This window comes from Periophthalmus magnuspinnatus, chromosome 10, assembly GCF_009829125.3.
Source record: "Periophthalmus magnuspinnatus isolate fPerMag1 chromosome 10, fPerMag1.2.pri, whole genome shotgun sequence".
NCBI classification, from domain to species: domain Eukaryota; kingdom Metazoa; phylum Chordata; class Actinopteri; order Gobiiformes; family Gobiidae; genus Periophthalmus; species Periophthalmus magnuspinnatus.
Window position 1 is genome coordinate 28,993,833 of NC_047135.1, and position 144,179 is coordinate 29,138,011.

At 38.8% G+C, this 144,179-nt stretch overlaps 1 protein-coding gene across 2 annotated transcripts; it reads right to left on the reverse strand.

Annotated features, from left to right (window-relative positions):
• Nucleotides 1-12,578: 12,578 nt before the first annotated feature.
• On the reverse strand, nt 12,579-69,051 carry glra4a (glycine receptor, alpha 4a). Of its 2 annotated transcripts, XM_055224553.1 has the most exons (12): nt 68,962-69,051; nt 32,504-32,634; nt 30,469-30,536; nt 28,219-28,442; nt 25,341-25,423; nt 21,979-22,116; nt 21,480-21,694; nt 19,446-19,595; nt 19,373-19,391; nt 18,682-18,727; nt 16,498-16,648; nt 12,585-13,252 (listed from the first exon to the last, which is right to left on the reverse strand). In XM_055224553.1, the coding sequence occupies exons 1-12, from the start codon at nt 69,027-69,029 to the stop codon at nt 12,953-12,955; spliced, it is 1,593 nt and encodes a 530-aa protein (XP_055080528.1). In that variant the 5' UTR covers nt 69,030-69,051; the 3' UTR covers nt 12,585-12,952. The 2 variants fall into 2 exon arrangements, with proteins under 2 accessions (XP_033830038.2, XP_055080528.1); XM_033974147.2 differs by lacking the exons at nt 16,498-16,648; nt 18,682-18,727; nt 19,373-19,391 and having other exon boundaries at nt 12,579-13,252.
• Nucleotides 69,052-144,179: the final 75,128 nt, after the last annotated feature.

Consider the following 144,179-nt stretch of genomic DNA (forward strand, 5'->3'; position numbering starts at 1 on the left):
GGCTGTAAATGCATTGTGATATTATTAATAGGGTGACCAGACATCCATATTTACCAGGGACAGTACCAGTTTTGACCCCTGTGTCCCAGGTTCCAGCAGATTTAACCAAAACCACTGATTTCTCCCAGTTTTTAATTTTAAGAAATGTCCCAGATGTCCCTATTTTAGTCCAATTTGATAATTGCCAAAAGCAAAGAGGGGCATAAATTGTCATTTGTTTAACCAAAATACAGAAAAAATAACCAGAACACAAAAATATGTTTTCACTTGCTTGGTCTAAAGTCTCTCACAGCAAGATATGTGAATAAGTCATGTATGGACCGAGCGCATAATGATATTCTTAATTACACGCTCTTTTCACAATTGTATTATTACCAAACAGCCCAACCCAGCTGTGTCCCAGTTTTTCATTTTGGAAATCTGTTCACCCTAGATAAAATTGCTCTAGTTTTACTGTATATTTTCTCATCTGTGACCATGAATAGGCAGACCACTTTTTATGTTTTGTCTGTATTTCAGCACTATAAGAACCAAATGCACAGTATACTTTCAAAAGAGAGTACATAGCAGAAAATACTTAGCTGTAGAACTTTGAGCTTGAAAGTGAATATTTTGTTACAGGTTCAGTTCAGTTCATAGACTGTTTGTTCTATTGGGAGGGTGAAGACTACGATACTTGGACCTCTGCTTTGCTTACGTTTCAGTCTTTACTTCTCTCTAGGAAGCTTATGAAATGTCTATGTCTCACGAAACATCTTGCCAGTCCATTCTGTGCAGCTTTTTATAGATGTATGTTGTTTAAAGTGTGAGGTAAATGGCATTATATGGCATGGTTAAGATCGTACAGATTGTGTTCAGTGTGGCTTTAAACTGTTACAGGTGCTAAACAAATAAAGTAATAAATGGAAAAAAAACATGCTTTCAACAGTGAGCATTATCGCATCTTCACCTCACCACAGATCTATAACATGGCCTGTTTGTCTCCATCAAGATAATTTACTGCCATAACATCTCCATGGGGACAGGCTTTAAAGGGCCCATATTGCGCTGTATTCTGATATATGTTAAAATGTTCTTTCTTCATCACAAATATACCTTGAGTAGTGTTTAGTTTCATTCACACATGTTTAACAAACCCTGTATATTTGGGGCTGAGTTTTTCTCTCAAACAGAAAATACTCTGTTAAGTAGAGATGGGAAATTCCAGGGCTGAAGTTATCCAAATGATTCTGGTGAAGATGTATGGAGTTTAAAAACACAGTAGAACACTTCCTGTAGTACCACATGACATCATAAGATGGAACAAACTGTAAAATATAGCTGATAACTTGAAAACTACTGCTTCATGACATCACAAGGTGGAACAGAGCATTTTGAGCTTTGGAGATGTAGACAGACTACCGGTAATAATGCAGAGTAACTCAAACATGTGTGAATGAAATAAAATACAACTCCAGGTATGTTTTTTTGTTATATAGCACCTTTAACATAAGGCGGGGAGATGACATTTTAAGATGGACTTGGCACTAAAATATCTTTAAATGCAATTCTATGTAATGTGAATTTAATAGCACTTATTGCTCTTCTAGTTACAATGGTGCAATGAATGAGGCATGTGGGTTCATATAAGCCAAACACTACACAGCAGGAAGTGGACAGTGAGCGAGTGGTTTCTGAAATGCCTGCTGAGCATATTTTTGTGTGCTGTAACCAAATGTATCCAACAAAAACTGAAAATAAAAAAAGAAACTGAAATAAATTCTATATTCTTTAGCCTTGTGCAAAAGTGCAACCACCGGTCTCAACTCCCTGGTCTCCTATGTCTCTCAAAGTGATCGGCTCTTGGCTTCTCAGCAGGCCCCGCGTTTCCATGGCAACTGGGCTTGGTGGATGTGCTGGAGATGCTGTAATATCACTGTCGGCAGTTTCTAATGTGGTGTGTAGCTTTAGCTTAACAGAATTTGTGCTGACCAGAAGTTAGAACATGTCAGTGGTTTATCAAGTTAGATCGCATGTGTCAAACTGTGCACTTTATTTGTATCAGCACATCCAGAGCCTTGTGTGCAGTTCAAAAATCGAGTCAAAGGAGCCATGAATATCTTGCAAAAAATATGCTACAAAATGATATTCAGGTAATATGAGAAAAATGTTATGATGTTGAATGAGTTTTCCTTCCTGGATCAAGTGTAATATATGTAAGTGTATTGATATTTTGCAGTGACATCATACTGGGGGTGTTCTACATGTATGTCTATGGCGGAATGTTCAGCAGTGATCATGACACAATGCACATACACAGTCCAGAAAGTTTTATGATAGTCTGAAAACTCTGTAAAACTACTAAATGGATTCAGCACATTTTCAGGAGCCCGTGATCAATACGAGCGTTCATAGTCCTGCTTAGGTGAGTGTGACTAAATGAACAACTGTTGGCTAATGCTAGCTAGCTAGCTTGAGAGTGTATGTTATTTGAAAGGGACTTGTTTAATAGTACAAATCATCTCGCCTGTAGTTCCAGCTGAATCAGTTCTTTATGGTCAGATCATGTTAAAACAAAGACTATAGTAAAGTCTAATTTGAGTGACAGGGCTTTAGACAGAGCAGTGCCCTCAGTTAGCATCACACCAGCAGGGAATGTTGTTGGTATCAGCTGCAAAGTATCAATATGATCTAAACAGTGCACCTTTAAAGTTCTCTCAGATTTATGTAAATTTCAGTTGGTTTCAGTTATTGCTTTTCCTGTAATATTCCACAGTATGGCATTAAACTTATTTTCTTGCATTTATTCAATTGCAGGTGTTTTTATTCTTAAATATATCTTGAAAAACATGCATTTTTTACTGTGAGCGGGGTCACTGCTCATCATCAGACCTGACATGTAACTTCACCTGTTGCGTCACCTGCTTGTATTCAGATATAGATAAGTTTAATGCCAAACTGTGGAACATTTTAGTGAAAGTAATACAATCTCCATAGTCCATAGTCAACAGATAGCTGGCCCTCCACCAGAACAGTAACATAGTGGACCTTTAAAGCTGATGGTAATTTGAAGTTTTGGTGGTTATTGCATTATTAGCAGGACATATGTTGTGACTATACATTGAAAATATTTGCAACTATTTCTGTGGTTATTTAGTCATGGAAAGCACAGTTCAAAGTTCAATAGTTGTATGTCTTCTTGTCCTTTATAGAGAGATGACATAAGGCAATTTGAATCTTCATTTGGAGCCTTACAAGAGGTGTCCAGTAGAGGGAGCTGCTTTGACAGTATACATCACATATTCCTAGTAATAGAGTAAAAAACAAACTTGTGAGGTTGAAGTATAACCCTCTCGTCTTTAAAGATTAGTCTGGTGGGGGCTCCTGACCAGCACTTACCACAATGTCACTTCACACATTCATTATCATGCTCCGCTCTGTTTGGCATTCACAGGGATCCATGATATTTAACAAAGAGACTTTTCTTTGCTGCACTTTTAATTAGCACACATAGTGACCTTTTCCAACTGTCACAGCCGTGCCACCTTGCTGGATAAGTTGGGCTTTATGACTTAAAGATTTTTCGATCCTTATTTGCATCACACTTTTCTAAAAATATATGTTGAAAGTTTGACAAAATGTGTATGCATAGAGTAAATCATTTGACTATGGTAGGGTCTCATTTGCAATGATATCAGCGCCCTGTTTTAACAAAGCCATAATGACACCTATTTCACATGTATCTAGTTTCTGGCCTGTGGGCTGCTTTGGGCGCTGCCCTGTGGAGACATCAGACACAATTTCCCAGGACTTGAAACTTGAATTTTAAGAATGGAGCACCTGCAGCAAATTTTGTCAGTGTGAAACAGGCTAGGGCATATATTTGAGTGAGAACAGTGTACAAGTTGGAGCCTATTTATGTGGAGGAGTAGCAGCTCTACTCAAAGTTTCTCTTCCTCAGAGGTGAAGGAGCTCAGAGTATTCATGTGAGTGCTACTACAATTAGTACTGTACAGTTCCATAACTGTTAATTTACTTTTATTTTAGTTGTGCAGTTGTTTATTTTATAGCTGAAGTCAGATAGTTCCATTCCTTGTCCTTTTCAGGGCAACCAAGTCGTCCAAGCAGAGGCCTAACAGATTTCTAGATCCTTAGGTCAAATTTCATATATGTCAATTACAACAAGTATTTATTTACTTATTTAGGTTAGCCCCTTGAGATTTTTTCAAGGCGGTCCTTAGTAAACTTGTATTTAAAAGGAATATTGTCAGTGCCGTATAATCAGCATAATCAGCTGTAATCTTATGTGAGCTAAGCATCCTGACAACCCCACACTGTGTACACAGTTCTTTTTGTTTTTAATATGAAAAACAGCCAAACAAAACATAAGAAGAATTGCAACATGACAACTGATCTCCACGGGGATGTTTTTCAGTTATTGTTTTGTAAAATGAGCATATATATTCTCAGAGGCTCAAAAGACATTTAGATTCCTCAATTGATCTTTTGGAGAAACAATTACCTTCCTCGCAGCTCACTTTTCCAACCACAACACACGCACATGTCTCAGGTGGTTCACCTGAGTATTTCATGGATACCATACAAATGGAGGACATCGTACTTGAGTTGTAGCAATAAGGTTTACAGATAGATTATTAGGTTCATTTGTGATGTTGAGGAGGGGTCGCTCCAGGTGTGAGTGGTGCCTCTTCAACAGAGACACACTGTACATATGTCTTGGATATTAGCTTGTATTGTGCCTAATAATTCTAGAGTCCATAGTGTGTTATCCTGGTATTTAGTTCATTGTAAACCACAGTCATCTGGCTTCTCTTCAAAACTGCAGAACTGATTTTCTGCTGCTGGCTCCGCCTCTGCATTTTACGGTTCCAAGCAAAAGGATTTCTTTTATTTTATGTTATTTTTTTTTAAGATTTTCTGGCCCAAAGAGTTTATTTGACAGGACAGCTGTAGTGTGAAATGGGGATAGAGAGGATTGAGACTTTGGGTAAACAATCTATGACCCTGAGTCTTATTTTTTAAAATAAGTGCCAGTAAGTACAGACCAGGCGGAGACGGAGGCAGGTGGAAAAAGAAATGTTCCGAGAACTTAAACTCAAACTCAGAACAAACTCAGAACATTACAAGATTACTCACCCATGTATGCAATCGCTCAAAATACTTTTACTAAGCTTATCATGAGGAAAAACATTATGGCATGGATAAGATCTCAGTTTTACATAATGACTCTCCTGTAAGGTTACAAGTAAAGGAATACTTGATTGTCTGAGGGTAAGAGTCCTGGTTAGGAGTTGGCCTACCCATCTGAAGGAGTACATAACTTGAGGATTCGCTGTAATGGGGGAAACTATGGAATCTGTAATCTTGCTGTGCTCCAAAAGTGCTATAGGCAGACTGCAGCACAAATCTCATATTATTCAGATAAATCTTTAGCCTAATGTATTGTTCCTCTTGTTTGAACACATTTCTGGTTCACATGTATGAAATCATTATCCATGTGAACCCCCTGAGCTGCAGCCTCCTCTGCTGTGGGCCCTCTCCAAGCAGTATTACACCAATGTACAGTAGAGCCGCGGAGACGGATTAGGGGAAATGAATCCACGTAGGATTTTCGGGTAAATATATCTACACTGGGATGAGCGCTTTCCAAATGTGGGTTTTCCTTGCTGCTGTTGTTGTTTGTAGATACATGTTTTGTTAATGAGGAGGGCTGCCGCGGATGATTTCTCCAGAGCCATGTACGCGCTGCGGAGAGAGGGATGAATCAACATTTCCTAACCGTGTTTAAACCTGCTGCTCCTACACTTTTTGGTGGAGTTTTCTTTTGCTCAGAGACGGAACTTTGCACTTGTACAAGGTTACAGCGGCTTACGGAGTCCTGATGGAACTCAGTGCTTAATGTTAGGCCGACTAATAAAAGGACTAAAAATAACTGAAAGGAAGTGGTGAGGACAGCGCACTTAATTCTGAAAGTCAGAAGCATGGGTGTAATAGGAGCAGGATTAAAACACTTTTGGATATAACTTATTTGACTTTTGGCTAGCAATTAGTACAGGTTTAAAGGCGCAGCTTTTCTTGTCCTGCCTGTTATTGCTTTGCCTGGAATGTTCCACTGTATATATAAAATGTATTGTAGCGTTCTGGTTGTTTATTTTCTGGACACAAGGGCTACTGTAGGCCGTAACCCATGCCAAAACAAGAGCAAAACAACAGCGGTGTCAACTCACTAGAGCCAGTCTCCAAAAACAGACCAGTAACTGACAAATAAAATGTCAATTTGTCGGCATAGCAACCAAGTGTCGCATACAAAAGCAAGAACAAGAGCAACAAAAGGTATCAACTCTGAATAAAATACAAAATGTCAGATCATTACAGGACCTATCTAGCATTGTTACTTTACATGTGTTTATATTCCTCAAAAACACCTTAGAAAATAATACAATCTTTGCAGGAGTAGGTTTACCTCTGCATAGATCTGACCTGTAATTTGGCCTGGACAGGTGGTTCCACTTACTTTTCTACACAGAGATAGATATGTTTTATTCCACACTCTGCAGCGCTCTAGGCAAAGCAATAACATCTCCATGGAGACAAACAGATGGCAGGCCCTCCACTGGAATATTACGCAATGCACATTTGACTAAAACGTAACATAACTGTATCTCATTGTTCATTGATATTCACATCAAGGTTTTGTCAGTCTCGTCGAACTGAAGGAACTATAATAGACCTAAGGTTGGGTAATCTATGGACGCATTTGGAGTCTGTATTTGAAGAGCACTTAATGTTGCACATTTATGGAATATGTGATACAGTAGAACATAATTTAAACATAAATGTAGGTAGAACGTAAAGCGACAGTAACACAGTGTTTGTCTACTGATCCGAAGGTTGGTTCAAATCCCACTCTCGACATAAACATAAATCACTGGTTGGGGGTGTGATTCCAGGTCCCACAGATGAATGCTGTTATTGTGTCCTTAGGCAAGACATTTAAGCCCCCCTCACCTCCAATGTCTGCGTACGCTGGTGTATGATTGTTTGTGTGAATGGGTGAGTGGCTTCGTGATGTAAAGCGCTTTGAGTGCCTTGAAGGTGGGAAAGCGCTCTATAAAAATGCGATCATCCATCCCAGTAGAGAGAAAAAAGAGGGAACTGAAACACAGATAGATGTAGTAATGACATTCCAATTGATAACAGTAGTCAGAATATTTATCATTTATTAAAGTCTATTTTTTTCCCACTTTCCTCACAATGGGGTTGCTGCTAAAGCTATACTTTTTAGCAAATTGATCCGTTTTCTCATTTTACCTCCCCTCGACATTGCTGCTCTCATGCTGGGCCACAATGACTAGGTTTACATGTATATTACACTGTGGAGCTTGCACTTTTCTGTGTTTACACTCATATATTTAAAGGTGACATGTGTAGCAATATCTCGTTAATACGTCACTGTCAGAAGAAAACAACATTTTCCACTCCACTGCTATTTTTCCAGTCAGGCGTCATAGCAACAAAATTGCATGAATTTTAGATTTAACGTCTTCTAGAACTGTAGCTGAGAAGACGATCCCGCAACCTGTCATTTTGAGCGCCATTCTATGCATTTCTGTTCATGTTTTAGTGCAGCTTTTTCATTTGACGGCATAATGCGATGGTGTGGTACACTGAGAAACAATGTAAATATCCCTTCAGGTTTTGTGGCTCTGGACCACTGACCCTGTCCCTCCTCGCTTATGTAGTTGGGTGTGAAGGAATGATTTGAATTGTCTGTGTAAACAAGTGTGAATTACATATGCATGAAAAGCACTTTATAAATATATTTTTAAAATTGATTTCACGTCCATGTAATAGTCCTGTCCTGTCCTGTCCAAATGCATTCATGTGCCAGTGAATCAGTGACTTGACACTGGCAAATATTTCTGTATATATTTTAGCAATGAATAAAAATCCAATAGCAAGACATGATGAAATATTTTTGTAAATGGCTTTTAACATTCACAACTTTGTTTCGTAAGTTAGGAAATGTATTTACCTTGTCGTCATTGATACCGCAATATTTAATACCAGATTACATGACTGCATAAGGCTAAGGACAAGCCGCACCAGAACTGAGATGGGAAAGAGGCTTTTTGCTGTTTTGCTTCACTAAAATGGAATTCACTCCAAGGAAAAGCAAAACTGGACACGTTGGTGACACAGTTTCAATTTAATAATCTGATAACAAACTTTTATACACAAATCTGCACTTGTTTTTGATGTTTTATATGGACTTATTTGTTTTTGATTGTTTTTTTCGGTTTGTGTTGTATTTTAAACAGGGCGCCCATGAAAAAGAGAGCCCGAGTGCTCTCATTGGGTCCCTCTGTATAAATAAAGATAAATAAATAAATAAATGAATGTCAACAATTATTTTCGTCAGATTTTCTATTACATTATAAACTCAGTATTCTTATTTTTGCATACCTTTCAACAATTTTAATATTATGATAAATGGTCTTTTTATATAGCACTTTTCCACCTTCAAGGCACTCAAAGTTCTTTACGTCAAGGTACACAAACACTGGGGGTGAGGTGGTCTTGCTCAAGGACACAACAGCAGCATTCATCTGTAGGAGCTGGAATCGCACCGCCAACCTGTAGCTCAGTGGATCTAACCAACCGATGATGTCGAGAGCGGGATTCGCACCTCAACCTTCGGATCGGCGGACAAACACTCTACCAACTGAGCCGCTGTCACCCATTATCTTGCACATAACATGTCAGCCTCATCATGGTTAAGTTAATTATTTATAGCCAACCCTAAATAAACCAGGTGATTTTTATCTAGCCATTACACGCTGCCTCAAGCTCAAAGTAGATAATAAACGCTGCAGCCTCCCATGACCCTGGCTTTACAGTAAGAAATCAATACATGAACGAACAAAGAGAAAGTAAAAGTAGTATTGTAAGCACGCTCCTTCTCTGCCATTTACATTCCACCCAAAATGGACCTCCTGTTTATTGCCAGTTCATCAATACAATGCTAGTAACTGTCACCGTGGCACCGATATCCGAGGATTATATTTGTGTCTACACGTGTGTTCTTGTTTTTATGTGCATGGGAGGGTTAGATGCTCTCCAGCGCTCCAAGGGACAGCGTTATTGATTGCGGGTCTTAAGGCTGCTTTCTCCCAGCTCACACATCAGTTTTAGCGCTGGCACCATTGACATTCAGCTGAAACGCGGAGGGGGGGAAGCGCATGTTGATTATCCCACCTTGAACATGTTCCCGCGGATATGCTCATGTCTATATCCTTGTTTATTTTTTGTTCGTTTCTATCCAATGACCCTTGCGTTGGCGTGACATTCATCAGAGTAAAGTGGTCATTATACGTGGCGGAATTTCAAGTTTCATCCACGTTTCATCTAGGAACCTCTTGGAAGAATGAATATTTAATGTTCTCATTTAGGCCCGTCCTTCCACGTGCAGGATTACTTTATAGATCAGAGGCTGTGATGGTTGCCACGGTGACATGGGGAAAAGGTTGTGGGGGTGTTGTTTGTCCAAGTCAACATACCATAGGGATTTGGTTTGGTTGCTCAAAGCTTAGGTCCCCCATTATTGGAATACATCAGACTTCGCGTGCCTTTGAAACGATATACATTCAAAGGATACATGCTTTGTTTAGGGATGAAGTAGCACTGCATAATGGTCCACGAATCACAGAGCTGTTTTGAATCATGTGTCAATGTCAAGGATGGTGGATTTAAAAAAGCGGTTTATTTTTTTTTATATATTTTTTTCAATTTTCTTGAAGGCCTGGAACAATACTATTATAGACATGACTTCTGATGCATATTTCTGAATAAATAATACAGTTGGTTCCATGTTTGTGGTACTGCAAGCCTCATTCTGAGTGGACGGTGTATTGTTATTCAAACGGCTTATTCAGTCACAACAATTACCAAGTCATCAGTGTTTCAATTCATGTCCAAATTAATTTTTGGGCGGAACCATTGACAAGTTCAATAAGATTAAAGGGCTCACATTACACTATTTTCTGATCTATGTTACAATGTTGTTTCCATCACAAACATACCTAGAGATGTTTTTTTGTTCCATTCACACATGTTTAAGAGAAGAACTCTAAGTAATGCCTAAATATACAGGGTTTGTGTGTTAAACAGAAAACACTCTGTTCCACCTTGTGATGTCATGTGGTAATACAGGAAGTGCTCCACTGTGTTTTTAAACTCCATACACCTTCACTAGAATCATTTGGATAATTTCAGCCCCGGAATTGCTAATCTCTATTGAACTAAAGATAAAAAGGTAGCTGTTACCTTGAAAACTACTACTACATGACATCACAAGCTGGAACAGAGCATTTTGAGCTTTGGAGATATAGACAGACTAATAATAAAGGGTTACTCAAACATGTCTGAATGAAACAAAACACAACTCCAGATATGTTTTTGATGAGGTAACAACATTCTAACATGCCTAAAAGCTCACAAGAGTCAATTTTGTGCAACATAGGACCTTTAATCTGTTTTGTAACATTAAATGAGGTTCATTGTTTCACATTAAGGTTAGGATTTTTTTTTAAGTCTAGAAAACTCCTCACCTCAACCCAAAGTGGCTTCTACCCATGTTGTTTTAAAACCTGTGTTAGTTTTGTCAGCTTGTGTTTCTTTTACACATCGCGAACCATTACACTTAATGATCCAGGTTGCATTATTTGTGAGAATGGTTTAACATTCTGCTCCGTATTCACTGAGAAACAAAGCATTTTATCATCACTGCAATTTCTTTTGTTATGGACACACACAACCATTACATTTAAAATAATAAAACACTGCGCAAAACAGGTGTGTAACGTAGCCTCAAATGTGTCTAAAATGTGTTAAAATTAAGGATGTAAACAAGCATTTTTTATGTAGTTGCTGTAGCATTATCAGAAAACGCAGTGTATTACCATTTCTACCATAAACATTGCATTATAGCTTACAAACATTAAATAAGTCAGCCTCATTATACCGATAAGAAGATAGAGGAATAGCCCGTCCATTAAGAGCCACACATTTGCCTCATTACCTGGGGGAGCACAGCAAACACAAGAGTTGATTAGGACTGCAGACAAAAGGACAGTAACCGCCTCTCAGAATTCATTGTCATTAACACTGAAACGCCGAGGTCCTTTTCAAACTCATTAGTTGATAAAACAACCCCCTGATTTCCTATTAAAAAACCCATTCGTCCTCCCTGGCTGGCGATGCTCCCCTGTCTCCGCATCCCTGCTTTTGCACACTTTTCTGTAATGGTGGCTCTTAAGCAGGTTGAGCCATGATTCCTCCTGCATCGATTGTGTTCCTCTGGTTTCGTAGCAAACAATTATTGCCATAATAAAAACAAGCTTTTCAAAGGAGCCAGTGCTGATGAGTCCTTTTGCGCGTGCTACAGATTGCATTATGGTCCAATTGGATTTACTACCTTTGGGTTTAAGGGCTGGGCCTGGTGTCTGTGGGATTTGGCTTGATGGGGTCTATTAGTGCTCCAATAGAAAAGCATTAGAGTGTGGGGCGGCTAATCTGTGGCTGCATTGCTTAGCCACTTAAATCATTTCTATATGCAGCTGTATTTGTGCAAGTGTAAGGATTTCAATCGGTGGCCATCACATCACTCTAAACGTTTGGGCACAGTTTAGTCCTGCTGTTGACATTGTTTGGTTCTTTTAGTTTAGTCCAGATTCTTGTTTAGTCCCAGTTAATCTCAGTTTTGATGTGGTGTGAATGTGCCCAGAGAGAACTTTGTGCCCAAAGAGTTTGAGATAAGTACTTGTAGTGATGAAATGTAACGAACTGAAAGTAGTAAAGTACAGCTACCTAAAATTTATACTTCAGTTGGTGTGGATACTTTTTACTTTACCACGTTTGAGAGAAGGTAGCTCCACTTTCTTCTCCATGACCTTTTTGAACTGGACTAAAAAGTCAAAGTATTTTTTATTATTGTTGTTGTTTTCTGAGACCTGCTGAAAAGCCCGAGGAGTTTATTTTGAACACATTCATAATTTGAGCGAACAAAATATATAAAGAAAAAAAATCGATTTGGTTGTTTCTGTGCGACATCTGCACAAAATACTTTTTACTCTTTCAGTACATTTTTAGACGGGTACTTTAATATCATTAAGTATCAAATAAAAAAAATACTTGTATTTTTTGCTACATTATCTGTACTTTTACTTATGTAACAAAATTAACTACTTCTTTCACCACTGCATACTTACACCAAAAATAAATTGCTTAAGCGTTTTCCCATAAGTGCATAGTGCTTTGAGTTTGCATTGAGCAGCAGACTGACAGCCAGACTTGACATAATGCTTGTGCAGTGTATCCAGTGCATTGAAAGAGACATTTATCTTTTCCTGGCAGAATAACAATTTATTTAAATTCAGACAAAAGGAAATACATATTTGTGCTTTTGCAGTTAGATGAACAGCTTTGTATATGTACATTTTATACATGGTTGTATAGAATTTCTTGCTACAAGATGTGGCTAAAATTATTGATCACCACTTTACATAAATATCAAAGATCCTCTGCCGTCCGCCTGTTGAGCCCATTTAGTTATCTGGTAGAAAAATGTCTTTTGTATTTTGAGTTCTTCAAAAACATTCATTCAAAGTTATATTATAGTGTTAAAATTCAAGTCATTTCACCAGCCAGGATCTCGGAAATGTTTTATAATTAGCCTGTAATTCACACAAAAACTTCAAACTCCAAAAGAAACTTGCAAAAGAAATATTTCCAATCGCCTCATGAGATCCTGAAGTGGCACCTGAGCACAAGTTTTGAGCAATGGTCAAAGTTGAAGCACACGCCCTCGCTGTTGATGTAGATCTGACTAGGCAGGTTTGGTTTTCCAGGAAAAAAAACAGATCGACCATCATATCTGTCTGCCCTTTTGTCCTTACAAGTTTGCATGGATATCCTCATGCCGCAGCACTTTGTAGGTGATCCAATAGAAGATGTTGAACATGAGGAAGCTCAACGGGAACACCGCTCTGGAGATGGTGTCGATGCGCTTGGCCCGGTCCACGAACCTCTTGTGGAGCATCTCCCCGTCGCACATGGTGACCGGGGGAGGGGGCGGGGGAGGAGAAAACACGGTAGACCCTTCGACTGGAGTGCCCTCTTTGGTCTGCAGGCAGTGGCCCAGGCCGTAACCCCGGAAGTAAAAGCCACGGCTCTCCCTCACCAGCTCCTCTTCCTGTGGAGTCAAGCAGAGGGGGAGAACGCATTAGCTGTCAGTGAGAGTTAGTTGTGTTCTTCAGCTGGGGGGTGAGATTCTATTATATTCTAATTCAATTCTAATTCAATTCTAATTCAAATTCTATACTTACTTGTTTATATATATATATATATATATATATATATATATATATATATATATATATTACACAAAATTTACATACACAATTTTACAACTTTATCAATGTGCATGCTTGCTGGACTAGACCTGTTTAATATTTTATTCATATTTTAATGCCAATGATGTCTCCTGAAAGTTGACAGTTCAATGTACTGCCTTTGTGCTCTTGGGCAAGATGCTCTCCTTTCCTCCTTTCCAGTCTGTGTACGCTGGTGTTTGAATGCTTGAGTGTAAATGGTTCCTTGAAGTTTGTCAGTGAAGAATTCAGGACTAAATACAAGATGAATAAAGTAAAAAAAATGCAGAAATTGTATAAATATTTGACCAATCATAGTCCTATTGATTTAAGTATATGCAAATCAGTTTATTAGTCTATGTCAGAAAATACCAACTATAATTTGAAGAGACGTAATAATCGAAATCACACATTGGAGATTAATTATATTTGAACTGAATATTTTGGAGATTTGAAGCTGCTCTTCTTTTATTTCATAGTAATAAAAGTAAAATTATAAAATCAGAAAATTAACCACTAACTCTCTTTTCTACTACTTTTTTGATGCTTCAGGCTGATAGATATTTCCCAACGCCCATTATTAAAAAGTCCAGGTCTCAAGCGGATCACAAAACTCTTGTCTTGGTGGTGTGTGCTGTGATGAATAGAGTGAGACATGGTTCCAGTTTCTGAAGAGAATGTTAATGTCATGTGGTTTAGTCGTGACAGGCCACAGACACATCGAGAGACTGAAGGGCTGCGGTCTTACACAGCGATTAGTGATGTGTTTGGGAAGAGGTCTGAAAACTATGAACCCTGGAGCGTTTGTCATAGTGACCCTGTCAGCACTTTGACATTAGGTTAAGTTAAATATTTGGCAAGAGACATTCAGGTCAATGACGGCTAATGCAGTGAAGTATAAGATGTTAAATTTCGTAAACTTGACCTGTGCGTGTCAACAGATATGAGATAAATTAAATATGTTCAAATCAAATATAGCTTGAACTTTGGTCAATGATGAAATCCAGTTGGTTTAAACCTAAAAGCACTCTATCTGATCTGAAACCCCAGCACCAAACATGAATCAGTGCTACTGCAGCCTCTGTAGCTCAGTAAGTGAATTCTGGAGGTTCTGAGTTTTCGCATGAGATATTGCTTTTACTTTTTAAATCTAAATCTAACACTTAGGTACTACCAGTGCCATTGCAATTAAATTACCAAATAAATAAATAAATAAATATTGTAAAGAAAAATAGAAGTATTCTTTTCTTGTAATGGTCTTGTTGTGTATAACCAGTGGTGGAAGAAGTACTTAATTTTGTTACTTAAGTAAAAGTACAGATACATGAGCAAAGAAATACTCACGTAAAAGAGTCATGAAAAAATCTACTTAAGTAAAAATGTACTTAAAGAGTAAAAAGTAAAAGAATTTTGTACAGAATTTGAGATCTAATAAAGCTTCAAATGTTGCGATTTTGATAAAGATTTGTACTGAAATTTGCTCAACAGAACCAACTGAACTGATAGTTTTGTTTTGGGATTTTTGCTGTTTTTTTTTTTTTTTTTTATTATTTTTGTTTGCTCAAATTATGAACATGTTAAAAATAAATCCTCAGCCTTTTCAAGGTAATAAAATTTACTGTTCAGTCCTGTTCAAAAATGTAATGGAGTAGCACAGATACAGATGTAGTAAAGTTAAAGTAAAAAGTATTTACTTTAAAATCTACTTAAGTAAGGTACAGATACCTAAAATGTTTACTTAAGTACAGTATTTTACTATATTGCATTCCACCACTGAGTATAACTTTTTGAACTCAAGCATCATGGTGACAGAGTGTCCATAGAGCAGGAAAGAAGGGAGTCGTAGTTCTTCTAGCCCAGTTTAATTATCTCACTCCTTCCTAAAAGATACAGTCCATCATGTGCTCAAATCTAATGGGGCGTTTCTCTGGAGATAATAGGGGCTCATAGTTTTGGATGAGGGCTCCCTGCAGTAACAATTGTGTCCCCATTTTTGAGAGACTGTACTATGTGTAAGACCTGGTTTTGAGACACTCAGTCTACCAAGAAAGACCAAAAGGGTGTAAAATTAATGTTAACTTTTCTGGTGATGGGTCCGCACATTACTTTGCCTTGAATGTTCCCTCATATCTAAACAAAACAGGTAATTTTATTGCTTAAAAATACTTAAACAACTTACAGTGAGTGGGCTAGTCTTTCCACAGATCTGATCTGTAACTTAGCTTTGGAGTGCATCTGCAATGTCACAAGATTTATTTCCATCCAGTGTTGCATTAATTTTCCACCAAGATGTTGCATCGATGATGTTAGAGTCTGACCGCTGCACAAAGCTTCTCCAGCACATCCCAAAGATTCTCAACGAGGTTAAGGTCTGGACTCTGTGGTGGACAATCCATGTGTGAAAATGATGTCTCATGCTCCCTGAACCACTCTCACAATTTTGAGCCAATTTGAATCCTGGCATTGTCATCTTGGAATATGCCCGTGCCATCAAGGAAGAACAAATCCATTGATGAAATAACCTGGTCATTCAGTATATTCAGGTGTCAGCTGACCTCATTCTTTGAGCACAGACTGTTGCTGAACCTAGACCTGACCAACTGCAGGAGGCTCGTACCTATTTGTTTAGTTAAATCCAGGTAGTGACTTTTTTTTTTTTTTTTTGGCCAAGCAGTGTAATACATATACATTCTAGACAAATAATTTACTCTTTGAAAACAAGCAGGTATGTACTTTTCATTAGAAAAGTTACATAGTGCAATTTCAAACAACATATTTAATGGTAATAATGGTAACATAACATTTATATATGTCCAGCACTTAAACGGTTAATACCAAAAGCACATTTTCTCATATCAGCAGTAAAGTGAGTGAGTACGTGGAGGGAAAGGGGCAGGGGCGGGCTGCAGAGGTCAGGCACAGGGCAGTGACACGAGGCAGACTTTAGCCAAACACCTGACAGAGGGAAAGTTTAGGAGAAAGTTGTGCGTCTTTCATTTAAAAGGGGGTGCACATGGTCAGGGTGTGGAGGTGGAGGTCAGGATGTGGGGGCGGAGGTCACGGTTACCCTCGCACAGGCGCTGCACTGCTGACTCGCGCTCTTGTAGGGGGGCTGGTCACGGTGGATGTCATTCACTTTCTGAAATGACTCCATGCTCCCAGGCTGTACGGCCACGTCCTCCGGTACAGGGAAAAGTATAGACACATTCAAATCAGTGCTTCAAGTTCAGTTAAAAAAAGCCCAGCAGTTTAGGCTTGGGCATTATTTATATTTAAGTGAAATTGTTATCTGTCCCCATTAAAAAGGAACACTGTGGCCTTGGTTAATTAAAAAGTTATGCTGTGCAACGCAATACATAATTTATGTAACAATGCGCGGTTTTGTCTACTATTAGGCTGTAATTAATCATTAATGAGCTGAGAGTGCAATTTATAATTTTAAGGAACAACTATTTTCAATACTTAATTAACAGTTTGATTGGTCTAGTGTATTAATGTTGAGTAATTAGAGTTAGTTGTTCCTGTCCTAGTCCTGGTCAAGTAAAGGTTTACTCACATGTTTTGTCACACTTAAAGGGCTGATATTGCGCTATTTTCTGATCCATGTTATAATGTTGTTTCCTCTTCTCAAACATATCCAGAGTTGTGTTGAGTTCTTCTTTCAAACTGAAAACACTCTGTTCCACCTTGAGATGTCATGTGGTAATACAGGATTGGTCAACTGTGGTTTTAAACTCCATACTCCTTAACTAGAATCATGAATTTTTTGATGATTTCAGACCTGGAATTGCTAATATCTACTGAACTAAAGGTAAAAGATATCTGTTAACGTGAAAACTACCACTTCATGACATCACAAGGTGGAACAAGCTTTGAGTAATCCTTTATTATTAGTCTGTCTACATCTCAAAACATGTGTGAATGAAACAAAACACAACTTTGGTTGTGTTTTTGAGGTGGTAACACTCTAACACAGCTTAAAACTCACAATAATCCATTTTGTGTAATATGGGACCTTTACATTTCTGGATGTATTACGTGAGAAAATATCGTAAAAACATCTCAAATTCAAATGCGGAAATCAATTTTGTTACATCATTACAATACCTTCATACATATGGTTAGACTAAAGAATTACCCCCAAAAAACTTGATGAAATTGAAACCAAAAGTTGTGGTATTGTCCATCCTCTGTTCCTCTAGGCAGCTGTTTTTTTTCATTTAGCATAAATCTACAAATTACCATCTATTCATCATTTTAAAACTTGGATACCCGACGTATCCTGCAGGCCATGATTAGCAGTGCCAATCTCTGCTGTAATTAGCGCATTGACTGTACCAGGTGCATCAGCTCTGTCCAGCTGAGGTGTGCGGTGAGTGCCTTTAGCCTTAGATGGATAGTCTATCAGCACTCAGTCTTCAGCGGGGGTGATTGTGTGGGACGCATAGACAAGGGAAGTCCTTGTCCACATCATTTCTCTCCCTGTATCGACTCAGAAGGGCAGACAGACCAGTAAATCTGCCAAACCCCTCTGTCTTCACAGGCAACGCACAGAGCACCAAAGAGGATTTCAAAGTGACTACGTCTGCCGCTACTGTTATTAAGGGTATTTGGGCTGCACTTTCTACCTATTAGACTGTTAGCTTTGATCCGCGTGTCATGAGGTGTTTTTCCAAACTCATAAAGCTTTTAATAAACAAGATATACAAATTGGGTTTCTTTTTTAGCTACAAAATTTCCACTCAGTATTTAGATATGGATAAAATATATGTGTTTTTTATATTTATTTCATATTTATGTATTTAAAATCAGTTTGAATTGATTTTTCATGGTAAAAAAGGTTGAAAATTCATCAGCATTTAGTTTAATAATTTAAAATCAGATTAAACTAATTATATTCCATTAGGGATGTGTTGTTGTCAGTTGAACTTTAAGCCTCAAAGTGAATATGGCAAGTTTGTGGAGCCAGTCCCTCAAGTAATAAGGTTCAGCATTTGTGGATCAAAGGTTTGGATATTTCTTTCTCTCAAAGAGTTATGTTGACCCCTGCCCTCCAGCTGAAATTATGACATGATCGAATTACCGACCGCTTTCAGTTCATTTTGGGGCATATGTCAACCAACCAGTCGAATGTAAGGTTTAGAGTCAGGTCAGGAAATACTGGTGCCATGGTTGAACGAAAAGCAGTGATTGAGATTGAAGATGAGATGGGTCCTCACGGGTCAGCCCTCACTACAGAAAAACATTCAACTCAAATGAGCCCATCTCCTTCATGTAATATGGCAGCCAGCTGTAGTGTTGATGCTGTCAGCTGCTGAATATAGAGCCATGCACAATAACAAGAGCCATAAGTCATTGTTATGGGGCCTGACAGGGACCCCAGGTTTTTAAGAACTCCATAACTATGTGTGTCAGTATATCTTTTGTGTGTGTGGGTGAGTATTTATCACATTGTGGGGACTAAAATATGTGTACACACTTCTTAAGGACCCGTCTCTGGTGACAAAAATCAGTTCCCCATGATGTAAATCCATTATTAGATCAACAACATGGTTTAGTTTTGGGCTAAAAGACAGCAATTAGCAAGTAGATCTAAAACGGAATACCTCTACATGGACAATTCCATCCAAAATACAGGGACAATTTGCGCAAGAAGCATATTTTTGGCAGTTTAAACCTTTCTAATCATAATTATTGTGTAATTCAGACAAGTTTTGGCCATTGCTGCATTCACGGTTGCTAGGGAACAGTTATACTATTACCTCGAGGTATATCATAACTGCTGCCCATGCCCAACCACGTGGTAAACTATAAACTTCAACAAAATTCTAAAACATAAGGAAGATTTTTTGTAAAATCTTAAATCTTTTAGTGAAATTAGCAGTCTGACCTTTCAAATGCCCTTTAAGATTAGGCAAGGCATCAGTCTCTTGGTAATGAATGTAATGTCGATGTAATGCCCTCAAGAACCATGAAAACCCAACATGTGTGGATGTGCGCTTGATCTACACTCACTATTCTTTGCTGCCGCTGCTTTTTCCTGAGCCTGATGAACTCCTTGTGTTGCCTCGAGACAAAGTTGACGGCGGCATACTCCAGCAGGGCGGCAAACACAAACAGGAGGCACACGGCCATCCAGATGTCAATAGCTTTCACATAGGACACCTGGGAACAGACAAGGTCAGAAAGGCATCAATACACACGATCAATGGGGCTGATGGGTAATCTGCGGCGCGGTTCAAAACACGCACATTTCTCAGTGCTTGGGTGTTAGGGACCAGAATGGTAATGAGGCATCGAGAGTTATTTGAAGTGGTCACATAGAGACGGGTCAAGGCTAAACACTGTAAGAGAGGCTTATAGTCTAACAGTTTGTGAATCATCGGTCACAGAACATAAGCAACATGTGCTGAACAGGAACTGAAAGAAGGCCAGACTCCAGTGAACTGCACAGTAGTGGACACATCTGCTAAAGTGGCCGTAACATGCAAACGTTAACTTGGTATGTAAGCTTATGTAATAACCTTACTACTTACTAGCTATTTATGGATGTAATAAAATGTTTTCCTCAACGTAGATGTTATTGCTTTGCCAGAAATCGTCCGAAATGGCATTAAACTTTTCTATCTCCATGGACACACTCTGGTTACACTACTAGGTCAAGTTACAGGTCAGATCTGTAGAGAAATGATGTTTTAGCAATAACAACACTTGTATTTGAATAAATGCAAGAAAGATAAGTTTAATAATGAACTGTGGAACATTGCAAGCAAAGCAAAACAAGCAGGTGGCGGACTCTCCAACAGAAATATCACATAGTACTGCTTTAAAGTTGACCTGAATTTGACCAAAATATCATGCAAATATGTAATCACTTTGTTGTGCCATTAAATTAGACTTTAGTTAGTCATAAGCTATAATAGTTTGTGTATGCCTGTTGAAATACGCAGTCTAATCTCACCACATTATTAACCTTATCTTGAACAACCAGGTTTAGCAGCCTATAATGCCTGCGTATTAGCTGTGTCCAGTACGTCCTTGGTGAACTCTCTTTGTTTACTCCATGTAGTCTCTCACCTTGTCCCTAACAGGGCTCGGCTCCTTGCACAGTCAGCACTCATAACTGAATGTGTCCTTACATATCGCCCTATAGCCCAGTGCCAGAGGTTTAAGAGGACGCCACTGGCCATCCTTTTCCATTCTCACTGATCAAAAATCAATTGTGCTTCTGTCACTTAGTTCATGGAGCATGTGGGTCAGCCTTGGCAGCTAGTCGGGACATTATATAGGGAGGAAAAGGCACTTTCTGAATCATGTATCATTTTTGGGGAGAGTGTCAGTGCGAAATGTCACAGGGGTGTGCGGTGTTCTCATTCAGGCAGAACTTTGGTTATTAGACTTTTTCCCATTTAGTTTCTGACCTTTTTGTCCAGACCTTGGCCATGAAGATTAGTCCCTGTTTGGAAACCATTCTATGTCTTTTTTCATTTGCCCCAAGTAAGTAATGTCAAATTTGTTTGCATAGTTTAATGCACCTTTAGGGACTGGGGTCATGTAAGGATGGATGTCAGTAAGTGATATATTACGATGCCAGAGGTGCCAGATACTTTTACCAGACTCTTGGTTGCGGTTATACAGAAATAATGCATAATAATAATAATGCATACGAGTTAACATTGGAATTCTTATTGACCATGGTATAATTATCAGTGATATTATCAGTGATTTTTTCTTAATCTGGTATACTGATATACAATAAGGAAACATTCTGATATATTTAGCAGTAGCTCTGACTAAAAAAAAATACAAAAATTACCTAGAAACCTAGAAGAAGTATTAGATTCCTGTGTATACTGTAACAAAAAAAAAAAAAAAAAAAAAAAAATCAAACCATTCCTAATCTAAATTGCAAATCATTTGTTGTTATCACATGTTGTACTCACCAAAAAAACTTGACCTTTTTTGAGTAATTTCAACTATAATGCAGCAGAAAATATGCAGCACAAATGGCACAAAAAACGACTTAACGTTTTTATCAGTTTGGCTAACCTTGGGCAGTGATGCTCTGGAGCCAGAGCTTTGAGTTGTCATGGTGAGTACAGTGGTGATGCCCAGTCCCACACGGGCAGGCGCAGCATCCATATTGATCCAGAAGGAGACCCAGGAGAGGATGACGATGAGCAGGGACGGGATGTACATCTGGATCAGGTAGTACCCCATCTGACGCTCCAAATGAAACTTCACCTCAATGCATGTGAATTTACCTGGAGATACATTACAAAAGTTAGAGTAACTCATTTTCTTAAGACAAGAAAGGTCCCCAAACAGCCAATATTAATACAACAAATTAAAGATGAAGTTAAGAGACTAAGGTAATTTGAGGGACATTAAATGACACAGATTCTGCAAAATAGACTTTTTAAAGCTTTTAACCATTATTACATTATATATAACATTATATGCCCCATCAAAAATATACCTGGAGTTGTAATTGGCTTCATTCACGCTTGAGAATGTCTAAAGGCCAAGGCCAAAAATAAGTCCATACCAGTATTGTAGTACTTTGTGCAGTAGCCTAAGTCCTTTTCCTCTTTGAGCACAAACTGTGGGAGAGTGAGGTCATCTGCCACCTGAACTGGGTTTTCTGACAGCCACTCGAAGATCAGGTCATTCATGGTGTAACCAACTGTCGACAGAGGAAGAAGAGGACAGGCGAATGAGATTACAGTCGTCAATAGGTTTAGGATTTGCATAACGTCACATTTTAAACTGTATCATCGAGAGAAGTGTCAAAATTAAGACGTTTTGACCCAGTTTATTGTTAATATGTCTCTAATTCACATTCATATGAAATAAAAACTGTTGATGACATGAATTGATTGACAAGAATAATATGGCAAATCTGAGCATGAACATTTTTTTTTTCTTTCAAACACAGATAATCGCCCATAGGTTTATATAGGCCCCTGCCCTCCATTTGAAACTATCATGTAATATTCCCTGAGAGTTTGTTACGATGCAGCCCGTGACAAAAACAGGGGCGTATCCACCTCTGCCTGTCACGTGCAGACAGACGGTGCTATCTTGCATTACAAACATCAACAACTTGGCTTAATGGAACAAGGAGACAAGGCATGAAACCCTCTTAGAGATATAGTGTTCTTTTGCCCATCTGTCCAGCCACTTTCAGCCTTGTATTTGTCACAATAAAGGTCAAACCACACAGCTACAGTCCCATCACTGTCTGACTGTCTGAAAGTTACTAGAAAGAAGGGGAGCAAATATAAAATCCACATAGAATATAAATCTCAAATACATTTTTAGCAGTACTGTTTTGGTTTGGGCACTAGGGATATGAAAGTATTACCATTTCTTGAACTAAACATGAAAATAAAGGTGTGACATTGCATAACTGTTTTTGAGGGTTGTGCGCCTACTTAGAAGTGTTTGATTATAACTATATTATAAATGCAACAGCGCAGAAAAGCCTTACACATCTGAATAACATTACACATCTGCCGGGAATCTTTAAGACGGACATTACAGTGACATCAATAATTCAGCATTCAGCGTGTCTTTTCCCGTGGCGTCAGTCTGAGAAAACAACATCGCTAAAGCACAGTCGTCTTGTTCATGAGGAGAATTGGGTGTCATTCATATACCTTGACACAACAGGCAAGGGGAATACCAATGCTTTACAGATGGCAACTTGTTGAAAGGTAGTCAACTTCACGTAATGTTTCCTGTTCTGGTTAAAGTTCAATGCATATGGGTATTTAGATTTCATAATATGCGATCAATTTTCAGTCACAGAGACCCCTATCTTTTTTTTTTCTTGAATGTATTTTGAAAAATTTTAAAGATTATTTACCTTTTTAATCTAGTTGTGATATCTAAACCCCCCTTAGAAATGATTAAATATGTCAAATAAAATCAAAAACGAGCTATGGACATCACATTGCAATCTCTAACTTGATATCTCAACAAACTGGCTGCTATCTGGGTCATTTCATAAAAAAGAGAGACATTTAGGTTATAAGGGTTTTTTACCCTTTAGACCTTCCTTTATGTGTAAGTGGATTTGGGATTCCTGGGCCTCAGTGTTTAGGGGCAGTGTGAAGTAGTCTAAAGCTGCATATAGGAGACTTTGATGTGTAGAAATATGGCTGAATATTATGCTTCTATTTTTAAATTTCTATGAGCCCTTGGCATGAAAGGCCAGAAAAGAAGATTGGCCTTGGTTTCTTTAAAGCTATGGAGAACACACATCTTTCTTCCTAAAATCACCACTATGAACAATTTTGGCCTTATATTCTACGTGGAGGTCCTATGAGACAAACAGCTTCTGCTTAGGAGGAATAAGGAAAGGAGTAAGGAATAATTAAGTGTCTATACTTCTATTCATCATCCAATCATGAAATTGCCAGTTAATATAGTTCCATGTGTGTGATCCATAAATATTAAGAGAAATAATGATTAATAACCTTTCCAAATATTGTCATGTCTCATTACCAGATGCATGAATTGATAAGTCTTAGCTTTTTATTATTAATTTAGTTTTACAAGACCAACCGTGTACATTGTGTTAACGGCTGTAGAGCAAAAGTCGTCATTGCACATCCAAGCTACAGTAGCAGCAGTAAAACCAATGTCCTCCCACAATTTAACTCCAGCCAAGGAGATGGCACCCTTGAGTGGTGGACGAACACCCATCACCACAAGGCCAACCCCCCTCACCAGGACTTTAATCTGAAATGATTATGTCTCCTCTAATGGAAGGTGATACACTCCTTTAGAACAAACACATAATGTTTGTCTTTGTCCAAAAGGGTAAAATGTTCTAATATTCCTGTCCTATGCTTGGACACGTACAGTCGCCACTACATTTATTGCCCTTTTATGTTTGTGCCTGTGTCAATTTGCAGAAATAAACCATGTTGCTGCCTCCACCACGACAGACTAACTACTTTTAGAGCAACAATAGCTCTTGTTCTTATTGAATCAGATAGGGCTGTAGGTAGAGCCAGGTGTGTTTATTTGTAAAGTGCTCGGTGCTATAAGGGTGCTCCATCAGTCTCCCCTTAGCTAGACTTAAATTATTTTGTCCCTGTGATAGGAAATTAGGTCACCTCTAGGTACAGGGGGTGGGTCACATATAATAAAAGGGACACAGAATTAAAGTTTTATTATTTATATCCGGGAAATTGGTTTCACCAGGGCAGATGATATCTCAGCTAAAGGCAGCGGGAGAGCAGAGGGGGCACTTGCTATCTGCACAGCACTAAATGTTCTTTTGCAGAATTATTTGAATACAACAGAAGACAGAATTATAATGACCAATTTTACTGGACAAATGATGTTTCTCCCAAGCCAGAAATGTTAATTTTTTTCTTTCTCTTTTCTTTTTTTATGTAATTAAAATGTCTACTGCTATGAATTTAAGGGTCTGTGCATGTACCGGTATGTTTGTTTTTTTACATTTAATACTTTGAATCAGTATTTTTCTTTTCTATTTCTTTGCCTAGGCTGTGCAACAGTATGGCATTAAACTTATTTATGTACATATAAACAAGCAGGTCAGATCTGTGGAGAGGCAAGCACACTCACAATATGAATGCAAGGTGTTTTTTGAACAACAACAAAAACAACTATAATATTTTAATTGCAAGACTGATTGACACCATATTGTGAAACATTCCAGGCAAAGCAGTAACGTATCCATAGAAACAAGCCAGTGGTGGATCCCCAGAAAGAGTTACACTGTACACCTTTACTGCATGGCTTTTAAGACAAGTAATCAAATGTGATCATCTGCCCACTACCAATCCACTATGTAACCGCTGCACACAAGAGGAACAGTTGGTAAAGCTGAAGGAATGTTAGTAGGAAGTGAAAAGGAAGCAGACTCACAGCTCTCCAGCTGCATAGTACAGGTCTGAATGTCCATGGGGAAGTTCTTCAGGTCCATAGGGCAGGACAGGATAAGAGTGAGCCTGAGACAGAGACAGAGAGAAAGCACAAGAGGTACAGAGAAAGGTGAGAAGGCTCTCCAGGAGAAGATGCGAAAGGGTTAGCAGACAGAACAGGAAATTTATAATAACTACAACTGATGAAAAGTACATCCCAAAGGATAATAAAGCAAGAAGAAACAGAAATCATAATGAACAAATTGTTTAATAATTAATCAGGTTCAGAAACTATGTAATTAACACCCAAATCCTAACCTCTATCTAACCTAAATTCCTTAAAAGGCACTGTATCTGATTTTTAGAAATATGAAAAACAGAACTTGTTTATTTTTAATGATTTGCAACTGTTATTTCTCACTTGCATCTTAATTATTCAACGCAATGAGTGCATTTCACAATTTTCAAAGGCCAGATGTGAGTTTTGATCTCAGAAAAAACTGCACTAACAGCACACTTCCTGATTTTCGGACGATAACAATAGTTTATAATGAGATGTATCTGTACCGGGGCAAGAGAAGTGCTATTAAGCCTGCATAATTCTTAATAAACTATTTGTTCACTATGATTTAACTCTTTGTTCATGCTTTATTAAGGCTGTAAATAGTGTAGTTATTATAATGCGTTACCAGAAAGACTATTAGCAGCACAAAGACACTCTGCATTACATAAATCTCCAGTAATGAGCCAGCGCCGGACCACTTGACATAATAAAGTTAAAAAGTGAAAAATTGCTGTGTGGTACGAGGTAATTGGTGTCAGCAACAGCCCTTTTATTGTTGTGCTTCTGATGCATTAAGCTTTTCCTTAGAGAAGATCTAGCACAGGGCAAACCCATTCAGGAGTGCGTCTGTAGGAAAGTGGTGTAATTATCTTCAGTAATGCACCAACCAGAGGCCAGACAGATCAGCCTCGCATACAACACTACGAGCTAACGCTATATGTCTGCTTACTGTCACACTTTTTGTAAGGGTTTCCTGTCCTCACAAATAGGCTGCTTTCATGTGACGTCAGTATATCCTAGAATTCCTACAGTTAAAAATTGAACTGGAAAACAGGTCAGAATTCTACGGTGGAATTTAGTTGTTGGATTGCAGTTTTGTTGACCTGGTTTAGGGTTAATATAGCTGTCATTATTGGGCTTATTCACATGAAACAAAACTGGCATAGAGTTTAACATCTTCGCTGTCAGTATTAATAAATAGAAGTGATTTTTTTTTCACAATAACCCATAAACCAGGGGTGTCCAAACTATGGCCCGGGTGCCAAATGCAGCCCTCAGATGAGTTTTTATTGGCCCTCAGGCCTCCTGATGAACTGGCCCAATTGATCATAAGCAGTAGTTTTAACAGCAAATTAAACTATTTCTACCACTATAACCTCAAACATCACATTGCATTGTGATTCAGACTTAAAATGAATGTGTTTTAAGCCTTATTAATACACAGCAGCTCTGTCAAAGCTGTGTAAAAAGCACCACACTGCATTGATTACCGGTCTGTGGCTCTCCACTTCGAATATGTTTTGAGATGTGGCCCTCAATAAAAAAAGTTTTGGCACCTCTGCCATAGATTACATAAAAAGTGGACTAAGTGAGTGTAATGTCGCCCATAGCGTTCAGCTACAGTCAAGGCTAGTGGTTATAGGGGACACAGTCTATGCAGTAGCTTCAGAAAGTGGTGCCATTATTCAGCTCTAAAGGTGTTGATGAAGTTGAAAGAACTACTGTAATAGTAATTAGACTGGCCAAACCACCCCTGTTGTATTCTCACACTTCGCCACTAGATGCATCTACTTTATGTCTCAGTCTACGTTTAGTGTGTCAGCTTTGGACTGACAGAAGAAGACTGGTCAGGTGAGGAGATGGAGCAACAGGTTTCACATCTGCCACCTACTGGTGAAAAAAAATCTAATGAACTTGCAGATGGTAACTTTAAGCCGTAAGATTATATGGTGAGTTTGTGGAGCCAGTCTCGAACAAATATCCAAATATACAAACGATAAGGTTCAACATTTGTAGGTCATACATTTGGATATATCTTTCAAAAATATTTTATCTTTCATGGAATTAATTAGGCGTCTGTCCTCTCCCTGAAAATATGACGAATTCTAAAAAAAACGCAACCTATTTTAAATACACTTAGGTGGTGTTTAGTTATTGATAGAACATGCAGAGGCTATGTTTCCTTAGTGGTCTTCCTGCAGAGAATCGGTGAAATCAAGCTGAGAAACAGGTTGTTGTCTTTCCCAATTTCATGGTTAGCTAAGCCATTTGAAACTTTTCCAATCTGCAGTTAAGTCTCTGAAGCTATTTAAGTTTTCTAACAGTTGTCTTCACAGCGAAAGTTAACTAAACGCTGTGGAAAAACGCATTGTCATATCTCCAAAAAAGCTAATATTAAATTTACACAACCCAATTTGAAAGTGCATTGGACTTGACCTAATTTATTTCATTTCCTGTACAGCCTTTGGTAGCCCTGCAGGGACATTCAGACCTTGTTCTGAAAAATCCTAAAGCTACATTAAGTACTGTTTTTCTTTCTTTTTTCTTTACATTGCACAAGAGGATACACTTAGCAAAAAATGTGTCAAGCATAGACTGTATAAAGAAGCGAACTAAGTAAATGTAATGTCACAATTAAGCTCCAGCAGGCTAGCAGTTATAGGGATCGAATTTGAAGCCAATTTCCATATTTGAAATTCCGACCCTGAGTATCATAGCAACCAAAGAGCCAATCCAGAGTGAGCCAATCAGGAGAAAGGCTTGATTGATGCAGTCAATCATATTCTCGTTATAAGAGCATTGAAGAGTAGATATATACCTGATGCTGTAAAGGACGCTGCCATCTTGGAAGATCCGTAGCAGTTTGTTATCGGTGGTGACCTCATGGAAATTGGCGCCTTTCTCGTTAGCAAAGAATAGGTCCGGTTTCCAGATGGAGTCCAACATGGAGGGGTCTAGATCCAGGGAGTCGTCTGGGTATTCGCGATATGCCAGGCGAGGGTCGTTCCACTTCTGCCGTAGGAATACATTGAGTCTGTAGTCCTGTGAAAAATAAATATACAAGTTAGTAATTCTTAAAAAAAAACAAAAAACAAGATCACAAAATGTAGTTACAGTAGTAGGTATGTCAGTAAAAAATAATACAATAATTTTTTGTTTGATACATACCAGAAATAAAAGTACATGAAGATCTTGATATAGTTTTTATTATTACTATGGGCTGTATATGAGCTATTGAACCCACTGCAATTCAGTTTATTTTTGTAAAGTCCAAAATCGCAACAGCAGCTGCCTCTTAGGGCTTAACAATTTGAATTGAAGTGAATTTTTACTGTCTTAAAAAATGTGAAAAACTAGTTCACTGAAGTTTGCTAAAGCACACTTCCTGATTATCTGGAACGTGGTAACTTGGTTCTTATATAAATGCAAGACAACATCAGAACACTAAGATAAACTGCACCAGTAAAAAAAATAAATGCTTTCAATGAATACCATAACAATTATTTCATAACTCTCATAGCACTATTGGCTATCAGGTGACACCAGTGACATTATTAACAATGTGACCCCCACAGGTCCGGGGTGCTTTAACAATACACTGCCTTTTCTGCTGATCCAGCACACAGAGCACAGGACATGTAAAGCTGAGGGCTGCCCCTGGACCTCCTCATTCATTTTCTCAATTTTTCATTTTAATTGGAGAGCGGACAGTTCATTATCAGCATGTCAGTGACCCAGTGGGCTCTGAAGGTTGTGCTGTTATGCTTCAAGAAACACACAAAAGGACGAATGGATTTGTAAAGTAGTGTCTGTACAGGAAGACTGTAAAGATTGAGCATTTTAGACTACAGAAACATAGTTTCATCCTCAGAACTAAAGTTCTTCCATTTTTGCTCTAGAAATCGTGATTATTTTATGTAGTGGTATATCTAATATTTACACTCACCATTTAATTTACTCTTCAGAACTAGTTTAATCTTTCATGGTATAGATTCAACGAGACACTGGCAACATGGTCAAAACTGTAGGACCATGATCCCAGTTTAGTCCTGATGTAGACCTCGTTTGGTACTGCTCTAGTCCTGTTTTTCATGGTCTAATTCTGGTTTAATTCCAGATTTAGCCTAGTCTCAGTTTAGTAATTTAGAAGTTTGAATGCTGCCTTGGAACATTTTTGACTTAGTTTTAATCTGGTTCTGTACTACATGATGATGATGATGATGATTATTATTATTATTATTATTATGTATTTATTGATTTTTATTTTTGTAAATTGAACTTGCTTATTCAGATGTTTCTCAAATCATCTATCAATTTTTAAACAACTCACTTAAAGCCACCCGTATAACTTTTTTTCCAAATATATATATATAGAATTGTTTTTTTGTTTGTTTCAGTTTGAATGTTTTAATTGCACTCAAAAACACAGAAAAACATGTGTTCTTACTGTAAACTGGCTTGCATCTCCACAAACCTGACTCTTATTTGGCCTCCAGCTTGTTTCCATGGAAATGTTGCTCATTTGGCTAAAATATTCTACAGTATGACATAAAACATATCTAGCTTCATGCAGAATGTTTTAATATATGGTATAAATTTTCTGTTTCCATGGAATCACACAGTTAAGGTTCCACCCCTGAAATGTTACGTAATATCACTTTACATAATATTTTGATTATAGCTGCACTGTTATTTTTATTTACACCTTTATCCTATTTTTTACATTGAATCTTTATATATATATATATATATATATATATATATATATATATATATATATATATATATATATATATATATATATATATATATATATATAAAAAATTCCCTGTTATATGTTGGCATCCTATCACCAAAGCACATGCCTAATTTGTTGACTGATAAAGCTATTCAGTCAGTCAATATCATAATTGAAAATCAAATGAACAAAGGGTACATGAACCCACCTACTTGTTCCTGTATGACCCCATTTATAACATGCTATTTGACAGTTATGCTGTATCGAAAAGTGTACTGCAATTTTCATGCAAATAGATAGAAGTACTGTCTGTGTAGTGCATCGTCTCACCATTGTAGTTTCCGTGATGGAGCCGAAGCTGTTGATGAATATGTTGCAGGTGACATTCACTGGTGGGCCTAAAAGAGCGATAAACAAGTTCAGGGTACACATCTTCTGTAGGTTAGATGATTCACAGCCTCACATTTCTGTCTTAAACGCCAACTGTATCTCCAGTCCTGAGTGATTCATACGACTGTCTCTTTACAATGTAAATAATGTAGGTGGTTTAGCATCATGAGTCCATGCATACATGCTCAATTATAGGGTTTATGCGCAAAAGTAATTTGGCAGATAAAGTATGATAATATATGGTTTTACTACACTCACCTCTTGAATCAGTGCCTTCTATTATTGTTTTTTGATGCCGTATCACTTCTGGTTGCTGGTGTAAACTCAAAAATGGACATGCAATAACTGCCCAAACTGCCCAATAACTAATTAATTTCTCTGTCCATTATAAGTGAGTGAAAAGTCATGTAAAAGCCTTTTTGACAAATTGCACACATTGATATTTTGCAACGACAGTAGCTCAGTTGGTTGAGTGGTCAGGTCCACTGACCCATAAATTAGTGGTGTAATTCCGGCTCCCCCAGATGAATGTTGTCGTTGTGTCCTTGGGCTAAACACTTAACCAACCTCACCCTCAGCGTCTGCTTACACTGGTGTATGAATGTGTGTGTGAATGGGTGACTGTTTCCTTGATGTAAAATGTTTTGAGAGTCTTGAAAGTAGGAAAGCACTATATAAAAAAGTGACAACTTACCACTAATCTTCAGAGTGATATTTACATAATTTGAACTATAATATAGTTCACGTTCTATACTTTCAGATGTAGTCCTTTTTGCAAGTTAAGCCTAGTTTAGTTCCAGAGATTTTAGAGTTGGCCCATAACTCCCCTCATAACCTTCACATCACTACAAACATATATATTTTTTATTCTTCACAGAAAATTGTTTCCTTTAGTAGTTCATTTGTTAATATCCTGGGGTCATATACTCTTGCTGTGAATATTTCTGCCAAGTTAAATCAAAAATATGTTTATAAATGTTGTTACTAAAATGCCAAACGTTCTAATGCCACAGGGCTGTAGGTTTCCAGGCCATGAACTTCCAATTAAATGGTAGCTACACTGTTTACTCTTAAAATAAGTTTTCCAGGAAGTATGTATCTGGGGCCGAGGGACTGCTATACAAGACAGTGTGTTCCTAAGTAAATAAAAAATCAAAACAAAAACAGGAGGGTTCTTTATACATAGTCCTCCATCGCACTGGTGCAAACAACAGACTGATGAAATATAGATGTTTGGGCCAGTCAATAATGTAAAATTTTAAAGCAACATTTCATCATTTTCGCACAGATGTGTTTTTTGTAAACATATACAGTACTAGGAGTGTTAATGAAATCCAAATCCCACGATGTGTTATTATTACAGTGTTAACCTCAGGATACAATAAGTCTTTTTAAACTTTATTTAACCTGGGAAGTACTGCTGAGATTCTGTTTTTTTTATACAGACAGAGATGTAAACAGTGACCAGACTTGCATCTTTGAGGGCAAGAGCTAGACTTTCCTATTGATAAAATTGAACTTTCCTATCAAATATCAGAGTTACAAATGAATCTGATCATTTCTATTATTGACTAGACCCTAGAAAAATCTGCATTTTAATTATACATTTTCACTGTCCCACATCTGTATTAAATATTATTAGTTTATAGAATGTTGTTATGTCATCTGAAACCCAGCAATTGAAAAGTGTGTATTCTAATCCAAGGCATGTATAGTCCTAGAACAAGATGACAGTCAAAGTAAACCTATGCATGCATGGAGAGAACATGCAAACTCCGCAATGAGGCTCTACGTGTACCTAGAATCCGATCCAGTACCTTCTTGCTCTGAGGCACTATTGAACCACTCTACCTCTTATAGACTTTCAGTCAAAATGTCTTTTCATTATTCTCATAATAATGCCTTTAATTAAATGAGCAAAATCACCAGTATCCCAAGTGTTTACTATTCTTCTCATTACATGCCTATTATTTACCTTTGAAATTGGGTCTAATTCGGGCATCATATCCTGAAGTCCTCCCCATGAGCTTGTCCAGGAAGTCCGAGGGAGACATCTGCGGGCCAGGCCTGCTGGGTGGCTTTATCTCCTCTTTACAGAAGCTGGGTCTGACGGTACACAGGGGGTAGACAGGGACACATACAAAGAGGAGAGGAGGAAAAGACGTGAGAAGAGGAGGACTATTGTACGGAAGCAGAGCTGTGGGTGTTGGGAAAAATAATGACAATCCATCAGTGTGAGGAGCCAACCACGATCAGCAAGTCAGTCATCAGCAAAACAGGCCCAGTGGTGGTGGGCAAATGAGGGAGAAAAATGGCTTGGCTCAGCTGGTAAGGTACTACATATTCAAGGGATTGCATGGGACGGTGCACTTTTACTTTATGCTTTAACTCTGTATTCTTTACTTAAATGACAAGTTTTGGTGGAGAGTCTGCCACCTGCTTGTCTCCATGGAGATGTCATTGCTTTGCTTAGAATATTCCACAATATTGCATTACATTTATTTGGAAACAAGCAGGTAACGGGTCAAGTGTAGAGAAAGATATATTTTTGTTAAAAGTAGATAAGTTTTATGATAAAATCTTCATGGAGCCAAGGAAATGGTGGACAATCTACAAGAAACTTGCATTGTGCACCTTAGTGGTCTTATAGGCCAGATCTGCGGAGAGGTAAACACACTCACAGAAAGAATGCATGCTTTTAAAGGACTTTACAAGCACCCACAATTAAACAAATGCAAGTTTAATGTCATACTGTGGAACATTCCAGACAAAGCAATGACATGACTCCAAGGTGAAATTAAATATTTTTATAGCAGCAGTCTGTTCACAGAACACAGATACTTCCTTGATTGCTTCAACTGCTCAGGACGTAAAGGGGTGGTCTGACAGATTGATGGCTCAATAGTGAGGCAGGACGATGTGAAAGGAGATGATGTGGCGCTAACAAGGTTCAAGCAGCCACAGGAATCACCACCCAGCTGGAGAGTGAGAGATGGTCGAATAAAGCGCTCCCAAGATCACAAGCAATACACTATTTTGATTTGATTTATAATTGGTTTGTGCAGCTGTAAACTTTATTACACTGTTTTTCACAACTGTCACAGTACTTGGGGTACAGCTGGAGAGCTCTTTTCCCCCGAGCCTTGTGTTACAGTGTTACAGTGTGTGGAGTCAGTGGGTAGAGCTTCATCTAGTTTACAGTGACAAAAAGCCATGTCCAGGGCTGTGCAGGTTGCATTATATAAGTTTTAGCCATTGGCACATGAAACAGGAATTATGTTAGATACAATCTGAAACTTGGGAGAAGTCGCCGTAAAAAGTACAGAAGTAAGAACTGGTTAATTTAAACCTCTCTTCTAATCAATTTAAAGGTAAGGTATGGAGTCTGTGGTCTTACTGGTTTAAAAAGGAACTAGAATCATAACTTGCCAGTGCATTAATAAATATAGAGGACACAGATACATCTTCATCTAATTTTTAGTGTATGGACAGGCCATGCCAGATGTGAAAGCTCAGAAATCCAGCATTCAATTTACTGATTAATGGTTAGCTGCAGGTACTGGGGTTTAGGTAGGGAGGATTCAGATTAGAGAGAATTCTTTTAGGCTTAAACCAACTGGATCAACCCAAATGAGAGACTCATATCAACCTCATTCTGCTTTCTGATTGGATTATCATCTTTATAACAAAAACACCAAATGGCAAAATCAACATCATGGCCATAAATATGTAAAATGTTTTTTCTAATTAAGAAACATTTGATAGATTTGATTTGAACTTGGGTATCAGGATCTGTTAAAATCAACAGTCTGAGTTTAATTAACATGTGCACAAATGTATAGGAAGCAACAATATGATGGAGGATAGGACTCCAAACATCTCAGGGTAAATACATCTCGCTAACAATTATCAGCCTAAAAGCAAAGAGATTTCTGTATACAAATGAGTGCACACTGCAAACAAAGCCAAAATAAAAAAGCTGGGAAAAAGCACCAGAAAACAAATTACTTTTAATCATCTTAAACAACAAACATCTTACTTTCTGCCAAACTTTAAACAAAGCAAAATTGTTCAAGCAACTGAATCTTCAACACTTAACTTTATTATTTGTAGAGTGTGGTGATGCTAGGTAGGAGAAAAAGCATCTGCTCATAACTGTTACCAGACTATAGCTTCAACTCAACACATATGGTATGAAGAGGGTTTTGACTACTGTGTATATTTTGAAAGTTGAGCCACTCCACTGCTGCAGACCTGTCATCCCCTCTCCCTCCCTCTCTTACATTCAGTGGAGAGCAGGGAGATTGATTCACAGACACACTCCTACACAGTTAGTCACTATTGGCTTTTTCAGAATACACCAGGGATAAAACCGCTTTGGTCTGTAAGGTTATGGTCTCAGACAGATGTCACAACATGGGACAAATAAAAACAACAACTTCTGACAATAGACAGGGGGTCTTTGTGGACTACAGGCAGTGTTCAGACTAAACAACCATTTTTGGTAGATGTTTTCAGCAAATAAAAAATACATGACAAAATGGTAATATATTATTTTATCAATGCCAAAATAAGCTAACTGAACACTATTTTTTATATTATCATTTTGATATTTTCTGTATTTCTTACTTCTAGTTATGTAATTGTTTTTAACTCGCAAAATGTAGTTCCTATATGTAGTTTTTATATGCCACCTTCAAGACACTCAAAGCACTTTACATCAAGGAGCCACTCACCCATTCACAAACACACACACACACACACACACACAGGTTTGTGGTGCCCCCAGTGCCAGTGTGTCAGTGGACTTGACCGCTCTACCATCGATGTTTAGAGAGGGATTCAAACTAGGGCTGGGCGATTTTGCCTGAAAATAAAATTGATGATTTTTTCAAGCTAAATAAATTCAATTTTCCATTTGATTTTCAATTTTTTCCCCAGCTCTACTAAAAATCTTCTGCAGTACAGAAAATTGTCAAAACAAAAAGTTGTATAATTGTTTAAATTCAACTTGTAGTGCAAGTAAATAGTGAACTCCTTTGAACTAAAGAATGTGATGTTACTTCAACATTGTATTGAGAAGTAATTATATTTAAGTCATTGGCGATCGGTGGAAAATCCATCCCCATTTTATGAATGAGATAAAACTAAATATAACAGTGTTGTGGTTACATTGAATTCAAAGCTGATGTGAACTCTCCTCCAAAAACACGGTGAATGCGACTTCATTAAGGACTGTGGACAAACAGAAATTTGAAGCCTCATCTCCTGTTGTCCTTGCTGCCCCAATCAAATTTTCTTCCAAACAAATAATTTTGAACTAAAAATGTGATTAATAGTTTAATCGATTCTTTTTTTTTTTTTTTTTTTTTTGCCCAGCCCTAATTCAAACCGATTCAAACTGAGTTACTATCAACCTGCTTATATTAGGGTAATTCATTTGCCATTTGTAGTTAAAAAAACACACTGAAAAACATGTGCAAGAACCACAAAAATAAACAGTAGGCACTCATTATAGACGACATACTGACACTGTGAAATAAACCAGCTACAAAACATTAAGTAGGCCTAGCTAAAAAATCTTAAGGTCAAAGTTCAAATCACAGCAGAGCTCAGGTCAAGAACCTACTATTCCATCTCTCAACTTAATTTTTTTATTTAGACACTTACATATGGTATATATTCATTTTTTCATACTTCACTGCATTATATATTCAGTAAAGACTGAAATATACATATTTGTGTATGATCTTCCTCTTCTCACAGGATTTACAAACTAAGACGTACTTGCAGTGAAGATGAACTTTCCATAGAATAAAATCTCCTTATTTTTAAAAGTTAGCTGTTTCCTCACATTGTTTATGCCTAATTAATTCCACAGTCCTTGATGTTGCATAATCCTATTCCTTCACCATCTCCTGAACCATCCTTGTGCTTTGTGTTGTGGTCCACATCTGAACTCTTCACCCTGCTCACATCTCCTCCCTTAGGGTCTTCATCACCTCTCCAACAGACCTTATGCATTTATATATGAACCATGTAACAACTGTATAAATCTTACATCACACAGAGATCGAGAAAGGGGAAACAACTCAACTGAAGACTCGTCAAGAGATTTGGGGAATGTTTTTGGCGCTCAACCATATGCGGGGAACAGTGGCCCACTTGTGTCGAAATTGATGGCTGTTGAAAGCGATTTAGAAGTGCACGCATTGACAGCTAGGACGCCTTCCAACCGCTGTCTGTCTTGTTGGCAGCGTGTTGTTCTTTCGGAGCTGATTCTTTACTATGGGGTCTTTTTAGGTTAATGCACTGTACTTCATTCAGTACATCTAAGGGCTGTGTCAAATGCCCCGAGTGGCAGTGATTCCTGGGGTTAAAACTGAATTAAATGTGTTTTTTTCTGAATTATTTAATTATTAACATGCTCTTTGCTGACATTTAATGAGAGAGACCTTTTCTGACTGGATAAAATGCTTTCCTTAGAGTGTTCGTGCCTGTCAGGAAGACCCAACACAGGGTTCACAAAGATCCAGCGACCGAGCCCGCACAAAAGCGTATGAAAAATTGGCCAAAACTCACAAAACCTTCCATTGTATTTATGAAAGTAGTGCTCCTCCGGTGTCACAGAACCGCCTCTTCCCCTGTCTCTCGCTCAAATACAAGTTCCACATGGCTTTGGATATGAAGATTTGTCACCAAGATTCAGGATTATCATTAGGATTATTCTTAAGTCAGTACTTTTTGCATGGAAAATAGCTCTGGCCAGATCCGCGGGCAATATTTTTTACCCACAGCAGCTCTTAAAAACCTGTCCAATTTCGTAGGAAAACAGATTACCTGGCAACCCTGATCCAACAACTTCTTGGACAAGTTGTAGCTTTGCATTTTATTTGTCATAGCAGCAGATGGAGCTCAGCAGTGATCGCTCATCCCCTGGTTCCAAAAGTAAAATTCCCATTCATTTTTCCCATAGACTTTCTGAAAAAAAATTATATTAAAATTTTGAAAGCTTGTTTAGAATTAATCAACTACACAGTAACTAATGACCAGAAGACTCATCATTTTTAAAACAACTGTGTTATGTATATTAATCACTACATAGCTGGTTAGCTTCTCAGTTGCCTTTGAACAACTCTCAATATTAAAATTTTTTGAAAATTCTATGGGAAAAATTAATGAAAACTTTACTTCTAGAACCAGGGCAGGCAGTCACTGTTGAGAACCATAGTAAACTGCTTTAGAACCAAAAAAATGTTTTGTGTATTTTTGACAATTGTTAGAATATTGTGGTATGCTTTATTCTGAAACATCTCCTCTTGCACAACAATAGGCATGTGCATTGTTTTTATATGTGTTTATTATAAATTCTAAAAGGCTAACCTTTTAATTCTTGTAAAAAGCTAATGAAATCAAATACAATGTGCTTGAACTTGAATGGTCGTCGCAGCCACCCTGCGCATCCTTAGGGATAGAGTGAGGGGCTCGGAGTAGAGCCGCTGCTCCTACATTTCGAGAGGAGCCAGCTGAGGTGGCTCGGGCATCTGCTCAGGATACCTCCTGGACGCCTTCCTAGGGAGGTGTTATGGGCAGGTTCCACCGGGAGGAGAACCCAGGCAAGACTCAGGACACGCTAGAGGGACTATGTCTCTCGGCTGGCCTGGGAACGCCTTGGGGTCCCACCAGAGGAGCTGGTGTGTCTGGGGTGAGGGAATTCTAGGAGTCTCTGCTTAAACTGTTGCCCCTGTGACCTGGCCCCAGATAAGCAGAAGAAAATGGATGGATAGTAATCCATTATAATATATATATATATATATATATATATATATATATATATATATATATATATATATATATATATATATATATATATATATATATATATATATATATATAGTTTACAAAGGGACTACAAAATGAAGTATTGGTTGCAGTCTGTCAGGCATAATGTTTAATTAAACCCACCTTCCAACCTCTTGTACGCTTGGCTGGTAGTTCAGGAAAACAACATGAGATTGTTATGGAGACACACAGACCAATGTGCGGCATAATTAACAATTCCTCAGTAATATCCACAATTTGATTACTTTTTTGGCATAAATTAAACATCTGTTTATCTTAACCAGAACTGTGCCAAGACTAGAATAACATGAATTCAATTATGACTGTTTTGTTTCAATTCAAATTCATTTTTGTCAATTTTCTCGGTAAGTGGTCAAAAACAATAGAAAGCACAACCCAGAACGTGCCTTTTTTTCCTCTTGGAATCATAGTAGTAAATAGTACAAAAAATAAATAAGACCTCATTCTGTATGCAGCACCTGTTCTGATGTAAAGGAACATATAGGGACACTGACGAGGGGGTGGGTTAGGTCAAATAAGAACAAACCAAGTTATTTATGTTCATTTATTGTAGTTGTGCTTCCTAATAACTCCCAAGAATTATGCATAGATGGCATTATAAACTCTTTTCGTTTGAAGAGTTTAAATCCAATTACTCATAAAAAATATAGCTTTTTTTAGAGAACACTTGAATTATGAACACCTCACCAAATGGGATTGCTTTTGCTTAAATATGTACATGCATTTGAGATACAGACAACATTACAAACTATGACTGTACACATATTCTACACTCAGAACAATACTCCCATTGGGAAGAGAGGATGGGTTGTATGTTGGTGCACTATTATTTGTGGATATGGAACAAATATGTAACTCGGCTCCAAATTTGCTTCTATAACTGCGAGCCTCAACGAGCTTCATTTGACTGTAGTCGAACACTATGGGTGACGTCACACTGCCTTAATCCACCTCTTTATACAGTCTATTGTTCCAACGTAAATCTCTCAGAAGACAAACAAGGGAAACTAACTAGAACACAGTTAATCTGTATAGCACGTCCCTGTGTTCTTGAGAGGAAATACTTTGGGATGTCAGCCTGTGGACCTGCAAACTATTCAGAATCATTATCATAATGGGAGACTGAACCAAAAGTACTCTCAGTGCCTTTTCAAACACAGCACTCTGATTTCCCACTTCTTAAATTGTCCTTGAAATCCAGTCTCATATATTGCTCTCCTGTTGTGGGAGCTCATATTGGGTTTTGAGACGGCCAGCACACCTTGATATGAGCCCTTCCAAGCGTAGGGATTGACTCATGCCTCTGACAGGCCTTTTATCAAAATAGATCCATGCTTTATGGTAATCCATTGGCATGTCATTTTTTGTCTTTAATGGTGTGTGTAGCTCTTGTCCTTTTAGACTGTATATGATGGCCCATGGCTAGCCTGTCCCTCTTTTGATCAATAGGCTCATCGGGGAATGGGATTTGGAGCACACTGTAATTTACTCTTTCACATTTGTCTTCAGTGACGTGGCCACTGCCACTCCTGGGCACTGACAGCTCAGGTATGGGAAACACACGGGGCTTATACACACATACACGAAAACAATCTTTAAAGTCAAGTTAAAGGAACTGTAAGATTTAGATTTTTAATTTCACAAACTTGACCTGTCTGTATCCCCAGATACAAGAAACATATTCAAATAGCTTTTACTGATAATAATTGCAATGCTTATGCTTATTCATGCTATCATTTTGTTTTGGTTTAGTTTTGATTTAACCTTAAAATAACCCTCTCTGATCTGAATGGTCACTACCTAAACCCCAGCACCTGCAGTCAAACATGAATCAGTGCTAGTGCAGCCTCTGCAGCTCAGTGACTGAAGTCTGGAAGTTCTGAGCTTTCACATGATGCATGGCATGTCCATATACTGAGAAACACTTTTATGGAACCTCTGTCTGCAGTTTAAGGCTCTGGCAACCCAGGTGCAGTTGTAATTGTAGTATCTTTTTAAAACAGTAAGAAAGCAGGCTACAAAAGCAGGCTATAAGTTTATTTAAAATTCTATAACAATTAAAATACAACATTGCCCCAAAACTTAAATATTTAAAAACAGAATATATAAATATAAAGTGAAAATGAGCTCAGCAAATTAAAAGGAGTTCTTCATCTGAACGTTTAGTTGAGCAAAGAGCATAATAATGAATAATGAAGTTATAAATTCATAAAAGTATAAAGGGTCATATTTGCAAGTCAGATCAGTAGATATTGCTTCACAGATGGAGCCACTAAGGAAGAAATCTGAAGGGCATGAATCCATATTCAATGTTGATTTTTAAAAGGTGGTTTTGAAATGATTTGTAAATATTATAGAACTTTGAACAGAGAACTGTACATCAAGTAGTCTAGTCAATGATACAGTTAGTTCCCACAGTAATCCAAACACTTACGTACATCCAAAATTAGCTACATCTCTTTGCAGGGACCGTATTTATAAAAATCAATTTGAAATCTACTAGCTCCTTTGGCTCAAGGCATTACATCAAGCAGAAATTACGCTGAAATACTCACCACCCTGACTGCTCCCTCGCTTCCAAACATAACACCAGTATTTTGACATTTAGCTAGCAAATTATTACTGATTAATTTAGAGACCCAAATCACTTTTTTTTTTCATTCAAACAGACAGACATGCTATTCACGGGTTTCACCTTCATGTTACAGCCCCTATGCAAAATTCTGAAAATGTTTTCCCATTAACAAAACACAATATTTTGCTTTAATGGGCCCATACTATTTTCTTATCTATGTTATAATGTTGTTTCATCATTAAAAATATAGCAGTCATGGGGTGAATTTGGAGCTGAGTTCTGACCGTGAGTATCATAGTAACCAAAGAGCCAATCTGAAGCAAAACTGTGGAAGGAAACGCCCCTTCCCACCTACAACGGTGCTTTGTAACACTGACAATCAAACTTGTTGCTAACGTTAGCGGGAGCAACCTTGGGGAAAGAAGATACCTGATTTGTCTGTTATTAATGTTCATATCTTGATTTACAGACACAATAGTAAAATAAAAATACCAGGATCATGTAGATTAGGTCAATATGAACATTTTAAGAGCAAAATGATGAGGCTCACTGCAGCAGTTACAGAGACAGGGTGACAGTTTGTCAATGTAAAGTGAATTGGAGCTGGAAGCGTGCCCACGATCACTTCCTATTTGGAATGCGGGGGACTGCAAGTTAGCTATGTCCATTTATATATACAGCCTATGGTTCCACCTTGTGATGTCATGTGGTACAGGAAGTGCTCCACTGTGTTTTTAGACAGCTTCATGACAGAGCAGACTGTTATGGACTACTTTCTATAGCTTATTTTTGTATTAACCACATATTTAATTTGTACACATTTACAGTAACTTTTGGTAAAATTAATATTGTTTATCTCTTTAGACACCTCTTCACGCTCTAATTTTTGTTCTATGCCCAGTTAGTTATTGTTAGTTAGTTATTGTGCCATTGCGCTGGACCAGGAGTGTCCAAACCTTTTTCCCCCAGGGGCTGCATACTGAAACATATTTGAAGCGGAGGGCCACAGTCCAGTGTCAATACAGGTTTGACAGAGACATTGTACCGTTAATAAGCTTTGGAAGATTATTTTTAGATCTGTGTCACAATGCAATGTGATGTTATCCAGGTTATAGAGGTAGAATCTCTTCAATTTGTAGTAAAAATACTTCCTGATCAATTGGGCCAGTTTAGGAAGAGGCATGAGGGCCAACAAAAATTGGTCTGAGGGCCGCATTTGAGCCCTGGGCTGTAGTTTGGACAGCCCTGCGCAAGGCCTTGCAGCAACTAAAACAGACTAAAAATAAGGGTTTCTCAAACATGTGTGGACGAAACAAAACACAACTCTGGGTATGTTTTTGATGAGGTAACAACATTCTAACACGGCTTATAGCTCACAAGAGTCAATTTGCATAATATAGGCTCTTTAAATTGCTCATCACTTTGGCAACAGTTCTAATTTTCCGTCATTCTGAAACTCATGGATATGTACTGACTGCAGGGGTACAGACTGGACCAAAAACAATTTACAAAACTAGAGGCACAGGCGAATGGAACAAAGTAAATGCAAAGGCCAGACTCATTTTATTTCCTTTCCCATTAGATACTGTAATAATGTTTACTGCCTTACTCCTAATTAACCCCTCCCCTTTGAAACTGCACTAGTCGCTATTCTCCTCTCTGTTAACTTTGATCTTTTGCTTTGTCGTGGGGCATAATTAGGGTGACTGCGAGCCTATACTAATCACACAATCTCGCTGCTTGTTAAAGAATATTTAGCAGCCTCGATGTATACCCGAGAGGTTAATGATATGGAGTAATCTGTACCAACCCAGGCTCAAAACTGAGGCAATCTGTAAATGGCCCATATTACACTATTTTCTGTTTTTTGTTGTTTCCTTGCCAAAAACATAGCAGGAGTTGTGTTTTGTTTAATTCGCTCATGTTAAGGCTGGGTTAGGGTCAGGGTTAGGTGTAGACAGAGTGAATGCACACAACAAAACACAACTCCAGGTATGTTTTTGGACGAGGTAACAACACTACAACATGGATTAAAGCTCACAAGAGGCCATTTTTGCATAATATAGGACCTTTAATCTAGTCAGACTGAGGCTTGACATTGCAGAGCACCCAGAGGAAGCAATGTTTTCAGGCTGGTGGCAGAGTGGGAGACAATGGGTGACAGATTTATGGTGGTGATGCTCTTTCTACTACATTAAACAACTACAACTGATTTACTGCAAGCTCTTACCAGCAATTTGTCTCTGTGTTTGCAATATGAATATGAAAAATGTATTGTTCACAGCTGTGGGGTGTGCCTTTGGTGTCTCCATTCAAACATAGACGCCACCCATACTAATAGCCACAAGTACATCAAGTATCACAAGTAGAACGACTTTTCATTTTTGTTCGACTTAGAAATTTACAACAAATATGCTCAAAATGTCATATTTTAAATTCAATCAAAAAATTCATACAAATATTCAATTAAAATATGTTCCGAGTTCCTATCTGACAATAGAAGTTAACAGTTTAATAATAATAATAATGATAATGATGATGATGATGATGATGATGATGATGATGATGATGATGATGATGATAATAAAGTAAACAGTTAAATCCGATAAATAATCAAGCTACTATCAAGCTAACAATATGTCCAAAACCAATGACAACGTCCCAACGCAGATTCTCAGTCGGGAGTTTAGACCATTCTGGGTTTAAGTCCATTCTTAAAGGTCCCATATTGCACAAAAATGTTATAAAGTTGTTACCTCCTCAAAAACATACCAGGAGTTGGGTTTTGTTTCACCCACACATGTTTGAGTAATCCTTTATTATCAGCCTGTCTATATTTTCACTTTATGTCATGTAGTGGTAGTTTTCAAGTTAATAGCTGCCTTTTATCTTTAATTCAGTAGATATTGGCAATTCCAGGGCTGAAATCCTCCAAAAGATTCTAGTGAAGGTGTATGGTATTTTAAAACATAGTGAAGAGCTTCTTTTATTACCACATGACGTCACAAGGAGGAACAGAGTGTTTTCTGTTTGAGAGAAAAACTCTAACGTCTAAATATGCAAGATTGACGTTAAACATGTGTGAATGAAACAAAACACAACTCCTATTATGTTTGTGATGAGGAAACAACATTATAGCATAGATCAGAATCATCACGTATACATTTAAAGTTAAACCGTTGTGCGATCACATGCAGTTATAGTAAAGAGAACAACAACAAAAAAAGCATAAATTCTTGGACGTCCGTGCCAAAATAAACTTTCAAATGAATCTCAGAAATCTCCTCATGTCAGGAGATGAAAGTTGCCTGAAAAACAAAAAACTCTTGCTCTGCTTCATATCTGGTGCAGGCCTCTCTGTATTCTGTCCCTTTCTCACATCTTAGATCTGATATCGGCGGATTGGCTCCTATCTCCCTCTCTCTTCCTCTGTGTGTGAGTGAGGCAGTTCTGCTTCTGAAAAGACTGCAGAAGATTACTTTGATGTGACTGCTCTGGGGCCTGTGATGGACTCCAGCTTATCCTTGTGTACAGTCAACAGCCTTCCTCTACTCTCGCTTTGGTCTTGTTTTGCAGCTACTGGAAAAATAACAGTTCTTTTTGGTTTGATGGTCTACACTCATTCATTCACTCTTGTTTGGAGTTCTGAGTGGTTGTGCCCAGGCTATTTTTATCTTTGCTGTAGAAAGCAGTTGACAATACTACTAGGTAAATTGAAATGGTATTGAGAGCGCAAACAGACGATGGTAGCCCTATGTGACGTCTTTACTGTTAGAATTGTCATCATATCTCATCATGTCAATTCATAACCCAGGAAATTACATTGTTACTGGCGTCCTTCAATACTGAAAATACTAAAATATACTGGAAATCATCAAGAAGTGACTTAGAGGAAAGGAGATTCACCCCATCCAGCAACTAGTGAGAATTCTTCTAACAAAATCAAACAGGTCTATGGTCTCAAAACTCAATTTTGACTCTGAGGATAAGATCACACACTTTTTATACAATGAAAATAACAGGATCTTCAGTGTGGTCTTGTAGTTCTGATATAAAAAATCAAATCAATAAAATCAAATTCAAACCATCGCTATCTGTCCGAAGGGAACAACAGCACTTGGTAGACTGTCTGAATTGTTGCAGGAACTTTTAATACAAGGTCTTATGATTGTCTGTGTCTAAAAACTGGTCACATTAGGACTAAAATTGGTTAAAAAAAAAAAAAGCTTTGGATTATTTGAATTTCAAGGACATGCAAAACTAGAAACATTGGTGCCACAAATACACTTTAATAATCTGGTGATAAACATTTATAATCACACCTGCACCTATGAAAAGGAGAGTCCGAGTGTTCTCATTGTGTTCTCCCTGTATAAATAAACATAAATGAATGACATGAAATGAAGCAAACAAGATGCTGGGTGTGATTGACAGGTATAACCAATTATAGTAACGCATGGTCCGTTCGTTTCTAAACAACCATGGTGACTTATGAGGAAAAAAGGCCGATAAAAACAGAGGACAAATTGCAGATTTATGCAGAACCAACAAGCTAAGCACTAAAGTGAATATGTCTTAGAATCCCTTTTTATATAATTTTGTTTGTTACAAAAGGTGAAAATCAGTATCTAACTCTCATTTCTACATTTCATATTGATGCATTCTTCCCCACATCTTTTTATTTATATCTGGTTGCAAGCTGAACACGGATGATGATAATTCGCTCCATGATCAAAGGCAACATTTATACCAAACTAAAATAATCAAAACACATAGGGGACTAGGGATGGGACAATAAGTAATAATATCGTTTATCGTGATAAAAAGGGTGCCCAATAATTGTTCACAGGACATTTTATATAATTGTGATAATCGCCGACAAAGATAATCGCCATTATGTCACTAGAATGTGGAGGAAAAAGCTACTTAACCACAGGGGAGTTGACAAAGTGGGCAAAGAGGTCTCTTGTCCCAGGGCCCGGGGTTTTAGGTACCCAGAGTTGCGAGGCTTCTTGACTTTGAACCCCCATATTTCTGTTGGGGGCCCTGTTTATCTTATCTTATGTTCTCCGCTTTTTCACCGATAACAAACTACATTTATATAAAAGTTGTTTAAACACAGAACTTATTCATAACATTAAAACTATAATTATTCATATCCAGAACATGTTTAAACTGTCAATAACTTTAATCGTTTTCGTGATATAATTATTGATTATTGTGATTATTTTTTCACAATGAAAATCACAACACAAAATTTAAATATCGTCCCATGCTTATAGGAAATTATAGACTAGCATGGTCTGGTCTACACCTGTGCCATAGTCCAGGCTCAAATCTTAAAGAGACGAACAGGACATAGAGTGTATATCAATGAAAAGGGAATATATTGAAGTTTATGTCTTCAGTACTCCACATTGTATTGCACTTTGTAAGCTTGACAAATCCTCTGAAAGGGCTAAACTGTGGTCATTATGAATTCACACCTGGTGATGGTAAGTTACATACATAGCCACATCTGTCCTGAGGAAGACTGATGGAAACAAGGCTGCCAACTTGTCTTAGCGGCCCCCTCCTACATCACTCATGCACACGCCACATTCACACAAAGGCAAGGTGGATGTATATTGTATCTTGCACTGTACGCACTGACCCGAGCTGGGTTTGAACCTCTAATATTAAAATTGGAGGACGAATGCTATAACCACTTAACCCAATTTTTTATAAGGAGTGTTATACAAAGTGTTTGAATGAAATTGAATGACAGAGAATCTTCAAGCTACTACTTCCTAAATGCTACCACATCATGTGTTTTGTTAATTGCCATTTGTCTCCTTTTCATCGTGAAAATAATGTTCTGACATTTATAAATATTCAATAATTTTTGTCAAGTCAATACTCCATGTTCCTTAAACTAAAAACAAAATCACTTGGGTTTTTCCATCAATCCTCCCCATGAAAGCACACCTCGGCACAGCAGAGGTAGACGGGTGTATTGAGAGAGAATCACTCACACACAGAGACAGTCGGTGCACTCTGGGTGACCCATATTTTGGATGTGACAGCAAGAGAGGAAGGAAGTTGTAAGCGTCGCCCCTGGCCTGTTTCGCTTGATCAAGCTGCTGGCTGGAACCAACACAGTCATGACAGAGCCGCCATGGAGCTGCCTCTACCACGGATTATGGAGAATCGTAGCCTCAGAGCAGAGTGCATAACAATATACCTCGCGAGATGTCACCTTTTCGCTTCAGTCAGGATTCTAATGTGCTTCCTCCCCACTGGAAGCAACCGCTTAACATGCACAAAATGTTCCTGTAACTTTTTTGGGACAGAGTCTGGGTATTTAAAAAAACTATTTGATCTATAAGATAGATGAGAAATATTTTTGTGCTGATTTCTATGTTTAATTATTCAAAAGAGAAGATGGTTTCAGTGTACCATTTGCATTTAAATTAGAGTGGCCTTTTATAGTTTGTGTTTAGATCTAAGAAAATGTTGGTAAGTTTCATGGGGCTGTAGCTACAGATAGATAAAACTATACAATCACTTCCAAAAATTACTCCATGCATTCTCCTTTCTGTTACATAATTAATTGTTATAATCCCAATTCAATCTAATTAGATGGAAAAAAAAAAATCAAATGATTGACCAACACATATTTGAGTGTTGGCTTCGAATAGAGCCCTGAAGTTTAAAAAAATAAAGTTTGTAGAAAGTGAAATTTGCTTGTGTACAGTGGGTTAAATCCTTTGATTAGAAGTATTTGTAACTGATATTCTAGTCTATCTCACTTGTCTGCATGTGTCAGGGTCTGAGGGCATACCTTATGGTAGCTGATAGACTTTTCTTTTGTATTTCTAGTTTTTCTGGGGCTACCCTGTAAGTCTGAGGCAAAATAAAAATGCCACATAAATTGCTGTCCATATTGTAAAAATAAATGTTTCAGTCGACCGGTACTGTAATAGAAGTCTTTTCCCTGCATAGATAACCCCATGAGAGGCCACAGACAGCCGCTCCTCTGAGGCCATCCAAACCGCTCCGTTTGCTTTGTGCATGTCTTCACACTGATGTCTTATTCACTCCAGCCTCTTGGGCTGCTGGACACGCACTGCATGTCTTGCAGTTTTTCTGCCAGAACAAAGACATATGGCTATGGTAATCCTTCAGCCTGTTCAGGAAAAACAAGTGGAGACAGTCTAAAGAGGTAATCCCGTTTGACACACAATGTTCTGCTTCCTCCCTGTCTGCCTATCAACATATTTAATTACTGCTTTGTATTTGAGTGAGGTCCTCCCAGGTCTAGCAGAATACATGATTGTTTTCCTGTTCTTAAAATATCTGAGGTATAAAAAGGACAGGACAGTATCCTGGGGAGAAAGTATCTTATTCAGATTGTGTCTGCCACATTTAGTGATGCAAACTTCTTACCCAAATCCAACCACAGGATTTGACAGTCCCTTTGACAGTCCATTTCAGAAACAATGCGGGTGTCTTGTGGGTACATATAAACAAATGTAAGGAGTCTCTATTGTCTGATATCATCTAGGCGAGACGAGAAATACATTCAGGACCCACATGGCGCTGGCCCGACTCGATAAAGAGATGAATCGGCAGCAGAGTTATGGATGGTCTGGAAGCTCTGAGCCAGTGTGTGTGGCCTGAGATAACATGCCCAAAGTGTGGCTGAGCATAGGCAATCCAGAGAGAGTCAGCACCAGCCCAAAGATGATAACATCACCTGACTTTCAACACCGGGCCAGACGTCCAACGCGTCCTCTTCCTCCTGTGATGAAGTGTGACATTTTGTCCTCTCTCGCTGTGACTTTGCACATTGTCATCGTGTCCAAATTTGATTACATCTAGACTAAAGCAGGGACATAAAGTTTGACTTTACAAGGGCTCAAGTTATATGATTGTAAATTTATAAATAGCTGCTCTTAATCTTGTGGGGGTGAATCTAAAATTAGACGCGTTTGGCGACAAAATGAGACGGCACATTCTGCTGTTAATTAACCACTATCAAGAGGTTAAAGCAATTACGTGTGTGTGGGTTTTTTTTTGTGCCAACTTAAAGCTACTGTCTGTAATTAGACTGGTCGAGCTATCCCTGTTGTATTCTCACATGTCACCACTAGATGCTGTCTACGTTACTGCAGTCTGACAGTGTGCCAGCTTTGTCCTGTCAGAAGAAAAAAACAGACAGCAGAGGTCTAAATAAATGCCAGGTGAGAGGAGGGGGCAACAGGTTTGATATCTGCCATCTACATATTGCGTATCCATGGGTTTCAGAGCTCAAATCAGCACTGTTGCCTTAGTGATTAACAATTTAAAACTAAATATATCTCTTGGTTGGGGAAAAAGTCCTCAAAATGTTGCCAATAATGAGAATAAGATAAGATTTGGTCTGTTACAGTCAATACTAATAATAAAGCATGCATAAAAAAGTGTGAATATGTAAAAATCCCACACACTGAATAATGCCATATGTTTCAAATTATAAAGCTAAAATATGTAATTATTATGGAGTGGAAAGCTGAAAAAAAAAAAAGAAACTTAACATAGCAGACAGACACTACACTACAGTAGCCTATATTACATAACAGGGTAATACATCTGTAACCTAGACGAATGTCAACCTTTCACAGTACATTTACTTCATTATTATTAAATCCTGACACAAAGCGCTCCTTCCTGGATGTCTTCACCTGATGACAGTCCATTATAACTGACTGTCATTCTGCTACAGCGTCCTAATGCCTGCTCTGCTCTGACAAAGGAGGAGGGATGACTTCATTAAAGGTCCTGCTTATGGATCTAATAGACTTGCATGCTTTTAGATGAATATGACCCAGACCACTTTGTGCACACTTCGTCATACATGTAATATGCTTAGTGTCCGCTCTCTAACCATTTCATTATGAACAAGGTAAAGGGCACCACTTATGTGCCATGTGAAGTGATTGATTGTAGCTAGTGACAATTAGTCATATATGTGGAGGGGAGAGTAGTAGGTATAACTTTACTCTGCCATTTTGGGTAGTACTAGTAGTAATAGTAGCAGTAGTAGTAGCAGTAGTAGTAGGAGTAGGGGTAGGAGTAGTAGTAGGTGCCAGCTTGTCTCTATGGATAATGTTACTGCTTTGTTTGGATTGTTCTATATATTTCTCAAAAATACCTTAAAAAATCTGCATACTTGCTGTTAATGGATAGCTAGTTTCCATGGATAAGTTTAATGCCATACTGTGGAACATTTTAATCATTTCCACCAGAAATGTTTCACAGTACACCTTTAAAATTGTGTTTCTGTTTTACAGTGATAACATTCTGTACTAACTGTAATATGGTGAGTCTTTTTGGTCATCCATATTGAGTATTCTTCAATTACTTTTTATGATTAAAGAATTCGGTATTTTATTTTTATTTTTAAACAAGATGAATAAAACTAACTGAAGTGTATAATCTTCACAATTTTCTGCTTATTCACCAAAATCTTTTCACTCATTTTCCCTGACAACAACCGCAGAGATGGAGAGATCTTCTTTTCCAGTAGACTTTATATTGACATCAGTTATTTTGAGAAAACGTCTGCAGCAAAGACACTATATTCTTCAAAACTATTCTCTCAAAGAAGAGTTGCACCGGGATCACCAGAAATTATCTTCAAACTTCCAAACAGAAACCAAGCTTAAACATTCACATCCTCCCCGGCAGCAGAAGTCAGGCTGGCTACTGTCAAATGTCTGGTGATAGCATTACAGATAACAGCACTTTAGCTGTCAAGGACAACTAGTCATCCAGCTAATGTGGAGAGAAAAGACTCAGCTGGTGAACCGTGGGTCAAAGCGAGAGGGATTTCTTAGAGAGTCATGATTTACCCTTGGACCATACTGGAAAGACAGTCCACTCATAGCACTGATGATGAAAAGGACTGATTATGCAAAATCAACTTGAGCTTTCAGCCTTGTGATAATGGTATTCCCTCACTAGTTTACTCAGAGGTGTATTTTGAATGATACATACACTTTTGAGTAATTCTGCATTGAGTAATTTCCTGCATTTGAGGCTTGAGTGCTAAGCAAATGTCTGTTTTCACCTACCCCCTATCTCCACTTACTTCCCTATACTACCTTGTGTTTATTAAAAAAGACCTACTGCACTTATGTCTGCTATATACTTATAATCTATGACACCCGTGGATCATTATGTTATTATTTGCACATTTTAAATCGCAATATTCATCCAAAATGACTTCATAAAAGAAACAAGTACACATTAGAAAACTGTGGTGCCCAGTGGGAGCTGACGTCATTGCAAACGCCCTCACAACAGAGAGCTGACAACTCCGTCGGATAGCTGCAGATCACGCTAGCGAGCAGTGTGATGTGCAAGGCATTTGTTTTTATTTGTACCAAAATGACCATGCAACGCTGCTGAATCCTGCACGTATCACTGATTAGGAAAATTAAACTGGAGAATGAAGTGAACATAGAGCAGTAGGCTTGTGCCGGTGGCGGTGAAATGGGGATCAATCAGCAATACGGCCTCTTGAAAGTAAACAAACAATGATTGCTCAAATGTGCACAAATCACTTCGAATACAACTTTGGGTGAGTAAATGTTGAGGGGAAACAAGTATAACATGGTTAAATTCTCTAAAAAGTCAATTTTGTATAACAGGTTTGCTTTAAAAGAAATTCATACATACAAAGTACATTTTTACCATTTACTATGAAAAGGCTGTGCTTCATTGTTTAACATGAATGATATGGTCCAATCACAAATCTGTTTTAGTCCAGTTTTGTGATTTACAATGGGCAAAAGTTCAAATAATGATCGACTTATTACTAAGAACTAGAATAAAAAGACTAATGTGTCTCCTTTAAATGTCAATATGTACCACAATTCACACCAGTACATGTGTTCGCTTTTATCTCAGAGCATTTTTCACATTTAAAGCCACTAAAAGGGGCCACACTGGATTATCACTTTGTTTACAGCCACACGCCAAATCACCTCACAAATTCTGCTTGACCAATAATGTGTGACCTATTCAGGAAAAACAAACGGGAAACAGGAAAAATGGGAACAGTTTTATAGCAGTTTAGGACCATTTTATTTCAAATGACCAGAGGGAAAGGGACAGAGGTGGCAGACTGTAATCCACATGGTTGCTCTTTTAATTGGGGAAGGTTATGTAGCCTATAAGTAACAATAGAATAGTGACTTAAATCATGTTATGTGGTAGGGAAACAAGACCAAAAGTTCCAATATGCAAGTTGTCTTTAGTCACATAATCTGAAAACTAACAGACAGAAACAACTGAAACATAGAAATTAACTACAGCCTTTTTGTTATTGCTTAGTCCGGGATGTATCACAGTATTACATCAAACCTACCATTTAGATATCACAGCTGTTTTTATTTTTATTTCTCTAAAATACCTTGAAGAACATGCATTTTGACTGTGAGCAGGCATGCCTCTCCACAGATTTGACCTGTAATTTGGCATCATCTGCTTGTCCCCATGTGATTTAAAGGGCCCATATTACACAATTTTCTGATCTATATTATAATGTTTCCTCATGACATACAGACCTGGAGTTGTGTTTTGTTTCATTCACACATGTTTAACACAAAAACCCTGCATATTTAGGCTGAGTTCTTCTCTCAAACTGAAAACACTCTTCCACTTTGTGATGTCATGTGATAATACAGGAAGTGCTCTACTATGTTTTAAACTCCACACACCTGCATTAGAATCTTTTGGAAAATTTCAGCCCTGGAACTGCCCATCTCTACTGAACAAAAGGTATTTATCAACTTGAAAACGACCGCTTCATGACATCACAAGGTGGAACACAGCATTTCGAGTTATGGAGATGTAGACAGACTAATAAGAAAGGATTACTCAGACATGTGTGAAAGAAAAACACAACTCCAGGTATGTTTATGATGCGATAACAACACCATAACATGACCTAAACCACACAAGAGTCCATTTTATGTAATATATCACCTTTAATGCTGTACTGTGGAACATTTCCGGGAAAGCAATATTGTTTTATACGCTCCCATGTTGCATTGATAATAGATTCAAACCGTTCGCTAATCTAATCCTGATTAACTTGTCTAATAGCTAAGCGGCTAATGCTCTGAGCACTAGATATAATAACAAGACACAGAGTTAAAAATGACCCACTCTTCATGCCTCTAATTACAGACAATCTAATGGTGTGTAGCTCTGGACCTCGGGCCAAAGAGCAGACAGTCAATGAGGAGAAGGAGACGCGCTCACTGCTTATGAAAACCTGTCCAAAACCTGTCTCCAGAGCTTGACTTTTGATGTTATAAACTTTACATTTCTGAGAGTCCACAGAATAGTAGATGTGCAGACATCACTCCAGAAACAGCAGGGTGATCCAAGAAAACAGCCGCGGCAGAGACACTTTCAAAGGCTCTGGTCTATTTAGCAAACAGATATTTCATTCCAAGTCAGCTGTTTGATAGGTGAGATTTCTAAGTTTGACACTCTGCTGCCAATAGTCTCTGTGCACAGCATCACACAAGATCAATGTGTCTCAAAACTAACAGTCGCTTTTATTAAAATCAGAAAACATGAGATAAACAACCTTTTAATATTTATTATAGCTCAATATTAGCATTAACATTGGCATTGAGACACAAACATCTCTCTTTCTAAACACACGCGAGTCCCCCATTAAAGTATTCATTTTATTTGTGTAGTTTTTAACATGTTGTCAGTGACATCCACCTGCAGCTCCCGGTCCATTGCCTGATTTTTAAATATTTATTCATTTTAGCGTGACTCTGCAAAAGCCTCATGGAGATACAGTTGGACAGGCAGTAGTGATGCGAACAGTGAGGCTGCCAGGCGCTGCTGAGCACGGAGCCTATTGTAAAGTTGTTGAAGAGGTACAAAAAAAGGCTAAGGTTATGTTCAAAAAGATGAAATAACTTTAACTTTTATAACTAAATATGCTAATTATTAGGATTTATACTGGATGCAACATGCTTTATGCAATACCCACGATTACAGTGGATTGGATACCAGTAACTATTTGCTGTTGGCTGGAAAAATTACATTTGTAAAATTATAAATAGTTACTACAGTATAATATGACAGTAATGACCAAGCTGATGTCTATAACATGACTTAAAGATCCTATATTACAAAAAATTGACTCTTGTCAGCTTTGAGCCATGTTAGAATTGTGTTACCTCCTCAAAAACGTACCTGGAGTTGTGTTTTGTTTCATTCACACGTTTGAGTAACCCTTTACTTAGCGTGTCACATCTATAAAGCGCAAAATGCTCTGATTGTAATGTCATGAAGTGGTAGTTTCCAAGTTAACAGCTACCTTTTACCTTTTGTTTAGTAGAGATTGGCGATTTCCGGGCTAAAATTACTCAAATGAAGGTGTATGGAGTTTAAAAACACAGTGAAGCACTTCCTGTATTACTTCATGACATCACAAGGTGGAACAGAGTGTTTTCAGTTTGAGAGAAGAACTCATCATAAATATGCAGGATTTGTGTTAAACTTGGATGAATGGATGAAACAAAACACAACTTTGGGTATGTTTTTGATGAGGAAACAACTTTTAACATCAGTAAATAACATAATATGGAGCCTTTAAACATAATGAGTCATAATTATAGTAATCATTGCGATCGTCCACCTACACACATTAGCATAATCTGGTCTGTTTGTAACTTATTTGCGGTCAAGCTCGGCAACCCTGTGCAAAATAATACAACACGATAATGGAAGAGCACATAGCAATTTCCGGAATAAGGTCTGTTATTTGGTAGAGAGTAATTATGAAAGACATTTAGATGAACTGTACAATAATTGGTAAATGGTCATATTTGTATATAGCGCTTTTCCACCTTCAAAGCACTCAAAGCACTTTACATCAACCAACTACTCACCATTCACACTGACATTCATACAGTAGTGTACACAGACAGTGGAAGAAAAGTGGGTTAAGTGTCTTGCCCAAGGACACAACTACATCAGCCATCTGTGGGAGCTGGAATCGCTCACCCAACCTTTTTTATCAGCACTTAATATCAGCATGAAGTAGCGCAGTTTTTCCCCAGTATGTGTTACGAGCAGGTATTCCAAAACGCATGTAAGCTCTTGGGTAAACGTGTTAGTTTATTTCACGGTTAAACTCTCATAATCTATCATTTGAATGGAGTAGAGGCATTAACATTGGCTGTTACTACACATCAGCAGATATATCCAGTGAACATGGCTTACACTTCATGATGCATCTATTATTCAGTAGCTCAGGGTTGTGATTTGAGCGCGGCACAGAGCCAGATCACAAACACATGCTTTCGAGTGGGCACGGAAATTGCAGGCTGAGGCGCTCATTTCTCTTCCAAGCTGGATATCATTTTACGAGATGTCAGTGAGCTGATCTTTCCTTCGATTTCAACAGGGAAAACAGTTGGTCTTAAAGGATTGTCAGAAAAAGAACAAAAGTGCTGTAAAATTAGCTGGTTGAATTGGGGTATATAGGAAAGGGAGTTTTTCTATTAAAGAGGTGGACAAAGGTCAGAGTTTGATTGAAATGAGAAGACAAGCATCAGTCAGCGGCTCTGCCCGAGGTGTCAGACCGCACTGAAGCTGCCGGCAGGCTGCGAGACACCATCAGTTACCTGTCACTAGCACCATATATCCAATCAGCACCCCAGGCCCACTGAAGCTATGGCGACGTCAAGCTGTGGGTTTAAGTACAGGTGAGTAATTTATGGCTTACCACACACAGTCTTTACGGGATGAGGGGTTACTGTTTCTTTGTTGCCTTTCTTTTTATGTATGTATTTTGTTTTTTTGGTTGGTTGTTTTTTGGGGGGTTGCACTGTGGCTCATAGGGCTGTACAATATGGGAAAATATCTAAGTGTGATTTTTCTGTCAAGCATGATTATGATTAGATTTGCGATTTATGTTTTAAAAATAGTATTCTGTTCAAAGTTCACATTTTAAACACATCCAGAAGAATTGACAGAAAGAATAGACCTAAATGAACTCAAACAAAACACATCTACTGTATTTCAGGACATGTTTTTACAGATCTAAACTACAGAGTTGGCAGATTTTATGCAGAATAAGACAGACATACTTTGTTGTTTTTTTAGGAAATTATGGCACTTCAACAATCGTAGCCTGTGCGACTTGCTAATTGTGTCCATTTAGCCCTAATGGCTCAATTGTAGAGTGGCTGTGCATAGGCCAGCCAAGTGCCTGTCTGTTTTTCTGACCGCTTTTGTCCTCCTTTCCTGCTGTGCTGTGTCATTTAAACCTGAAAACAGCAAAATTGGAAAATTGGTGGCACGGTGGCTAAGTGTCTAGAACTCACGCTTCACCGCAAGCTTCAAGTTCTGGGTTTGATCAAAGGTAGTCCTGACCAAGCCTAGCAACAAGGTCATGGGGATGGGTCACAGGGGGTTGTGCTCCTGAGGAAATACCACAGAGGCATTGAAGGATGGGTCAAATGCAGAAGGTAGTTTCCCTATGAGGACATTAAAGTGTACCTTAAAAAAACAATGAAAATAAGCCAGGGTTGGTGCAATTGCTCATTTATCCAGGAGCAAAGGCACTGAAAGATTTGTATTTTTAGACATGCAAAGATCATTCTGTTCATTTTATGTTACTTGACAAATAAGAGGAATAACTTAACCTTGTGCATTTCAGTCAATTCAATATATTTTTGTATAGCTTGATGTTGCCAGTCACCTCTACAAAATGTATTGATTTGTTCATAATGTTTTGATCGATGAATTAAAGATAAGAATGAACTTTACCATCCAGTGTTTTTGTGTTTGGAATAAGTTCTTATAAATAAAAGCTCTCCTCAAACAACCATGCAAGGGGAACCTCTTTCTGTGGCAATTTCCTTTTTGGTTGAAATGGTGAGATGCTGCTTTCTCAGTGTGAATTGACTTGGGCTTTTCTTGAACAGAGCAGCAATCATGTTCTTTCAATCACAGAAACTTGAAGAATATGAAAGAGTTTGTGAACTGTGTGGTGGGGCATTTTCGTATCAAACCTATTTTTATTAACAACTCATTAGGTGACTTTGTGTTGCTTGTCTGCGAAAACTACAGCCAGACGCTCCTCTGAGAATGGACACAATGAATAATGACTTGTTTTGAAGTTTAATTTAACAAGCCACGATTAAACCAAGGCGCAATCCTCAATGGGAAAGTACTTTGTTTATCTAGTGATGGATCGCTCCTGTACTTGTGGTCTTGATATTTCAGTGGTAAGTACAGAGCCAGTGTGCATAGAGCTGCTGCGTAGGGCTAACCGTCTGTTCAACTGCAGACTCCAGCTCTGTGCTCATTTTTTAGTCATTAACTCACGTAAACATGCCATCTGTCGGTCTCCGTGCTTCCTGGTCGTCAGCAGTGCATACAAGCCAGAGCTGTGTAGGGATTTCCAGGTTTAAAAAGACCAAAAGTGTTGCATAATGTCCGTGACAGGCCACCCGGAGGTGTACACTCTCTTACCACTGGTGAGGTTTTTAAAATCTCTGTCAGAAAGGGATAGCTCAAACGGGAATGAGGTTTTGATAGTGGGTTTTTGACTAATGACCAGTTCTTTTTATAGTTTTTTTTCCACAAGGATTACTTGGGTTTATTATCTGAAGACAATAGGTGTTTTAAAAGACTAAAAATGAATACACTCACTTATATTACGCACACATACAACATACTACAGTGATAACCCTGCATGGCCAAAGCTATACATTCTGATGGCCATGATTGATAGGTGCATTAACTAATCAGAGAAAGGAATGGTTTATCCCAAAACTGAACTGTTGTTTGATGCGTGCTATGGTCTAGTCCCAGAACATAGCTAAGTGGACTACGGGAGTGTGAGCATCACCCATAGCCTTCAACTCCAGTCAAATGAAGCTCATCGAGAACAGCAGTTATAGGAGCGAATTTGGAGCCGTTTTCCATATTTGGAATCCCGGCCGCGAGTATCATAGCAACCAACGAGCCAATCCAGAGCGAGGATGTTGAACGTAACACGCTTTCCCACCCAGACGCTGGTTTAGCAGGGAGCAGGTGCAGTGCTGTTGAAAGAAGGTGCCTGATTTGTCTCTTACTCATGTTTATCTTGATTTATGGACACAGTAAATATTAACATTTTAAGACCAAAATGGTGACTGTGACAGCAGGAGTTACAGAGAGAAGGGCAACAGTTTTTCAATAGAAAGTGAGTTGGAGCCAGAATCGATGGAGCCGGAACCAAGATTTTACCACAGACCAATTAATAAGCAGCCATTGTCATTTCTGCCAGCATCTTTTCCTCTCGCTCCCTTTCTCTGTGATGCCAACACGGTACCATTACCTCGGCTGTGACACATGCAGACGGGCGTGTGCGTTAAGCTGACATTACTTTCTGGCATCTGACATGAGGCTCTGAGACAGTCTACGTCTGCTATTACAATGCTAAGTGAGTGTGTGCCATTCAAGCCTAACCTTGGGCTTAGTGTGGCTTAACCAGGTTAGAGCTGTGGTCACATTCAAAGGCCGCGTGCGGTCGGAGAGCGGATTTTCTATACGTGCAACCAGCCAGAAAAGCAAAAGGTAAAATGTCAAAAGACTCACCTATAATCCGCTTACAATGTTGTGTCTACCTTTCACGGAGAATGCCAATACTTTATATCAAGCACTACTAACTAATAAGCAGTAGTAATATTATATGGCTTAATCAAGCTTAATCAATCTAGTTTGTATCATGTTTAAGACAAAAAAATAAATGAAATAAATGATCAGAACACATGCAGACTAGAGTGCAGTTGTTCTGAAAGTCCAGCCTTGATTTCAGTTGTGAATAAAGAAAAAGCGAACTGTGATGCAGATCAAGCAAGCGGACTTTAGCACTTTTCTGGTGTGAATACAGTTTTGCAGAATAGGGAGCACACAGTTTGAGACATTACACATCTGCAAATTAAATTTCCAGGTGTATATACTGTAAAGGGCACCTATTAGGCTATTGTCGCATCTATGTTAAAATGTTTCCTCATCACAAACAGACCTGGAGTTGTGTTTTATTTAATTCACACATGTTTAACTCACAAACCCTACATATTTAGGCTGAGTTCTCTGAAACAGAAAACACTTGGTCCTACCTTGTGATGTCACGGGGTAATACAGGACATGCTTCAATGTGTGTTTAAACTCCATACACCTTCATTAGAATCATCTGGAAGATTTCAACCCTGGAATCGCCAATCTCTGCTGAACTAAAGGTAAAATGTAGCTGTTAACATTAAAACTACAGCTTCATAACATCACAAGGTGGAACAGAGTATTTTGAGCTTTGGAGATGTAGACAGACTAATAATAAATGATTAGTCAAACATTATAACATTGCTTAAAGCTCTCAAGAGTCCTTTAAGATGGCACAACATTAAAAAACATTTAAAAAATTATAATAATCATTTCAAACCATGATGGTACAAGCTATAATAACTACACCTCATTTAGACTCAGTAAAATATGAGCAAAGAAAAAGTCATAATGAACAAGTAGTTTATTAATAATGATTCACCCTTTAATTAAGTAACCGCATACTTAAGGGATTAGTTTTAGGAGTTATGGTTACTGCATTAATCAAGTCGTGTTTTCTTTTTTATTTGTAAATGAGACAATATTTGCAAATTATATATGAAAACACATCATTTCCCCTCCACTGTTTACTTGCCTAAAGACATTACATTGATTGTACCACACCATCTGGGACTAGCAACAGAATTTAATTAAATCCATCTCCCAAAGATAGTCTTTCTACACTTTGCCTGTTTGAGCTGCCAAAATGGTGTTTACTTCTCGCCAAACTGTTTCTCCTAATCAGGTGTTTGTTTGACAGAAGCAGAATGGAGCAAACCTGATACTATCACAGCTATGCTAAGTGACAATGTGCTTTGGGAGGTTTGAAGATCTTTTCCCTGTCTTCACATTTATGACGATACAAAACGCCCCATAAGGTTATTATACAAAAAGTAAGGAAAAGTTAACTTAAAAATATCACCCCTTTTAACATTCAGCCCCATTCACGCTCTCACTTGTCTTGTTAAAACTATTAAATAAATGGAAAGCTCTCCATGGAAACAGTGAGAAATATTAATGTTTGAAGATAAGCGAACTAAAACGCGACGGCAACATGTTCAGAATACAAGAGTGATAAGAGTTGTTCAAAGTTTGACTTATTGTTCTAGTTTTCTCCCTAAACTTAAAACTGCAAAACTGCAAGGGGAGCGTTTAAAAGAGTATTTAATATGCTGGAAACCATCCAGATTTTATATAAATGAAATTTGGCTCCTTCTGTGCCTCGAGTTCCACGCACATACATTTCATAAATAAGTTCCATCTGTTTAGTGCATTTGGCAAAACATCTCACATCACCCCAAAGTTCAAAATGAGTTCTTCAAATACAAGTTGGCACAATGCTATAAAATAATCCACAGGGATGCCAGTCCTGCTTTTACATGTAGCCATGGAAATTCGTGGGTTTCGGTTTTCTATTACATGGAGTATTTTGTGTTTTTGAGTTTTTCCCCGCTCAAAAGATATAATATTTTCTTTTAAATTGACGATCACTATGGCTCTCAATTTTCATCATTCTGAAAAAGAGTTAGGCCGAGTACGCTTAACTGTAAAATGAAAGTGATATGTTTTAATAGGGTTAATTTAGGGTGGATTGGATTCAAGCAAAATCCTCATATTTATCTAGATTTATTTCTTTAAGTGTAAATATAAATTATAGCAGTTTTCTTGCCAATTCCAAGCCTGAAGTAAGTAGAAGTAGAACCAGTAGAATCATAGAAATCAAAGTAGTAACAGCAGTTTACAAAAAGTCAGAAGAATTAGAAGATGATGTAATAGTCACGTATCAACAGATAAAGTGATTGGTAGTAGTATTAGCAGTAGTATTTACAGTACTCCATTAGCTGAACTCATTGTAGTAAAAGTAAAAATAGTAGTAACAACAATAGTGGTAACAATAGTGTAATAGCAACACCACACAAACTTACTGTCCTACTTTAACAACGCTCTGAAACAAGTTAATTTGCAAAGTCCTGACCTCAGAATAAGCATCTCTCCTTTTCTCTCATTTCACCGACAGCAAAGCAGCAGACTTTCCCCAGATCCGCAGCCTCTCCAGCAGTGTATCAGATCTTATATTAGTGAAAGCCTAACTCCCCTGGATCATAATACATATTCAGTTATGATTCATAAGCTCACACTGACTTAAGGCAAGGGCAGAGGGAAGCCTTCATCTCATCCACTGTCCTCCGCCTCACGCACAATTCACTGCCACAAAGAGCAGCGGCAACAACTCAATGGAGAAGAAAATACACAAAGCAAAACCAACTAAGTGTGAAGCAACGTTATTGTGTTAAATCAACCATTTTGTTCTGTTTCAAAGCTAACGCATTTCATATCTTTTAGCTTGTTTACAATACCTAGGCAGTTCTTCTTTGTTTTCATATAGAAGCAACAGTACTATTAGTTGTAGTTAAAGGTGCACTATGTACTGTAACTTTTCAGGTGAAAGGTCAGCCATCTGCTTGTCTCTGTGGAGATGTGAAAGCAGACCTATTATGCAATATCGACTTTTTAGAGGTTTTAACCATGTCATAGTTGTTTCCCCTCACCATTTACGCACCCAAAGTAGAATTAGTAGTATTTTCAAGACACCAATCCACGTCCAAGTTGTTTTAGATGAATATTGTGATTTAAAATGTCCAAATTATAACATAAAGATCCACAGGTGTCATTATAGATTATAGCTATATAGCAAATACAAGAACAATAGCTCTTCTTTAATGCTGTGTATAGAATGTTTCACAGTATGGAACAAACTAAACACATACATTTACATCTAAACTTATAAGTCACCAGGCCAAGTTACAGGTCAGATCTGTGGGGATGGAGAGGAGAACCTGCTCATAATAAGAATGCATGTTTTCAAGGTATTTTTGAGCAATTAAAGCATGTGTAACTAAATAAATACAAAAATCAAAGTAATTGCTAAAGTGAAGTGTCTAATAGAGCCAGTACAGTTACTACTTGTACTAGCAGTAGTAGTAGTAGTAGTAGTAGTTGATCATTTTCCCCGTCAGCATCATGATTTCGGGTTCTAGTTTGCAGAGGTGGGGACTTGCAATTCGTGACTTAGACTCAAGTCTGATGTGATTCACTATTTTCAGGACTTAACTTGACTTCATAAAATGGACTAAATGGGGGACTCGAGTTGGACTTGAGGGTCAGTGACTCGAGACTTGACTTGACATAAGCCCTGTGACTTGAGATAACTTGATGCTTCTCCAAAAAAAAAAAGATACAGTTGATACTTTTGGTGCTTAATCCCCTTTTCTCTTGTTACTAGGAACAATAACTGAAACACTGTGATATCGTATCTTCAAATATCTCATACTAATATTGGGGCTGTCATCATAAAATGGATTACAACTCTCTTACTTATATGCATTGTTTTGTTGCAGCAACAGCTAAAAAACAAAGACCATGATCCTTTGCTCCGTTTCAGTGCAGACTCCATGATGAAATAACTGTTAAGCACTTTTAAATCTTAATTCTTTGTATTGTGACAGTAATGATTCCCCTAAGGCCCTGTGAAGACATTTAAAAAGGAAAGATTATCATAAAATTCTGTTCTCTCCAAAATGTCATCATATGTCATACCGTGAGATTTGGATATTGTTGCATCAAATTTGTTACCATGACCTTTTTAAGCAGTACAGTTCAGTTTAAAAGGCATATAAATTGCAAAAATACAAGCAACTTTACGGACTTGAAATGACTTGAAACTCAGACTTGACTTGGACTTGAGACTTACTTAAGACTTGCAGAACAATTACTTGGTCCTACCTCTGCTAGTCTGACTAATATTCCTGCTCCTATACAACAAACTACATCTCTACACTCTCACTGTAGCTTTAAATGTTCATAACGCAAACTGTATTATATATCGATCACGAGTCCAGTACAACTACAATGAGAATAGAAAATCTAATTACATGCTAGTCATTGTTTCCTCAACGCTTTAACTGCCAGAGCGCTCTGTATCACATCAGGGACACTGCCTCCTGGGACCGCAAAAGAACTGGGGTTTTGTGGCTCTTAAATTGTGGAAAATTATAACCACATAACCTTTTATAGTCAATTAATGGAGTGTGTATTTTGAAGGAAACAAACACAACACAAATCAAACAAGCAGATTTCCAAAGAGTAAAATTACATTGGTGCAATTCAGTTTAAGTGTTTTGGAGCTTAAAGGACTCATATTACGCTTTTTTCTGATGTATATTATATGTGTTTTGTGACATTCAAACATGTTTAACACACAAACCTTGCATATTTAGGCTGAGTTCTTCTCCCAAACGGAAACAGCTCTATTCCACCTTGTGATGTCACGTGGTAATACATACACTTTCACTAGAATTATTTAGATAATTTCAGCTATGGAATTGCCGATCTCTACTAAACAAAAGGTAAAAGGTAGAATTTAATATGAAAACTACTCATTCGTGACATAACAAGGTGGAACAGAGCATTTTGAGCTTTGGAGATGTAGACAGACTAATAATAAACGGTTACTCAAACATGTGAATGGTTTGTTTTTAGAAGATAACAGGATTCTAACATGACTTAAAGCTCACAAAAACAATTTTAAACGAATAACTTTGAAGAATTTGCATTTCTTAATATCTCTTATGAATGTTTTATATTCTGTAAATTGTATAAATTCCAGCGTTATACATCTTGTCCTAGTTTTTCTTAACCCACATCTCCAGTAGAGGGTGCTATTAACATGCCTCTGTCAATTTATTTGTCTATTTATTCGTTTTTCATGTTTAATTAGCCACGTTTCACACAAATAATGCATCTACAAATTTACCAAACACATAAAAGCACTAGCACAAGCTTCCACTGGAAATGTCAAACTTTGCAAAACTCTACAATACTGAGCAGTTATTAGTTATTTTATCACCCTTTACAAATTTCACTGGTAACAAGTCCCACATATTCGTAAAGCATTGAACAAGTGTGTGTTCTTGATCCCAGGAAATCAAAATGATGCAAAAGACCTCACTCTGACCCTAGATCTTCGAGTAATCAATACAAAATCAGAAAATGATACAGGACTAAATGAGACGCAGCCTCCGAGGAGCAGTGTATTAACCAGCCGATCAATGCAGAAGACATAAGTGATATTACAATTGTTACCCGGCTCCAAATTGATCATTTTACCTCATTAAGAGCTTAGTTACTCTATTTTCTACTCCAGATCTCTTGGAAAATGCCTATGGGCCGCTTTAAAGTAGTACCTGACAGCTTTAGGCATGAGGATCTTGCTGACAATTCAACTGCAAATGATATTAGCAGTAATCTTCCCTGTACTTCACACTAAGACAGTAGGAAACTATATTGCCGTCATTCTCCCTCTGACTGTACTTATCCGTTATACATCTTTCATCCCGATTCTCATTTTCACATAAGTACATTGAACACATCGCACCAAAGCGGCCTGCTCCCATTTTGCATGACAATCAGTGTTTCAGATTTGTGACAGTAGCACATTCTCATCTCTTGCCATCTCTATCCAAACCATTTCTCTTCATCGCTCTGAAATGACCCCCGCTTTACCGATGAACGACGGCTACACGAATCATCCTCGCTGGTTTTTCAGTACAGTTTTCAGTGCTGTCAGGAGTTTGTAGTGCTAAATACACGGTTGCTAATTCCATAACCACACATACTAACACTTATTTATGTCTAGCACGTTGTGTTAATTAATGTTTTTTTTCCAGCTAGACCAGATATCTTGGTGTTTTATTGGTGTTTTATTGTTATTTGCCTATATATTTTATCATCTGTATATTTGTTTTTTGTTGTCTTTTTATGTGAAGCACTTTGGGCAGTTGAAGATGTTTTTAAATGTGCTATATACATAAAAGTGAATTGTAGTTTTTTTGTTTTGTTCTTATAGTATAATCATTTCAGTTTAACAATAAAGATAACAAAATGACCAAAGCCAACTCATGCTCTCGAGACAGTAATTTTTAGGACACAATGAACAAAGAAATGTCTCCAAAATACACAAAACTCAAACAAGCTGTAAAAAATATATTTCAATGGAGTATCATGAACAGGCACAACTTAACGTGTTTGACAATGTCGATTCTCCACATGCTTAAACTTAAACTTTTGCACAACATTAGGGTTTGGGTTATCGCATTCTCAAGCCACATTTGTGGACTCCCACTTATGTCCAAAAGCGAAAGGCTACTGCGAGAGCGTGGCATTCCCCAGTAGAGATGCAGCTGACAGTTGACTTGTCTATCTCTCTTTCTCTTTCTTTCTCTCTCCCTCTTTCTTTCTCCCTCCCTCTTTCTCTCTCTCTTCTCTCTCTCACTTTCCGTTTCTCTCTCACTCCCTCTGTCTTTCTTTCTCTCTCTCCCACCCCTCCCTCTACCTCTATCCCTCCCTCTACCTCTTTCTTTCTCCATCCCTCTTTCTCTCTCCTCTCTCTTTCTTTCCCTCGTTGTCTCTCTCCCACCCCTTCCTCTACCTCTCTCTCTCCCTCCCTCTTCCGCTTTCTTTCGCCCTCCCTCTTTCTCTCTCTCTTTCTCTCTCTCTTCTCTCTCTTCTCTCTCCCTCCTCACCCCTCCCTCTACCTCTCTTTCTCCCTCCCGCTTCCTCTCTCTTTCTTTCTCTCTCCCTCTTTCTCCCTCTCTCTTCTCTCTCTCTTTTTCTCTCTCTTACTATTTCTTCTCTCTCCCTCTCTCTCCTCACCCCTCCCTTTACCTCTCTTTCTCCCTCTTCCTCTCTCCCCTTCCCTCTTCCTCTCTTTCTTTCTCTTTCCCTCTTTCTCTCCCTCTCTCTCTCTCCCTCTCTCCTTCTCTCTCTCTCTCCCTCCACCCCTCTCTCTCTAGGGGTTCACCCAGTCATGAGCCGGTTCCCTTCCCCCTTCCTCTCTCTTTCTTTCTCTCTCCCTGTTTCTCTCTCTCCCTCTCTCCCTCCCTCTCTCTCTAGGGGTTCACCCAGTCATGAGCTGGTTTCCTTCCCTCTTCCTCTCTCTTTCTTTCTCTCTCCCTCTCTCTCTCTTCTCTCTCATTCTCTTCTCTCTCCCTCCCCCCCCCCCCCCCTTCTAGGGGTTCACCCAGTCATGAGCCGGTTTCCTTCCCTCTTCCTCTCTCTCTCCCTCTCTCTCTCTTCTCTCTCTTCTCTCTCAGTCTCTTCTCTCTACCTCCCCCTCTCCCCCTCTCTCCCTCTCTCCCCCCTCTCTCTCTAGGGGTTCACCCAGTCATGAGCCGGTTTCCTTCCCTCTTCCTCTCTCTCCCCCTCTCTCTCTTCTCTCTCAGTCTCTTCTCTCTCCCTCTCTCTCTCCCTCCCCCTCTCCCCCTCTCTCCCTCCCTCTCTCCCTCTCTCCCCCCTCCCCCCCTCTCTCTCTAGGGGTTCACCCAGTCATGAGCCGGTTTCCTTCCCTCTTCTTCTCTCTCTCCCTCTCTTTCTTCTCTCTCAGTCTCTTCTCTCTCCCTCTCACCCTCTCTCTCTCCCTTTCTCTCTTCCCTCTCTTCTCTCTCAGTCTCTTCTCTCTCCCTCTCACCCTCTCTCTCCCTCTCTCTCTCTTCTCTCTCTTCTCTCTCTTCTCTCTCTTCTCTCTCAGTCTCTTCTCTCTCCCTCTCTCCCTCCCCCTCTCCCCCTCTCTCCCTCTCCCCCCTTCCTCTCTCTCTAGGGGTTCACCCAGTCATGAGCCAGTTTCCTTCCCTCTTCCTCTCTCTCTTCTCTCTCAGTCTCTTCTCTCTCCCTCTCTCTCTCCCTCTCCCCCTCTCCCCCTCTCCCCCTCTCTCCCTCTCTCCCCCACTCTCTCTCTAGGGGTTCACCCAGTCATGAGCCGGTTCCCTTCCCTCTTCCTCTCTCTTTCTTTCTCTCTCTCTCCCTCTCTCTCTCTCCCTCCCTCTCTCTCTCCTCCCTCCCTCCCAGTCCCTCTTCCTCTCCCTCTCCCTCTCTCCTCTCCCCCCCTCCTCTCTCTCTAAGGGTTCACCCAGTCATGAGCCGGTTTCCTTCCCTCTTCCTCTCTCTCTCCCTCTCTCTCTCTTCTCTCTCAGTCTCTTCTCTCTCCCTCCCCCTCTCTCTCCCTCTCTCCCCCCTCTCTCTCTAGAGGTTCACCCAGTCATGAGCCGGTTCCTTCCCTCTTCCTCTCTCTCTTCTCTCTCTTCTCTCTCAGTCTCTTCTCTCTCCCTCCCCCTCTCTCCCTCTCTCCCCCCTTCCTCTCTCTCTAGGGGTTCACCCAGTCATGAGTCGGTTTCCTTCCCTCTTCCTCTCTCTCTCCCTCTCTCTCTCTTCTCTCTCTTCTCTCTCAGTCTCTTCTCTCTCCCTCCCCCTCTCTTCCTCTCTCCCTCTCTCCCCCCTTCCTCTCTCTCTCTAGGGGTTCACCCAGTCATGAGTCGGTTTCCTTCCCTCTTCCTCTCTCTCTCCCTCTCTCTCCCTTCTCTCTCTTCTCTCTCAGTCTCTTCTCTCTCCCTCCCCCTCTCCCCCTCTCTCTCTCTCTCCCCCCTTCCTCTCTCTCTAGGGGTTCACCCAGTCATGAGCCGGTTCCTTCCCTCTTCCTCTCTCTCTCTTCTCTCTCTTCTCTCTCAGTCTCTTCTCTCTCCCTCCCCCTCTCCCCCTCTCTCCCTCTCTCCCCCTCTCTCTCTAGGGGTTCACCCAGTCATGAGCCGGTTTCCTTCCCTCTTCCTCTCTCTCTCCCTCTCTCTCCCTTCTCTCTCTTCTCTCTCAGTCTCTTCTCTCTCCCTCCCCCTCTCCCCCTCTCTCCCTCTCTCCCCCTCTCTCTCTAGGGGTTCACCCAGTCATGAGCCGGTTTCCTTCCCTCTTCCTCTCTCTCTCTTCTCTCTCTTCTCTCTCAGTCTCTTCTCTCTCCCTCTCTCTCTCCTTCCCCATCTCCCCCTCTCTCCCTCTCCCCCCTTCCTCTCTCTCTAGGGGTTCACTCAGTCATGAGCCGGTTTCCTTCCCTCCAGGATTATGCAGATGCTCACACCTCAGTTTGACGGGCCATGAAATAGGGGTAAAAGTAGTGAGAGTGGAATCAAAGTTAGGTCCATGGACAGACGGCAGACAGGAGAGGGGAGACGCGGAGGAGCACGGGAAAAAGTAGCCACTGGATGAACCATGTGTCCTCCAGTTTTCCCACTTACATAAATCCAAAGTTGACACAGTTTTTGCTGAGACCCATGCTACTTTCACATGTTCTTAGTCTTTAATTGACTCACAGCACTTTTTTCTAACTTAACTCAATATTTTCAAACTGTGGAAACCGAAGTATGTACGAAAGTGGGTTCAAACTGGACCCAAAAGTGAGATGATGGGGTCAAGCAGCAGAGGAGACACATTGACTCACTCTATTCTTAATTGTCTTTCATCAATAATCAATATGCGCGATGGATAATGGGGAAAAATCTGCTTAGTTTGCGGAGAGCGAAAGGCTGACACATGCTTCGCCCATTGTCTTTTACGGAATGTACTGACTCAAATGTTTGCCTCTGAAACCTAAATTGATATTCCATGGGTTCCTCTTTACAATAGAATAATGATTATCTCCAGCAGTTACATAAGCTGTCAGCGTAAAACCTCTTTATGTGATTTCAAAGTGACTCCAGAGTTCAGGGCGCGCGATGCCACCGTGCGTAAAACGTGCGTTCCTCTCCCAACCGCCGCTTGTTGTGCCTGTTTTCGTGCGGATTTACACTTTGCATAGGTTTCTTTATACATTTCAACGTCTATAATGTGTATTTTGATGTTTTAAAAAAATCCAAACAATAAAATAAAAACGCGCGTAAACTGTGCAACGCGTGAGGTGATGAGATGAGAAGGAAAAGTTGACAAAAAGGAGAGTAATCAGAAATGTTTGCGCGCCTCACCTGATAAATCCTCCCTGGAAAACCCCGAAAGACAGGACATATACAATCCGCACGAGCCTTGGGAGCATCCTTTGTCTCAAAAATATCTCCCCCAACCCCCGGAATAAGTTCAAGAAAAATAAATGTGAAGGAAATCAGAAAATCCACTGCGCAGCTCGTGAGTTCGGTTTATAGGAGAAAGGCATCGTCTCTCTCCGCGTCTCTCAGTGATCCGCGCTTGTCTTTTTGGGAAACTTCTCCTCCTCCCCCCTCCCTCCGAGTCCAAGGGGCTGAGGGGCTCGCGCACATCCACTCACACGGCGGGATGCGCGCTGCGGGCAGCTGGTCAGCCCCTGGGTCAGTGCGTGCGCTGGCGCATAGATCCGTTGACGTGTTTTTTTTCTTTTATTTTTTTTTAATGTCACTGTCGCATGCTTTTAAATAGACTACAAACCTTGCCTCTGTGTTCATTAGTAAACGTTTTAGGAACAGTAAGTTTTGTTTTGATGCCGTCTCTTTACTAATGAGGCGTAATTAGGATGGGGGCGCGCCGATGGAAGGGAAATGAGATAAATGACAGCGCGTTGTGGTTTTCTGTGGGCGATGTCCAGGATATAGTCTAATGATTAGTCTGAAAGAAAGATGGATTTAAAACAGGTAATTGTGAGTGCTAAAATTGTTGATTAACCTTCATAATGACAAGCAAAGATCAAAATTCAAATTATTACTCCAATTTTTGAGCTAGGCGCTTTCCGTTTTCAAATTTTAAAGGGCCTATATTACGCTATTTTTCAGATTTTTTGTCTCATTCATACATGTTTAACACACAAACCCTGCATATTTAGGCTGAGTTTCCCTTGTTCCACTTTGTGATGTCATTTGGTAACACATGGAGTGCTTCACTGTGTTTTTTCATACACCTTCACTTGAACCATTTGGATCATTTCAGCCCTGGAATTGCCAATCTCCTTTAAATGACAGGTAAAAGGTTGCTCTTAACTTGAAAACTGACATGACATCACAAGGTGGACAGAACTTTTTGAGCTTTGGAGATGTAGACAGACTGATAATGCAGGATTACTCAACATGAATGAAACAAAACACAACTCCAGGTATGTTTTGGATGAGGTAACAGCATTGTCTTAAGTCTCACAAAGTCACTTTTGCATAATACAGGACTTTTAAAGTTTATCAACCAGATAATTCACCTCTATCTAACTATCACAAGAAAGATATATGACAGAGGCACGTTTTAAATTATGTTTTTAGCTAATGCACTGCAATCACGAGAGATTAACCTTTCCCTTCAAACTGTAGCACTGAGTAACATAATGTATTCCCCAAGTGCAGCGGCTACGGAGACAGAATCCTCGTCAAAGTCATCTATCTGTCCCTTGTCAGTGTTACCCTGTTTTATTATAAGAGTCATTGCCTACCGTTTAAATGTCCCTATGTTTTCTATTTAACCTTAATAAATGTCGGTTAAATGAATGTTATCTCCAAAATGTCATTTCGTGTCAGTGTGGCAACAGACATAATATGCAGAGAAAGCAAGGGTATTGGATTTCAGAGTAATAGATTCATTTAATATGTAGCTGATTATTAATGTTAAGAACTGTAATGCTTCTCTTATCCATATCCTTTAAATTTTTTTGTTCAGTTTCTTTTTTTGTCGTCTGCTGTTTACTTTGAAATATCTAGAACATATAAAGAAAAATTCCATGGAGATAGATATATTTAATGTTATGCTTTGGAATATTATAGCCGAAAGAACAACATTTTCATTGAAACAAGCAGGTGGAGTCAGAACAGTAGGGACGCGTGATTTTCTACCATTTCTAGTGCAATAAAAACATCCAAAATGGAAAAAAGAACAAAAAAACTGTTAACAGGTGGTGTTTTAAATAAGTTAAAGGTCTTATATTATACAAAATTGACTCTAATGATCTTTAAACCATGTCAGAATATGGTTACCTAATTAAAAACATACCTGGAGTTGTGTTTTGTTTCATTCACACATGTTTGAGTAACACGTTATTATTAGTCTGTCTACATCCCCAAAGCTCAAAATGCTCGTTCAGTAGAGATGGGAAATTCCAGGGCTGAAATTATCCAAATGATTCTTGTGAATGTGTATGGAGTTAAAAAAAAACCCCACAGTGGAACGTTTCTTGTTTTACCACATGACATCACAAGGTGCCATCTATTTGAAAATGGGTGTCAGATTGTAAGTATTTTTAGTATTTTAACAGCTCTCTGACCAATCAAAGGTCAAGTTTCAGCTGTGATGGTCACTCTTGTCTTGCCCAACAGCCTCCACTGCCAAATCCACCTGCAACACCAAACTGTCCCGGAAAAAAGAGAAAGAACTCCGGTCACATTCTACACCTGACCTGGAGACACTGTTATGAGAGAATGTAAACTGACAACAAGGCCAGTGGAGTATTGGGTCACTACTGGTCATGTCAGCTTTTTTCTCATGTCTTTCCATAGGTTTAAAAACAAAAGGTGAATGTTGGACAGTCCAGCTGAGAGCCACACAGAGCCTGGCCTTTTTTTTTTTTTTTTTTAAAGCTAATCTAAAGACCTTTTTATTCAAAAAAGCTTATTGTTGATGTTTTCAGCTGTTAGCAATTAGTATTTTAAAGTTATTTTTTGTTGTAGCACTCTGGGATTCTGTTGAATGAAGAGTGCAATATAAATAAAATGTATTATTATTATTATTATTATTATTATTATTATTATTGTTATTATTATTATTATTATTATTATTATTATTATTATTATTATTATTATTATTATTATTATTATTATTATTATTATTATTATTATTACTTGCAGCCCTTAGACATTGAACATTTGATTTATTTTAATGTGCATATCACAGGTTTTCATGTATGTGGCAGTTTATGACGAAAGGTTGCAATAGACTAATTCCATCCAAAGTTCAGGGACTCTTTATGCTCAAGCCACACATTTTTATGGCAGTTTAAACAATAATGTGAGAATATAAAAGTTGTCTTTTTTTCTTTTTTTTTTTTTTTTTTTAATTAGACAAACTATGGTCTTTGTTTATATGGTTGCTAAGTAACAGATACGCAATTACCTCCAAGTATGTCGCATGTCCAACCAGGAAGTAAAATTATAATTATAAACTTCACCAAAACTATCAAACTAGGGAAGATTTTTAGTCATTTTTTATATATGCCTATAATAGTGATGGGACTTTGAGCTCCCTTGTGGGATCCAAATCTTTTGAATCTCTTCAAACAGCTGTTCAAAAGAATGGCTCTTTTACTCTTTATTTTTATGACAGAAGCCAATGTGAGAACTCATTTTATCTACAAACTAATCACAGAGAGAAATGACCATAGCTCAGACGTGTTTAAAATGGTTCAAACTGAGGAGTGAGTGTGTTTGGAATAATGAAAAAATAAAGTAAAATGTTGCACTACAATAATATATTTTTAAAACTTTTTTATGCACAAATGTCTCGCTTGTGTTGCCTGCTCTGCTCATGGGATGATTTTTGTGTCGGTTCAGGGTAAATCAGTGTAAAAATGCATACAAATTGGAAAGAAAAATATTCTTTTTTTTTTTTTTTACAAAATGAGATCCAGATCCAATCGTTCACGGTAAGGAACCGTTCAAAAGAGCCATGAAAGTCAGATCACCAGCCTATAATCATTTGTATGTTTTGGCGAAATGAGTTGCACTTTAAAATTGCGAGGTTATAAAAGAACCTGCTATTTGCTATTTTCTCACTACAAAAAAAAATCCTTTTGTAGTCACTTTAGTTACTCTCCGCTGAGCTGTCATCACGCTCACCATTCTTGTCATGGAAGTGTTTATTTAGCTGTCTAAGTCACACCACGGACAATTTCCAACCGTTAGTCCTGGAGAAACTGCTGCTCAGCCTGGCACAAAATTCCTATTTCAGAGCCCTCCCCGGAGGAGCTGACCCCCAGTGAGAGTGCTCCGTCCGCTGGCCTCTCTTATCCCGGCTGCAGAGAAAATAACATTTAGCATGGCTGTCTGGATGAATGCGAAAAAGCTGTGTGCACTGGTCCATGCCGTTTGTGGCCTAAAGATGTGATTATAGTCCCAAACGTTTGCAGGAAACTTACAAGGAGACGAGGTTAAGGTGGCATCCTCCTCTTTTGTATCTCAGCTATTGACTCCCCACTTGTGCAGCCTTGAAACTTGGAGAAATTGTCTCAAAAGTCCAGGGGAACAGATCAATATGCTCTTTCAGGTGGGGTTTATGTTGTTTTGCATCGACTTTCATTGATGTATAAAATCATTTTTTACAAATGAGTTTTGCTGATGCCGCTCGGAAAGGTTAATGAGGAAAATTCCAGTTCAATTGAGCATTCATAAAACCCTTATGTAATGTAATAAACAATGAGAAGAGGCGAGCCCTATCAACGACATTATTAAACTATAGTACAATTACTTTTTTCCATGTATTTGAGCAGAATGTGTCTTGCCACAGTACAGAGATATCATAAAAAGCCGCTCTTCGGGTAAAAATTTGACTGCTATGTGCTGTCTGCATCTAATTCAAGTTTTATTGCCTAAGAATCAGAAAGTGTGCTGTTAGCATGCTAGTTTTGTTAGCATTACCGTGATGATGAACTGCATTCTGGCCTTTGAAAGTTGTGAAAGTGCTTCTCATTACAGTGAATCATTAAAGAGCCGATATTACCCTGTTTTCTGAATTATGTTGTTTCCTCCTTCACATATTTAGGCGTTCTTCACTCAAACTGAAAACACTCTGTTCCACCTTATGATGTCATGTGGTGATACAGGAAGTGCTTCACTGTGTTTTAAACTCCTTGCACCTTCACTAGAATCATTTGGATGATTTCAGACCTGGAATTGCTGGTCTTCACTGAATTCACGGTGAAAGGTAGCTGTTAACTTGAAAACTACCTCTTCATGACATCACAAGGTGGAACAAACCATTTTGAGATTTGGAGATGTAAACAGACCAAAAATAAAGGATTCCTCAAACATGTGTGAATTAAACAAAACACAACTTATAACATGACTTAAAGCTCACGAGAGTCAATCTTGTGTAAAATAGGACCTTTAGGATAGTAAAAATTAGGTACAGTGCCTTAAAACCTTACAGTGCACTCAAAACCTTAATAGCTCTGCCCTAAAGTGCAACATTAACTAATATTTATAATAACCTGCCTCGCTGTTCTTTAAGGGCACGTAAGGTAAAGAGCTAATCCAGACAGACGTGACCATCAGGCTGCGTACGTAAAACATCTATTCATTTTACACAGCCCGCTAAAGTCGACAGGCGATCCAACAGAGCACAGATAGGACATGACGGACAGACGTAGCTGCCATAAAGACCTGTAAGGAAAAAGCCATTCAAAGCCAGCCAGCCAAGTTATGAGAGATTAGAATGTCAAAGCAAGTCGAACACAATACTGCAATACTGGAGTTGTACATGAACATGGTTTTCAAAGTCTATGTGAGCCTGCAAAGTGGACAAAAAAGCAATTTAATATCAACTATATTTCAAAATTGTCAGCATTCATTTTTATGCTTGCTATTGCTTTAAGCTTCAGCGGGACAATAGCAGTCGTATCAAGTTCACAATATCAAAATGTCACAGTATATTTGAGTACTTCAACCAAAGACTGCGTAATGAAGTGGACTAAGGGAGTGTGATAGCATTCAGCTCCAGTCAAGTGTAGCTCATTGAGGCCAGCAGTTACAGGGGCGAATTTGGAGTTGAGTTCCATATTTTGAATTCCGACCGTGAGCATCATAGCAACCAAAGAGCCAATCTGGAGTGAGGCTGTTAAAGGTAACGCCTCTTCTTGCCCACACCGCTCATTTAGCAGGGAGCGGGCGCTTAGCAATGCTGTCAATCAAACCTGTTGCTAACGCTCTCAGGAGCATCTTCAGGGAAAAAAACGGAGAGAGGGATAACAGTTTTTTAATGGAAAGTGGACTGGAGCCAATAGAGCTGGACACACAATTGGCACCCATGCTCACTTCTTATTTGGAATGTGGCAGTTAACAGGTTAGCTATGTCCATATATATATATATATATATATATATATATATATATATATATATATATATATATATATATATATATATATATATATATATATATATATATATATATATATATATATATGTATATTTGCATGACAAGGTTAGAATAAACTTTGAGCTTTGACCTCACATACCACTTTTCTTTGGCATGACACTTCTTTGTTTAGAAACTGGACCACCGCCACATAAATCAACTCTTAACACATGGACGCTATGAGTACGAAAGTGACTGGCTCTTCTGTGTTACTTAACGTACCGTCATTAACCCGTCACAGCCCCGTCAGAAGAGCACGGCATGTCCTGATGCTCCTGAACAGTTGCACGCTACATTTTCACGCAACCTCAAACAGAGAGCTGTGAAATGGTTTACTAGTATAGACTAAATATGTTAGCACTTTGAAATAGTAAGAGAGGGTCAAAGAGATAGGACACACAGTCAGCACTCAGTCGCAAATAAGGAAAAAACTGAACTTAAGTCCTTTTAACTTTTTGGCTTTTGGATTTTGGCTTGTCATTCATAAAAAACTAAATATGGTATCTAGGGTAACTTTACCATATCAGTTACCATTTTGTAATATCCATACCTTAATTAGTCATAATAAAGCATGGATAGATATGTTTAAATATTCTAACTGAACAAAAAATATCAGTATAACATAGATTTTGGCTAATTGAAGTGAAGTTATTATAATTCTGATACTGTTTTGAAAGTCCTTCCTTTTGCACGGTGAAAAGGTTGTTAGCTCAAATACGGTAAGGACAGGTTAAATGCACAGTGGACACCAAAGCTGAGGAAAGCAAGGTCTGAAATGTCTTGCCTAAGGACACAACCACCATATGTACTGGGCTAAGTGGGGTAGGAACCTTTGGTCTTTGGACTGGTGAATGAGCTTTGTGACCACTTAGCTACAACCACCAGACCACCTCCACACTCTTTACGGTTTATGGTTTAGCATTTGTCACACCACCTCGCTCTAAACTCTCCATCCTATCTTCCCACATGGACATAGATGTAGCTTTTGTTGTTGTGTTTAATAAAAAAAGGTGAAACTTTGCTCAGCTCACGATAAGAGCTCCACATAACCAAATGCGTTGCCTCTCTCCACAGTCTCTCCCTCGCTTATTTACAGCGGCAGAATTAGTGTCTCTCTCTTTCTCTCTGATAAAGCTACGCGGGGTATATAGGGCTAAATGACAGTTCTAGACTCCACTTAGCCACCTGCATCTGCATTTGCATTCCTTTCAGTTCATCCTTTCAGCTTGTTTTTGTCACTGTGAGAAGAAAAACAGACAGTGTCCTGGAGATAGACCAGCTGTGTTGTTTACTTTCTATAGCTTTTCTTGGTCTAAACTCACTTGGCCTGTAGTGGAGAGTCTGCATGTTGTTTACTGACCAAAATGTAGCAGATGATGTAGTATCTACTTTTCTATATAAGTAACAACAGGTGTTTTTTGTTTACATACGATAAGATCAGCATGATATCTTTGTGTATTTATGCAGAGAGATAATAGTTCGGTCACCAAGCCCTCAAGCCAGGCTAAAACACAACCGTGAAATCCGATTAGTTTATTTCAGTGAAGCATGTGAAATGAATGAGCTCATTGGTCATCTATCATTTTCAACAAAATAAAATTTTTCTCTCCCCAGATTAATAGAGTTGAGCGCTTTGTCCCCTGTATGCATGTGTCATATTTGTTAAATTAAGAATGTACCACGCGCATCCCTGATTGGCTAATCCACCTGTCAATCATGCCTATCTGAATTCAAGATTAAACACTCACCAGACTCATATATTTGTAAGGTATTGGAGTGTGTATGCTGGATCCCAGGCAAGCATTTTCTAATCCCTTTATTGTTTTGTTTGTATAAGTGCGATTTCCAATGAATCAATCAATATATCTGAATTAACATAAGTGATTTTGGCGTAATATGACCAACGTTGACTTCCCAGAAACATTATAAATAGAGTAAAAAACACACATATCAAAAGACATGACATGATATTTGCCATATTTGTAACTCTCTGGTTTGAAATTGTCTTGCCATCCATGCATGTTCTGGTTGAGATTGGCTTCAGACGACTACTCCTGCAGGGAAAAGAAGCAACAAGATTAATGCATGAAAATGACTATAATTTGATTCTATTCGTGCATGGACAAAGATTTATAATTCATTGTCTTGTCTCTATTGATTTCACCCACCCACACACACACACACAGACATCTAGATGCACAGACACACATACCGTCGCACACTCACACACACACACACACACCACACACACACACACACACACACAGGCTCACACACACACATTGGGACAAACATTTAAGAGGTGGGTGGAGACTATAAATCTCTTCACAATCAGTGGTATCTAAAGTTTCAAAGTCATCCGGACAATGTTTTTGAAATCAAAACATTACAGTTACCATCCAACCCCGAAGTCTGAAACCTTTAATGCCATGGACTACTCCAGGGGAAATAAGGTATTACTATTAATCCCCGGTATTTAATGAATAAATACATAAAAAAAAAACATAACATTGAACTTTTTTATGGTGTTTTGAAGCATTTGTATCTTTCCTTTACATTTTTTTGTTTCTTTTTATTTGGTTCCCTTTAGCTTTGGAGTGCCAGCTAATCTGTCTGGTGTCAAAATACGTATTAATGTTTTCATATTTAGACACATTTAAAAGCAAATTAAAAAAGATGGCAGTCTATTATCGAATAAGTCTCTATCAATATGTTTCAAAATCTTAAAGGCACGTTGTGTACTGTCATCTTTCTGGTCGTCTCTCGTGTTATTGTTATAGATTTATAGTTCCAGGCCTTTTCATTGGCATTTAAGATTACCTACTGTGGTTGTGTCTGCTCTGTGGTTAGCAGAGCAGATTGTGCGCTCTGCTGAGAAGGTGATTGGCTGCAGCCTTCCATCTCTACAGGACCTGTACGTCTCCAGGACTCGGGGGCGAGCAGGCCGTATAGCAGCTGACACCTCTCACCCTGGACATGGACTATTTGAGCCACTTCCCTCTGGCAGGAGGCTACGGTCCATTGGGATCAGAACCTCTCGCCATAAGAACAGTTTCTTCCCCTCTGCTGTTTGTCTCATGAACACTTTATAATATTTGCACAAAACTGGACACTATATAATACCAGTCACTTTAATAAGTCATGTTTGCACTGTTGTTCTGATGCTGCTGTTGTATATATTTTCTACCTATAAGTATTTTATTTTATTTTTTTAAGCATATCTTTTTAACTTTGTGCATGCCCTTATTTGTATTTGTAATTATTCAGTGTGTTTTATGTTGCACTTTATCACCGAAGTAAGTTCCTAGTTTGTGAACTGTGTTCACAAACGATGGCAATAAAAGTCTTCTGATTCTGATTCTGATTATAATCTATGACACCCATGGATCATTATGTTTTAATTTGTACATTTTAAATTACAATATTAATCTAAAACGACTTAATAAAAGAAACAAGGCCACTGACTTCTGAAAACTGCACTGCCCAGTAGGACCTGACGTCGCCATAAACATCATTGCAACAAGAGACGTGGAGCTGTCGTAAACTGTCAGCTCCTCCTATGGACACCGCCAAAGCACACAATTTGTACCAAAATCACTACACAATGCTCCCAAATCCTACACATCAATTAAGAAAATAAAATTAAAGAAGAAAGAATGAAGTAAGTACACAGCCATGGTGAGTGTAACGGTGAAAACAATGATTCATCTGCAATATGGCATCTTGCAAATAAGCTTTTAAAGATCGCTCAGACATGCACAAATCACTCCAAAACCAGCTTTGAGAGGGTAAATGAGAAAGGGAAACAACTATAACATGGTTTGATTTTGTACAATAGGTCTGCTTTAACATGATCATGGAGACAAGCAAGTGCAGGACCTGTAACCAGAAATGTTATGTAGCGCACCTTTAAATATATACACTTCATTATTCAGTATACATAGTAGCAAGGCAAATTACAAAATACATACATTTTAGCAGTTGTTTGTCTATTGATTCAGCTATATTCTACTGCAACTTTGAATATAACATTCATCTTCATTCCCAATCCATATACTTATAGAAAAAAAAAAACTATCTCCATTTGTACTCAGAAGTCCATGCATACCACACACAGATCAGTTACAATGAGTTGTCATTGTACTCCCTCTGTTTATCAAAACTGGAACAAGTATCAAAGCACTGCAACCATAAATATCTGCCACTTTGCTCGCTCAGATCTATACATTTTCTTGTTGGAGTAGTTTTGCATGGGCGGTAAACAGCGATCCATTCCACCCTCTTTGTCTTTTGGCCTTTTAACTGAGGGGGAAATGTACTTAATTGGCCATGGAAGATTGAAGTCTTGAGGAAACATTGTCTACATATGTGACAGCTCATACAAAGGACTACCCATGATTCATTTCTGTGTTTGAGGGTCTTAAAGCGATGTTCAATGCCTGTCCTATTTTCGGCTAGGGCTACAAACAGCGCGAGAAGACAACAATCCCCCGGGCTTCTTTCATGTTGCAGTCCTTGTTGAGTATATAGCATGGGGATGAATACAATGCAACGCAAATGTGGTAATGTATTAAATTTTAATTAGGTGCAGCCAGCAGAGTGGAGAAGAGATGATTCCCGGATCCCTCTGTGCTGTGGGAACAGTGGTTTTATTCCTCAGAGGAAAAATATGCTAAATTAATCATATTTTGCGGGTTTGGTGGGAAACCTTGGAATATTCCTGACAGCAGGTGTTGCACAGAAAAGTGTAGTTGTTTGTTTTGTTGCTGATAGAAAACTAATAAGTCAATTAGCATGTATTTTTTTTTATTTAAAAGATGTTATCTCCCACTTGCTCCTCAGCTGTTGTAACGGTAAGTAGGATTGGAGATTTTTCATAAATGTGTTCATTCCAATAGCAGTGACTTGGAGCGTTTGTCTGTATTCTGGATTTAAATCTAACATAATACATTGAAATCACGTCCTTGAGCAAGACACCTCTCTCACCTTGTCAGTGTGAGTGTGTATTATTCATTGTTTGGCCAGTCAGAGAGAGCATGGGCTTAAGGCAATTTACAACCAAAAAACAATTACAAAGATTGGATCTTACAAAGATCCATTATTTTATCAGAGGCTGTACCTGATTTCTTTGTTTTGGTTTTATCCCAGTAGATTGTATAACCAGCTCTTAAGGTAGAAGTGAGACCGCTGTGTGCTGTGGGAATCAGGATGTGCGCTAATAGCATGCTAGTTGATGTTACTATTATCGTGACAGAAACATCCCCCTTTGGCTTCTGAAAGTTGTGAAACAAACTCATAAACACATAACAGTGAATAATTAGGATATTAGGGATGCATAAAGTAAGTGAGGAATAACTTTGGACCACTGCAAACCAAATAAACAAGTGCATTATTATTATTATTATTATTATTATTATTATTTATTAATTTATTTTATTTTTTTGCCAATAAGGAAAATTTGAAAGATTGACTTTGACCAGTGACCTCTGACAAGTGAGGCCATATCCATGAGTTTGAGAATGATATAAAATTAGCACAGTTGCCATAGCGATTAACAATTTAAAACAAAATATTGAAGCTTTTGAATGGGAAAAAAAGCCCTGAAAACATTGCAGGAACATAACAGGAAGTTGAAACCCATGAATAGATGTATGTAGTGAGCTCCAGCTGAGATTCTGGGCAATTAGCAGCTAAATGGTCATGGCTTATTACTACAGTTGTTCCAGCATTACTAATGGTATTCAAATCAATAAAAAATGTATACCAAATATTACAAGGTTTTCCTCATGAATGTACAAATCAGCCTGGACCTCCTGTGGTCTGCTGATTCTCACACTGATTATGCAGCTCACCGTGAGGAAAAGTTTCTTGTTTACGCTGACCTCAACACAACACTGCATCACCATGGCCATTCAAATTGAGCTCCTCTGCTTAAACATCCATTATTAATTAGGAAGAGCTCTCTGTCTTTGCGTTTGTGCATATGCAAACCTACTTTCCCCGTGACTGTGATCTACATTACAGATTAAGTGAAAGAATTAGTCAAGGTGAAAAAACCAGCCAATTAACAGTCGCTTGATTGACCCCGTTCTGTGGTCAGAAGCCTTGAATCTTAAGAGGTTCATTTGTTCTCTCTCAATTGTTATTGATGCATTGGATTGTGGGATAGCTGCTCGGAGCTAATAGGTCAAAGAGGGATTGGAGGGAGTTTGCTGCAGAACTGCCAGGAGTGCTTGGAGACAGAGGGAAGAACCTGCTGCCTTTGACAAAAAAAAAAAAAAAAAACACTTGCAGGCTTAGTATGATGTAACCCCGGGTAACCGCATCTTTTCTCTTTATACGCCTAACGATGTAGTCTTGTACTTAAGCAGGTAACAGACCAGACTGCTTTGTGTAGAAATCTGATATTCTGCACAAAGTGTTCCAGATGTTTGGGGGCATAGCGGGACAGTTTAACAAATGAGCTTCAGAATAGTCAAATAGGAAAAAAAAAAAAAGCTAACCAGTCAAGCTCGCAACAAAAACGCAGATGCAGAAAATGAGGAGAGGATGATGCATGGTGTATCAGCACTGTACTTTAGTGGTATGCAATGTAGCGTGCCCTCACTGAAGGTTGGAGATCTACTGAGGAGGCACTTTAGACCACGGGGTCATTCCACAGTCATTTCAATTCAATTTTATTTATATAGAACATTTAAAAAAACAACAACTGCAGCCACCCAAAGTGCTTAACTAGTATTAAATGCCAGGGAGTAGAGGCTAATCTTATACTGCATTAGAGCTTGAGAGGATCTGACTGGCAGAATCTGGGCACTGACACAGAAAAGGCTCTGTCACCTCTGGTCTTGAGCTTTGGGCACAGCTAAAAAGTGCTGATTTGACTTGTGGGTAAGATTTGAAATACCCAAATCTAAAATAATCAGAAGAAATGTACACATTTTCTACCTTATGAAACATTTTTTGACAGTTGGTACCCTTTTGTGTCATAACTCCTAACTCAAGGGTTCAATTCCCACACTGAGCAGACCTTTCTTTGAAGACTTATGTTGCAGTAATGGGTATCTAAAATAGACTATTACAGGTTAATACATCATGCCGTTTAATTCTGGGTCAAGACATGGAGAAAGGCCTTTGGGGGGGCTCTCCATGGGTTCCACAGTGGTGAAAAATGAATACAGTTGTGTTGCCGTAGCTATTAAAAACAAAATATTATATCTTTTGGTTGAAATGCATGCCTACATATACAAAATCTATAGACATTTTGAATATTTGAAAGAAGCCCGATGTTTTAGTGTCTCTAAATAATCTCCTCAATGGCCCCCAAAAAGCCCACAGCATGAAAACAGCAGGAGAGAGAGCCTCACCAGAGTGGCTGCTTTATCCACACGACCTCTGCAATTTCAACTAAAAATAAGTCACGCATACACTCCAAAACAGACCCAGCAGTAGATCTGTGGCAACTTTTCACTGCATGGTGTTCCTGTACCTAATTAGAATCAGTTGAAATTTTCACCAAAGTTTTAAAGAGGGATTAAAAGTGCCGTACGTGATTTGTCTTAAAATGTGAAAAATAGAACTTGTTTATGCAGCAGTCCAAAGTTATTCCTCACTTACCTTATGCATTTCGAGTATCCTAATTATTCACAGCAATGAGTTTATGTAGTGTTATTCACGACTTTCACAGATCTTCACAGTAAAGCTAACAACAACTAACATGCAAACACCGCCCTTCTTCATTCTTGGATAATAAAAAGCTTTATAATTATATATGCATTTCTACCATAAGAGCAGCATTTAGAATATATACGCACTGGGGTAAGACAAAGTTTTGTTCAACTACCTGGAAAAAAATCAGTACCAGCCTGTTTAAGTATAGCAGTTCATGGGAATAAATGGATTTTGATCTCCTCGAATAGCTAATGGGTGAATATCTCCAAAAAGACAACAATAGCCTGAATAAATTGCTCACTTTTCCAAGTAAAATATTTTAGGTTTGAGCAGTGTCTGCTAATGTGGAGCGCTGCTAGTTTTGCCCATACGATTCACTCCTCTCCTCAGTTATGAATATTTAAGAGGGATTCAGATCAACAGCCAGGGGCACACGAGAGAGTGGGTGAGAGTATCATTAAGTTACAGGTTGGGACAATGGAGGAGGGATGAGAAGTGAGAGAGAGAGAGGAGGTGAGGGTGGGTACAGGGAGCAGGCGGCAGCTGGCAGATACACACTCAAATCAAGCAATCCATGGTGCAATTGCAAGAAACCAGCCTGTCCACATAGCTATCACTGGTTTGAAATCAGTATTATATTTTTAAGGATGTAATGTCTGAATAACTATTAATCTATCATTTATTGCAATATTGTGGGAAGGCTTGCAATAGAAATGTAACCGATTCCCCTTAGAAGATGTCAAAGATGTATTGGAAAAAAATTCTGCTCATTGCTAATGCAAAATCCTAATATTATTACACTCATTTAGTTTGTTTGGTTCTGTTCTGGACCAATAGAAGAGAGAGAGAGAGATGGTTAACTTGGTTGGGACAGTGTACGCTTCTGCTTCTGGGTTGTACGACTAAGGACTAAAAATGCTAACCTCTTACTATAATGCCAACGATGGTACTTTAAAGCTGTTTACTCATAGAAAAAGTTAGAATGGATCACACTGAATGGAATCCAAATGGCCGGCTGGACTTGTGGGATTGCAGAAAAGCATCTCTCCACAGAGCAGATGTTCTCTATTAAGCACTAATGAGGCCCTAGGTTATGGCCAAAAAGCTGCTAATGCTAATGGTTTATGCATTCACTACTACATATACAATACGCCAAACATACAATCCAATACAGATGTTAACCGTACAGTGGTTTAGCGGATCAAGCATTCTTATCTAACAGCAAGAAAGTGTCAGGTTTAACTCCGAGTCCAGGTGGAGTTTCCATGTTCTCGTTCTTGCTGGGTAGTTTCTTCAGCTTTTAACCGTTGTAACATTCGTCCCTCATCAAAAGCATGGAGTTGCTTTTTGCTTCATTCATGCTTGTTTAATTAATTAATTCTGTTTGCGAGGTCAGCTTGCTCTGCGCCTCAGAAATCACTCAAGTTTTTAAGTCCATAAATCACTGGTGGACTCTTTCTGCATGTACAAATAATGCATAATATGTGTCGTGGTATGCACAATAGGGAAAACCTTCCAGCTAAGATTCCAACCAAGTCTTGATCAAAATCTGGAGATGGGTTCCTTGCACCTTTTCTTAACTTTGTGGGAATAGTGAGAGACTAGGCTTGGGATGAAATGAAAGGCATCTGGCGTAAAACAAACCATCAAAACACTGCAGGCTTGGAAGCAGATGATTTGCAGTAGCACAATCCGAAAAAAGACATCAAGCACTACCCAAAAAATGATGCTATCAACTAATGCTAGGTGTGTTTGCAGTATTTGACAGGCATAACGTACTACCACAACATTTGCAAGTGAGGTCGCCGCGGAGTCGAGCCTAAATTGACAAATCGCTCGTCCATGTCTTGCAACCCAGCAGGTTAAAGTGAGCAATGTAATCCCTGTTTGTTCTCACCCGGCTTTCCGTCGCTCTCGGGGTAGATGGTAATTGATTTGACTGGAGGTTGGACCCACGGCAGAGTCTCCTCCAGCTCCATCTTCATACATCACTGCGTCCAATTTGAATAATTCGGACGCCGTGTTGTTCATTTTGTCAAAGCATCGGGGTGGAAGGTATGTCTAAGGTTTTGTCATGTGGGAGGAGAAAGAAGTGGAGGAAATGGCAAAAGTTGGAGAGAATGATCAGCGTTGTTATTAGTTCTTGTCACAAACTTGTCCAGCATCCATCATGGATAATTAGGTTTATGACATGAGACGGCACAACATCTTATTTGGAGAATGAATGGGCAGGCGGGCCAAATGCTGATCGACTTTTCAGAATGAGATTTGCGTGTTGCGTGAAGCGTGCAATCCTCGTTGTTTCCCCCATATCTGCCATTACACTGCTATGCATTTATTTGATTTTAAGTAAGCATCTTTTTCAGTTTCGTTGTGTTTTCAAACATCGTGTCTTCAAAAATTCCTCTCCACAACATCTTCTGTTTGTTATTTGACATTGCGTTTTCATCCTCGTCAAAGAAATACTCGCCTTTCTTTTCGGCAAATCCCCGAACACAGATTTCTATGACTATGAATCAAAAAAACTGTTGGATTTTTCATATCGCATAATTGACAGCATGCTTTCGGGACTTGTCGCAGCATCGTCCTTTCAATTAGGCATATCTCCCTAGCACTTACCGACTTCCTCAAAGCCACCTTTTTAAAAATATACATCTACTTCTTGGTTCCTGGATCGTGTGCTAGTACTTATTTGCGGTCTTTCCTTGCATTTTTGTTTCACTTTTTTTGTCAGTGAAATTTTTAGATTGCCGAATGTCAGCTTGTTGCTATTGGAGACGGAATTAGATATTGTGCAGGTACAAGTTTTAGCAGTGGGGAGAGTCCAGCAGGAGCAGCCATTTTTAGACCCACTGACTCACGGTTGTCTCTCAGTAATGGTGCTGTAGTTTACAGCAGAATAGGAAAGAGTCCATCATACCCACGCCCCATCCACCCCCACCCCGATGTGACACCCGGAGGTAAATGAGTGAACTGACAGGATCGCAGTCCAGCTAGAGCCCGGCGCCCTTAACCCAAACTGAAACGTAACCACGTATTTCGGCTCATTACTTTGACTGCAGTATGACAAATAACAGGTGGTGACATTTGAGACATCATCGTAATGCCTTGAGACGTGTGAAAGTTGTGCGTGGGCGGTCCAGATTCCAGTATCTTTTACAGATTTTTTGTGTGCGAGACAGAGACACAGCCATTTGCCACATGGCTAGGTCAAATGTCATGCTGTTTAAAATATGTTGGGACACACATTATTTTCTCATATTCTGACTTATAATGTGTATAATCTATAGAAAACTTTACGCTTCTAGAAGGCAGGGAAAGAAGACAGCTGATTTGTCCCTTATTAATGTTCATATCCTCAGTTACAGACACAACAGCGAAATAAAAATACTAGGATCATGTAGAGCAGGTCAATAGGAACATTTTAAGACTAAAATCATGCCCGTGACAGCAGCATCTACGGAGAGAGGGGCGACAGTTTTTTAATGTAAAGTGAATTGGAGCCAGAGTTGATGAAACCGGAAGCACAGCTCATGATCACTTCCTATTTGGAACGCAACGGCCAGCATGTTTATGTTTATGTCCATTTACGTATATATGCAGTCTATGGGTTTGATTTGATGTCTGTTAGCAGCACAGTTATGTAATGCTAAGTGATACTTTGTAGTGAGAGTAATTGACAAGTCTTGTTATTTACTTAGGTTAGGAACTGTCAGAGACCAGAGTTTTGTTGTTACGGCAAAGCTAAAAACAGCCAGCATGCTAACAGCGATGAAACGCCTTATGATTAGAGGCATACAGTACACAACTCGCCTGCTTTTACAATATTGTTGTACTGTGGCAAGACGAATTATATCCAACTACATAGACAAAGATTGTGTTAAGCCCTGTTTTAATATCTTAATAATCATTTTTACCTGGCTATCTCCACATGATGATATAATATCTCAAAAATATCTTTAGATTTTGGATTTGGATTTCATATTTTTTAACAATGGTGAAAGATTATGAAGTAGAAGTACAAATATATTGTACTGAAGTAAAACACATGAGTAGTGAAGTACACATATGAGAAGTACTACAAAAAGTACTTCTCATATGATTTGAGGGGTTATTTTTACCATGTTCGTGGTAACATTCACACTAATCAAATACACAAAATATATAAGAAAAATTAAGAAATTGATTCATACTACTCAAATCTGTATTATATTTATGTATCTGTATCAATATTACATTTTACACTAACAAATTAACAGCACTTTATTCAAATCTGTGTGAAATACTTTAACTTTTTACTCTAAAGTACTGTACATTTTTAAACAGGTACTTAACGTCCACTTAAGTAGATTTTTAATGCTTCTGTACCTGTACTTTTACTTAAGTAACCAAACTGAGTACTTCATCCGCCACTGATTCTTAATCAACACGGTTAGAAAATAAATCCCGTGTTTAGTGCTGTAAAGGGACCTCCATCACATTTTAAAAGTACCTAATCTAAATAGTGCCAATTTAGCATAATATGGTGTGTTAAATACCATTTGACACCGAAACGTTATTATTCCTTCCATTTACATTTGTATTACTGGCAGTAAAAATGTGATTTGCTCAACGCTTAAATGACATTTGACTTGTATTACAGTTTAGCTACATGGCTGACTAGGGCTTAATTACAGCAGCACTCATATACATTTCATCTCATATTTTATTGGCTTCCACTATAGTGTGACAGTTAATGTGTGCTTCTCTGCATAATGGCATTTTAGATTTATGACTGTGTAACACCATATTCCTCTGCTATGTTTGTTTGCATACGAGCTTGACATTCAAAACACACAGCCTGCTCTGAGCACAGTAAAGAGCATTATAATGTTTATGCAGTGCTAGATATGCTAGTATGACTGTACAATTGACATCATATTGAAAGAATTATTCAAATTACCTATCAAATGTAATTGCGAAAAGAGAACATACGGCATAGTAAAGGGCAAAAATAACTTTTATGACTGAAACACGAGGCCCTGGGAATACTAGGTCGCAACAAGACCTCCATGTTTCCTGTAACCCTGTTCGTTTGATGTGGTGTTGAGAAGATTTAGAGGAGTGTACATATAGACCAAACAATGGTAACTTTCAAGGTGTCCTATGTGACTTTTCTGGTGTGGTGTACGTCAACCTGCTTGTCTCAATGGATATTTTATTGATTGACCTATCTTGCATAAATTATATTTGGGTTTATTGATAAAAAAGAATAGATTTCTCAATAAATTTGACCTGTAAATTTTATATGTCATACTGTGGAATATTCTACCTCCATGGAAACAAGCTTGTATAGGACCATACATCAGAAAAGTTGAAACAAATCGCTCTGAAATTAATTAAAACTGAACCAATGGAAAGATAATACCTTCTCGTCTAAAGAATTTCATTAAGGGAATTGACCAATAATGAGGGAGTTGATTGATTAACTTAAGTTGGTAACTGGATTCAGCAGCTTTGGGCCATTTCACTATTTCATTTCATAAGAGGTATTTTTTGATGAGTTGGCTTATCTATAGATTAAACAGGGTTTCAATGCACATTTATCCTGTTATTTCTTTTTGCAATCCAATTTGCTGTTGACACAATGATTAATTTTGGTGTGGATCTGAAGACTTTCAAACATATGGTTCTATCTCATTTGGCACTCAAAAAAAAAAATTTAAAGAAGAAAAAAAAACTGTAATTCTTTCATTTTTTTCCTGATCCTATGTTGCTTCATTTTGCCCTCAATGTCTCACTGAATATCCTGTTGCTGGAGGTTCCTTCATCAGTTTTTCCTCTGCTTTTCAAGTCCATGTGTTTGATGCTGCGCTAAGCTAACCTCATAAAGAAGCGCTATAGCCTGAGTTGTTAGGATTCCTAGAGTGGAGGGGTCATGTAATAGCTTTCGTGTTTGCTTGTAATATTGCGTTACACAGGGCTACAGATACAAATAGAATGATAGCCACTGACACGCAGGAACACAAGACTGACAAATTACTTCAATAAATATGTTTAATAGTGGCACATGGTTTCACATACAGAATACCAGACCAGAAATCTGAGTTGGAAAAGTGCAAGAAGACACATAAAGGTCATTAGTGTGTCCTTGGATATTGGAGGAGGGAGGGAACAATGCAATAGAGCAGGGAACATATTGAAACAAACATTGGTGATGTGTCCCTTAGCGCCTGTTCTGCCCATAATTCTCGCTGCCTGTCTCTATGGCAACCATTGGCTTTTGAAATCATCCCACACCCCCACCACCCAACATGCGGAGAAGGCTGGGGTACATGGGTGGAAATCGCAAGCTTTTCTTAACTTTGTGGTGGGAAAAAAGTCTTATGCAGAATTTTAAGAACTGCAGTGACACACAAAGATAGAAAGACTTCTATTGAAAGTCTTTCCTGTGCTTGTTTTTACCACATTGTGAGGTAAAGCTCCATCTTGAATATTCACAAGTTCAGGTAAAATATGCAAATAAAGATTGAAAATCGAGAACTGTCTTTGCTAGCTTGTTACGGGCTAGTGCTTTTCTTCTCCTGCAAGAGCAGTAATGCTCACAGGCTTCTTAATTCAGGGGTAAATGTTTAAAAACTACCACTGTTCTAACTGTAATTGGCTTAGAGGCAAAAGTTAAGACACACACAAGTGTCTTAAAAGAGGAGGTTAAACTGGTAGTGATCCATTACTGATCAAAAACAACAAATAAAAAGATACATAAGAGGAAAAAAAGACATGAAATAAGCCACGGTGTCAATGCCCAATCTTGTCTCATGTCGGAACCTAAGCAGGGTTGGGCCTGATTAGTACTTCAAAGGAAGACCCCTGGGAATACCAGGAGCTACAGTGGAGCAGCAGTGGCTCTAGAGCACTGCTGTTGTGCCTTTGGGCAAGACACTTCACCCACTTTTAATGGTGTGTGTGTGTGTGTGTGTGTTGTTTTTTTTTTTGGGGGGGGGGTGCATGTGTGTGTGTGTGTGTGTGCATGTGTGTGACTGGTGGTGGTTGGAGGGGCCGATGGCACAGATCTGTAGCTTTCCTGCCGTTATTCTTCTTCAGGCAGCTGTGGCTACTGTAGTAGCTTAGTTCCATCAAGTGCGGAATGAATTAATAATGCATGGAATTGTAAAATGACTTTTTCAATAGATATATCCAAAAAATATCGTGAAACCCTCTTTCAGTCTTTTTTATTATAGACTCTTCGGTTGCTCTATTTGTTCTCCCTTTTCCGAAGTTGTTGATGTTGCAAGAAGCGTGTAAAGGACAGCCGCTCACAGTATCAGCGATCACATGGGACACAGTAAAGCGTGCGGTAGAGGAGAGATAAAATCATGTTATACCTTGGTAACACAAGATGGAAATACTTCGAGAAGAAACAGCCAATAAAAGCCCTCGCCCTGGACAGCTGTAAAGCGCCTTGCACACAGATGCAGTGGTAGATAATAAATAAGGTTAGGTGATACTGTGATCCAGTAGTAATGCAGGCCGTAAGTTCTCTAGAAGCATTCTGTTTTTGGTGATTAAAAACTAATTGAAGATCAGGCAGTGCATTTTAAAAGGTATGAACAAGTTGTAAAGGCCTCATTGAAAAACATTCCTCTGTTCTTGTTCACCATAATCCTTTTGGGATATGCTCATTATAGTAAGCACCGCACTGACGCCTTTATTCTTTATCATTCAAATGGAGTGTACATGTTGTAAATCATTTCGAACGTACCTTCAAAGCATGTGCTAGGAGATCAGCCTTGAAATACCTATAAATATTGAGGGTCATATTACATTAGCAACCTGTAGTGCTTTGTACAGAACTGAATCACATACTAGTGGCTTTAATGTGCAATGAAACGATTAAACTGTCAGGAGTCAGAGCAGTGGGTTGAAATGACTGTGGTTAGGTGTGCTGGTGCTGCCCGCATTGGTCTGAAGCCTAGAAACCATCATGATATTTAAAAATCTTCAATTTATTAGTGTATTTTAAATTACATTACCTAAGAATCATTTAAACTTGTCTTGAAATTTGATTCAATTTGTTCAGTCTAAGCTAGCTCAGACGGTTTCTCCAGATAAGCATGAAATGATGGATGGTTGTTGCAGCTGGATCACAAAATCTAATATGTAACTGCTGCTTTTCTACTGTACTAGTTCAATTACAATGACTGCTACCACTCTGCTCAACAAATATGTATTGCTTAACATGTATTTACTTTTCCAGTGAGTAGTCCACTATCCTAAATGTACTCGAAAGTAGCCAAATTATTCCTTTTGTACCTAAACAAATGTATTGTCTTAAAGGGGCCATATAATGCTATTTTCTGATCTTGTTATAATGTTGTTTCCTCATCACAAACATAGCCGGAGTTGTGTTTTGTTTCATTCACGCATGTTTAACACACAAACCCTGCATATTTAGGCTCAAACAGAAACACTCTGTTCCACCTTGTGATGTCATGTGGTTATACAGGAAGTGCTCCACTGTGTTTTTAAACTCCATGCACCTTAAATAGATCCATTTGGATGATTTCAACCCTGGAATTGCCAATTACCTAAAGATTAAAGGTAGCTGTTAACTTGAAAACTAGCACTGCATGACATCACAAGTTGGAACAGAGCATTTTGAACTTTGGACATGTGGACGGACTAATAATAAAGGGTTACTCAAACGTGTGAATGAAACAAAACACAACTCCAGGTATGTTTTTGAGGAGGTAACAACATCACAAGTCACTTTTGCGTAATATAAGACCTTTAAATACTAAGAAAGTACAAGAAGTAGGCTCCTATCCACACTGATTACTATAACTCAACGTGAAGTGGATTTGTGAGTGGAAAAAGGTACAGAGACTTTAGGGGTGAGATGTTTGTTTTTGTGTGTTTACTTTTTTTGTTTACCGTAAGTTCAGCAGAGATCGATCAATACTGTAGCCGTACCTTTGAGAGAAGTGATTCCATTTCATTTGCCCAATCCATAAATAAACAATATTGTATACTTGTATAGGAGCTGAAAGGGTTTGCCATTAAAGCACCAAAGACGTATAGGTGGGTCAATGATAAGATGGGATGACTGGACTGAAGATACAAATACTTCTGTTATTGTGAGCTGCTGCTAGAGTACAAGTTACTATATCAAAGAAAAAATACATAAAAATAAAAGTTACGCACTGCTGTCTGGGCAAGGGGTATGGTTGCTCTAAGCATTTATTGGCCAAGACTTTACGACAACGAATGCCTTTTCCTACTCTTCACCCCCCGTTTCACATTGCAAAGTGAGCAAATACAGTAAACAGCACTGATCCACAAGGGAAAAATACACTTTATTCATCACAACTTCCGAGTTAATAATTACACTGTGCTGCTTTGCTTTACAATTTCAGGCACTTTAAGGAAGTTCATAATTGCAAGGAAAAGTTTGCCTGGCTGTCTTGAATTGCATAAATTATCTCAGAAATAAACAAGTTGTTTTTCCCTGTAGTGGTTTGAAAATTATTTTAGAGCTTCATTACATCCTTTTACTGAGGGATATTTTGCTCAAACATGTGTAGATTAAAAATGTGACTGCTGAAGCATGTCTGAGCGCGCGCACACCTCTTGGCTGGCCGTTTTAGCGTTTATGTTATCCAAGTTATCCTAGTATTTATCCTAGTTTTTATTTCGCCCATAATTTGATTTTTTTGTACATGTAAGCTTATGTTTTTTACTCATCATACTATGCAAAAATATCCAATCTCCAACTTTTTTTTCACCTTCTCTCCTATCTGTTAGTCACACTGAATCAAAAATGGTGATTTGGCAAGGTCCTACACCAGTTTATGCCTGGAGTGGGGAAAAGCTGGCAGTGTGTCTTGCTCAGGGACACAACAACAATATGTGCTTGGCTGTCGGGATGTGAATTTTAATGAAATGCACTCTTCTCGATCCAATACGGTGGCATCTGAAAAACAAGCAATGCAATTTTTCACTCTCAGAGCCAGCCTGCACACCTTATTTGTGACCACTGTTTCAAATTATGATGGAATATGTTATAGCAGCATCATAAAGGATAATGCATGTGTTCAAACGTTCATATATTGTTACATTTACATCTGTTTTACAAGCAACTAGCTACACAGCCATCAGGTCTTAGGATCGGTTGGTTTGAGCGAGCATTTGCCTACCAACTTCAAGGTCAGCAATCCCAGTTTTGTTGTGTTCATGAGCAAGACACTTCACCCAGCTTACTCTTCAATGTGTAGTGTGTGAGTGAATGTAGGTAGTGACAGAGGGAGATCAAACTACAGGCTGCAAGCTATTCAGTATTTTCCCAATATGTATTAGCTATGCAATCCCCCTTTCACCTGTAGTGTCTCTCCTCATTCATCCCTTGCAGCCATGTGGTATCCTGGGGCAGTTGAAGCTTCATAATACTGTTTGTGCTTTTCTTGACCTTCCAGTAGTGAATGGGGGATTGTATCTGCTCAGAGACAAGAACCTGGGCATTTGCCATTGGCTTTCTATGAGCGCCGTGTGTCCTGTCTGCAGCTAAAGTCCTTGGAAGTTTCAGCTCTTTTCAGTTTTTGGTCATGAGGATGTTATTGTTTTAGACTTTTAAACTTTTCTGGTTCTTTACTTAATTATCTCTCCACACGTCTGACCTGTTCGGTGGCACCTGCTTGTTTCTATGATATAGTTTAATGTCATATTGTGGAGCATTCCCTGTAAAGCAATTACATGGAAGTTGCACATGCTAGTGCAGGTCCACTAGAAAAGTTACATAGGGACTCTTTAAGAACTTATTATGCAGGTATTTTATGCATACTTCTCAGTCAGTTAGAAAAAATGTCATGTACTGCAAAGATAGTCTAATATTGCTGATGTTCATTTGTGGAGGTGTAAATGGCAGCGATTGTCAACATGTTTCCTAGCAAATTTATTCACCAATTGTAGCCTAGCCTAGTGTCTAAATTTGATCTTGCATAGTGTGTACTTTAGCCTTTTTTTAATTGTATGAGCTTCATTTTTCTTTGTTAGTGGAAGGCAAAGAAAAGCTATCATAGTTTGCACACATCACACTGTGTCTCCTGTGGGCTGTACATGACAAAGCCTTAACCATCTGGCCTAAATACATATGAACATGTAAGAGGCGTGCTGTACTGCTTGTAATTTAGAAAACAAGCTCTATTTTTTCATCTATTTAATAGTGTTCATATTTAGATATGATGTGATTATTTCGTTGAGTGTTATCAGTTATGTTATAGTCTTCTGCTGTGTTGCAGTGTGTCATAAGGAATAGATGTTGCATAATTGTTTTTGCAGATGTGGTGGAGTCATGTGACCCTTGTCCATTTATCATCATACCATAATGAGTTGATCCATTCTTTGTGGAGACACATTCATCATTTGACCTTGTCACTCACTTTATGCACAGTTCGATATTCAGAGCACCCTCGGCTCCTGCTCTGGCATTACACAAGTTAATTGCCTCCCTGGGCAGTGTGCAGCTGTGAAAAAATACCCTCTAATTGAGTAATTTTCTTAATTCGGACTCATTTGAAATCACATTGGTTCTAACTAGCTCAGGCTGGCATCCAACGGTGTTGATGAGAAAATTATATTTGACCAGAGAGTCAAACCCATAGAGTAAAACTGACAGAAGCTTACAATTAAACCGGATCCTAATGTGCAATTTCACAATGACACATACATTATGGAGATTGGAATACCTTAACCACAAAGCCATGGGAATCTTCCTTATCTCCAAGTGAGCTGTAACCTTGAATGGTGCAGGAGTAATTGTCTTGTCCTTAAGGAAATATCTCTTCTATCTTTACACTTTGTTCTACTTTAAATTGCACCAGAGGAAATAAAAATCAAGTGCTTTATAGTGATCCCATACAAGCATGCAAGGCCTATTCAGGAAATTATGAAAGAGTAAGGCGAGGCTGCTGTGGAGATGAAAGAACTTCATTAAATTATTCAGCCACAACGAACCACAACAAAGGTGTGTGTAAGCTTCAAAAGAAAGATGCAGCATCATACTAACAGATTTATCAATTTTCCACTTGTCTGGGCCCTCCGGTGTCAGCCGTCTATACCTGTCAGCAGCAGCAACTTTCCTACTAATTTAAAGATTGGCCAGCTTTGTGACCCCACCAGCTAAAAATACATTCTATTGTGTTTGATATTTTTCCTGCACACTTTAGTCCTCCAGTCTGCGTTTTGTTTAGGTTTTCTTTACTGTAGGTGGAAGCATTGATGATCTTATAATTTATAATGCTCCCTGTGTTTTTAACCAGTGAAAATATGATAATGTCAGAAGTGTCAGTCATGAATGAGTGAGCTATGGCTTATTCTAACTATTTCTACTTGACACTCCAAAATACTTATTTTGAACACAATTATTATTATTATTTTTTTTAACTAAAAAGTGGTTTCTGTTTTCAAAGTTCATACAATTTCAAGAACGTTTTAGTACTATGATCTGTTAGCATTGTGTTCCAAATAGCTGTGCTGCTTTTAACGTTTTTTAAACTATTGCTAGTAGAGGGAAATATACATCTCCAACAGTCTCCAAGCATAAAATGAGATCCCCAAATGTTTTGTTCAGTCATTTCAATGTACAAAGTGGCTTAACTTTACCTGTACGATGGTGTAATGCTTCAACATTTGGCTACAACTATGAAAAACTTGGGTTTCAGCTTCCTGTTGCATTGTTTTTCCCATTCAAAACATTTGGTTTTAGATTGTTAATCAGTATGGCAACAGTCTTATTTTATAAATTTTTTTTAATCATTCTAAAACCCATGTAATCCAGGCACAGGGGGTCACAAATCTTTATCCTCCTCATACCAGTCTCCTACATGGATACATGGAGGCATCAATGAAGCTAGATGTTAAGGGCATCCAGTTTAAACGCAGCTACATCCCTTAAAACACTGCGTACCCTCTAACAGATCTCAGTGGCATTACTCAACTAAATCAACGCAGATCTAAAAGCGCTTGAACACAAAGACAAAAGGGGGTCTTCGGGAGCAGACAGTGATGGATGTGCATGTCTGCTGCTACGGGCCCAGTGTTAACCATTCTCCACGTCTCTTATTCGTTCTTATCCCACTGCCCTTTGAGGAGGTGCTCCATAACTCTGTAGGTAGGTAGTATAGGACACACCGTGCTGGTCAGTCCTGATAATGGTACATGCCCTTGAGAGGTGCACTCTGGGTAAAAAGATCTGTCATGTATGCATACAGATGTGGAGGCTATGGTAAAGGCTAATCATACTGTCGCTCAGAGAGATACATAAAGTGAGGCAAAACTATTTAGATTGTATTTTATCGTATCGGAGGGGTCACATGAAGAGATTCACAGTATTTGTTTGGAGGAAAACCTAGATAAGAATGTAAAGGGGTATAAAAACTAGAAATATACTGATGCTCATTGTGCTAGCCTATTAGTATTCTATCCACCATCTTGAAGACCCTAAAGAGCAGACAATATATGTCACGAGACTGATTTATTCCATAGCCAGGATTGATAAATTACATTGAAAAAGGCAGCAGCAATTAATTTGAAAGGGCTGCTTAACATGTGCTTAAAAAGAAAGAAATGCATATAAATGTAAAAGATGGTTCAAGCCAGTCAGTTATAACAAAACTTTCCCTTAAAAGTAAAAATGTTTTGTTTGCAATGGCAAGCTTTTAGATTTAACTAAGTCACAAGAGACAGGGCTTCATACAACCTCTTGACATTACTAAAACCGTACACAGCAAAATAGCTTGAAAACTCGAGGTGAGCTGGGGAATTACGTTTGATCCAATTAGCAGCAAGTGCAAAGTGAAAAGAGAAGTAGCAACTGTATTATATTGATTGGAGTGCTGTGTTGAGAATACGTGTGGAATCGGATCATGATCTGGCTATGCCCTGGGGTAGACTGACTGTGCCACACGCCCCTCTGATCATCATCATTCACACACACATTGCGTTTTCGTACAGGGGAGGTTGGTGAAGTGTAAGTTCTCATAAGCGTACATAACTTGGTCTGACCGGTAACTAATTCTCTGACCTTCGGGGAACTGGGAGAGTACTCGAACCACTGAGCCTCTGTTGCATGTATTACTCTTAATTATGATTTGTTAAGATAACCTTTATTTGTCCCAAGATGAGGAAATTCCAGTGTTGCAACAGAAAAGTACCAAAAGACAGAAAAAGTGGGGAATATGAAGCATTGGAAATGTACACTGCCATCTTTACATTTGAAGGTTCTATATCACAGAAAATTGACTCTTGTGAGCTATAATGCTGTTAGCTTCTCAAAAACATATACAAAGTTGTGTTTTGTTTCATTCATACACCTCGAAAGCTCAGAATGCTCTGTTCCACCTTGTGATGTCATGAAGCTGTAGTTTGTTAATAGTTACCTCTTTACCTTTAGTTCAGTAGAGATGGGCAATTTCAGGGTTGAAATTATCCAAATGACTCCATGCACCTTGTATGAAGTTTAAAAACACAGTGGAAAGGTAGAACAGGTAGAAAAGGTAGAACAGTGTCTTCAATTTGAGACAGTTTTTGTGTTAAACATGTGTAAATGAAACAAAATACAACGCCAGGCATACTTTTGATGAGGAAACAACATTATAACATAGATCAGAACATTTCGTAATATGGACCTTTTAATTAAAACTCTTTGAGGCTCCCTGAACTAAAACATGCCTCTATTTGGAGTCTATAATCACCATTGCAAGATCAGATCAATGCCTTGGTTGAGTATAATGTAACCCAGGTTAAAATTCTGTCTTATTAAAAAAATGTTTTATTAAACTCCTGCTTTGACCTGCCGTTAAATCTTGTTTATATAAAAGCTACATTTATATATTTATTTCTGCCCTCATCTCCCTGTCTCATACGTACCTTACGTAACCGCACCCCTAATCACGTGACCCCAGTCCGCCAATCGCAGCACGCAGAGCGTCTTTTCTATCAGTGTCGGCAGCTTCCTAGTCAGAGTTGTGGGGGAAAATATTCGCTCTTTTCTGTGTTTCTAAGCTTCAACAAACTAAGTAGTTCCACTCTTAACATTGTAGAACTAACCTCCGGTCCGTGGGGAGTCCGTTGCCGCCATGATGCGATGTTAAACTGGGGAATTGGTGAGTTTGAATGAATGTAAAGTGCTGCTAGCATCCGATGCTAAGCTAATTAGCTTAGCATTAGCATGCTCGGGCTAACGTTGTTTTCTTGTTTGTGCTCATTGTAAACCACATTTAATGCCTTTTTGGAGCATTTAACACTTTGTTGTGAAATGACTATTTAATGTTTAGGCCAGTAATTTAAGACCATTTATTGCTAAATTTTTATTTTGAATGTATTTATGTGAAAACCTGCAAGGTTAACACTGCAGCTATGGGCTACAGCATAAAGCCACAGCACCTTGTTCAAAGATGACTTATTTGCAATTAATTGATTAATTGTATTTGAATGGTACATTATTTTGTGTACACAATGGAACTGAACAATGTAACTCAGCTAAGGTTAATTACTTTAGACATCTGATTTTTATTTATTCAAGTCACTTATTTAGTCCTGTTTATTCAAATACAGGCCAGGTGTTCTTGATTACGATGGGTCTGGTAGGAGGCTGACACAGCCTGCACCCCCACTCTTTCTATCTTTTGTTGACTTTTTAACTATAATCAAAGCCAATAGACACTATTCTAATGAACAATACAAATGGATACTAAGCAAAGACATACTCTCAAATACTGAAAAGTCAGTAATAAGTGGACGCCACCTGTACGGATTACTTCCTTTCATTTTTTCCTTTTGTTGCAACCAACTCATCTCAACCAACTAGAACTTAAAGTGCACTTACCTATCACATCTTTCCGGTTCAAATCTGCAGACTGTAAATATTCGGGGTCTTCATTATTGTTGTCATTATTATTACTATTTTGTGTTTTGCTATTTTTGTTTCTGTAAATATTATTTTGTAATATAATTCACTTCAATATACGGTACCAGCACCCAACATAATTCCTGCCTCCTGCCTGCATTTCTTCCTTACTACACCAGCTCCAGCAGTCGAATCTCAATCTACTGATCTCAGTGAAACTCAGTACAATTCACACAGTAACTTTTCTTTTTATTAATAATTAATTAATAAATATAAGTTAGCACGCAAGTACATGCTACAATCAGTTAGTAGTTGTGCTGTTGGTTTAATCTATCTTATGTTGATAAGCAAAGAAAACGCCATCATGGAGGTACATATAAAAGTTGTCTAAAGCCCGCCGCAGTTGCATAAAAGTTTTGGAATGGCCCAGCAGAACTATCTGAACCTGGGGGTAATCGTCCAGCAAATGTTTCATCAAGTGCCACTTCCTCAACAGATTTGCATCCTCCCCCTTTTCTCCAACGCTCCCTGCTCTCCTCTCCATCATATGATGAATGACCCTCAACAGCTGTCAGCGTAGCCACGTTTAATAGCTTCTGCAATCACGGCAACATGTCCGCCGCAAACACAGACCTGTCCACGCTCCTTTGTAGTTGGGAGAAAAACAGCGTGGTAAAATCAGAGCATCACTCTGTCAGTGGAACAAAGGTATTCTCATGCAAATGGAGAACTGCTCTGTTCAGCATGTTGTTACTGCATTTTCACAGATAAAGGTGCATTCATATTAAATGGTTCAGTTGTTGACTACAATGATAATACCTTCATCATTTAAAAATACTTTGTTGTTGCACTTGTAAACATCACATACTAAATATAAAACTCTATTGACTATACCGTTTTTGAAGCATCAGGAATTTCTACCAATAGCTTTTCTAATTTACTTTGAATCTTATTTGTCTCCTATAGTTCAGTGTATGTCAGATATACCAACTAAGGTTAAAATCTGACCCAGTCCAACTCTCAATGTTAAATGTATTGCATACAATGAACATGCATAAAAATGTGACCATATACCATTGGTTCCAATCACATTCATCAAGAGCCATCACAAATTGATGTGTAGAGCTCTATTCAGAGAGCTACAGTACGGTGAGAGCCACATGAACAATTCCATAAGTTGGCTCCAGTGCATTTACAATGGGTGAGTAGCAAGAACCACCCAATGTCGTAAATGATGAAAAAACAGGACTGTTTTAGCGACTGACAACCGTTAAATCACACATGAGTAACACCAGGGAGAAGTGCTGAGCTGAGTTTTGTTGACGTAGCTATTAGCACTGAAATGAGTATAAATGTTAACAACTGTGTGATGAAAATAATGTTATGCTGAACAATAATTCATGAAAATTATTGCAGGAAACAACAGTTTGACAATGAAATTAGTTTTATTTCATCAGGCATCAAACAAATCCTGCATAAATTAGTGAACTTTAGAAAATGGAGCTGGAAGATTCTGTTCTAAACACATCACTCTCAGAAAGGTATATGAGCGCAAAACAGTTATGAAGCTTTTCAGAAATTTCACCCAAGAATAATGCTACAATATCCTTTGTACCATTGCAGCATTTCATGTATAAAAACATGTACTGTCTAATGTTGGATCATGTTTGGCTGTCTATAAACATATACTAAGGTCTCACTGTTTTCAAGCATGAAGAGCGAGAAAAAAAAAAATCAATGCGCACCTTAGAATGTGATGAAATCATGACAGCACATATAGATCTTACAGACACCTCAGGGCATGCTCCAAAGCTAATAAAACCTACCTTACTTTAGCATGAGCTCATATTGCTGATGTAGAGACTTGACACTGAATTTTCTGTAGGATACAAGCTACTCTCCACTCTCATTCATTCTGTTCATTTGTTTGAGAAGCTAAAAACATGTGAATGAAAAATTAAGTAGTAGTGCTCAATAACAGCTAATCATTGCAATATGGAGAGCAAAGCAATTATATAAGATGAGTTCTGGGAATATCAGATTTCGACCTTATTCCGCCCCGCACACTTTTGCCTCTAAATGCAACTAAAAGAACACCTTTGTAGTCCTTTTATAATTTATTTTCTGTCAAGATCAGCACCGTCAGGCCAAATAATATAAACCAAATGACGATGGCAACTTCTGGTGAATAATGAATGATTAAACATTTATTTTCTTTTGCCATTTTTGCCACAGTTTTCCTGAAATTCCTAACCAGAAATGACATGGTAAGTTGTATTAGAGATAACGGTTGGAATTCTAATATGGTCAAAGAAAACTATATGAAAGAGCCTGAAAGAGCCAGACCTCTTACTATTTAGATCCTTGTCTAAGGCTCTTTACGCATTACACTTATTCATCATTTTTCTATTCTCCGTGTACAGTAGATAAGCAGGGCTTTTACTAACAAAGGCTGACTTCAAATGGATTTTTGCAGCGAACAACTGACTTAGACTCTCAGAATTTCCCATTGACTTCACATTTCAAAGACCTCTTGCACCTCGGGTCCTGAATTCCAATTAATGAATCCCAAATCTCCATTTCAACCAATAATGGGCCAATGACAGATACTATGTTCTTTTTCGCATAGGCTAAAAGAGGAAAACCTTTAACCTACTTCATCCACGTCACTGGAGAATGTTTAATTCTCTTCAGAAAAAGTCATACATTTGGATTAAGTAGTTACTAATGGTTTGTGAACATGAAGTCCTACTCATGTGAGAACTGCACATATTGGGGGATTGGAGAGAACTTAAGCGGAGTCTTACCATTCCACACTTCTTTATTAACTTGCTTATAAAACCAAAATATTGCATAAAATGGTAATGCAGTCCCCAAGCAATTATTTTCTAAACCTTAAAACAAGAATGGAAGAATCTTAGTAAAACCTATACTCATGACACACATGCAAAAACTTATTTATTTTCACTTTCAAACTGAGCTTTAAAGAAGTGAAACTGTTACACCGATGTGACTTGGTCTTGTTCAAAAAACTTAAAGGGGAACAATCAGACGCAAAAGCATTAATATGAGATTGGCCTGATGGTATGTTCAGACCTCAGATGCAAAATGGTGTCAAATGCCTCTAGTTGTTTTTGCATTTGAGTCCCAAGGCTTGAAACACATTTGACACGCCACAAATTTCACCAAAAGATCAGTTGACGCTTGACATGGGATGCATTGGACTAGCCTACATCCTAGACTTTATTATTTATTAACATATAGGAAGCCCAGTGTCTTACTATTCCTGCATACTGCCTACAGCACACCCAAAACACATCCTCTACTAGGTCAGTTCTGAAGTGTCTAATTGCCTTTATACAGACATCACTAAGATTGAATGCTAATTGCCCCATCCAGTCAGTATGCTAATGAGCTGATTAGCTGAAGACCGTACAGTGTCTGCCTTTGTCCTTCTCGTGATCACAGGCTAAGCAGACGGTGAGTTGAGGCTCGGTGCTTAAGGGAAGAAACCCAATCGATATCCTCTCTCCTCGGGACGTTTTTAGATTCTGATGCACAGGTGTTAATCACAGAGTCAATTGTTTCATTAATCAAGAGTGGAAGTCCCGGAGGGAGGTAGTCTGGCTCAACTCTCTTCCAAACACTGTCCTGTCCTGCGCTTGACAAGTAGATAAAATCCCCAGGAATAAAAGGAGGAGATGGAAGGTGACTGGGTGAGAGTGGAGCCAAGTCTCTCAGGGAGGCTGTCAGGTTTCCTTCTAACACTGAGAGAGTCTCCTGCCTCCTGCATTGTCTTGTGTTTTTCAGTAGGATGTTTGTGGAGACCGGAGCTGCTTGTGTTTTGACATTTACTGTCACTTCCTCATGCGACTCAAAGCTGACGTAGCAGAGGACTAGTAAATTCAGTGTACAAGAAGTATTCCGGTTTTACGCCATGTTTTTACGCATGTTTTTATATGATTTGTAATGCTTTTGTTGAAGACTGCAGTAATGTGTCAAACAAACTGATTACCTGTATTTTTAAGTCCTTTATAGAAATGAATGGCAAGGACTTCCTTCTCTTTCTAGGATGAGTGGGAAACAATATCGATAACACTTTTGTACATGAGATCAATGCCACACGTTTAGTTCTCGCTTCCTTTCAGGCGCTTGTGTAGTGACAGCTGCCAAACAAACAGCATTTAAATAGAGCAATGATGGCAAGTGCATTGGATCTATATCACTCTTTTCAAGACACCCAACCAGCTTTATATTGCATTATTCACTCACTCTAGACACGGTGGTGGTAAGCTACAAGAGGAGCCACAGCCCTGGGGTAGACTGATAGCGGTCTGCCATCCATGTACTAACCAGGCGCAACCCGACTTAGCTTCCAAGATCAGATGAGATTGGGCATTGCAAGGCGGTATGGGTCCACTGCATCTATGTTTTTTTGTTGTTTTATACATTATGACAGTAGAAACATTCTTTTCCCCATTTATTTTGTACAAGAATGATTGCCCTCACTTACAGTATTGTACAGTGGCCCATGAGCTTGCACATTTACACAACAAAGGCTGCATGACATTAGAAATAAAACCATGGCATAACAGCAGCAATTAAATTATATTACAGTGACATTTAGCACAAACATTACAAAACAAAATGTCAAATGCACTGGGGTTATTGGTGGCTACTAGTTGTCCGGAAGATGCTATGGGCCACCTAGTGTTGGCCTTAAAGCGGATTTATTATACAAAATCGACTTTTCAAAGCTGTTAACCATGTTATAGTTGTTTCTCCTCACCTTTTACTCAGCCAAAGTTGTATTTGGAGTGATTCGTGTATATTTCAGCACGCATTAATCGCTTATTTGCAAGATGCCATATTGCTGATCAATCCCTGTTTTCAGCGCCACCTGCATATGCCCACTGCTATATACTTATATTGTTCTCCAATTTTGCTTGCGTGATCTGCAGCTATCCATTAGACGTGATGATTATTTGTTGCGACTCTTACACTGTCAGCTTTCATTGGTTCTATAGGAGTTTTCTAACGTTGAAGTCAGCAGATTTGTTTCTTTTTTTAAAGTCAATTTAGATGAACATTGTGATTTAAAATGTGCAAATTATGACATAATGAACCTACAGCAAGATAGTCATCACAAAATTTCTACTTTGAAGTAAATATTCCATTGAATGTTCTGACCTAATTTAATATTTAATCACCAGACGTTGATAAATTAGACATCTGACGTGATATATAAAAATCATTTACCCAACAACCCTGACACAGTCAAACATTATTATAATAATCGATGTGCTTCATGGCTACATATTAAAAATGCATCTGTCTGATATTTGGTCTTTATCCAAATAGAAAATCTATTCACCATCAATCTCACAGTAATGTTTCATATAAAGTCTGCATTTCAAATCAACAAAAGTAGAGTAGACCATGACTGTGGCTTAACCCAATGCAATGAGCAGTAAGCACATTCTTTGACAACTTACTGTAAACTGGGGATGCTGTGACAGAAGAAAAGCACATATTTTACACTTCAAAGATTGTTTGAAGTTAGAGTGAATTGTTTTCCTAAGAAATATAGAGGAGCAAGATACCCCTGACAAAGGCTTAGTTACAGGAGAGAACAAACACTGTGATCTCTGAAGACTGTATACCATTAGTCATTTTTTAAATTGACAACTAAACATCCATCCATCCATCCAATTTCTTCCTCTTATCCGGGGCCAGGTCGCGGGGGCAGCAGTCTAAGCAGGGGCTCCCAGACTCACCCCAAGCACGTCCTCTAGCTCCTCCGGTGGGACCCCAAGGTCTTCCCAGGCCAGCTGAGAGACGTAGTCCATCCCAGAATACCCTGGGTCTTCCCCGGGGCCTTCTCCCGGTGTGACATGCCCAGAACACCAGAAAGTATCCTCAACAGATACCCGGACCACCTCAACTGGCTCTTCTTGATGTGTAGGAGCAACGGCTCTACTCCGAGCTCCTCCTGTGACCCCATCTCTAAGGGAACGCCCAGCCACCCTGCGGAGGAAACCCATTTCGGCCGCTTGTATCCGCGATCTTGTCCTTTCGGTCATTACCCAGAGTTCATGACCATAGGTGAGAGTAGAAACGTAGATTGTCCGGTAAATCGAGAGCTCTGCCTTTCGACTCAGTTCCTTCTTTACCATAATAGTCCGATACAGCGACTGCATCACTGCACTCACGCTCCATGCTTCCCTCACTCGTGAACAAGACCCCTTGATCTCCTCTACTTGAGGCAAGGACTCATCATCCACCCAGAGAAGGCAAGCCACCTTTTTCCGGTCGAGAACTGTGGCCTCGGATTTGGAGGAGCTGATTCTCATCCTAGCCACTTCACACTCGGCTGAGATGAGATCCTGTAGTTCCCAAACAGGACCCCGTCCGGTCCCTGGCTGCGCCCACTATCCTTGCTAAACATACATATAGAACATGCCATGCCCAAATAGATTTCAAAAAAGGAAATCCAAACTATTTTGTTATGCTCGATATGAGTGGAAGGCATCCGACCTTGTGTTTTTGGTGGTCAGCATGGACAGCAAATGCAAGCTTACTCAGCTAGCATCACTGTACAAGTGAGAAGACAAGTATGAATGGCTTTCCCTTTGGAAAACACAGAGGTAGTGCTGCACAGACTTCCTGCATAAGTTGCCGGTGTGGCCGTCCTCGCATTAACACATGGCTGTGGTTTCACGAGTTTATGCATGTAAACACTGACACCTGCAGTGTGTTGGCCCCTAAGGACTCACAAGCAAGGCCAACATATGCAGTATATTTTATGCAGTATCAGTCTACCTAATATAAGAACTAAAGCAGCTCGCATGTCAAAGTTTTTTTAATATGATTACAGAGCACATTCTCCCTTTGGGACAATCAGTGTAATGGAATACTTTATCTCTATCTGTGGTCTATAGTGTGCGTACTGAGAGCTTAAGCCGTTGTGAGGCAGTGGAACGGATGATTGTGATCAGCAGTAAAGTCACTGCTTCTAGTCCCCGCACACCAGCCCTTATAGTTATTAGCATTCCCAATGGAAGCCAGATAAGAGATGAGAAAGCCACGGCACACAACGGAAACAAATAAAGGTAAGATGCTAGATTTCAACTTTCCCGAGATAATCGCTTGAACAGATGAGCACGACTTAGAACCATATCGGAAACTCCACGGCCAAAACAGAGCTGACAAATGCGGCGCTATGGGAGATGAGGGGCTGATTATAAGCGTGGCACAGAATAGAGCCTTGGTCTGGAGAAATCTCTTAATGTTCTTGGATGGGTATGGAGGGTCACGCTTTGGAGCTCTGCAGCAGCAAAGTGTGTGAAAAGCCCTGAGAAGTGTCACCTTCGCCTTATCGCCATGTCACTCATCCTATAGTCCATGTGTGTGTGTACAATATTTGGCTGTAAATATATATGTGTGTGTACTTTCTCCTATATGAAACGATGCTACTCAGAAACATCCTTACTGCTGCTACAACTGAAACTTTTCTTCCATGTTCAAACCATGAAAAAAGGAGTTATTTGGCAATTTTGTTCAGTCTCCAAACTGGCATAATATCGTTGTGTCCTTTGGCAAGACATGTCCCCATCTTGCTTCAGTATGAAAATGGCATATCAGTGTTTAGTGGTGAAGCTGCTGGTTCAGATGGCCATCTATGTTTTGGTCAATCAGTCCTGGGGCAGCTATGGCTAAAGTAGTTGAGAGTCGAATATAAATGATTAGTGCCATGTAAGGGGCTTTCAGAGTGCACAGTTTTAAATTGTTTTTTGTAGATTTTGTCATCTCGTTGGATAAATGTAGAGTTATAATGGAACTGAGAATGGGAATGGGATTTTCTTTTTGCTCGTTTTTCCCTCGCATTTCGTCAAAATAATATAACATGGGTATCAGGTAAATTATTCTTTCTTGATTTGAAGGATTTTGTAGAATTTTCCCGATTCAAAAGTTATAATATTTTGATTTGAAATGTGTTATTGCAATAAAAATGGAGGATCATTGCCGTAATCCATGAACACAGGTTACATCGGACAAACCTGCAGGACATCACTGAGTCCACACCCCCAGACATAGTTTTTTTGTGTGTGGAATTGAAATAAACTTTTACAGGTGGAAAATTTATCACTTATTTGCCATGATACAGTAATGCTAGGGCCTGCATGCTGAAGACATCACCATTTCAATTCTACAAAACCTTTTGGCATTAGATATGGTAAATTTAAGTGAAGGAGGACAGCTCTTGTTAATACTTTTGTTTGCCTTACAGTCTAATCTCCACATGCTGTAGGTTTGGTACACAGCACCTTTCAGTCTGATGAATAAGAGATGGGAAAACACTGACATAGCACAAAGGTGGATTTTGAGACCTCTTCCTGTTGACTTTCCCTCTAATGACTTCTGAGCCTCCAGTCCCGGCGAGACTTCCCTGTAGGATTCCGGTGTTCCCGGCTTGTTCTGCAGGTGAAATGAGCTGATTTAAAGGGAAAAGGAGAGTAGAGGGGGGGACCCAATCCTAACGTTGGAATAATGCACCTGTCACATTGAGAGGAGAGGATGTCTGTGCCCAAGCTTTCCTCTTATACTTAAAGATCGCTTTTTTCATTAGCCATGGTTCATAGGTCATTTAATAACCTTAAATTACAATTCTAATTTGAATCACAGTGACAGCGAATGGAGTGTGTCCGAAAATGCATTACCGCTGGAATATCAATGAGGCGCAGAATTTCAGGGCACGCTTTATTCTCATTACAGATGTTTTTGTGCACTGCCCTGGTTCCCATTGATTGGACAGCTTTGTTTACTGTACACAGCCAAACCATTGATTGTGTTTATTGCAAGCGGCTTGACCCAGAAACAGTGTGAAAGCAATTATAGTGTGACATGAAGTTTACAACTGCAGCTGGAGAGGATTGGATCAGTCAGCAACATTCTGTCTGTCTGTCTGCCTTTTTTATTTGAGATCTGCCATTATCAGTGTTTTACCATTGGTGTTGAAGTATGTCACTAGGTTGTGTTCAAGTGGCTTCTCATCATAGCAGAATCCTCAGAGTTAAATTGAGCTGGAGACGGGTTGGAATTCTCTGGTGAAGTTTGCTGTTTAATTGTCAGATTGCAGATTTGTTGACCTGATTTATGGTTAATATCTGTGTAAGCACTGGGCCTATTCAATTGAAACAAACACTGGAATATTTTTTTTCACAGTAACTTTAAAGGTGTGAGTGTTATTGTTAGTTGAAAGAATCCGAATAAGTTGTATTGCTTTTGTCAGTGAACTAGGAATTTGCTATAAGTCATGGGATCAATATTGCAGTTTGTGGAGCCACTCCCTAACAAAAGTTCAAAGTTTGTGGATTTTATTTTGGATATTTCCTTCAAAAACAGTAAATCCCCCATAGAATTAAACAGATCCTTGCCCACCATCTGAGATTTTGATATCAAATTCTACAACGTGAACGCAACCTATGTAGTTAATCAATGGCATCTTTCTGCAGAATTGGCAGAACCTCACATATTGCGCTTCATTACATTCTCGCATCCTTTTGACGAGCTGTGGCAAACACATCTAGGGGCCTATTAATACGGGAACAGCGCACGTCGGCAAGGTAACCCGGTCCAACTTAAACCTTAACGGTCATCTTTCATGAATTTTTCAACTGCTCATTAAGGACCGAGCCATTAAATGTGCATTTGTTTGAGATATGCTGTCAAATAAATGATGGATATTTGAAGGTAATAAAACTGCTACACATCCAAAGATCACATTTGCATAGAGAGCTAGGAGCAGATGAGTCGTTTGATAAATGCAGCCTCAGGCAAATCTGGAAGACATTTGTTGTTGCCCCGAAGGCACAGAATTGAGAGGAAATACTTTCATGTATTGTAAAGAAAGCAGTGAATGTTCTCATACAAAGTAACTTTTTCTGGCTTGTTAAAGTTACCTCAGTGTGTACTATGGCAATAAACTTATCTATATCCATGGAGCAAGGCTGTTGGCTATGTTACTGGTCAGCTGTGTGGAGAGGTGACCCTGCTCACAGCAAGAATGCATGTTATTAAAATGAATTGTTGAGGAATAAACATTGTAATTAAGTAAATGCATGTAATACCATACAGTTGAACATTCCAGGCAAAGCAGTAACATGTCATGGGGACAAGTAGATTGCAGACCCCCCGCCAGAAAAGTAATGTAGTGTATCTTTAATAGAAAGGTGTTTTAGTCACTCCAAACCAGAAGATATGGTTATTTATGGTTTCAGTGGTTCTCAAACTGTGGTATGCTCCTTCAGGTGGCACATGGACAGCTCTTCAATATTTGTATTTTCACAGTTCATTTTATTCACTTTTTTGTCCTCCTTTGGCTATTTTCTTGTTTAGAACTACAGTATAAATGGTGTCCACTTTTAGACCTGGTTTAGCCCTTGATTTTTTCTCATGGTACCCAGAAAGCCAAATCTTTTTTTTTTTTGGTAACCCTAACCCCTTTCGTGTGAAAAGTTTGAAAGCCACTCTTCTATACAGTTTAATTGTTTACTGTAAAAGTTGGTTGAATTTGCAAGTTCATTTATTCAGGGTAATTCAGAAAAAGTGTTGTTCTGTAAAGTAAAAATAAAAAAAAAACATTTATTTTTGCTTACCTGAATTAAACCATGAACCAACCTCTCCACCTCTCAACGTTTTTTTCTTCTGTCTCTTCGGGCTGCGATGAACTGACCTCATTTCCCCCTGCCTCCTAACCACAACCTCTCCTGTAAAACCAGACATTGTCATGTAAATGAGATTCACATTTGGCCCATCACGCTCCGCTCAAGTGTAAAGGTAAATATTTGCATTATGCTAGAAGCCCCCAGTATGCCCTTAAATCTATTCTTCCATTAACCCACGTCGTCATGCACAAAAACACTCAATTTTCTCAACTACAGTTTTTTTAAATTTTTTTACCGTCTTCCCCTCCCCGCTCGGTTTAGTTCAAGGCGCTGGTGTATCTTTAGCATCTAATTGCTTTAAATGCTTTGGGTCAATCAGATGCTGCGGATCAGCTCACAAATTTTTCCACTTCAACGATGTAATTGGGCAAGAATCATTTCTGCTGTGACACTGCTTTCACATTCTTGCTGCGTGCTGGTTTTCTACAGCAGACACTTAAGATGTCACACCATCCATCTCTCCATCTAATGTTTTCTGGTCACTAGGCGGCCTATTGCTTATTGACTTGTTCCTTTAACTGTATTGGGTGACACCACACACAATGCGCTGGTCAGGGTATCCTCTAATATGTGTTAAATTAAGCGTGAGTGTATTATGCAAGAGCGTACTAGTGAGACTGGGAGAATACAGAGAAATAGGGGCACTGTTTGGGTACCACCACATTCTATCGCATGCATTGTTCATGTAGGATGGCTACAGAGCGCTTCGCCTAAGGGCACCTGTGTACGCAAATGGCTTCTTCGTTTTGTATCAACATAGCCTTGCACGCTGCATCCAAGGTCAGTGTCTGGGAACATCTTTTCTATTCCCTTTCCCACCTGCATGTAAGTAAGCTTTGTTACTTTACCTTGAGAGTTCCACTGAAAGGATAGGAGTGGGATTATGATAGCACACCAGGTTAAAATGTATTTCTATTGGCAGTTTGAATAGTTTTCAGAATGGAGGTTGGACAAAGGTAGACTTGTGTTGAGTCAATATTTATGTTGCTTCTTGTAACATTCTACTTGAATAACTCTGCTTTTTAAATAATTCACTAAAAGTTTTCCTTGGTCATGTGTTTTTGTCTGTGCAAGAACTTTTTTGCTTGCTGTCACATGCAAGAGTACTCTTACATCTGTGCTGAAGGAATATGGCTGAGCTCATAATCAAGCTCCAATGTAAACATTTGAAATCATATAATATTAATATTAAAGCATTAGTCTTACAGTAACTCAAAAGCACTTTATAATCGTGTGCACCAGAGCAGTAGTAAGCTGTTATTTTAGCCACAGCTGCTCTGAGGCACACGGATCCATGATCTGCCAATCTGTGCCATTGGCCCTCTAATCACCACCAGTCACGTGCTCACTCATTCACACACCACATTCATACTGGGCAAGGAGAGTGAAGTGCCTAAAGACACAACAGCAGAGTGTACTTCGTTTTTGAGCTCAGATGAGATCATGACTTGACAACGAGGAAATGGCGACCTCCAAAAATACTGACCTAATTGTTCAGTGTAACTATGGCTAAATATTATTTGATTTCTCATGCCATTGACTGAGTTCATACTGCAAGATTCATTAACATTCCTCTTAACGTTGATGAGATAACTTTATTTTGAACCCTTCATACAGTAAATAAATGCATGAAGGTTGACTGTGACTTGGCAAACAGCTGGCTGCTGGAACACCTCTCCTCCTCCACTTACCTCCACACTGTGAGGCTGCTCTGGCACTGCTGTAGAGAACTGCAGCCAAAACCTCCTGTCTCCTTACAAGGTGCTCCCAGTCTGCAGCCGCGTACAACTTTAAACAGAATGTGATAAAACCAGGCCTTAGGCTCTCCTCCGCCTCTCCACTCCACGCCTTATCATGCTTGCAGCTTGCATGTCCTCAGATTGTTTTCGTGTTGCACTTGTTAAATATCCATCGCCTCCATTGAGTCTGTAAATTAGATTGACCCCGAACACTCGCCACCCACTGGGAGGCCACGAGATAACGCTCATATTACCAGCATAATTATTTGCACGGCGTGATAGGCCAATTAATGCCTTAACATGTAGATAGATGCTTTATAATGGATCCTTATACCACATGTAGTGCCGAGTAGTAAGATTACGCTATCATCTTGTACCAGACGCAGAATTGTCTTGGAAAAGCTCTCACTTCTCATACAGTGTACAAAAACGAGGTTAGAGAAGGGTTTCGGTAGGGAATGAATACCTAGTAATCCGCCTAAATTCCCTTAGGATCAATAGCGGCTGTTGAAGTAGGCAGCACCCACCTTTGCTTTTTCCAAGTCGATGAGCCTGCGAGTACTTTGTGAACGAGATAATATTCAAATCGACTTGGGTAAAGCATGCCACATTCTCGCCTGTGGTACACGCAGTCAGGCTTATGAATAATGTGTGAGAGAAAATCAGATATGTGAAGTTGTATCTGCGTAAGGGAACAGTCATCCACCCAGTGCGCAGCTTAAAACGCAATGGTCAATGATGCTGATATATTTCTCTTAACTCTGCCTCATTATATGCTTCTGTAGGTTCATTATTTATGCAGCTAGCTAACTCAGACGGGAATAGTTAAGGCATTTCTTGAGTCCCCGGTCCCATGTGCTCCATCTCATAGGCGTCCATTCCCGCTGTAATCAAAAGAAATGTGCAGCATTAGCACATTCACTTAAGGCATGTTAATCTATGACTGTTTTTCCAGCAGAGAAGCACTTACAAGTGAGGAGAACTAAGCAGCACACGGAGAAGTAGAAAAAATATTACTACATTTGCTGGTAGTGCTGTCAATGTTTACCAACTTTTTAAATTGAAAAAAGTGGGTGTCTTGAGTTTTGTACAAGGCTATGACTTTTAATTAAGGTGAATGTGTTTGTTCGGGGGAAAAGTTTGCGCAAGTGTCAAGATGTTCTGCATAAGAATTAGCTCTTTGGTAACCTTTCCTTCTTTGGTAGGGAACAAATTATTAAAACTACCAAAGTTCATAAGAAATAGCATGTTTTAACAAGTTATTAGGGCTCAAATTTAACTTGTTTTTGCTGGGAAAGCAATAAAAATGTGAGCCTGCGCGTGGTGGTAGGGTTTATGAAATTTTATAATACAGTGATCATCACAGAGACACAAGGCATCAGGGACTTGTGCTGGGATATTGGAAAAGACTGGGATGATGAAAATTATTTTTTATTTGCTACGTTTACACTGTGAGACCGGTTTTTGCCAAATGTGTAAAAAATAGTTACTGAGTTTTGCAGTGTGCCAGATGCCCTCCCTTTATGAATGCTTAGGGCAGCACATAGTTGATCGTTTGTCTGGAGAGTTCAACCTTGTTTACTGATTATCTTGGTCCCACAGCACCTGTCAGTAGTGGGTCAAAAGATCTATGCACTCAATTACAATGCTATTTATACACTTCTGAAGAATACTTAATCATTTTTAAGGCATATTTTGAATGCAGTAGTAATACCAGATAACATGTAGAATAGTTTTGGCAAAAATTCATTTGGATTTGAATGTTGTTAGTCCATCTATCCGTTCATGTACTTCTGCTTATCCGGGGCTGTGTCGTGGGTGCAGCAGTCTGAGCAGGGACCTCACCCCAGACACTTCCTCCAGCTCCTGCGGTGGGACCCCAAGACGTGTACAGGCCAGTCGAGAGACATACCCCCTCCAGCCTGTCCTGGGTCTCCCCCAGGTTAGTTAACATTGTTCATACAAAAATAATTATTACATTGCTTGATTACACTTTATAATAACTACACCTTATTTTTCTTAAGGGTGTTGTGTTTTCTTTTTTTCACAGAAACACTGCATATTTAGGCTGAGTTCTTGTCTCAAAAGGAAAACACTTTGTTCCACCTTGTGATGTCATGTGGTAATACAGGAAGTGCTCCAGTAGGATTCTAAACTCCATACACCTTCACTAGAATCACTGATCTAAAGGTAAAATGTAGCTGTTAACTTGAAAACTGCTGCTTCATAACATCACAAGGTGGAACAGAGCATTTTGAGCTTAGGGGATGTAGACAGACAAACCTGAAGTACTCAAACATGTGTGAATGAACAAAACACAACTTCAGGCATGTTTTTTGATGCCTTAAAACTCACAAGAGTCAATTTTGTGTAATATAGGACCTTTAATAAACTATTTGTTCATAACGGATTAAGAACTATGTTCATGCTGATCAAGGTATAGTTATTAGTGCTCCTATAGTTTTCTAACAAATATATAAATACATTCGGCAAACTTTAAACCAGACTTTGAGAAGATAGTTGTGTCAGGTGTAGCCCATGTTTGCAGTGCCCTGAATCCTCCCTGATCTTTGATGTATGTCATCTGTCCGAACCTCTCCACAGAATCTCTCTCCTTTATGACTAATGCATCAAAGGTTGAAAAATCTTTAGGCTAAGATAAATGAACAAATCGGCCTGAGCACATTTTCTTCTCTCGCAAACATCTTTCAAGGTGCATATAGCAAGGTGCGCAGTTTCTTTAGGAGCTCTGTAAATGTAAAATATTGCCCTACGAACTGAGAGTGCCCTGGCTGCTTTGCATGGCTGCACTCTCTATTTCTGCTCATGTCAGAATGGATGTCTAGCCTGGAGTAAGACCAAGAGCAATCCTGCTTATCAACACTCGAAAAATGCAGAAAGCCAATTTTATATTGTGTTCTGGCAAGCAAAAATGCTGCTCAAACCTGTTTTTCTTTTAAAGTGAATTTGTGAGGTGAAATGTTGGTGTTCATGTGTGTCGAGTGTATTAAAGTGTTTTCTCTACATACACAGGCTTGGCAATGTGAGCCAAGAGAGCCAGAGATGTGCTGGGATGTACGATGACCCAGAAATAATAGTGGAGACAGAAAAGTTTCTCCTTACCCACATCCACTTCCTGTACAGCATGTGAATCTAAACACATTTGTATTCATGAAGCCACAGACAAAGTCAAGATTTCTCAACTTATTTGGGTGTATTGACGATCTGTTCTTACAATTATTCTGATATAGGAAAGGGGACAGACACTAGTTGGGTCAATAGACAACAACTCTTTAAACTTTTTAAGTTCAAATCCATTCAATTCAAGTTTATTTATATAGCAGATTTAAAAATATCTTCAGCTACCCAAAGTGCTTCACATGAAAGTCAACAAAAAAATGTCTACAGAGAATACGATACATAGGGGAAAAAAACAATAAAAAAACAAGATATCCTGTCAAACCAGAATTAAATGCCAGGGAGAAGAGGTGGGTTTATATACAAATATACAATAGATTCTGAACCATGTCACGGTCTGAGGACTTCAGGGACCGGCCTCCTGCTGGTGCCCAGAGTCAGGACTAAACATGAAGAGTCAGTGTTTCAATTTTATGCAGCTAAAACCTGGAACAGTCTTCCTGATGATGTGAGACAGGCCTCTGCTTGTATATGTTTAAATCCAGGCTCAAATGGTTCTGTTTAGCTGTGCATATGACTAATTTTTATTTTGCACTCTTCTTTTTTAATGTTAATTTTCTGATGATTATTTATGTTTTTGATTTGTATGTATTGTATTGTATTGTTTAATGTCTTCTGTAGAGCACTTTCAATTACTTTGTGTTTGAAATGTGCTATACAAATAAACTTGCCTTGCCTTTCAATTTGACATTTTTCAAGGGTGACTGCTGCTTTTATCGGCATCTGAAACATACATCTTTTCAACCAACAGCATAGCTTTTCAAATGCTAAATACAGACCTAAACCTACAACTATAGGCACTCAATCGGGAGAGGACACACAGACACTACAGTTATTTGCCAATGCCTCTGACCAACTGTGATGTAGCCTTTTAATGCAACTGCCACATAGTACTAGTAGATACAACAGACAATATAGTACTATATATTATGTATATATGTATATATTACTAGTAATATATTTTATTTAACCCAGGCTATGGCTGGGTTAACACAGATGGGGGCAGCTAAATGAATATTGTTCAAATGCAGATTTTACTTGCTGCTTGTCACTTGCAGAAATGGTCAGGTTCCGCATGTGTGAATTTACTAATGAGAATCCCATGTAAAACCATTCTTAGCCCCCCATAAGGAAATATGACGTCATCACAGTATAGAATCTGAAAACCCACAGTTCTCATACATACATTTTCTCATGTTTTACTTAGACATTTATAGCAAGATGTTGTGATACACCCCCATAGCTTTTGAAAATGAGTCACAAATCATGTGTCTGGACAATGTAACCGAGCGTGTCTTCCCTGACGTGATGAGGACTCGGCGCAGCCCAGAATCCCGCACAAAGTGTCTCCGTCTGTCACGCGCCATCCACAAACTCATGAGTGCCATGTCTGTAACCTTGGCCAAAAGGCTCAGCTGGGCTTTGTGCTGCGAAATGGACTGCTGCTGGAGCCTGCCAAAAAGCCCTCAAAGTCATTTCTCCCAACTGTAGTCTTGGGGATTCGTGTTAATCCACCGTACCCATCATCTATAAATAAGTGGCACACTTGGAGAGAAAGAGAGGGGGCAGTTGTGGAGAGTGGACACTTACAAGGCCTATCATTCTTCATTTCCACTCGGCTGGCCAAAGCAAATTGGAGAGCAGTAGGAACAAGTGCGGAGAAGGCAATTCGCTATGTCAAAGGTGGTTAAAAACAGTTCACTTGCTAAATCCATTACTTTTTTATGGCAAATAAAAACAACCGTAACTTATGAGAGGAAATGAGGCATGGATTTGTGTTTTACGAGGCAAGACAACTTGACTTTTTTACTTTTTTACCTCATATTTATCCACTTCCAATTCACCTTACAACTTTGTGACTTTGGGAAGGTGAAGGAGTTATTTACAGAACTGAACTTAGAATTGAACTAATTGTCCCCATTGGAAAAGTTTGTCATTGTATTTGACCCAGACTTCAATGCAGCTAGGGAAACCTGTCAGGAGCCCGGAGACCCATCTCTAGATCTGGTGTGCTATTCTCGGTCATGGCCCCTTAGCTGGAGCACTCAGCATGGGGAGAAACATGCAAACACATGAACTCGTCACAGTCAACTCTGTGTGGAGTTCATGCTGTGAGCCGGGAATGCTAGCTAGTCAACCACTGTGGCGTCACGATGTGGGAGAGTTGTGAATTAAGTTAGCATCATGCAGGATCCCTCAGTGAGCTCGATTTAATAATCTGTCAACGAAAAGAATTTAGTTCTTTTCCCATAACTACACCTCCAAATTAAATAAATTAGTTTTTATTAATAATGCCCACTCAAATGTTTTTGTTGACTTAAAGCTGCCAAGGGCTGTTTGGCTCCCACCTCTTAACAATCATACTCCAAAGCTATCACAGAGTTGATATTTGTTTAATAAATTACCATGGGGGTTTGGCGATTACAGAGCCTAATTCTCTTTGTGGTGCTAATTGCCAAACGGTTAATTAAAATGCAGTGTGATCGGGCTGCACAGCGTCCCAAGGGATCCAGCACTGCTCATATCATAAACTCTTGATTGCTAATGTGAAACCGCAGTACGCACCATCTCATCTTTCTAATGTAATGAGCTCCCAGAATTACACTTTATGTCATCTTCTGTTACTCTGACTTTTTTTCTAGGTTTTCATCAATAACTATTAAAACAAGGAAGGTGCAGTGTTTTAAATAATGGGAAAGAAGTTATTAGGTTTTATGACTTATGAAAAAAAGGGGATGACAAATAGCACCTGTTGATTTTATAATACAAACATAATAATACTGTGATTGGAGAAGTGGTGATTTAAAAATTTGTTCACTAACATCACATTAAAATATACAGACTACAATTATTACAAGTATACTTTTATAAGCACTCTGCACCTTGTAAACTGTCTGCTCTCAAAGCTTGTTCTATTTTTATCAATGGGAAATTGTTTGCAGGGAAAAAAGCAGAAGCCACTGTTATTATCAAAAGAATGTGTTGACTGAAATGGAGAGACTGTGAAAAAACATATTTGCAAGTTTACTTTGCAAGTTATTTCTCTCATATTTTGCAAATGACACCCAAATGCACTGCAACCAGAAGGCAAAAATATGCCATTTCAGTAATGGGCACCTCAGTAAAGGAGTAAACAGGTGTGGGGCCATGTTGTTATTGCTGTCCCCACAGAAAATTACACATACAAGTAATAGAAAGCTTTCTGTTAGCATGCCCTGAGGAGTCACAGGTTCCCCAATACAATTTTATAACTTCATAACAGAAGTGAGCTGTTCTCACTCCCCAGGCAAAGTATACAGAACAGTGGTCAATGGGCCATTTGACGCCCAGACTGCTGATGCCTTGGGTTACTTTCAAAATAAATGATAGGCTTGGGGTTTGTTGAGGAAATTATTTTAGTACAAATTGCAAATTTGAATGATACACAATTTAGAAGCAAATTATATCTAATGCTGACGATTTTCTCAGTCTGCAATATCTTATTACATGTTTTTCAATTATTTCTGTGTTGCATAACTGTTTCTGGTGGTGGGTCTGCTTCTCTCTATGGAGATATTAACCTATTTTAAGATTTATCAAGTATTTATTCAACTGCAGGTGTCTTTTCAAAAACTCATGGAAAAAATGCATCAAACATCTTACAATTTGCAAGGCAATGTCCATGTAAATAGATAAGTTTAATGCCATATTGTGGAACACTGTACAGAAAGCAATGACATCGCCATGGAGACTAATCCGGTGGTGCACCCTCCACCATAAGGAACCTTTAAACAGTTTTAAACTTTGATTTGTGTTCAAACCATGAGAATGAACAGATACTAATCTGTCATTGTACCAAACTTGGCAGAATGTGTTTTCTTGTGCTTTCCATGGAATTCTCTGATGATGCAGGTGAAATCCTATCAAACACTTTGTCACTGCTGCACTATGTATATTGTAAGTCTGACTAAAACTCACTTTCATTATCACACCGCTCTGAGAAGAACTGAGATTTTTTAGTAGTCAACACCATGGAGAGATGAACATTTTCACTCTTTATATTTCATGAAGCCCTCGCGGCCCTTCACAATGCTCCTTCTCACATGTATTTCTCTCTCTTTTCTCTCTCTATCTCCCTCTTTCTGTCTCATGCTGGGGAATGCCACGGGTGTCAAAGCAATCACGGGAGCTCCCAGGCACACAGCCCACATACCACCACTCTAACCTCTTGATCCAACCTGACACTGGGTGGTGCAAGCTGCTTCCCTCAATACCTTTTTCTATTCCCAATTATCCATTTCACTTAAAAAAAAAAAAACCTGATGCTATCACGCTCAAAATGTGTCCTTGTATGCATTGGTTGAGACTATTATTTGTATTGAGGCCAGTGAGGTTAGCAATGTTTTAGTTTTGACATAATGTAAAGATGAATATAGCACAGTAGCCCATAGCATTGGTGGGATCTCTCAGTGGAGTGTTGCTGATGTAAGGGCTTGGTGGGGGTCCATGGTTCAAACATGTCAGCTGTGACTGCATGATCACTTGTGTATGCTGCTTTAATGGTGCAGCCCGTGTCCAGCTAATAGCCCATGTTCAGCGGCCTCCCCCCTGCCCTGCTCCTAAGGGAATGAACAAATGGACCGTCTGCTGTATTGGAAAGGAGGTCCAACACACTCTTAGACCCCCGCCTGTAATTCAGTGCATTCATTGGTCGAGGGGCTTTTACTGCCCTCTGCTTTCCGCCTCGCCGCTTGATCCATGGTAGAATGTTTTACAGTAAATGTTGTCATGCGTGAAGCCCATAAACAAAATGATATGACGAAGTACTTTAAAGTTGCATTATGTAGCACAGTATGGCATTTATTATTTTTATTATTGCATTTATATAACTTAAAACAAAAACATGGAGTGTCCATGATGAAGAGCAGTTTGTCCAGTTTCCAGGTACTTATAGCAGTCAACCATTTCCACCTCATTTTATTTTTCTGAATTTATTTTAATTAGGACAGTGCATATTAATCAACATGTCAACAAACAGCATCAATGTAAATATGCCGGAATTAGCACAATGGCTAGTTTACATGCGTTGTCCTAAGGCAGGTCAGAAACATGAACATTTTAAGAAACACACAGACGAGACAAAAGTGCAATAGACATGACAATAAGTTAACCACAATAGATCATTCTGAGTTTAAGAGGCCTGTTATGGCTTTCTTTAGCATAAATCTTTATTTGTATTATTATGGATCAAGAAGAAAATAATCTACATGTGTGGGCATGTTTGATTATTTTTCAACCAATGTTTCAGAGTGTTCTTGAAGGTTGAAAAGGATCCACAGTTCCTGTCATGGGCTGGTAATGTGTTCCATAACTGTGATCCTCCGATAGACGTCACCATTTGGCCAAATTTGGCCCTGGATGGTGATGGGCTCCACTGGCTCTTCCTCCTCAAGTCTACCACGAGTTCCTTGGTCTTGTCAATGTTCAGCCTGGGACCACTCCATATATTTTGCAATCTGTGTCCTGTACTCCAGCTCCAGTCCATCTCTGATACATCCCACCATTACAGTGTCATCAGAGAACTTCTGCAGGGCTGTACTGGAAATCAGAGGTATACAGAGTGAACCCGGGGGGAGTACGCTGTGAATAGTATCAAACAAAGGTACACAGTTCGTCCATCTTATTTCCCAGTGACCTTACATTCACCGTAAGGACTGATGAACCGCAGGCCTTCTTCACTCTTTCACTTTTATTCTAGCTCAGCATCCTCTGCGCGTCCTCTTCCATAGTTCCACAGGAACGTCAGTCTTCACTCCAAACAGCACTGGGGACTTGGACAGTGAAAGAAGATGCTCTCGGGAATACACAATAGGCCGACTGCTCTGATGAGCCAGACAGCCAAGAACAAAGGGGCTAGCGAAAAAGAAGACAAAAATGCCCTAAAAACAACTACATTGGATTGATAATTAAGATAAACTAAAATTTAAAAAGGTAGGTTTCAGGGAGTTCTTACGAGCTACTGTGATTGTCTGATTGACTGATGGGGACAACAAGCATGTGCAGACCCCCCATTTGAAAAGTTACGTGTTGTACCTTTAAACATGTTCCTATTTAAAAACCATGAGAAAGACCTGCTACTATCTGTCATTTTACTGACAACATGACAAATAATATTTCCTTGCACTTTCTTTCTCTCTGTCTCTCAAGATCAAGAGAGACACATATGTGGAATAACGTCGCCAGCCAATTGTTGTACAGACACACATGCCTGGTTCCTACGGCTTTACTGCCAATAGATTATGTCTGTGCTAAAACATATTTATGTATCATAATAAATAGCTGCAGCGAGCGCCTGCGGGAGTCAATGACCTATAATGGCTTTTCTTTGTATATCCAAAATGACTCATTCACTTTATTTATGGATTTCTGATTTGGCACATTACATTGTTGAGATGCATTTAAACCCACACAGATGTTGCCGCCTGTCGTTTTAGGCGTCCCGATGTGTAACCGCTGCATATAGTCATTGCTTTTTGACAGCAGCAAAGTGAGATTGGTGAAGGTATAGCCCAGGCCGTAATGATAACAATTTGTGTGTCTCAATTGACTGACTGACTGTAGTCTTGTTTTGTTTTCTCTCATTATACCAGTCCGATGCACAATAGACAACGTTCCTATTGTAGTTCGCAGTGTCATGTTTAATGAGCACACAGTTCACTCATCTGATGCTTGAGTTTTTCAGACAAGTGAAGAGCGGAGGGAGGCGCGAGACCGACAGAAACCAAATCAAGAGCAATGAAGGGAAAGAAATCAACGAACAAAGTTAGAAAAAGATTGTCAGGGAAAAATAGAAAGAGCGCCGCAATGGAACAGAACGCAATGCTCTGTAAAATGAAGTTTGATCATGTATGGGAAGGGTAAGAACGATCCACGATGGAGAGTCACAATTCCATGGAGGGACTTGAATTATTGCATTTTTTGACAAATGTATTTACCCAGCCGAAGATGCTTTGTTTAACCTTTACGGTGAAGGGTCAGCACTTGCTTGTCTTCATCGAAACCAAGCTACAAGTCAGTTTTGTGGAGAGGCAAGCCCATTCAGTCATTTCTAGGTATTTATTGCAATAAATGACTAAATAACTGCATACTGTAAAACATCACATCGCAGGCAAAACAATAATGGAGATGGGCAGGTGCCACAACGTCACCAGAAAAGTTCCATAGTGCACCTTTAAAGCTATCATCCACAACCATTTATCTTATCATTTTCATATGAACTGTGTACATTGGGCTTTCTAACTAATTCTTACTGATTGATTTAGCGTTAGCCCCATTTTTTTTTGTCTTTTTAGATGGTACTCAACTTATTCTAACAGTTCAGAGCATATTTAAATAACACTAAAACATAATACTATAAGTGGCAAAATACACAGACAACTTTTTCTTTAGACAAAATGTGTAGACTCATAATTTATTGTTGCTTTTTTTGTTCTCAAATGCTACACAAATGCCTACAAGGGCCTCATTCAGGTTACTCTTTGGTCTGGATGCATCAAAAGACAGAACTTAACAATATATCAGCCGATTCATTTTCTGAAAACAACAGCGCATATTTCAAGGTAAGCCTCCCTAGCCTCACACGGCAAAAAAGCCAAGTCAACAATCCCTGTGGAATGCATTAGAGACTCATCAACGTAACTGGACCTAAAAAACACCTTCGCTCAGCCCTTTTTGATATGTTCGCCCTTCCCTCGTGGCAAACCCCCTCTCATTAAACACACTCGGAGGGGTTCAAGTGAAGAGCAAGTGACTGGCAGTTTTCAGTATCCTCAGGAGGCGATGAAGTGTGGACTTATTGATCTTTTTATTAATTAAATGTTGAAATGTTAGTATTGGAATCATGCATGGAAAAATGATAACTGTTGTCTTCCTTCGTAGTGTATTTTTCTTATTTGTTTTGACAATTATTTGTGTTATTGTTAGAAATATGTGCCACATCATTCATTAAATAAATCTTAAATGTCATGTTAAGTTAAATGGAACTGCAAACAAATATATTATGCATTATAATTGCATTCAAAATTGTACTTATATTGACTATATTGCCTAAATAATCTAATGTCTATAAATAAATAAAAATATAACTTAAAAATGCTCAAAAACTATATCTCAAATAACAAATATGGAAGGACTCACACAGGAGGAGCTCGGAGTAGAGCCGCTGCTCCTCCACATCGAGAGGAGCCAGCTGAGGTGGTTTGCGCATCTGTTGGGGAGGTGATTCGGGCATGTCCCACCAGAAGGAGGCCCCGGGTAAGACCATGGACACGCTGGAGGGACTATTTCTCTTGGCTGGCTTATGAATGCCCTGGGGTAGCACTGGAGGAGCTGGACAAAGTGTCTGGGGTGAGGGAAGTCTGGGAGTCCCTGTTTATACTGCTGCCACTACAACCCAGCCCTGGATAAGCAGAAGAAAATGGATGGACATATGGAAGTCAATGGGACACTTCTCATTGTAATAACAAAAGATGATAATACAAATATTTTCTTTCTCAATTGCAAATGATTAAACGCTCCACAGACTATGTGCAACGTGGGATTGCGCTAGGACTCAAAGTTTGGTTGACTTCACTTGACCCAACAAGGTTATACTTTTCAGTGGCATATGGCACCTGCCCTGTATAAAATAGTCCATCATCTTTAGCCTAAGGGGAGGAAAAGGGCGAAATAATAATACGTGTATTTAACTCACAGAAGGTCATTGGATTTGAAGCTGAGGTCACACCCTGAGTATGCCCTGTGGCACTTCCCCTGACTTTACCATTACTCATTTTGCCTTTTATTTCTATATCTCCAAATGACTTCCCAACCATCATCGATTTTCTTTTCCATTTGGATACTGGTCACTTCCCCTAGCCCAGCAAAGATAAGTTGCGGTTCTTGGTCAGAGACTCTGCGAGGACACGGTCAGTCTGATAAGCTTTACTTTAATGGCAAAAAGCACCGACCCCCACACACATATAGTATATCCACATGAGTACACACATGCAAGCATAGCAATGGTATATATCTTTATGACACCCATCCTTGAAGCAGAAAATAGTCCCACGTCACAGGGTCCTTTAAAACCACAAGCTGATGCGTCTCAAAGTGCGCACATGAGAGATTTCTGAAATTGATAGTTTTTTTAGCATACATTTTTCCAGTGCAACATAGACTTTTGAGAATTGTCACACTGGTTGTAGATATATCGGCATGCATATTACACTCCATATTGTTCATGCTTGGAAATGGGAAAATGGATTCTGCTGCTGGCAAGATATTCCAATACTGAAAATGGGTAAATGCATTAGTGACAAAAATATATAGATCTATCATTTGTATGGTTCTGTTACAATAAAAGAAAAATAGTTAACATTTCAAAGTACTTTTTGATGTACCACCATTAGCCCAAGTATATTCATAAACACTTTTACAATGCACGTTTTCTTCCTACATTTTTGCATTTTACAGTGTTTTTTATACTTTTACGAGAATGATGGAAGCAAAACATGCTGAAATGGGAATATCATTAAATTTCCCTTGTATTTTACCACATATATAGCAGATATACAAGAAGTTACATGCCATGGGTCATTGGGCTAGTCTCAAGCCTGAATTGATACAGGTTAGCATAAGTAAGAGGTAGCATATAGAGTTTGCAATGCTGAGTCCAGAAGAGGAGGAAAAAGCAGGCACTATTTGAATGTTATTGGCTTTTAAACATGTTTTTAGGTTCCTTTGCTTTGATATTTCATGTTTTAGAACTTAAAATAATGGCTAATTAAAAAAAACTGCTCTGATCTGGTGCAGCTAGGTAATGAGGAACATGTCCGGACATGTTAATGTAAGCACGCAGCAGTAATGAACGTGATTTGACAGCAGAATGGCTTGGAATGAATCAGAAGATGATTTATGCACTAAAAAACTGAAAATTGTGTCTATCTGTGACGTAACAATCCTGGGAATTTCAAATGGAGTGTTTTGTGGGGCAAAGGAGCAAAGAACTACTGAAACCAGCGTGAATAAAGCTAAATACAACTCCAGGTATGTTTATCATGAGGGAACAATATTCTAACATGGTAAAAATCATTTCCTTCAAGATGTTAACAAATCTTAGTTATTTTTGAACAACTTCCAGATATAGCATGGCGGGTTGTCTTGTCCCACTACGATGTCTGTTGTAAAGCTTTGGAGAGCCAAGAGGAAAATGAAAATGCGCACACTAAGCTGCCTACAAGCAGTTCATCTGGATTTGGTAGAGATTAACTATCATGGCCCCAGTACAGCTATTGGTGCCATAACTAGCTGCTGACTTGTTCAAGCGCTAGTAAATTAGATTCTATGGCTGTTGGTGTGGGCATGTTTTTAGACTGGAATGGAAGAGCAGTTTCAAAATGCATCTCCAACACATGCCAAAGTAAAGTTACACCATTTAAGTAGATTTTTATTGCTAAAATATGATATAAAATGCACAGTCTACACCTGTTTTTAACTAATTTCAGCTTTTTCATTACATTCACCCATAATAATCCGTCAGTGTCATGTTGCTAATACCTGTGTTGCTTATTTCAATCTGTATATGCTGTTAGCGCACAAGCAGAAAGATATACAAGAGAAATATCATGCAGAATTGAATTGATCATGAAACGTGGCAATCCAAACATAAGCAGTATATTCGTTTCATGTTTCAAGTCATGTATTTGTTTTAAAGGTGCACTATGTAACTGTTCTGGTGGACGGTGTGCCGCTTAAATGTTCCCATGTTAGTGTTACGCCTGGAATGGTCCACAGTATGGTATAGCTCCATGGAAACAAGTGGATTATAGGTTAGATCTGTGAAGAGACAACCCCACTGCATGATGTGTATTTTATAGTAATGAAACCATCAAATGTTAGTCTAATGTCATATCATGGAATATTAGTGGCAAAACAGCAACCATTTAGACACACAGCAGTACTTTTTTACAAGAAACGATTCTAGTTATTGTCATGCAAGTTCTTAACATGTAACTTAACAATCCAAAAAGCCATTAAAAAACATTAATAGCATATCACGGGGATTTTACAATAAGCTTCTGAAAATGGACCATAAATTAAATGCTCTAAAAAATGGTTTCTTTTTACATCCATCTGTTCAGAGAATCACTGAAGCCAAGTGTCTCATTAAACATGCTCTTATGAACAGCAAAAACATTTAATAAATCTGACTTCTTACAATGTAGATCTGACTTTTTCAACTCTGGCCTCATTAAGTCCACTTTTGTTCTGAGGCCACCACGAGATTATCAATTAAGCAGAGGTTTTTGTATGCGCGGCTACTGTACCTTGTCTACTGAGCAAATGTGCCGTGAAGATAAAGACAAGAGTGTTAAAAGACTACCTCTCCATCCACGCACAAAGCACACGGGAAGGGTTTTCAGCAGAGAAGTAGGGCAGCCCTAATTCTAATTTGACAGACTCGGCAAACACATTTTTCTCCAACCCACACTTACTCAGAGAGATGTTTGTACGAAGACGATGAGGAGCAGGTACCAATCGGAGCTAGGGAACTTATTCTGGATGCAAACTTAAAGCATTAGTGTGGTATACGAGGGACCTTAGTGAGGCTTAGTGGGGTTTGTGTGAGTGACCAAACTGATAAGCTTCAGGTTTGTGGGGATCTGTTTCTACTAATGACCATTTAAACAGAAATTGATGGGTGTTTTTTTGTTTTTTTTTAGAGATATAAGGAGAGATTTCATTGATTTTGATTGTAGCCATGAATGTATGGTCACTATGTCAAAAAATGCATTTGATCATATATTTTGTATAAACTAAAACATTTGCATTTGTTTTATTTATTAGAACATGGGTCTGGGCAGATAAAAAAAAACAAAAAACAACATATTAGTTGAGATCAGTTTATCAGCATTTAATATAGAGGTCTAGATCCAATCTGAGCTATTTTTGTGTTAAATGGCACTGATCAAACCATTAATCACTGTTTTGTTCATGAAATCAATACGCTCTGTAAAATAAACAACCAACTGAATTCAAATTGATTAAAATATATGTATTATTATGCCTCGAAATTATCATTAGCGTTAGCATTGAGACACAAACATCGTTCATTCTAGACACAGAAGCATCCTTAGTTGAAATATTCATTGTGTTTGTGAAGTTTTTAACATGTTGTCAGTGGCCTCCATCCGCAGCTCCCTGTCCACTGCCTGATCTTTAAATATTTAGTAATCTTAGCCTGACTCTGCAAAAAACTCATAGAGATACAATTGGACAGGAAGTAGGGATGCTAACGCTGCACAGAGTCTATTCTGTAAGCAATTTTTATTTAGTTTTTGAAATGAAATAAAATCAAATCGAGACTGATCAATATGAGGAAACAATTGTTATTCTTTTTACTTTTGCATATCGCCCCACTTTTTTGGAAAATTCAAATAGCCATGGGATACTGTGTAATACCAAAAAGTGCAGAAAATGGTACGTCCAAGTCTAAATTCACCTTGTTAATAAAATATATGGTATAGATGCCTGAAATGGAGAGGTTAAAAGTAAACTGACTTTTATTGACAGATGCATGCAGGTTTAAAGAAAGCGTCTGATGGAATACAGCTAACTTTTATATTCACCTTACAGCCTTTAAGGATTCTCATAATCCCTATACAACTATTGAATATTTATGTAAGTACAATTTCTGCACGGAGAGAACTGTCTGCTTTGCTGTTGCCAGATCATCACTATTCCACTTGATCTGGGAACCGCAATGAAAATGCTTTTTGGCTGGTGAAAGAGGAGCCATGATTTCACAGGTGGAAGGAGGACCGCTCTGAGCCAGAATGCATTTGGAGCGCATGCAGATGGACGGCTAACAGTTTAGTAGTGTGTGACAGGGGGCACTGCTGTTCCAATGCTAAAAAACAAAACAAAAAAATGCACTACAGCTTTCAATCTGTTCATAGATAACATTTATCCCCAGGGTTTCAAATGGTGACAATTTCAGTATGTTTCAGTATTATCACCATGACAATACTGAAAAAATATTGCATTACATTACAATGTTTGCATTAGAGTTTAAAAATAAAGTTATCATGTATTTAAACTCCATGATCTTATATCAGTTACACCAAATTGGCCGTTTCTTCCAGTTTTGGTTCAGTCAAATTTAGATTTTTGAAAATGTGTGTTATAATTTGATTGGATTCATTGTGTCAAATTGTTATTTTATTGGCAAACACTGTGTACAGCAATATTCAACATTATCCATAACATATATTTTTACTTTTTCTCATCCTCAACACTAAACATATACAGTACAATTTATAAGCTAAGGCAACAGCTGTCCCATGTGTGAGATGAATTAACAATTTGGCCTAAAACTACAACAAGAAACTCGCACAACAAATGAACACACATCACACATCAGTCTCATTTCATTCAAAATAACTTCATGTTAAAATATTGCCTTGTGTTTTTTAACAGTCTCACATGTGCATTGTTATATTCCTATATGAAATGTTAATATGCTTCAATTAATCACAATCACAATCTCTGGCATATGATTTCACTCTTTTTGGATTCTAGACTTAATGTTATTTGTCTTTGCCTAAGCTGCTAAAAAGATATTACAAATGTCTGCACTGCCCTCTAGTGTCCACATAACAAAAAGTCAGCTTGGCAGTTATCCAAATAATATCCTGCAGACTGATCAAAAATCTTCAAATTTACACTTTTATGATCACTTAAAGAATTCTATTAATGTAAATGTTAAATCGTTGCATTCTTACATAGTGATTTTCCACTTTCAAGGCGCTCAAAGTGCTTTTTTATCAAGAAATCGCTCACCCATTCATTTACCAGTGCACGGGTTAAGTGTCTTGCCCAAAGGTACAACAACAGCATTCATCTGTGGCAGTCACTGGATCTGTCCGCTCTACTAATGATGTTTATGTAGAGAGCGGGATTCGAACCACCAACCTTCGGATCACTGGACAAACACTCTACCAACTGAGGTACTGTATGCCTTATCGCTTGTGTTGTTGTAGTTTTTTGTTTGTTTTGTTGTTTTGTTTATCGAAAGTGTGAACATTTAAATGATAAAACTAAAAATCTGACACATGGAATGAACATATGTAAGTACTAAGAAGACTTACCATCATAATTACTTTAGTCTTGAAGTGTAATAAAGGACTCTGTTTACTGTCTGTTTCAATAAGGCTACATCACAACACCCTTGTATTTTCCATGGATCATAAATCTGCTAAATGCTTTAATAATATTGTGGACATAAAGTATTACGTGTTTGACTTGGTTGACTTTGCAGCGGGAGGTAAATTTGTTTTGCCTCTGCGGTCAAGCGGGTCTGGGGTCAGCTTAGTGGGTTAATTAGTGATATTTGTCACCGTGACCTTCTTATGTTCTCTACAAACAACTTCTGTTTACAGCCCATTTATTCTGCAACCCATTTATCAAACAACTCAAGCAATGAAGGTTCTTTTGCCAGATACCCATAATGCACTAGAGGAACTGTGTGTAGCCTGCGGTTTTGCTGTTTTCAAAAAGGTACGACACTCACAACTGAACCTGAGATGCAAGCGCCGTAACGTGTACACAAAGGACACCAGTGGGAGATGAAGTACTCAGTTTTGTTATTTAAGTAAAAGTACAGATACAGAGGAAAAAAGTTACACAAGTAAATGTAAAGGAATCGCATGAAAAAAATCTACTTAAGTAACAGTATTTCAGAATAAAGTGCAACATAAAACATTGAATAATAATAATAATAATAATATAGCTTTTATAAATACAAATTAGGGCATGCATAAAGTTAAAAAAGATACGCTTAAAAATTTCACACAAGTCTTGTTCATTTGTGTTATATGTAGTGATATTGATTAAAAAATTATGTATCTGAGGAAGGTCAGACGGACCGAAACGTTGTAAGAATAAAAGTGAATCAAGAGTGAGACAGTGTGCGGGAGTCTCCTTAACCTTTTAAAAATTATACAGACTTTGGTCAACAGAAATATGAATGAATATCTTAATTTTTCTCATAAATTTTGTGTATATATGTTTGTTTGCTCAAAGTCAAACCTTGAATTCAAATACTTCAGGATGTAACCCTGAAAATTGTAAAAAATAACCCCTCAAATCATATGAAAAGTACTTTTTACTTTTAAGTCTAGTTAAAAAATGTAGTGGAATATAAAGTAAAGATAGCTGTCCTCCAATATAGTAAAGTAAAAAGTATTCAATGTAAAATTTACTTAAATAAAGTACAGATATCTAAAAATTCTACTTAAGCACTGTACTTTACTAGTGTACTTTGTTACCTTCCAACACTGGAGGACACATAGGCGTTTTTGCTCAGTTTATGGAGAGGCCATGTCTTATGTGAAAGTTCAGAACCTGCACTAGAAGCTGCACTAGCACTGATTAATGATTATCTGCTGGTGCTGGGGTTTAGGTAGTGATGATTCAGATCAGAGAGAGTCCTTTTAGGTTTAAACCAACTTGAGCACTAAAACTGGCAACCCAGATCAGTGACTCGTGAGGCTAATTCTACTTTCTGTCTGAACCAAACCATCAAATCGTAACATAAATAAATGGTATGGTACACTTTTATTTGAACATGGACAGTGCACAACATTAAATTGACCTTAAAAAAAGAGGAAAGATGTGCTGTATGATGTCAGGTTATAGCAAAACTACTAACTTCCACCTGTAGTCCCTGGACAGGCTGATTTTTAAGTAAAAGTAATAGTTTGGTGTAGATGGATGAAAGACATTTAAACATATTGTACATACATCTAGTGCAACACATCTCGCCCCTCAAATACACCATTTCTGAAAACATTCACACACACAATCAGTTTCAGATATACAAATACTAATAATCTATTTGGCAAACTATTCCACTGACTCATAGCAACAATAGAGAAAGCTGATTAAATGCGATTAAATGCGACATCATGCCCAATATTTTTGTAATCAAGAATAAATCGGCATAATAATGAAATCTGTTAAAGCTATATTTGATTAATGACACAGATCGGTCAAGTTTATACAATTTAAATCAAAATCTTACTTACAGTGCATATAAATAATATTAAGGATGTCATGTTTTATAGACGGTGACATTGGAAAGTACAAATGTGGCATCGTTTTATATTGCTCATTCTTACCACAGGATGGCATCGTGATCCAAGAAATTGAAGTGCAGATTCAGGGCCCATTCTTGTGGTCTTTTGTGAGTTGTTCTTGTTAAAAATGTTGTTTACTACCTTTCCACCGTGGCACCATTTAAATCAAGCTGTTGTTTGAACTCGTTGAGTGCATTTCTGAATAACAGATGTCCTTATAGAGAACCGAATTGCAACAAAGGTGTGAATCTCAACATCTCTGCTCCAAACAAAGTCCTTATGTCATAAATGTTTGAAAGGATTGAAAGGTAAAACTGCCTCATACGGAAAAATAAACTTTTCAAGGATGTTCCGCAGTCTTTTAAACAGCATAAATAGGCATGTTCTTGCATTGATGGTTTGTGTATTTTGGTGTTTTGTTCATATGTATGACCACTTTTCAATGTAGTTACAGTATCTACAGTCTTATTAGTTGTAGGAAGTGCTGTTGAGTAGCAGGATAAATAAATAATACACTTTTCCGTTTCAATTTTTGTTGGTGTTTTGTGATGAAGTCATATCTTGGCTACGGTTCCAGTCTTGTTGCAACACTAAAAAAAAACATTAACAGAATTTGCAGTTGGTGGTACAAAAATTATTTCTCACTTTGCAGTAGACTATATGACAGATCGAGCAGGTTTCATCTGTCAATGGTAAATGGTCACTTTTTTATATAGCACTTTTCCACCTTCAAGGCATTTAAAGCGCTTTACATCAAGGAACCACTCACCCATTCACTCACACATTCATACACCAATGTACGCAGAAGCTGGGGCCGAGGAAGGTTAAGCAACACAACGGCAGCATTCATCTGTGGGAGATGGAATCACACCGTCAACCTGTGGGTCAGTGGGTCTGACCATTATAAACCAGTGATGTTTATATTGAGAGTGAGATTTGAACCGCCAGCCTTCAGATCAGTGGACACTCTACTAACAGCTACTGCCGTTATCTGTTCTGTTCTGTCCATATATATTTTGTTTTTATTTTTATGTGTTTATTCTTATTTTATTTTATTTTTTATCTTATTTATTCATTTAATTTAATTTAATGTAATTTAATTTTTTATGGTATTATTTTGTATGTATTATTTTTATTTTTTATTTTTTTTACCATTACCATGTTCATTCTTTTATGTTGCATCATATTGTGGAAGCAGATTTCTACATTGTGATTTTTTTGTACACTGGCAATAAAGTTTTTCAGATTCTCATTGTACATTTGAGCAAAAATCGCACAGTGCTAAGTTGACTAGATGTTATTTTGCAAGCTATCACAATGTGTAACAAACCAGCACTGTTTTTCTGTCTGGATAGTGTTTGCAAACTAGCTTATACCTGTGGGTTGTGGTTCGGATTCCCCTGCAGCATGCGACGCTTTGACATGTTATGACAAAAGCAAAACCTTTGTAAGTAAAACTGTCGTATAATAAATTACTTTGAACATCTGTGACACATAATTGAGTTTCTTATGAGCTTTCAATTAATCGCCAGAGTTATTGTGGCTGTGAAATGTAATCTCCTCCCTGTGAACAGATGAAATCACAGGGAGAGGAGCTGACAGGTAGTTCATAATGGATCCTGCTCGTCCCAAAGTGGATGCGTCTCTTGGTCCTCATACGCTCCATGTGTACGACCTCTCCTTCCTACGTCTAAAGCATTTCAAATGAGGCAGAATAAATCAACAGTGATCAACATGTCATCTGGGTGGTAATGAAAACATGATGCATCATAATATGTTTCCTGATCACTGTGAGCAGCTGTGGATTAACAACACAACAAATTCACGTTGTTAACTCACTGGTAGAGCTGTGTTGGTGTTTACTTGGAAATGTGTGTCTCTGCTGCATATTTATTTATTCATATAATATTATTTTTAGGCCTATTCATGGGTTTCAGCTTCCTCTTACATGCAACATTTTGAGGACTTCCCCATTCTAAAGATATATTTTTTTGTTTTAAATTGCTAATCACTATGGCAACTATGCAAATTTTTCATCATTCTTACACGCATTCTACGATTCTATAAATCTCTGTATATGAGAAATTATTTGGATTTCTGTTTTATAACTTCTAATAAAAGTAGTATAATGTATATTTATTGTAGAGGTTTGTGCATAATGGAGTTTATGATATTAATGAGCCAGTATAGAAAGTGCACAAAATATAGGCCTATGTTTATATTGCTTCCACTGACAAGACTAGAGCCAGTTGTGCAGGTTCTTACAAGCGCACAGAGCTGCAGTGAGAGGAGGAAGAGTAGCGCTGCCTACAACATGAATCATGCGTCAATACAAGAAAGCACTATTTTTGACAATCTAGGAAAGTTTTACAGAGGGCTGCTTCTGTAAACCTATGTTTATAGTTTCACCAGTTTATCAATTATTCAGCAAAGAGAGAGTGCAGTTTGCCAAAGATGCCTTGTATTTATAAGGCTCCCTCTCAGTAAAAATAAAGGTGCATGCATCTGTTTGGTAACATGGCTGTTAAGATAGGAATTCTACCCCGCAGTTGATGTTTGCTATGTTGGAATTTGTTTGAAATGCTTATCATTTTGTGTTTATGGTTTGAGAATTGAGAAAACATAGGTGAGTCAAGGTGTATTTTAAATATTTTTTGCAGTTATTCGAGCGGAATTCAAAGCACCGTACTGAATCTGTCTGTGTTTGCCATGCTATGCTTTGTAGTGCTCTATCCAATAGCATGTCCATGTCTGTATCTAAATCAGTGGTTCTTAACCTGGGTTCGATCGAACGCCAGGGGTTCGGTGAGTCAGTCTCAGGGGTTCGGTGGAGGTCAAGACATGCACCAGACGCATATGATTTGTGGACTGTGAGCGTCTCCAGACATCGGCCATGTCCCAATTCGACAAATGCACCCTTTGCTGTGCCTATCGAAGTATCCGCCCGACCCGTTCGAACGGCATAAAAACATAAAACGACATAAAAACGAAGAAAAGGAACAGGCTTTGCTGTGAAAATGACATGAGAGTGCCACTTGCCAAGGTGAAGCCATGCATTTCTGAACTGGTCTCTCAAAAGGCAACAGCAGAAGTCACACTGATTTGCAGTAAATATTCATTATTATTCTAACCTGATGGAAATTAGGTGATAGCTGTGTGGTAAAATGTTAAAAAGAATAAATAGCATAAATACAATAAGTTAATTATTGGAATACATAAGGTTAAAAATTAAAATCATTTCAGTGTGGTAGTATTATACATCTGTCCCATTGATGTTCATCAAACACATGGATAAAAATAAACTCAGCAGAAACTCCCAATGTCTCAAACTTAAAGGTAAATATACAGTAGCTGTGTTTTTTAATATTGGAACATAACGTGCACTTTTGCTGGTATTGTTCAATGCCATAGAGGCAACTGTCTGTCTGCATGTATGTTACAAATAAGTCATAACACAAACACAAGTTATTGTACTCTGCAGTTCACCCACACAGTGAGCACTAATGGCTATATATTTTATAGAAGTACCAAAAAAATTCTTGAAAATGGTGTGCCTCAAGGCTTTGTGTGGGTCCTCTGAACGTCACAAGATGCCCTTGAATGTTTGCAAGTTAACGTTAGATTGTTTAACTGTTGTAAAACTACATTTAACCAATGTATAACATTTATTATTTATTATATAGAAGTATACAGAATCAATGAAATTTTAACCACCATTAGGGGTAATCCAGATTTTGAATAAGACTACAACAATATCATAGTAGTTCAAACCAATAAATTACCCAATGGCGGACAAGAATGTGGGCATAAGACTTTCTGGCACCATATAGAACACAATAACTGACTTCAAACTGCAATGTGCTGTAGTTTTTATTGAATGAATCAAGGTGAATGTGTCTTAGTCTTCCTCCTGGAAAAGAATTTGCGAATCCACCGGGTGAAGCGGGAGATGGCAGATCTACCCCTAGATCTGGGAGGCAGGGGCTCTGTATGGACTCCAGGCTCTAATGTATGAAGAGTCTCTATTGTGTCAAGAGTCTCTATTGTGTCCACTGTATCAGAAGGCTCCACTGCACGAGGCTCCATCGTATCAGAAGTCTGTACTGGCTCCGCTGCTGGAGTCTCCACTGCAGGAGTCTCCGCTGCAGGAGTCTCCGCTGCAGGAGTCTCCGCTGTGTCAGGAGCCTCCGCTGTGTCATGAGGCGCCGCTGTGTCAGGAGGCTCCGCTGTGTCAGGAGGCTCCGCTGTGACAGGAGCCTCCGTTGCATGAGGCTCCGCTGTGTCATGAGGCTCCACTGTGTCAGTAGGCTCCACTGTGTCAGTAGGCTCTGCTGCATAAGGCTCTGCTGCATGAGGCTCCGCTGTGACAGGAGGCTCCGCTGCATGAGGCTCCGCTGCATGAGGCTCTGCTGCATGAGGCTCCGCTGTGACAGGAGCCTCCGCTGCATGAGGCTCCGCTGTGTCATGAGGCTCCACTGTGTCAGTAGGCTCTGCTGCATGAGGCTCTGCTGCATGAGGCTCCGCTGTGACGGGAGGCTCCGCTGCATGAGGCTCTGCTGTGATAGGAGGCTCCGCTGTGTCATGAGGCTCTGCTGTGTCATGAGGCTCCGCTGTGTCAGGAGGCTCCGCTGTGTCAGGAGGCTCCACTGTATGAAGCTCCACTGTGTCAGGAGACTCTACTGTAACAGAAGTCTCCACCGTATAAAGAGCCTCCACTATATCAGGAGTGTCTTCTGCTTGAGGCTCAACCATATCAGGACTCTCTACTGCATTAAGAGTCTGTACTGCATCAGGCTTCACTGTGTCAGAAGTCTCTAATGCATCAATTTTAGGGACTGTCTCAGCAGGTTGCTTCTGCAGCTCCTCTGAGTGTTCCTTAGGGAGTTCACTGTTGAGGTGCTCAGATAAAAGTAGAGCAGGTGACTCCTGGTCTCCAGTGGAGTTTGGAAGCTCCTCAGTAAGTATTTGAGGAAACAGCTGACAGATTTCGTCTACTGTGGCAGTGGTGATGGCCCGAAGCAGACTTTTTGAACAGGAACTCAGGTGTTGAAAAAGTTTTTGTCCTGGAAACATCTGAAAGATTTTTTCCATGATGTTCTGGACCATTTGATCTGGAAAAGGACGATAATAGTAGCACTGCTGGACCATGGAAATGTCAGATTTTTCAAGTCTGTCCAGGACAGACTGGGCCACTCCAACGGCCAGAGAGTTCATCTCTCTTGGTGGCATATTAATATATGGAGCATCCACAGGAGGCCTAAACAGGCTGAAGATCAGTTGAGGGATCACCTCCAGGACCACCTCCCTGGGCTGGAGCAGACGGGGCATGTCCTCTACATTCTGGGACAGCAAGTTCGCAAACCTCTCTGCGATTTGCAACAGTTTTGGGTGCCTTTTGTAAAAAAAAAAAAAAAAAAAAAGTCCTAGTTAGTTTTGCAGATAATCAACGGTAATTAATTCTGTTAATTGAGAGACTCACCTGAAGGTCTCTGGGATGTTTTTTGGTGAAATCACCAATCTTGCTGCCTCAAGCACAACATTGTAAACTTTAAGGCGAATGATGACATCCCAGGCCTGAAACAATGAGGAGACAAAGGGTTAGTGCACAAAAATAAGGGCATGCATAAAAGTAATGTGTTCAACAGAAACAGACTAAATACACATATAAAATATGATTATTTACCACATTCAGAAGAGGTTTGTCGCTGTCCTGAGCTGCCTCTAACTCAAGGTGCCATTGTCTGAAAGTATACACAAATTCAGTTTGCCTTGTACATGTAACATGTTAAGAAATATTACACTGGTAAACAGCTTGTCACTCACCGTACATGGCTGAACCTCTTTTGCCGCTCCAGCAGTGCCCTGACCATGTGCCCCGTAGTGACTGCTCGGGACATCTGGCCCAAACTCCTCAGCCGAAATAGCTCCACGACCAGTGCCATCTGAGTCACAAAAGGAAAAACAAACCGTGTTACAGTTGTATTCTCAAACATTTATAAAAAATAAATAAAGTGGTACTTACATCGGTTTCATAAGCAGGCACGTACCAACAGGACTGCAGGGCAGAGTGATATAGTTCTGTCCCAAACAGCTCCTAAAACATGGCCAGAAAGAAATGTAATTAGACAACTACAGTACTGGAATACAGTTTAATATTTCAAAATATTAAGTTTCAAATATACAGACACACGCACACAAACACATATCTACAACTTTATCTACCTTAATTGGCTGGTAAACACCCTTTGTTGGTGCAATAGCGTCCATAATGCTTGTTTGTTTTGTCTGATAAGACACAGTGACAAACGGACCAAAAAGACAGTGAAAGTCAAGTTTTGACGACAGACTGTAAAAATGCACCCACACGGTTGAGTTCAACTCTCGAAGTGAGCCTGAGATGTGCGGGAACTTCACTTACCACCTTCCACAGGCGTCACACCGTGACATCATGTTTGAGTGATGTCATCGCCCCATCACCGTGGTGACCGGTGATCTAGAAGCCTCATGTTCTAGAACAGGGGTGTCAAACTCAAATACACAGTGGGCCAAAATTTTAAATTGAACAAAGCCGCGGGCCAAGATTGAACAAATGAACCTTTTAATATGGAACCAAACAAGTTTTGATTTAACAATGAATATTGAACAAGCAAGGCTTATATAACTTTAAAGTGCAGGCATGCAAAATCGAGTTGCTAATAATACTACTACTAATAATAGTAGTAGTAATAATAATAATAATAATAAAACATATCAATGGCATATTAAATAAGATTTAAATAAAAATTGAATCCTTTCTGTTTGCAGCCTTCTGAGTTAAATGTGAAAATTAGCTCCTTACACAGGCTAATAAATTTCAAAATAAAATAACATAACAACTATGAATAAATAAACCATTCAGGCCTTGGAGTAGCAAGAAAAAGTGAATAGAAAATGTATTTACTGCTCATTTTGTGACACACTGATCTACTCTGATGCGCCCAAGCCAGATACCTGGCATCTTTTCTTGGATGCCAATTCATCAATGTCGGGGCTCAGGTGAAGAAACCTTCATTATTGAACAAAGGTGTTCGTCAGTTAGACGTCTCCTGTGAGACTTTTTCGTCATCTTCATTGAGGAGAAAAGTTGCTCACATAGGTAAGTGCTACCAAACATGGAGAGCAATTGAGCAACTTCGGTGCGGAGCTGAGGCATCGTGTCAGGGATGAACTGTGGAAACTGTGCGGCCCCAACAGCATCAAATTTTGACTTCAGCGTTTCATCACACTGGAGTTCAATCAGCTCCATTTGGAGGTTAGTCTGCCTCTGTCCTAACTGATGCGCCAAAACAACAGCAGAGCATTATGGGATTTGTAATATAAGCGGTGAATGCGGTGTTACAGCCCTGCCACCGTATAATACCGGTGGGCCAGCTCTAATATTAATTTCAAATTGCCTTGCGGGCCAAATATAATTACACTGCGGGCCAGAGTTTGACACCTATGCTCTAATGTAACGCTCACTTCACTCTTCACTACACTGAATGGAGTAGACTACATTACTTTGTTTATGGCTCGGGGTTTTGTCCTTAGGGTCCTTAGGGTCCCTTAGGGTCTACACAGACAAATGTAATTGTGTTTTATTTTTAAATATATTTCAGTTAACATGGGTTCGATCGAACCCTAGGGGTTCGGTGAGTCAATCTCAGGGGTTCAGCGGAGGTCAAGACACGCACCAGACTCATATGATTTGTGGACTGCGAGCGTCTCCAGACGTCAGCCATGTCCCAATTCGACAAATGCACCCTTTGCTGTGCCTATCGAAGTATCCGCCCGACCCGTTCGAACGGCATAAAAACATAAAACGACATAAAAACGAAGAAAAGGAAAATGACATGAGAGTGGCACTTGCCAAGGTGAAGCCATGTATTTCTGAACTGGTCTCTCAAAAGGCAACAGCAGAAGTCACACTGATTTGCAGTAAATATTCATTATTATTCTAGCCTGATTGTTTTATTATTAAATTAGGTGATGGGTGTGTGTTAAAATGTTAAAAAGAATAAATAGCATAAATACAATAAGTTAATTATTGGAATACATAAGGTTAAAAATTAAAATCATTTCAGTGTGGTAGTATTAAAAAAGGTCATGTCTTTGTTAAAAGGTATGTATGTAATTTGTTGTGAGTTCATGCATTGTATTGGTTTTATTCTTTGAACACAGTGATGTTAATGCACGATTCATTTTGTGCACCAGTAAAACATACATATGTCTTGAATTTGAAAAAAATTATATTTTATTTTTCAATACAGAAGGGTTCGGTGAATGTTCATTTGGAACTGGTGGGGTTCAGTACCTCCAACAAGGTTAAGAACCACTGAACTAAATATTGATTCATTTTGAAGGTGCCCATAATGTAACTGTTTGCCATCTGCTTGTCTCCATGGAGATGCTATGTATTTTTTATTATTAAAAATTAAATATTACTGTGAGCCTATTTCCTCTGCATCACCTGCTTGTTTTCATAGAGTTAAGTTCAATGCCTTATAGTGTGGAATTTTAGAGTCAAACCTATAAAATCTCCATGGTGACAAGCAGATGATGGACCCGCCACCTGAAGTTACACAGTGCACCTTTAAATTATATATGACAACAGTGTATTTTAGTCTCTATTTCAGAAATACTGTTAACGCACGTCAAATATCTCACCTCTAAATGATTTCAAAGCGACTTCTTAACGTGCAGTATTTTTCCAGCCTTACTTGTCCTAACAAACCTAACTTAACCTTGATGTCTCGCCTAATTTATAGTGTGTTTTGGCAGCATAATGAGCTTTGAATTGGCCTATTTGTCCTGACCATGGCTTTACCTGAACTAAAGAGCCCCGGCAGACATGTTCCTCTTGTAGCGATGTCGCTCATTTTAAGCCTTAATGAAAGCTTTGTCCCACTGCTGTGTGCCTGTTCCTTGACAACACTTCACGTCCCCATTACGAGCAAAGTGCCCACCACAAACGCGCCAGGGCCGGGTCTCCATCGCCGCCAAACGAGCTCCCCTTCTGTGATGAAAAATACTGCCTGTCTCGCGGCTTATTGAAACGCCATGCAGGAGGTGGCCCAGCGTGGTGATTTGAAGATCCAATAGTGTCAAAGCCATCCGTTCTCCTGCTTGTGGCTTAATGCTCCGACTCTGCATCCCCTCTGACCATTGCCATTTCCCCCCATCGTCTGTGTTACTGCGGCCTCTCCAAGAAAAGCCAAAAGTGTGCTGGTGGTAATAACCGTCAAGGAGAGGAGCTTCGTGATTGCACATCCATTTCACACTGAGGACCTCTCGTTTGGTTCACCCCTCGACGGAGCTGCAAAATGCCATGTGGGGGTGAGGAGTAACAATGCCATGGTTGCGTTAGTGTTTGGCAGTAAAAGCGGTACAAAAGTGTGAGACCTTAGCGCTGCGAGGCATTACTGTGGATCTTAGCTGACAGAAAGCACATACAAACTAATCCCTAATAGGTTGGCTGGGGCACAGTGCTTTCCTTTAAGATCCACTATCTACCTGCTGGGACTTCTTACAGGCATAATTTACCAATCACCCTCCTCTGGCTTCGGGATGTGCCAAACTGATCAAATAACAAGTAGCATCCTTAACCTGTATCAAAGCTTAATTAGATAACATTTAGAATAGGATGTTCCAAGGGTACAAAAACAACTGTGGTAGTAAGATTGTCAAAAAGATCAAAACCCAGACTGATACTAAACTCGCTACTGGTCTTGATCTGTATCAGAACTTGCTCGACCACATGTTAATATTAAAGGTACAGTGAGTAATTTTCTGGACCTGACATGTCACTTACTTTAGTTCATGGAAATAGAAGGTTAAAATCAAACATCGAAACAATTCTCCATGGAGATAGATGAGTTTTATGTCATACTGCAGAATATAGCCACGATATTTCCATGTAAACAAGCAGGAGGAAGCTAAATAAAAGGCTAAAATAAAAGTCAGGTTTGTGGAGATGCAAGCTCGCTCACAGTAACCAAAATAATAATAATTAAAAACATGCTTTGGCTTTTTTCACTTCACCATCTTCAAAGAAAAGAAATGGTGTAAGAGGGGAGTTAAAGAGGCAGTTTTTGTTGGGAAAGACAATCTATCTTTGAACAAGAATTGGGGGCTTAGACATCATTTATCTCCCATTTATAACTCCATCCTCAGACCTAAGTCAAAACAAGGAAAACAATAGTGCTAGCCAGTATGCTAATAGAGGTGAGAGCACCCATTAGGGGCCTGAACGATTATGCAAAACATGACTCAGGCGCAGTTCACACTTAGCTAAGTACTGAACTAGACAAACAAACAGAAACTATAAACAAACAGGTGTGTTAGTTTCAGTGTAGTTAGCTGGTCCTTTCAGAAATAGAGTTTGAAATTTTAGTAGGCTATAATGACAACACAAGTGCAGTAGTGACTTTTTGCATCTGAATATAGGTCATATGCAAATGAGGCACACATCTGTATTAGCATAAATCATGTGAGGACAGTGAAGCTATTAAATTTCGCTCCCTACGCTGTTGACCTTGCAGACTTGGTCATTTAATTTGATTCTAAGTGGCTCTCTGGGCTTTCACACAGTATCAACGTTTATACAGCAACTCACGGTTGACCATACCAGGACATTTACTTTGAAAAGAAGTGTTGAAAATGTTTAAATATTACTCTTATCTATGTCATAATGATGTTTGCTCGTCACAAACATACCTGGAGTTGAGTTTTGTTTCATTCACACATGTTTAACACACAAACCTTGCATATTTAGTCTGATTTGTTCTCTCATACGGAACACGGAACACCACCTTGTGATGTCATGGGGTGATACAGGAAGTGCTCCACTGTGTTTTTAAACTCCAAAAACCTTCGCTAGAATCATGTGGATAAATTTTAGCCCTGGAATTTCCCATCTCTGCTGAACTAAAGGTAAAAGGTAGCTGTTAACTTGAAAACTACCACTACATGACATCACAAGGTGGAACAGAGCATTTTGAGCTTTGGAGATGTAGACAGACTGATAATAAAGGATTACTCAAACATTTGTGAATGAAACAAAATACAACTCTGGGTATGTTTTTGAGGAGGTAACAACATTATAACATGACTTAAAGCTCAGAAGAGTCAAGAGAGATTGTGTAATATAGAACCTTTAAACTATTATACTGCTTTTATATTGATTTTATGTGGGGGGTTTTTTTGTTGACATTGTTAAGCAGTTTTCTCTTGTCTGCTGTAAATTGCACTGTAAAGTATAAATAATGCTTGACTGCTACATTTAACTGCAGTTTGGTTCCAGTTTTGCAAAGCTGTTGTTGTTCTGCGATTGCCCTGTAGATGTCACTGTTGCTCAACCACCGCCATCCTGCTTTGCCCAAACAAAGATTAGTATTTTTAACACAACTCCAAAACAACCAGATGGCGCTGATCATCAAGACGCGGGCTTTTATACTTATTTTGCCTTTGTTGCTTCTTGTAAAACCCACCCTCCAGATAAATAAACATTACAATTGACGCTACAAGTTGGCGCAACACAATTACTTCTAATTAAACAAAATAAGATATGGGCACTTGGCTGATAGTGTAAACTTGCAATTATGTTGGTGCTACTCAGGTGTGCAGTCCTACCCCGAGGAAGTCTTACTCATTACCAAACAAAGGAATCTCCAGTCACTCCTTATGTAGCAACAGTCATTGTTTTGGCTTTATCTTAATTGGCCAGAAAGAAGTTCATAAAGTGGAGTAATTTGCAATATTCACCTGTCATATTAAGGCCTATTCACAGTGGGAGAAATAATTAAGATCAGCCATAATATTATAATTTCATTGTTTCATTTCAGATGTTATTTTAGGCTAGATCGTAATATTTGATTGATCTGAAAAATAGTTCAAAATCACTGCAAATTCTTATTTCTTATTTTGCAACATTAAAGGTGCTATATTATGTGAAACTAAGCCATGTTATAATGTTGTTACCGCCTCAAAAAACATACCCAGAGTTGTGTTTTGTTTCATTCGCACACGTTTGAGTAACACTTTATTATTAGTCTGTCTACATCTCCAAAGCTCAAAATGCTCTGTTGCACCTTGTGATGTCATGAAGTGGTAGTTTTCAAGTTAACAGTTACCTTTTTACCTTTAGTTCAATAGAGATTAGCAATTCCAGGGCTGAAATTATCCAAATGATTCTAGTGAAGGTGTATGGAGTTTAAAAACGCAGTGAAGCACTTCTTGTTTTACTTCATGACATCACAAGGTGGAACAGAGTGTTTTCAGTTTGAGAGAAAAGCTGTGTTAAACATGTGTGAATGAAACAAAACAGAACTCCAGGTATGTTTTAGATGAGGAAGCAACATTATAACATTATAGATCAGACTCTAGCGTAATATGGGCCCTTTAATTATGAAAATCTAGGCCTATAACAATGGACACAGCAGTTTAATGTAAAGTATTTTTAGCCCTTGAACAGCAACTCTTTAAAAACATCCCGTGTCTTTTTATACCCATGCAATTAACAGTTCTATCATGGTAAGAAGACTCAAACAAACAACGCAGATTTGATATTTTTCGTGTTACACTGTCACATATAGCCTGTTTCTCTATTTCTGGCATTGTTTTCCTCCTGTATCATAATCATTTGGTGCTCTAATCACACTGGATTTGATGACAAGCTAATGGGATTTTGGTGGAACTTTGGCACGCTTAGAATAGCAGCATCGTGTTATCAAATGATCGAAAGAACCAACCCACATAATGTCAACTATGAGCACACTCACAGATAATCAATGTGATGAAATGAACCAAAAATTCTGACTTTTTTCCCTGAAACAAAGCCTACAGGAAACTAAGTAAAAAAAAAAAAAAAAAGATGGATGGTTTGTTGATATATAATAGACACTTTTGCCGCATACGATGTTAAGCCTGACTACTGCAGCTTTCAGTCACGGGTTACGGTTAGGGTCACGGTTAGGGTCACGAGAGGATAACGCACTGCGACTCACTGTTATTTGAAAATGCTTTGGAGTCCGTAGATCAGAGCTATAATATAAAAGGCGGGGCTGAACATGCACACAGCAGATGGTAGCATTTCCAGTGAAGCTAAAACAATCATCAGCCCTCATTCATAATTAAAAGGTTTACCAGTAAGCTTTCATTCCCTTGACCGCAGCACGTGTCCTTGGAATCCCCATATGTTTAAGATCTCCACGTTGCAATTCTAAGATGCCTGAGCAGACCGGCCATTCTGTAAGTTTTCCACACATCAGGGAAAGATTTGGAATAAGTAAATACACTGTACTACTTTATAATGATCTCTTGAGTCACGGTAAAACGAATAAATGTTTAAATATCATTGGACAGTGGACAGGGATCTATGGGTGGACGTCACTGATAACATGTAAAAAATTACGCAAATAAAATGAATACTTCACCAGAATACACCTCTGTGTTTAGAATGAACAATGTTTGTGTCTCAATGCTAATGCTAATGCAAATTTTGAGGCGTAATAAATATTAAAACAACACTACAAACTGAAATATTTTACATTTAAAAATATTCGAGTAGTTTTTATTTGATTTAATTTGAATTTTATATGTTGTTTAGTTTATGTTTTCCGATTTTAATAAGTGAGTTAGCTTTGAGACGCAGGGAGCTAGCTCGTATGCTACACAGAGCCATGGTACTATGCTATGTTTATGTTATCACTATCACAACTTTAAAGATGAAG

Bases quoted from the DNA above. Each gene is read 5' to 3' on its own strand.
- glra4a (XM_055224553.1), bottom strand. From the start codon at position 69,029: ATGCTCCCAAGGCTCGTGCGGATTGTATATGTCCTGTCTTTCGGGGTT. The intron at 25,424-28,218 runs GTATATATCTAC...TCTCTGTCTCAG, and splicing joins AGCGTCCTTTACAGCATCAG to GCTCACTCTTATCCTGTCCT. The intron at 16,649-18,681 runs GTTGAATGTTTT...CTGAACTTGAAG, and splicing joins AAGGAGATGGGCTCATTTGA to CACTGATTTGAATGTGTCTA.